The sequence below is a fragment of the Brachycentrus maculatus genome, unplaced genomic scaffold (genome assembly GCF_059751285.1).
Source record: "Brachycentrus maculatus isolate JH-2025_06_01 unplaced genomic scaffold, ASM5975128v1 h1tg000194l, whole genome shotgun sequence".
In the NCBI taxonomy this organism is placed as follows: Eukaryota; Metazoa; Arthropoda; class Insecta; order Trichoptera; family Brachycentridae; genus Brachycentrus; species Brachycentrus maculatus.
In genome coordinates this window covers 209,218-342,296 of record NW_028280945.1, presented here as the reverse complement: position 1 = coordinate 342,296, position 133,079 = coordinate 209,218, and the positions used below count along the sequence as shown (strand labels likewise).

The following is a 133,079-nucleotide window of genomic DNA, read 5'->3' as shown; positions in this document are numbered from 1 at the left end:
GAAAACTATGAAAAAATGCGTGTTTTCTTGAATATACATACCATAACATAAAAGTTAGTAGATGTACCGTTTTGATGACAAAAATACATGGTCAGTTTATCTTAGTACAGTCTGGCTAAAAAATAATATTTTTTCCATTTTAAAACGTTGGGTGCGACATACGCGCCAAGTACGTTCATGTAACATTTCTCTCGGTGCAGAATACGCGCTAAGTGCTTAATAGGTGATAACAATGAGTCAAATGGCTTAAAAGTATCATATCGTAGTTGAAAGTATACCCTTAGGGTGAAGACTGACCGGAGCATTTCGTCGTAACGGAACACGTTACGATGCGAGTATTCGTATAATCAGTACTGCGAGCCGAGCGCTCCATCCATAGTTTCGGATGCTCGCTGATGCTCGCCGCGAGCGAACGTTTTGTTACGACGAAATGCTCCAGTCAGTCTCCTCCTTTATAGTCTTGACATAATATTTTATGCCAGTGTGTAATGAATTTAAAAAATACAAACAAATATATATTTAATATGTAACTCAGCTTCAGTCTCCTTGACAACATGACCCGCGCGTGAATGCTACACATAAACAGAACAGTGTGCACTAGTATTTATGTAGTAAAGTAATATTTGTATTATTTTATTTTTTGATTATAGTTTTAGCGTTTTGAAAATTTATGTTTTGTCAATATTACCTTTGATTGTTTGCGAGATATTAAACGCAGTAAACGTGTTAAAAGCATTGTTAACTTTGTGGTATGGTAATATAACACTCTCCTTATCATTCACTGTTCACTTTGTGAAATGCCACTTTAAAAACACTACTACGTTACTACCGGTTTTGGATAATCATTCCATTATTAGGTCAAATGTAGATTAAAATGAAATTATAAAAAATAAATACTGAAAATCAAACTTTATCAACACATTTCTCTTTATAACCCAACATATTTATATTCAAAACTTTTTGTACTGTGGGTACCTGGCTGTTTTTGAACAGTGTGTATACCTTTATTAATCATCTCAGTATTCATGTTTTGAAGCAAATTTAGTGTCCAGTAAAATCGTTTAAAAAATAGATTAATTTTGATATTCTTCAGTCAGCTTTTTAATTTACCGTAGCTAATTTGAACCATTACTTCAATGTTAAAAGTTGACACAAAAAAAGTTTAACCCTATATTAACACCACAGGCTCCCAAACTTTTCTCCCCACTCATTCTCCAGGCAAAGAGACTGAAAGAAAAATATATCAGTAGGTTTTCTTTGTAATCAGTAGAAGGGACCATAACTACAATACATACACATCTTTATTTTCGGGACTGTTTATATTGTTTCATTCGACAAAAAAATAATTGACGAAGTTGTAGGAAATATCATATTGATCCGGCTTCGTGATGTAATGGTTAGCATGTTTAGCTACCGTGCTGTAGGTCCCGGGTTTGATTTGGGGGGGGAGGGTGAAAATAAATATGTTTGATTTTACAGTCTAATATTTAATATAACCCTAGACTCGTTTAACAGAAGACAAGTTAAAATAAGAATCATATTTATTAATTTTGACGAGTTATTTATTAATAATTATATTTTACATCGATTTTGAAAGTGTAAAAATAATATTATTTTTGAAATCTCATCAAAGATGAAGAAAAATATGGATGTTTGGGCATTTACTTGGCTGACGACCGTCATAGGCCCCGTAAATGCCCAGACTTTCATATTCTTCTTCATCTTTGATGAGATGTCAAAAAATAATATGAAAAATAACTCCAATGATTGGAGATAATCCAGATTTGTGAACAAGTATTTGGACACACTCAAAATGTTGTGTAAAAATAATATTTAAGACTTTTCTTTTTCAGTTAAAAGCAAAAAAAAGTTGAATTTAATTAAAATGGTAGTTAAAACCACAGTTTCAGAGTCCCAAAAATGTGGATTTTGAGTACTAACAAACCTTTGTATAGATAAAACAGAAAACTACTCATGCAATTTCAGATATGAGCAATTTATTTCACCACGAAAAATTCATTGAAATCAGTTACATTTTTTATTACTAATTAGCTTCTGATCAAAGATTTCCGTTAAGCAAGTGATACGACTAAGCTTTTGAAAGTTTAGATGGACGTAGATCTTTTGCTTATATACCATATTCGGTATTATTATCGCATATGAGTTTGGAATCGAGTGTGATGCCAAGATCTGCGCAAGAAGAATATTACTTCACCTTTTCTATTTTCCACAGGTCTATTATTAAATAATAATTAACTGGCTTAGAGCGACTGACTTACCCAATTTTCATAAAACAAAGAACCCACTTTTTAACACGCCATGGACCTTTCAACATTAGCTAAGTTTTTGTTTGACCTGTCTTAAGCAGATTAGCGAAAATGTTGTGCTCTTTACTTTTAAGTCAAAAACTGGGTAAAATAATTCTTTCCTCCTCAACACGTGCATTATACAATTTACACAAGTTAATATGAATACGGGTATGCGACCCTAAATGCCGTACCTATTGCTGATATTCTCCTTTTCCTCTTTTGTTGAACTGAATATTCGCCCTCCATCATCTTTCTCGTATAAGAGTTAAGTATATCCTTTATCCAAAGCTTTTTTACTTGTGTCAACTGCACAACATAATATATATTTTAATCCTTTCTTCGTCCATGAATTTAAAATCCTAGACTAAATCTTCTTGCGTTAATATAATTCAGATCAATTTAACACCGAACCAATTCGATGCGATGCCTTATGCACCACTTGAGTGTGGTTAGGGACCAAAACACGAAGATGAAGGCATCTGAGTTTATTCAAATCAAAATTTAAAATAAATTAAAATATTTCTTGGATGTATTTCGCAGATACTTTGCGGCACATTTTATAAGCTTTATAAAATAAAACAACTTTGTTTTAACCACTTTTTATTGGTACACTTTTTCCAACCAATTTCGACAAGTACCTTGTCATCCTCAGGATTAGTATTATTATTATTAGTATTTTAGAATAAGTACATAGACCCTGAGGATGACAAGTTTCTTGTCGAAACTGCTGGAAAAAGTGTACCAATTAAAAGTGGTTAAAAAACACAGTTGTTTTATTTTATAAAGTTTTAATAAAAATACACTTAAGAAAGGTATATTGAGATGGTTTGGACATATGGAATGAGTGATCAAACACAGTAAAACAAATTGTTAAGGAGTATGTAGTTAATAGTAGAAATAGGAACAAAAATGACTGAAGAAAACATGTCAGTATCAAGTATTTCAAATAACCGAAAGTCAGGTAAATAATCGGAATAATCGACGGATATGTATGAGGAGAAGCATGCGTGGTCAAGAGGTGCAGATCGATGGGAAAGACAGATTGGTGTGCGTTCTATTCTCTCTACCTGGTGGTTAGTTAATTATGTACAAGTGTGCATCGTTTTTTTTAATCTAATTTTATTATGATCAACAACATGGATACCACAAAATATACTTTTTTGTCAAAACCAGTCGTAAAAATAAAAATAAATATATGTGGTAAAAAACAAGTGTTTTTATTTACAATTTTCATCATGTCTTACCACAAAGTGAATGCCGAAACGTTAAATAAAATACTTTCTGTCAGCAAGCTTGTGTCTTTATCATATTTTTTCGCGTGTTGGTCAGTATCTTGCTATATGGTCTGGAACTGTCTAGAATTAGAACTTCGTTACTAGATTAAGAAAATAGGACCCACTAACTCCTTTACTCAGTGAGTTTATTTAGATCCTTTGCAATCCATCTTGAAGAAGACCGTTCTCTATTGATCTTCCCATCGAGTGTTCTTTGGGTATAACGACTTGAATGAGTCGACTACTACGAGTTTTAGGTTGAACCGCAAACCGCAAATGCTCCATTCTTCTTAAGACGTTATCAGCCTTTTAAAACCGCTTTCGGGAGACTAAAAAGACAAGTATATACAAGAACGTATTCTAATGACAAATCACACATACGCCAAAACTGTCAAATCTTAAGATAATGGAAGTTTCTTGGAAGTTGCTCTGTGGTATTTTACTACGTAAATCTATCTTTTAACATTTTTTGCAGATGTGGTATTGAGGTTAATACGCATATGGATATATTTAACAGGTTGATGATTTAAATGTGGCGGTGCACATGTCTAGTTGTGTTACGTCACGCAGGTTCACAGACACACACACAGCCTCACAAAGAAACAAGTAAAGACTATTAGATACTATAAGGTTATTATAGACTTCCTCATTCAGCTCTCGGCCAGTATTCGACCTCTACAGGGACGAATTAGTTGTTTCAGCAAAATTCTAAAATTAAAAATATTTTTGTCATTTTCTTCTCATATTTGGTATTTCTATTATTATTATTAAACCATATCCGCTCCCTAGGTGGAGTCCACAAACTGTCTCCAGGCTTTTCTGCCGGCTGCTAGCTTCCTTGCATCCTCCCAAGTCAGATCCGTGTTCCGAAGTTCTGACGAGAACTGCCGATGAATTGTTTTTGAAAAAAAAATAGATATTAAAAGTTTAGGAGTTTAAAAAAGATAAAAATATTTTTTTCAATATATGTATACTCTAAACAAAAAATCTTTTTTTTGGCGTAGGCCTTGTGGCCTGTTTTTAAGAGGTCGATTCCCAGCGAGCCCCTGCGAGGTCGATTCCCAGCTGTCGATTCATCTCTTTGATGATCTGCCCGGGAGTCATCTACCTTGGGGCAACAAAAAATCAAACTCCAATATTAGTTCTAAAAAACAAAAAAAGAAAGGAGTTTGAAAACAATAATTTTCAATATTTATTCTGAACAAAAAAATCAAATTCCAATAAATGTTCTAAAAAACAAAAATGCGGAGACACGTCGCTTACTGCATTGTATTTTTCCGAAGATATCATTAAACAATAAATCCAGTTTCCCAGCTATTAAAAAAATCATAACAAAAATTGAATTTCAAAAATGCAAATTGGATAAAAATGACGCCAAAGGTTCCTAAATTCCTTATGCGACTCTGTCTTGTACAGCACCAGTAATCACTTTTAACAAGACAGGTAGGCATGCCTTATTGCCGATCGGCTATTGCTTATGGCTCTGTCGGGATTACGGGGTTATAGGTAATGGCAGCTCATCGTGCAATGTGAAAACGCAACTACAAATGTGGAAGAAGATCCGCGCTTTCTAATAATTAATTTATCGATTACTTCTGCAGCGGATTCTTTGTAAACAAATCGATTAAATGAACAAAATGATGACGAAATAATTTTCTGGTTTTGTAATATCTTTCGAGTTTTGTTGACCCGACGCCAAAATTCTATCCTAATTGCAACACATCGCTCACTCCTTTCAAGAACGTCATAAATCAAAACTCGTCAATTTTCAGTTGTTCATGTTTTCGTAATGCCCAGAAAATGAACTATATCCCAGCAAAAGCGGTTTATTTTAAACGTAATATTTACCCGCTACAGGGCATAAAGTGTTGTGTTTGCAATTCGAAGAAAAGGTATTGTTTAAATATTTTTTTTAAATATGCTAAATATTTTTCAAATGGAGAAAAAACCTTCAGGTTTTACCTAAGACGTCCTGTTCCACAGTTAAAAGTTCAATAAGTGGCTTGATATTTATTTTTAATACATTATATTGTATTTTAAAACTTTAAAAACGATCTCCTGAAAAATCAAGTTTTTTGATATATGACGTTGTTGGAAGGAGTGAGCGACATGTGCGTATATGTGAGGGAAGGTACATATTTGTACGCGAGGGGCAAAAATTTGCAGGCATATTATATTGTACAGGGTTACCTCGATATAGTGGACTAATTTAGGGGAGGGAGTGTCCGTTAAAGCCGAAAGTCCGTTGCATAAAATTTGGTTTGATTTTTTTTCAAATATGAACAATGTATTTAAATATATGTAAGTAAACAATACAAAACATAAGGAAAATTCTATACATTGCCTTCGGACACTCGTCGTGAAGTGACGTTGCTGTTTGCTACTTTCGGTAATCCTGCTATGAAAAAGAAATATTCTTCACTTTGGAAATTTGCTGTTTTTTTATTAAACAATTTACTTTTTAAGTATGACTTGTAAATATTATACGTGTATAGCGTAATCACTTTAACCAGCCGATTACTTTTACCTTTTTTTAGATTATATGTTTGTATATAATTAACAAGCTAAATAACCATCATCCTTCTCCGCAGGGGTAGGCAGAGATAACAGAACGTCACACCACTCTGTCTTGATGTAATTCATATATTTGTCAAATATTTTTAGCCTCTTCCACATTCATGCATCCCTTCAATTCCTGATCCGACCGCTTTCAAGTATTTTAAAGACTGCCATGTTTTACCATGCCAAGTTTTCCGTTGTCTATCTCTGCTTCTATAACCAACTACATTCGCCTCATATTTAAGAAAGAATTATTTTCAATTGGTCTGGGTGTTTGGGATGTATTTTTCGCATTTACCTTCCCTATCCTTACTATCCTACCTGCAGACTAGCCTCTTAAAATAGATGTTTTGCGAGTTATTCATTTTTTTCAGCTTTTCTTTCTTCACTCATTGTATTTTTACATTTCGTTCACTCCTATCAACAACGTCATATATCAAAAAACTTGATTTTTCAGGATATCGTTTTTAAAGTTTAAAAATAAAATAAAATGTATTAAAAATAAATATCAAGCCACTTTTACTGGGCAACATATATTTTTAGGTAAAATCAGAGTGTTTTTTCTCCATTTAGAAAATATTAAGCATATTAAAAAAAAAAAATTAAACAATACCTTTTCTTTAAAATGCAAAAACAAGACTTTCTGCCTGTAGCGGGTAAATATTAAGTTAAAAATATGCCTCTTTTGCTGGGATATAGTAAATTTTCTGGCCATTCCAAAAACATACACAACAAAAAATTTACGATTTTTGATATATGACGTTGTTAAAAGGAGTGAGCGATTCATATTATTGTGTAAATTCATATCATGTACTTAATAATGACGTGTTTGCATACCTACTATGAGTATTAGTAATATTTCAATGAAACAGGTGTCAAAGAGCTCTGCGCTGAGAGTCGTTAAGTTGTCTATGAGGCATTAAGGTAATATTAATATTTGTATACGCAGACAACACAATTATACTTGAGTGTACATAGGAAGGATTCTGAGTTACTATTCTACCACTTGACAATGAGTTTAAAGTAACGTTTAACTAACAGTCGAATAACCGCAGTTTTAACACACCGATTCGAGTCGACCACAAACATCACATAGAGAAATTGTAAGTTTGTTCAAAACCTTAAATCTTCTTATTTATCCTTTCCACAGATTGCTTTAAATTTAAGCAGCATTGCATTCTAATATAGGTCGCAGAAGTCCCAAAAAAATCACCCTTAACGGTGTTTTTACCTTTTCTTTTTGGTGTAGGCCTTGTGGCCTGTTTTCAAGAGGGATTAGCCTCCTGTGATGTCGATTCCCTGCCAATCTATCTCTTTGGTGGTCTGCCCGGGAGGCCTCTACCTTGGAATTGGTTGTGCAGTGCAATGTGGAGGAGTCTAAATGGTTCCGTTCTCTTCACATACGCATACTATTGTCTTCTTCGTCGCCTGGCCTGTTTTCAAGAGGGATTAGCCTCCTGTGATGTCGATTCCCTGCCAATCTATCTCTTTGGTGGTCTGCCCGGGAGGCCTCTACCTTGGAATTGGTTGTGCAGTGCAATATGGAGGAATCTAGATGGTTCCGTTCTCCTCACATGCGCATACCATTATCTCCTTCGTTGCCCTCCCCACCTAACTACATCTTCGATCTCGCATATATCCCTGATCCTGGCATTTCTTATTCTATCTCGAAGACTCTTGCCGGATATGCTTCTTAGAGTCTTCATTTCTGATACTCTAAGTTCAAAGTATTATATATTTTACACACACATAAATAAAAATATAAATGTTCGTTACAACATTTTGAATGTGTCCAAATACATGTTCACAAATCTGGATTATCTCCAATTATAGAAGTTATTTTTCATATTAGATTTTGACATCTCAACATAGATGAAGAAGAATATGGAAGTCTGGGTGTTTACAGGGATTACGACCACCATAGGCTGGTTTAAGTGATCACTTTACACACATGTAACATTCACCAATTTTACACATGATTGACAACCACACTACTTAAGTTCTTTGAAATTCTATATATTTGGTTCAATTTCGAAGCATAGTGCTTGAATTACTAGAATTTCACAAAAGACATAGATGTTTCTTGTTTTAAGAAAAAAATCATTTGATCATTTCCAGACGGGAGGAATATCTAATTTAACATACTCAATAAATACCATCTATAATGGATTGTATTAGACTCGTTTTGTGTTTATAACAGCCGATATAATCAATATTTTCATTCATCATTTTCTTTTGTAAAAACGTTGTTTTCGTAAGTTGGCAACGAATGACGTCACAGAAACGAATCCACACTACTTCTATTATAGCTATATAATGCAGATACATAAAAGGATACGCCCCATAACACACCGATGACTTAAAATTTTATGACGCATAGCGGTGTTCGTTTTTCGTTTTATTCAAATATCTAAAGTTTAAACTTTCATATCTCCCTTATTTATGTACAGAATCGTACCGATAGTCTTATTATTTTTTATTTTAATTTCTTAGCTAATGACAACACATCATGAGAAAAATCCATTATGTAAAATCTTACGTGGATTTAGAGAAAAATAAGTTGCGACTTAACGATTACCGGGCCTAAATGAAGCGGTTATTTCATTCGGTATTTTATTGGATTCTATTAATTCCATTATGACTAATGCTCACTTTTCAAGGACAATGCACTTCATTTTGATTCACTCATCCAAATAGGTCGGCTAGGAAAGTGCACTCGTAATGTTACGTCACAGTGACGTCACAAAGTGTTTATTATTTCAACAAGGAGATCGTGATCGGATAGCCAATAGGGGCATTATGATTGTAAATTTTATTGTGACATCATCAAACAGTAAACTAGCGCATCACGAGGTACAACAGGAGAAATTTTATTTTCCTGTCATTACTAAATTATTACTCATTTTGGGTAATAAAGTTTTGCATTATGAATATTTATAAAGAAAAGTTTCGTTTTATAGCGATACTTTATAGATACTTATGCGTAAGAGATAATTGGTTTTGGAGACTGCAAAAGCATTTCACTCCGGATTTCAATATTTCATCTCTTCGGTAGTCTGCCCGGGAGTTATCTACCTTGGTATTGGCCGTGCAGTGCAATGCATGAATTTATATCCAGTATCAACAGAGTTGAGTTGTACTTATTATATTATGGTTAAATTATGTAAGACAATGACAAAGTTATCTCTGTAAATATCTAGACTTTCTTATTCGTATTACAATAATTTTATTTATTTCTGTAGAAATTATTGATGCAAATAATAGATTTTAAAAAAGCTCTCTAGGTAACCTAATTCTCTGCGTCAACAACTTGTTTTTGACTAACTTTATCAACCTATTTTACTAACTGGGTACCTACATTAAGTTTTATGTTGAAGTAAGTTGTTTTTAAGTGACTGTGTTGATCTATTTTACAAACTGGGTACATAATGTCTTGTGTTAAAGTCAGTTGTTTTTAAGTGACTGTGTTGATCTATTTTACAAACTAGGTACAGAATGTCTTGCGTTGAAGTCAGTTGTTTTTAAGTGACTGTATTAATCTATTTTATAAACTGGGTACATAATATCTTGTGTTGAAGTAAGTTGTTTTTAAGTGACTGTATTAATCTATTTTATAAACTGGGTACATAATATCTTGTGTTGAAGTAAGTTGTTTTTAAGTGACTGTATTAATCTATTTTATAAACTGGGTACATAATATCTTGTGTTGAAGTAAGTTGTTTTTAAGTGACTGTATTAATCTATTTTATAAACTGGGTACATAATATCTTGTGTTGAAGTAAGTTGTTTTTAAGTGACTGTATTAATCTGTTTTATAAACTGGGTACATAATATCTTGTGTTGAAGTAAGTTGTTTTTAAGTGACTGTTTTAGTATATTTTACAAACTGGGTAGCTACATAAAGTTTTGTGTTGAAGTAACTTGTTGTAACTGACTTTATTAACCTAATTACTTATTCGGTACATAAAGTTTTGTGATAAAGTAGGCCAGTAATTTTAAAATCATTAATGAACAAACCAACCTTATATCTTCACCACTGCTAAACATATTTAAATTGACTATTATAGTACATCATCTCTCTCTATGTAAACGCTTGCATGATGCGTTATTGATAAACTAATAATTATATCTACATATATAAATTCTTTCTTAAAATAAAAATAAAAATTGCCATGTCAATAAATTCTTCCTTTCCCAGAAAATAAATATAAGGGTACATACCTACACCCCCCATTAGCTACTGTTGTCTCGCACAAATTATTGCTGCACGTGTTAAAACCGTCACTTAGAATTGTATAGCTACATAAGGACCGTAGTCCATTTGATCTTCACATTCGTTTGATAATGCCCTAACAAGGCGAAACAATTGTCACAGTATAATTTTTTATGTGTTTTTGTTAATAAAATACAACTTAGTAGACTCAAAAAATCCGTGTTTGATTTAAAATTAATACATAAAATAAAGTAGGTTGTTTTTAACTCATATGTATTATGAACCCATTTTACCTACTGGGTACATAAAGTTTTGTGTTAAAGTTATTTTTGGCTGACTTTATTAACCTATTTTACTAACTGAGTACATAAAGCTTTGTGTTGAAAATTCATTCATAACAAAGTACTTTAGATTACACTTGACACACTATAATAGTTACGTCTTACAGCAAAGTACAAGAATGTACATACTCTCACTTACATTTGGTGTCAAAAAGATATCTCTCTTAAGTTTTCTCAAGTAAAAAAACAACGATAATACTTTGTAAGTACCACGTGAATCGTTCGATTTTTAATGACGAAATATGTAGGTACGCAATATCTGTAGGAATAAATTGCCATCATTCGAATGGATTACATTATCGTTTTTACCCGGCTACGCCCGTGTTTTTGATTATTATAAAATTGGATTTGAAAAAAGAAATCTTGTAATTTTGTAACAAATGAACTAACTACCCATTACGCCGCTTTCTGAAGGGGTAGGCAGAGAGAAAAGAACACCACACCACTCTATCTTTGTATTAATTCATATAATTGGCAGGTTTTTTCTCCATTTGAAAAATATTTAGTAGGTATATTTGAAAAAATAATTAAACAATACCTTTTCTTCAAAATGCAAAAACAACTCTTTCTGCCCTGTAGCGGATAAATATTAAGTTAAAAATATGCCGCTATTGCTGGGATATAGTATGTACATTTTCTGGGCATTCAGAAAACACGCACAACTGAACTTACGATTTTTGATATATGACGTTCTTGAAAGGAGTGAGCGACATGTCAAATACTCGCTTTCGTTTGAGCATCAACTTTCCATTACTGCATTTAAAAATGTACAAACGACGCTATCACTTGATCACAATTCGCAATATTTGCACAAAAAATATCTAAATCTAATACACACGACACTTTCAACACACAAATAGGTAAGCGGATATCCTGAAGCCAAAACGACTAGTTTTATAGCCTATTCGTACACATTTAACACCGCATTATTCCGACCATAAAGGCTTTTATGCAGACTTAATTAAATAAGTTGTTAAAAAAGCTTTCCTATATTAATAAGCATAAAATCCTGGTATTAACATAAGTTTTATATATTTTTTAAAACGAATTTGAGAAAATTGTTTTTTTATTATTTAATTTTATTTATTTAATAAAGTTTTTTTTTTAAAAACAATTTCTATACATTCTACTTAATACAATCTAATAATTTTAGTTGCGCTAAGCCTCTCCAAAAAAGAGATTAAGCTGTTGTGCGTGGAGAGGGACTTTTTTGTTATTTTTTGATAGTGACATGTAATATAGACATTTAAAAAAAATATTGATAAACTTATATTTTTATACAGTGCGAGGGAGTTACCTTGTTTACTTTTTTTATTGTAAAGTCTGTATAAGGAAGGAATGCAAAGCTGAGATCAGCATTATCGATAAAATTAAGAAAGGTGTGTTGAGATGGTTTGGACATGTAGAACGAATGAGTGAGGAAAGAACGGTAAAACAAATTTATGAGGCGAATGTTAGTGGGAAAAGAAGCAGAGGAAGACCGAGAAAAACATGGCACGATCAGGCATGCCAAATACTTGAAAGTGGTCAGGTTAGGAGTCGTAACAATCGGCGGGTATGTATGAGGAGATGCATGAACGTGGAAGAGGCGAAGAATGTTTGCAAGGACAGAGTGGTGTGGCGCTCTATTGTCTCTGCCTACCCCTGCGGGGAAGCGGCGCGATGGTTAGTTAGTTAGTTAGTAAAGTCTGTATATTTCTTACAGTGTTTGTGTTTTTCATATTTTTTAATTCTAAAGATAGGCTGTTGATATTTTCAAGTTAAATGTTAACTTACTTCAAACATTATATTACAATTATTTTTTATTTAACTCTTGAGTCCTGTTATGAAACCATTTTATTAAGGAATAACATTGAAATAAAACCCTTCTTATGTTTTGTCTTTAAATGTAAATTTTTATTTGTCCTTTCTTTAATTTTTTATCGTAAAAACTGCTAAAGGTCAAATGATAGTTTTTCTATCAGAGCACGAATTACCGAACGCGTTTTCCTTTAGTGGAAGTGATTTGTGTTTTATCATTATTGCAACCTAACCTAACCATCACACCGCTCCCTTCGCAGGAGTAGGCAGAGAGAATAGAACGCCACACCAATCTGTCTTTGCAAACAATCTTTGCCTTATCCGTATTAATACATCTCATTTTTACCCGCCGATTTTTCTGATTCCTGACCTGACTGACCACTTTCAAGAATATTTGATATACATATTTGAGATATGTATTTGATCGTGCAAAGTATTCTCGGTCTTCCTCTGTTTCTATTTCCAACTACATACATAAATATTTTATATTTCTTTTTCGTAATGGTATTTAAAAAATCTAACCGTACGCACACCCAGTAGTGCATAGGACACTGCATCGTAATGAAGCTTTTTTATCTTGATCGTTGCATACACAAAGGAGTTAATTAACCCTACACATCAGCTACATGTGAATGGTAATACATATTTAATAATTTTACATTTTTGTTTTTTCTTATATGCCTATTTACAGTCAATTTTATTGTTTGATACTTTATATTTTGCCCTGTGTTTTCTTATTTTTATCAGTCTTATTAACCTGAATTCCATGTCCCAAAACGAGTAATGGAAAGTACTCATTGGGAATATTATATATGTGACTTATGTATGTATGTAATATCATTACATAAATAAACTTATTTTATGAAAAAATAACTTTTATTTATGCTCACCTGGGAATCGAATATGGAACCTCCAGCGCCGTAGCCAAACGAGCTGACCAGTTCACTATTGAGGCTGACTGATTATAGTAACTTCTTCATGTGCTACAAGGCGTATATGATGTTGTGATACCTAGGACAATCGTTCTAGGTCCTGTGTACGTTATCAATCATCTCATTTTATTTTTTGACATCTCATCAAAAATGAAGAAGAATATGGAAGTCTAGGCATTTACGGGGCTGACGACCGTCATAGGCTGGTTTAAGTGATCACATTACACACGTGTAACGTGTAATGTATGGTAAACTGTGATTCGGACCTCACATACTAATAAAAGAGTTTCTGCTTAGTAGAAAGTTTCTTTTCATCTCACCAATAGATGTCTCTAGTGAAGTTCTAGTGATTCAAGAATAATGTTTCAAATTGGTTTATATAATATATATAGAACTTCAAGGAATTTGAATAGTGTGGTCGTCAATAATGGGTGGAATTGGTGAATGTTACTCGTGTGTAAAGTGATCCCTTAAACCAGCCTATGACGGTCGTCAGCCCCGTAAAAGCCCAGACTTCCATATTCTTATTCATCTTTGGTGAGATGTCAAAAAATAATAAAAATAATATATTATAATTAAGACATCATAGTGGCGCCAAAATTTGTTAGCAATTCAATTTATAGTCTATTAAATTAAGATGAACGCACTAACGAATGATATAAATCATTCGTTTTAATGTTGTCTAACGGCCCATGTCGACAGACTATACTGAAAACTTGTTTCTCACAATGAATGCATTATAAATTATGTTCAAAATGCAAATTTTCAAATTTATGGTCATTTAACTATAAACGATGATTAACATAAATTTAAATATTGGTTTAAGTATAAAGTATGCAACATTTTATTGATATACCGGGATCGAATCAACCCGAATTGCTCTTCAAGGGAACCCAGACGGATAAAGACCATACACAATAGGGTATTATCACTCAGGAGGAATATCTAATTTAACACACTCAACTTATAAGGAATTGTGTAAGACTCGTCTTGTGTTTATAATAGCCGATATAATCAACATTTTCATTTATCATTTTCTTTTGCAAAATTCGCCTTCGTTATAACATTGTTTTTGTGTTTTAGGAAAAATATTATGTTACCTCAAATTCAATTGCGATTTAATGTAATTGCCTAAAGCGATCGAATCCAAAAATCAAAATTAGTATCGACGCGTTATTGAATTCGTTTTTAATTCGATATCCCATGTCTAATTTAAATCATTATTAAAATATTATTTATTATTAAACCATATCCGCTCCCTTATCTCTTCATTCCTCACAAAGTCACTTTTACTTTGTAATTAAAATACTACTTTGTTTTAAAATCACTAAAAATATTTTACTATAACTTAATTATAATGTCTACCGGTTAGCTTCGAAACCGGTAGACATTATAATAAAGTTATAATAAAATGTTTATTTTGTCCTCCGTAGTGTAATGATCAGCACGCTCGGCTACCGTCCTCGGGTTCGATTCCCAGGGGGGGGTCAAATAAATGTAAGTATTTTTTTCACTTTATTATTTATTCATGTTGACCCTGGACTGGTACCTGACGCGGAGTGCTGATCACCTTTCCTTCACGTGTTAACGATCAAGATAACACTGCGTTTATATGATGCAGTGCCCTATGCACCATTGGGGTGCGTATTTAATTTAACATACATTTATAGAGATTTAAAAAAATGTAAATTAGAAAACCACAAAGTTATTGCTGTAAATATAAATTATAATTTAAGTATATCATTTTTATCCATTTCGATACCTGCATGTCCTTTTTTCTAATACAACACATCCAACTTTATATAAATATATATATATATATATATATATATATATATATATATATATATATATATATATATATATATATATATATATATATATATATATATTTATATTTATATATATGTATATATATATATATATATATATATATATATATATATATATATATATATATATATATATATATATATATATATATATATATATATATATATATATATATATATATATATTTATATAAAGTTGGATGTGTTTTATTAGAAAAAAGGACATGCAGGTATATATTTAGAAGTATATTTATTTATTTTATGGTGCGTTAAGCGAAGTGTGTTTCTAAATAGTGTCACTAGATTTGTGTACCTATTGTTTGGACATAAACTTTCCTTCAAAATGATGACGTTTTTATCCGAGACATCTGAAGAAGTAATTGCTCCAAATAATTATCATTTAGACCTGTCTCAAATGTTTGCACGAGATGTTGAGAAACCCGTCATACTTTTGACGTATTGCGGAATACTTTTTAGAAATAATTGAGCATACAATGGTGAACCAAAAAAAACATTGGCATTGTCTAAAAGTCAGTTTAGCTGATGACATAAACAAGAAATTAAATGGATCTCGTATAATTTTTCTCAATTCTTCTTGTTCTTGTTAGATGTTATGCTAGTTTTCGTAAGTTCTCATCATAGTTCATTTCTCTTACACTTTTAACGATATTGAATACTGTTGTATCTACAAAATTTATTGAAGACTCTTTTAGTGTATTGATTCATATTTGCGTTTGTTGGACTGACATCTAAATTTACTTAGCTCCTGGTGATGATATTCAAGTAGACTAGGTTTAATTCGCCACCGTAGTGTAATGGTCAGCACGCTCTGCTGCTGTACTGGAGGTCCCGGGTTCATTTCACTGGGAGGGGGGGAGGACAAATAAACATAAGTAATTTTTGCACTATGGCATTTATTCAATATTACCCTGGACTGGTATCTAAAGCCGAGGGCTGATCACCTTTCCTTCATGTGTTAACGATAACGTTGCGTTTTTATTATGCAGTGCTCTATGCACCATCGGGTGCGGATGAGGGTTTGAAGAATAATACATTTTAAATTTCGTTTTGGCGGGCTTATTGCCATGAAGCAACATCTTTCAACAAACTAAAAACAGACTGAACGACTTTCTAAGGTATTAAAAATATGGTCTCTGTCCATACAAAAGAATGAAAAATGAATTTTTTAAACCAACAAACTAACCATCACGCCGCTTCTCAGCAGGGGTAGGCAGAGATAACTGAACGCCACACCAACCTGTCTATGCAAAAAAATCGTCTCTTCCACATGTATGCATCTCCTTATACTTGTCTTCTTCTTCTTTCTTCATAAATATTATATATGAGGATGAAAACATCAAATAGGAGTAGAAGTAAGATGGTTACCAACTCAGTGGTCTCCAACATATGGTCCGCGGGCCGTATGTTGGTAGCTTCACTAGCAAACCACGTCATGACAAAAAATTAAGTTTTTTCGCCAATGGCGGCAACCAGTAGAATATTAAATCTTCTACCGATTTGAGCTTTTTTTGAGAGATTTCAGAAAGTGAACTGTGGATCGGTATAGCGAGTTTTGCAAGAGTATTGATTTTTCTTTTTTTTTCTTGTCCGCTTCCGTAGTGTAATGGTCAGCACGCTCGGCTACCGTTCCGGAGGTCCCGGGTTCGATTCCCAAGTGGGGTAAAATAAATATAAGTGATTTTTTCACTGTAATATTTATTCAATATTACCCTGGACTGGTACCTGAAGCGGAGGGCTGATCACCTTTCCTTCTTGTGTAAACGATCAAGATAACACTGCGTTTATATGACGCAGTGCTCTATGCACCATTGGGGTGCGGATAAGGGTTTTATTATTATATTATTATTTTTGATTTTTCTATTCCATTTTATTCCGAACTTAATAGTTTAAGAGTTTTGGCAAATTATGTTAAATGTAAACGTTAATATTTTTAATTTTCTACCGATTGGAACCATTTCCTAAAAAACGTATTTTTTTTTAACATAACGTGGTTTGCAAGTAGACTAATTTATCATTAGGGTGGGTACTAGGAATTCATTTTAAAATGACAGTTTTGCTTTCGCTGTTTCGCTGTTTGTCAGCCTCCGTAGTGTAATGGTCAGCATGCTCGGCTACCGTACCGGAGGTCCCGGGTTCGATTCCCAGGGGGGTTAAATAAATATAAGTGATTTTTTCACTGTAATATTTATTCAATATTACCCTGGACTGATACCTGAAGCGGAGGGCTGATCACCTTTCCTTCATGTGGTAATGATCAAGATAACACTGCGTTTATATGATGCAGTGCCCTATGCACCATTGGGTGCAGATGAGGGTTTGAAGAAGAAGTTTGACTTTAATTTGCTTTGACTGATTTTAGTGTACCATTCACTCTGTTCTAAGTATTCGCTCTTGTCTTGAAATCTATTCATAAAATAAACCGAAATTGCAAACTTTGTGTTCGTCGCATTTAATTCCTTTATGTTTTATTATTGATTTATTCTTTGGTGGATAATAGTGACAACATTAATGACTACCGGTATTATTTGCCAATACCAGTGGTTTTGCTGCAGCTAGAGGTGAAAGTTCGTTATCCAATACTTTTGGATATTCATTTGAAAATCCTCGAAATTACCAAAAAAATCATTATTTTTTTAATAAAAACTATTTGGCTCTTACATAAAGAGTTTAAGAAGTTTTTTTATAAAGAATTTTCTATTTAAAATCGATTGCCGATCTTATCCAACTTTCTATAATTGTGACGCACTCGCTCGAAATTGAAGTCACATCCTTGGAGGGTCACTACTGGACTCCGAGAAGGTGAAGCTCCTACCACCAAGGCAGGTCGTGAGTTACATGACTCACGTATGATATAAAGGGAGGTCACAATATACCTAATATGGTCGCAGTGACAAGGGATGCAAAATCCCTTGCCCTCTTACATAAAGTTAAAAAAAACTTCCTGGCGTTACGTCTCTGTTCATATTATTAACTATTTGTTAACCCTTATTCGCACCCAATGGTGCATATGACACTGCCTCGTAGCGATGCAGTGTTCCCTTGGTCGTTAATTGCATGAAGGCAAGGTGAGCCCTATGCTTCTTGCACCAGTCCAGACTGATATCAAATGAATATGACTGTAAAAATCCCACCATTTTTATAACCCTTCTGGGAATCGAACCAGGGATCTCCAGCACGGTAGTCGAACATGCTGACTATTACACTGCGGAGGTGGAAAATATCATCAATATTATATCAATCAATATCATATTATTCATCCGCACCCAATGGTGCATAGGGCACTGCGTCATATAAACGCAGCATTTTCTTGGTTGTTAATACATGAAGGAAAGGTGATTAGCCCTCCGCTTCAGGTACCAGTCCAGTGAATAAATATTAGAGTGAAAAAATCACTTGTATTTCTTTGTCCCGGGACTTCCAGTACGGTAGCCGAGCGTGCTAACCATTACACTACGTAGGCGGGCAAATTATTATAAAGCCAAGGATAAAATACAATAAAACGAGAAAGCTGGTTTTTTAACGGTGGCAAATGTATTTCCTATTTTCTCATATAAATATAAATATAAAATTAATAAAACTTAAAAATAAATGGTAAAATGCTTTATACAAATGTTAGACTCTGCGAGTTTGTCACGATAGGGGGAGTGAAGGAAGAGGAGGGAAAATTGGCTAGGGGGGATCGTGGGATCGAGGGGCCCATTTCCGCACCCTGAGGGACACCAAAAGTTCAAAGGGAATCGATCAGATACTTTCTTACAAGTCCACGAACGGCCATTAGATAATAAATGGAGTTTGTGGATATCTCATGGATAAGCTTTTGGTGACTCAGGGTGTTTCTGGCGTGATGATTTAGAAAGGTGCTCCGTATGATCCTGAGGGCCTGGCAGCTGGGTATCCGCCTCCTCCGAAGCTAGATCCAGAAGACTTCTGCTCGTACTGCGCGACCTGGAGAGCTTGACGGACTCCTTCGAGATCGATGCCCACAACTCTTGAGCTGTAGGATGGAACTCCGTAGGAAGATGAAGGGACTCCGTAAGAAGATGAGGGTGCTCCGCCAGGGTATCCGCCGCCACTGCCGCCTCCGTGACCGCCTCCGTGACCGCCTCCTCCAGACTGGGACTCTTCACGCAGAAGGATCTGCTTGATCTGCTCGAGGAGCTGCGGGTCCACTTGGCTGCCCTCGGAGGTCTGGTAGCCGGAGCTGACTGACTGGTAGGACCCTCCGCCGATGAGGCCGCCGCCGCCGCCACCGCTGCTGAAGCCGCCGCTAAAGCCGCCGCCACCGCCACTGCTGTAGCCGCCACCGCCGCCGCTGCTGTAGCCGCCACCGCCGCCGCCACCGCTCGGCCTGTTGTAGTTGTAGCCCGATGGGGGCTCAGCGAGGGCGCAGCCCGCCAGGGCCACTACGGCGCACTAAACAGACAAAACGAAACAAATAAAAAAACTGTCGAATCCGCGAAGTTTATACATTATCCAAGAGGTTTGTACGTATGAATTATAAGAAAGGAATGTAAGGCTGATCTAGAGATAGTTGAAAAGATTAAGAAGAGTTCTTAAAGGTAGTATAGACATGTGGGGCAAATGAGTAACGAGAGAATGACTAATAAATTTTATGTGGCGAATGTGAGCGGGAGAACGGAACGAAGACGATCGAAAAAGACTTGGATCAGATTAATCAGAACTTAAAATTCGGTGGTATCAAAAGTCTGCATAATAGGAAAGCATGTATGACAAATGTATGGATGTTGAAGGAAGCGAGGAGTGTATGTCAGGACGGAAGAGTGTAGCGTTCCATTTTCTCTGCCTACCTCTGCGGAAAACGGCGCGATGGTAGTAGTAGTAGAAGTACGCATGAAATACTGCGTGCACTGCGCGTATCCGAACATACGAGTACATATGTAACATATATTCAGATGCTGCACAATGTTATCAACGGCGCGATCTAATTATGTAACGCCCAGGATGCATTCTAGAGAGTGCAAGTAAAAGCAGCGTGTGCAGCGATGCAATTATGATGGTATAAATCTATTGCGTACGATGAAATAACAAGCGGTAACAATGCATAAATTACGGTGAATATATTTCTGAATATTTTTTACTTAAATATCAGTATATTTAAAATATTCAATTTCTCTCCAAAAATATTTCATGCCTAATTTGGGACTCGATTATAATCCTTGCCAACATTTTTCTTTTCATCTCTCGCGAATCTATTGATGTTTGAATAATAAACCGTAAACTTCAATAAAACTTTCCCAATTTAATAATATTGAATTTTTATTACCGTTGACATCTATTTTTACCTCATAAATATGGAAAGCAGGCGCTCCGACGAAAATATGTCAATAAATTATTCAGCGTCAACTTAATAAATTCAGTAGCTGAGATCTGACGTTATTGTTAGATAAACATGTGAATTATGTTAATTTATCGATTAGAGACAAGATTTATTTTGATTAATAGATATTTTTTGAGAATTTATGGCTTCATACAGTTCTTTATAAAAGTCGATAGTATATATGAACTGACCATTTATTTTTGTCCTCAAAACGGGACGTCTACCAATTTTTACGTAATGGTATGTACATATATTCAAGAAAACACGTATTATTTCATAGATTTTATGTATTAATAAAAAGAAAAGTAATATTGATAAAGAAAATAAGAGAAATAAATAATGAATTTGAAAAGATTGTGTTGTTTTATATTTTTCTGATGAACAAATTTTATATATTGGTATAAGTGGGTTTTCTTTTAAATAAGAATGGAATTCTTGGAAGGATTATTAAAAATGTATCTTAACTAACAACTACTCCGACTTGGAATTGTGTTTTTTCTGTCGTCCACGACCTATTCATCTGTGAAAAGACTCTTTCTACGAAAGCATTTGTTCCGGGCAAGTATAAAATGTATTCAATGATTAAAATCTAAAGTTATATGAAACGGCTATACTGTAGTTTGTAACTACCGTCGATTTATTGCACTTTTTTAAAATTGTTACCGTGTGTTGCTCTTTTCTTGAAAACGGCTATCTAAAAACGGGACGGTCCCGTTCAAAACCGAACGTATGGTCACTTTAGGTATACTATATGATGTTACGAGATATTTATTAATGACATCTTGAAGTTTTGGACTAAATTATGTACGATCTAAATAATAATAAAGCAAAGAAATGAAACCATTGAATAAATATATGAAAAATCATTACATGAATATAATTAAATTTCATTGTGCAAAAAAATGTAATTACAAAAATACACAAGTCGTTCATTACACGGGCTCAAAAATTTCGAAATATAACCGAATCCTACACTTTTTGCTTTGAAATTGCTGACTGCATCTTTTATATAATATTCGTAATGATGATTATGAGTCGGTGAAGAAATATGAATAAAGTGCGGTCCGAGAGAATATATAATAAGTGAAAGGACCGGACTGGAGATGAGGTGACCTCTCGGTTCATCTCACCTCGGGGTTCGGGGGGGGGGAGGACTAATGATTGAGGAAATCTGATGATACCTCGAGATAAACGATTCTCAGATGAGAAAGTAATGTATACATATACATACACAATGACTGCAATTGCGACATCTATTGTTTTTGTATACATGGGAACCTCTTACTTAAATTATTATTACGAGACTTTAATCCGATTTCGTGCTTCAGAGAAATTTCCCGCGGTATTTACATGAACGTTGCTTACGTTAAACTCACGAGTCTGTCTGCAAAGTTCAGGTGAACTTTACTTGCTTGAGATTCAGGTTTACGAGTAAGCGTAATAACTAATAACTAGTTTGCTAAATGATCGGTAAAAAGTTCAACCGGTCAGCCTGCCAGTCAAGACGAATGTTTGACATACATATTTTGATCTTGATATTCTGATTTATGGACTTTCGATTATTGCTCATTCGATTATTTTCAATAGACGAAAAACATGACTGACATTTCTGGCAAACTTGTCGGGCGTGGAAATCTGTCTTTTGGTTTATTGCGATAAGCTGGCGACGCAGTCAAACCGCGTCCGACGCATAAATAACCAATCCGGATTTCATCGATACGGAAGATTGTTTTAATGACTACCTACGTTACTTTAATTTATATAAAAAGAAAATTAACAGCTAATGACAAGTTTAGACCAAATAATATAGTAATTTTTTCGAACACCGATTTTTTTTTGCAAAAGCTTAGCGTCAGAGTTTTTAGTCCTTTTAAAAGTATGAAATAATGCGCTTTCTCGAATTGAACATATATTTTTTGACACTTTGAATATTTTCGAAACATTTTCAGAGGAAAATACAAGAAATCGTCTAATTTTAACATTTTCCAAATATACTTTGATGCGTGCAAATATGGCGTTATATTTAATGAATTTATTTATTAAACTCCTTATACAGATTATATATTACGTACACTGGTGAATTTGAACCTTGGGTCGGAAGATATTGCTATAAAGCAGTATCTTACTCCCAACAAAAATATACTAGTATCACTACAAAATGTGAGTATTTTGATAATACTGTAAATTTACAAAAGGTAACGAAGCCATAGACATTTCGATTAAGTAAGAAGAGGAAGAGAGGGTTAGAAGAAAATTCAAGAAAAGGATTATAATATTGAAGGTTAGGGTTTTAAGGATAGAAGGTAATATTTCAAACGTTTCATGTGTGTGCATTTTGACGTCTATAGGAAATAATTACATAGTCTTAAAAGAAAAGAAAAGGAATTAACAGAAAAGGAACTTTTAAAGAATGATATGATATGTCGAGAGATGGAAATGGTTCTCATTGATCGTGATCGGAAAAGTATATAAAGTTCTCAACAACGAATAAATTCTAACAATTTTTAAACACGTTTTTTACACCAAATAACAAGATAAAAACTTTGTTTACACTCAACGCATTTCAATACAAAGTTTTTTTCCTTTTTTGTTGAAGCTAGAGAGATCTTTGATACGTAATTAAATTCTTGTAACACGATTGTCAAAATATAGCTACTTAATAAATATACATAATATATATTTTTTTATTTATTCAACATTCTTATGTTGAAAGTATCTTTAATTTTTTATAAATATATTAGCAAAAAGTGATTTTTAATGAATTCAAAATGACAATTACCACTCGAATATAAGTAAGCTACGGATTAAATACAATATTAATAAACCGGTTTTCAAAAAAACAAACAAGAAATTAAACACTATTCGATAGTAAGCAAAGCAGTACTCAATCGGATGATACCTATGTATGTACACACTCAATTGAAACTGCAAGTTACTTTCTAATACCATATAATCCCTCAATGTTTATTGTTTTTTTTTATTATATTTGAATATCACTTGTGGATGGAATAATTATCACTAATTGTCAAATAAATTCAAACATAAAAACAAGAAGACTATTTTTCTAAAATCTTTAAAGAAATAAGGGAGATATGAAGGAAATTAGTTTTTTAACTAACGATTTTTCAATTCCAAAAAAAAACACATTACGTGATCGGAATTACGTCACAGTATTCAAATAAACTTGTCACACACGAATTCATATTTCCTATACATATTTTATTGTTCGGTGAAATTTATCCCTGTGATGATTTTAAAAGTACAAGCTACGTTATGAACAAAACGTATATTGTATTTTTTTACTATATTATATATTGTTATATGTTAACGATAATAACTCAGTACATATATTACGATTTTTGATCTTTTATAGATCGGTAGAGTAGTGGTATGCTCGATTGTATCAAACAAAATATGAATGCTTAAATCCTATGTTTTGAACATAACTCTGGACTATTACTACTATTCAAAATATTACGTTGATTAAATGCTATGCCCTGTGAACAATTGAGAGGAATTAGGATGAGAAGAATAATTAAAAAATTAGTTACATTTTTAGGAACGTCTGTTTTTAACGGTAGGTATTTTAAAATTATTGAAAATTCCCCCCGAAACATCGTAAACGCAAGTCCGGTAAATACTATTTTTTTAGGAAATTTGCTTAATAAAAAACAACTAGAAATCAAGGAAGATCGCGTGTTTGGAATCAGTAACTATGCGTTTATTACTGTTTTCTTTAATGTGTTTCTTACACTTTAAAAAAAGTTTTTTTGTTGAATTATATTTTTATTATTTTACAGTGTATTAGAAAACGTTACTTAAGTAATTTTTACAAATTGTTTTATAGAGAAAAAGAAACATAAAATTTATAATCATTGAGAACACACTTTCTTCTCATTTAATTTCATTCATTTGTTATTTTTATCAATGGAGCTTATCTCAAGCAAGTACAATTTGAAAGTGTTTAAAAAATGAAGTCAACACTCAACTTTCTTGCACTTTTTTCTTTCCATTCTCAGTATTAACACGTCGTAAGATCAATTAAAAAATATTTAATACAATTTACGCTGAAAAATAACGATGCAAGTGAAATTTTTGCACTCCGTCGACGTTAATTAAGTTTGAAAATCAGGTTTTAAATCCATGATTAATGGTTTATTGTCGATAGCTTGTACATTTAAGTGATTTGTCTTTCTTATTACGAATTTGAGAAGAAAAGTGGTAATCACCAATTAGTGGAAATTTTGTTTTGGAAATATCACGTATTTAATGGAAACTGCACATCATATAAATTTAGCGAAGGATTTAACGTGATATTAAAATATTTTATTCTCAAAGTAAATATGATAATATCATTAATATTAAACTCGTTTTTAAATATATTAAAAACTTCTGAATTACTTTTAAATATTAAAATATTAATTATCTATTAAAATATTTTAGCAGTATGAAAAAAAATGTCTTCATTCACTACTTTTAAGGTAAGTTTAGGTTTAGTAAGGTTATATTCAGGGATGCGTAAACAAAAAAAGATTTGATGTAAATATTATTTTGTATCTAATTTAAATTATAGTATAACTTAAGGGCCTTTGAGGTAATATTTCATTATTATTTATAAAAAAAACTTAACCATAGCTAGCTGCTATGAACCCACTTAGTATCATTTATAATATAATGATAAATATCTCAGTTAAACAGTAATTATGTTTTTTAAATTTTACATAAATCAAGTTCGATGAAAATTTTGAGACTACGAATATGGCATTCTTTCCTTTAACAAGCTATTTCACAGATTACATTATTTAAAGTATTTTTTTTAAATAAACAAAGAAAAATAACCCAGTTAAACATGGATTTAGTCTTTATATAGCCTATATGACTATAATCTAAATAAATCGAGTTCAATAATTAATTTCGAGACTTTGAATATGGATTTGACAGGATTATATTGTTTGAAGTAAAACCATAGAAATAAACATAGATAACTCCGTATAACATGGCTTTAGTCTAAATAAATCAAGTGCAATAATGAATTTCGAAACTATGAATATGGGATTCTTTCCCTAAATAGACTATTTAACAGAATTCTATAACTTGAAGTAAAACGATATAAATTAACATGAATACCTCCTTATAACATGAATTTATTTCACTATTTAATATAAAGTATGAATGCTTTATAATTATAATTAATAAACAAGAAATAAAAACAGTCGGTTTTTGACAAAAACTGCATTTTAAAGGAGAAAAAAACTATGTTCAACGCACGCACTGTGTAATTTGGAATCACTGTTCATCACGGATGGTCCATTTTCCCAATTTTCACACGTAAATATCTAATGCAATTCTAGTGGTTCGGCGACGTCACGATGGGGGGATTAGTGAAGTACAGAATAATGAAATTGTCGACTTACCGCTAGGAATGTATTCATGATGTTTGGGCTGTGTGTACTCCGAAACGTCGGGGTGAGAGTGCGACGTGAATGAGGAGAGAATGCCTTTTATATTGGAGCGTCTTCTTCGTCCCATCGTCCACCAATGGGGGGATCTCCCGCCAACTCTCGGCTGATGAGTCGACATTCAAAATCTGCCCTACCAAGACTATCCACTGCCACATTCGACCGTCGCCAATCGGACAAATAACCAACCAACCTGCTTATACCATTTTTGGGTTATTATGCCGTGGAATTATAGTCATTTTTCGGAAATTTTGTCACCATAACAGAGACCATAGTCAAGACACTATGCCACGGAAATAATGAGTTGTTAAAACCTTAAATGAGTTGTTGAAATTAATTATTCTTCAATTTATTAGAAACAAATAGATATCATTGTCATTATCATATAAGTGTACAACATTTTGAGTGTGTCCAAATACTCATTTACATCTCACCAATAGATGTCTCTAGTGATTCATGAACAAGGTTTCTAAATTGGTTCATATATATATAGAACTTCCAAGAATTTGAGTAGTGTGGTTGTCAATAATGGGTAGAATTGGTGAATGTTACACGTGATTTAAAAAAAAAATAGTATTTTGAACAATATCTATTGAATACGTACATTAAAAAAGTGTGTGTGCGTGTGTGTGCGTGATCTGCATAAAGTAAAACGCAATAAAATTATCATAAAATACTTGTTATTTGAAAATTTCTCGCTTACTTTAAATCATGGGATACACAATTATATATTTAGGCTTAAACTCCTTTACATAATCGAATATATAAAACAATATCTTCCAACCTATCAAAAGCGAGGTTTTCACTTTACACACTATTTCCGATCCGTATCCGCACCCAATGGTGTATAGGGCACTGCATTAAATTGATGCAATGTGAATTTAATAGTTCATTAAATGGAGGCAAGATGACCAGCTCTGCGCCATAGATACCAGTCCAGGGTGATATAAAATAAATATTCGAAAAAATGTTAATATTTATTTAGACCTTTTCTGGGAATCGACCCGGGACCTCCAGTTTGGTAGCCAAACACGCTAATCATTATACTATGGAGGCGGATTAACCCCATTTACCTGTTTAAATACTAAGGCAGAGAGAGCTTACATACATAACATGAGTTAGAAATAAATAAACACAAATTATGAGAAATTGCAGGATGAACATTAAATAATTACAATATTGTATATTGAATGTAAGGGTCAGCATGCTCGGCTACCGTTCTGGAGGTCCCGGGTTCGATTCCCAGGGGGGTTTAATAAATAAAAGTGATTTTTTCACAATAATATTTATTCAATATCACACTGGACTGGTACCTGAAGAGGAGGGCTGATCACCTTTCCTTCATGTGTAAACGATCGAGATAACACTGCATTTATATGAAGCAGTGCCCTATGCACCATTGGGGTGCGGTAAGAGTTTTATTATTATTATTATATTGAATGTACTGCATAGTGATCAAAGCATCTCAGCATCCCAACCCTAATGTATGGAAGTGAAGTATGGAGTAAGCAAAAAATTAAAGAAAACGAATGCAGTCGAATAGCGATCTCTCAGACGAACATGAGGTAAAACGATGTATGAGAGATGTTCGAATGGTGATATAAGGAAAGAATGTAAGGCATTATCGACAAAATCAAGTGTGTTGAGATAACTTAGATATGTGAATCAAATAAGTGAAGAAAGGACAGTAAAAAAAAATATGGGTCGATGTAGTTGGTATTAGAAGCAGAGGAAGACCGATGAAAACTTGGTATGATCAATTACATATTTCAAACACTTCATATGAGTATTTGAAATAATTCATCGGTATGTATGAGGAGACGCATGGATGTGGAAGAGGCGAAGATGGTTTGCAAAGACAGATGGTGTGGCAGTCTATTATCTCTGCCTATCCCTGCGGAATGCGGCGTTGTGGTTAGTTAGTTAGCATAGGGTGTAGGATACGGTGAGGAGTTAAGGAGGTTAATGGTAAATAATTACTAAATAAAAGGTTTATATTATATTCATTAAATGTTTTAGATTGGGCTACATAGATATATTCGAACATATTAATATGTATTTGATTTTTTAAAAACATTATGTAATATGTCACTCACTCCTTTCAAGAACATCATAAATCAAAAATCGTGAATTTTCAGTTATACATGTTTTCGAAATGCCCAAAAAATGTACTATATCCCAGCAAAAGAGACATATTTTCAACTTGACATTTACCCGCTACAGGGCAGAAAGTGTTGTTTTTGCATTTTGAAGAAAAGACATTGTTTAATTATTTTTTTAAAGAAACTAGTTACTTTTCAAATGGAGAAAAACCTTCCGGTTTAACCTTAAAAGATCTGTTGCACAGTAAAAAGTTCAATAAGTGGCTTGATATATATTTTTAATAAATTGTATTATATTTTTAATTCTTAAAAACGTTCTCCTGAAAAATCACGTTTTTTAATTTATGACGTTCTTGAAAGGAGTGAGCGATGTATCTAGTCAGTTCGGAATCTAATTTGTGATCTCATTCACAGTAGCCAAACAGGCTAACCGCTACACTATATCTCTCTGTACAAGTACCAACAACTTGAAGTATTAATCTTAAAACATATAATGATAAACTTTTACAGTGTTTTTTTAAATGTTTTTTGTATGAAGGCCTTCATTTGATCAAGTGCTCCGTCTTCTAGAGAAATGCCCTTTTGGTCGTAAGATTAAGGGTTCCCTTGACCTTTTAAATCCTTTAAAAATCATCATAAATTCATAAATGCATCGTACAATTTCATCGTATGGCGATGGTCATTTAAAACATACTCGCAAAACGAGTATATTAAAAATTAAAAACATCTTTTATGGAAGCTATTCATATGATCGAAAAATTTCTGTTTTTTTTCACCAAATTTCTTACTAAATAATAAATATATGCTCATCAAAATGATATTCATTTTAAAGCACAAATAATTATTATCACCAGAATTTCATTGAAAATCAACAAAAACTGAATATTCTTTTTTAACATCTCATCAAAGATTAAGAAGAATATGGAAGTCTGGGCATTTGCGGGGCTGACGACCGTCATAGGCTGGTTTAAGTGATCACTTTACACACATGTAACATTCACCAATTCTACCCATTATTGACAACCACACTACTCAAATTCTTAAAAGTTCTATATATATGAACCAATTTAGAAACCTTGTTCTTGAATCACTAGAACTTCACAAGAGACATCTATTGGTGAGATGTAAAGAAGCTTTTTACTAAGCAGAAATTCTTATATTAGTATGTGAGGTCCGAATCCTGGATTGTAATCACACACATGAGAAACGCCAGAAAATACCATTTTCATTTTTATTATTAAGCTTATAATAATATTGGAGATCATCCAGGTTTTGTGAACAAGTATTTGGACACACTCAAAATGTTGTAAAAACTAAATACGCTATCAGGGTTTGTAAACTACGCTGTACCTAACACTATTAGCATAGTAGCAGGGGTCCTAAAAATTGCGTTTTATTAATTGCATAATTTGCATTTAATTAATGCTTTGACAATTATTATAATAACGTCACACTTTATGACGTCTCATAATGTTTTTCGTGAAATTATTGTGAAGATATTTTGATCGTTTATAGATCTGTTATATTTTTACAGATTTCAATAAGAAAATCGTTGTCGAAAAATCTCTGCCGGGTTGTGGTCATACATACCAGCCGATTATTTCGACTCCTGATTCATATGGAGCATGTGTCAGCCACTGTCGAGTATTTAAAAGTCTTTATCATGCCAAGTCTTCGGTTTTCCTTAGTTCTTGTTTCCAACAACATTCGCCAAGTAATTTTGTTTTTAACAAATGAATTAACAAAGAATTGCTAACTCATTTGTTCCACATACCTAAACCATCTCCATACACTTTTCTTAATTTTATCGATAATGCTTATCTCAACCTTGCTTTATTGCTTATTTCACCATTCGAACATCTATTAAGCATCGTTTTGGCGCACTTTCGTCTAAGTGATTGCACTTCGACTGAATTCAATCTACATTAGCCCTTTTTTTGTCAACTCCATGCTTCACTTCCATAGATTAGAGTTGGAAACAGGACTCCGTTGTGTACTGCCAGTAAAACCTTTAGAAATTGTGCTAACGCAGATACGACAGTTAAGCAGGAGATTGGCGATATTATAAGTGAGTTTTTTTTTACCAACTTCGTTATAATATTGTCATTAGTACCCACATAAGTTGCACGAAAAGTGAATTTAACAAAATGCATCTATCCATCACGTTTTTACTCGGAGAACTAAAAATACTAATGATAATATTTATTTGATTGACTGGCATAAACCTGTATCTACAATTTTAACAGTCGTGTGATAAGTGTGAGAGAAATACGTTTAGGCAATTTTCTGGATATGCTTTAAAAATTATATTTATTTCATGTATTTACTGCATATATTTCTTATGATCGAAGATGTTGTTTGTTGGGGAAGGCAAAGAAGGATACTAAAATGTAGAGACATGATAATGATTTATTAGAAAACTCAAGCATGTTTTTTAATCGGTGAACTGTTTTTTTATTCTGAAAAATAATTGATTTATTCCATATTTATTTTATTTATTTACTGCATATATTTTTTTTTATTATCGAAGATGTCGTTTGTTGGGGAAGGCAACGAAGGATACGAGAATAGAGACATAATAGTGATTTAATGGAAAACTTAAGCATGTTTTTTAATCGGTAGACTGTTTTTTATTCTGAAAAATAACCTTACCTTTACTGTATTCTTTACACAATATGTAATCGTAATAAATACAATCACAACCTTCAAATTTCACAAAAAAATCGTGATATGTCACCAAAAATCTGATTTGTTTCTATTTTCCCAATAATTATTTTTTGCACTTATGCTGTTATGTCTGCCCTTCGTGTATAGATTTGACTCGGATAACTTATCTTATATACAAGTAGCTTTGCATACACTAAAGTTCTACCAGCATAAATGTGGACATAATAAATTCTTATTTGAAACTATCTGCATTCTAATGGTGCATAGGACAACATATTGATAGCTCATTAATTTTATGACGGCGTACAGAGATCCAGATCCTTAGATCCATAAAGGATTAGAAGGTATTTGACAGAATACAAAGGATATTGGTAAAGGTCTGATAAAGAATTTAAGTCAGATTTTGGTTTTCGATTGGCCTTGGTTTTGTGACACATTTTTCCTTGTACCCTTTATACCACCTGTAAATTAGTTCCGAAAATAAAGGATTCGCAGGATATTTATTAAAATACCTTTTTTAAATGAATATTACTTACGAGCGGTTAAATTACCGTGGTACCTCCATATTCGTCAGTCCCTGTATTCGCCAGATTCTTTGTAATTAAAATGTCCCATCCAAACAAAAGCATCATTTTATACAAAATAACCATTGTTTTTTTTGAGTTGGCATTTACGGAAGGATTTCAGAAATATTGTATTACTTTTTATTTTCATTAAATATCAATAGTAAAAAAGATAACCTTTTTTCATCTCACCATAGATGTCTCTAGGGAAATTCTAGTGATTCACATACTGTGTTTCGAATGTTATAGAAATAAAAAATAAATAAATATAGAAATTCCAAGAATTTGAGTAGTGGTTGTTAATCATGGGTAGAATTGGTGAATGTTACACGTGTGTAAAGTAATCACTTAAACAATCCTATGACGGTCGTAAGCCCCGTAAATGCCCAGACTTCCATATTCTGCTTCATCTATGTTGAGATTTCAAAAAAGAATATAATAGATGGACTGTATGAGCTTTCCTTAGAAGAGATATTGAAGTTTTATTTTTTATAAAGTGTATCATTTCATCTAAATAAAATTTTTGACATCTTTCAGTATTCGTTACTTACTTTGTCGCCACAAAAAAAGTTTTTTTATAAAAAATAAATAAATTATTAAATGGAGTAACGTTACAACTGAATCATCAACAAACATTTTATAGGTATACATTTTTTACATCTCAACAGAGGTGAAAAAGAATATGGAAGTCTGGATATTTATAGGGTTTTTGGCCTGTCACAGGCTGGTTAAATCAACAATTTATACACGTGCAATATTCACCATTCTACCCATGAGTGACTACTACACCCTCATATCATGGAGTAGTGTGGAAGTCAATTATATGACGGGTCATAAGCCTAGTCTTCTCCATCTATTGAGATGTCAAAATGTAATCGTGTTTGCATTAATAAACCCAAAAAGTGGTATAATTAAGTGTTTTATTTTTCTCAATATTATTAAAACTTAAAGTATTACTTTGTGGTAAGTCATTTTAACATTTATTTTTTTTTACAAAAATGTTAGTAATATTAGTATATAGCCACTCGTTGAGATTTTGTCTAGCGGTTTCGAGACGTACCCGTCTCTTCGTCAGGACAATCACTATAACAGCATGCATACAATACTTTATTGTAGTGATTGTCCTGACGAAGAGACGGGTACTTCTCGAAAGCGGTATACAAAAAAAATCAATATACTAATATTACTAACATTTTTTTTATAAATACATAATGGTTTTATTTTAATATTGATGTTATTTTGTTCTCGCAAATGAGCTATTACAAATTATTTTTCAAACAGAGACAGTAATAAATGATCGCATAAAAATAAAATTGTTCAATAAAACGTTATGTGTCACATACATGACGTAATAATCAAAACAAACAAATTGTTTATGAGAGAAATCTCATTGAATTTGAGTATCAATAAAGTACGATCATAATAGGGTTGCTCAATCAGGCAAATTACACAATAAATTCAAACATCAATGACCCGTTTTAGAAATCAAATAATGGTCATCTTTATTTACTTATCAAATTATGCAAAGGATCCTAAACGAAAAATTGCATTCCATTAGCGTAACCGGATGTTATTTTTTCACTTTTAGCCATGAATATCGGAAAACTAATGTAACCTCACGAGGCACTGCCTTGAGTGCGGAATTTCTGCATAGACTTGCTTCATTTACAACATAATAGTATAATCATGTGAAGAATACATACGGGTCTTCTCATATGTACCTACAGTGTTTTACTTCAAATTTGACGATTTACATATCGCTCATTCCTTTCACAACGTCATATATAAAAAATCGTCAATTTTCAGTGGTGCGTGTTTTCGGAATGCCCAGAAAATGTACTAAATCCCAGCAAAAGCGGCATATTTTTATCATAATGTTTACCCGCTACAGGGCAGAAAGTGTTTTTTTTTGCATTTTGAAGAAAAGGTGTTGTTTAATTTTTTTTAAATATACTTAATGTTTTTGAAATGAAGTAAAAACCTTCAGGTTTTACCTAAAAAGATCTGTTGCACAGTAAAAAGTTTGATAAGTGGCTTGATATTTATTTTTAATACATTTTTTTATATTTTTAAACCTTCAAAACGATCTCCTGAAAAATGAAGTTTTTTGATTTATGACGTTGCTGAAAGGGGTGAGAGATATATGTATTTGATTTTTAATTTAAAACATATCCGCTCCCTATGTGGAGCATATAGAGTACACAAACTGTCCCCAGGCTTTTCTGTCGGCTGTCAGCTCCTTTGCATCCTCCCAAGTCAGATCTGCGTCCGGAAATTCTGACGAGAACTGCCGACAAATCGTTAGCAGTGGTCGTCGTACTGCCTGAATCGTCTGAAAACATGATTTCACAATTTCTTCATGTAGCTTATAATTTTACCGATTATTTTATCTACAACATTTTTAGTGTGTCCAAATACTTATTCACAATCACAATGGATTATCACCACTTATTTAATTTCTACCTCAGTGTGATGGTTGTATATCCCTCAGTTTTATTTTTACACAACGTATTGTAGTAAGTTTTATTTATTCTTCAATCGAACGAAACATTAAAATATACCTGATATTTCAATAATTAAATGCAGTCGATTTTCTTTTTAATCTATATAAAGTATCATTTAATTAAACCATATCCGCTCCCTAGGTGGAGCATGTGGAGTCCACAAACTGTCTCCAGGCTTTTCTGCCAGCTCCCTTGCATCCTCCCAAGTCAAATCCGCGTCCCGAAGTTCTGACGAGAACTGCCGACGAATTGTCAGCAGTGGTCGTCCTGGGCGGCGCGAACCTGATGCCTTGTAAAAGAGGCAAGCTTGATTAAGGATCTCAGGAGGCATGCGGAGTACATGGCCAAGCCAACTGAATCGCCTTTTCTTGACGACAGTTGTGACCAAGATTTGCTGCGTCCTACGACTTATCTCTTCATTCCTCATAAAGTGTCATTACTGTTCTAAATCTTCATATTAAGAAACCCAAACCTCTTGCATTCGGGTAAAATGAATTGATGAATTTGTGAAAAAATCTAAAAATATAATTATGTATCGTATTTTATTTATTGTTTCGGCATTAACTTTGTGGTAAGACATGTTACAATAATTAAAGAAAACACTTCGTTTTTTACCACTTGAGTTTTATTATAGACTACATGTTTCAGAAGTTCAACTTCCATCATTCAGGTCTGTATAATAACTAAAATATAAAATATAAAATTTTTCTATAAATAAGGAGAGGGGAAAGTAAGGGGAAGGGGTTAGTCAAGGAACGGAGTTTGAAAACAAAGGTAAAACTCAAGTGGTAAAAAACGAAGTGTTTTCTTTAATTAATGTATCGTATTATTTACTTTTTTCGATTTGTTTAAAAGAAATTATATTTTAAATCGCTTTTTCCAGCCGAAATATAAAAATATTATTTTCAGATACTGTACCAGCTCGCTAATCCGAACGTTCCGTAATCCGAACCGCACTATAATCCGAACGATTTATCGGCTCTGATGACTGCTGAAGTAGGTGATGCCAGTTTAAAAATTCTACCGTCTGAAGCCATAAAAGCTTTCAATATAACCATCAACTGGGCTGAAGAATTCGTCTGGAACACTAAGGAATTAATGGTTTTGTGATAAATACGTGATTTAGACTTTGAACTATTGTCAGGTTCATTGATTGGTTCAAAAGAAAATACAAAAAGTATTCAATTTTTTCAAGCAAAAATAAATATATTAGATTTTTTTTATTATTCATTCTGTACTTAAATAAAAATGTAAAATAACGACCATTTTCATGAATCAAAATTACCTTTTTTTTTTTAAATACACAACGAAACCTGAAAGTAGAATTTAATTATGATGGAGGCTTATGCAACAGTGTTAGAATAAAAAAAAAGTATTTTAATGACAAAAGATAAAAAGATTGCTCAAAAAAAGCTTCTTTTCATCTCACCAATAGATGTCTCTAGTGATTCAAGAATAATGTTACAAAATTGGTTCATTTATATAGAACTTCCAAGAATTTGATAAGTGTGGTTGTCAATAATGGGTAGAATTGATGAATTGGTGTGTAAAGTTATCACTTAAACCAGCCTATGACGGTCGTCAGCCCCGTAAATGCCCAGACTTCCATTTTCTTCTTCATCTTTGATGAGATGTCAAAAAATAAGACAAAATATCCTTTGTGTCGATAAAACAGAAAAACTGCTGTATTTAATTCATGCAATTTCATATATTAGTTAGCAATCGTCATCAGTCAAACATTTACATAGTTTAGTAAACTGTGATTTGCAAATGACTAACCCTATCTACAACATGTAGTAAACACACGATAATTACGTATTCTACAGCAGCAAAAGAACCTATTTCCTTTTGATATGATGCGCCAATGCATTCACTTAATTCGACACACACATTACCTATAAAATGTGTGACCGGCATTAATTCAACTGTCGACAACTAACGTAACATCGCTACATTTTTTTAAAAACGTTAATCGTGAAAACGACAAAAAATATTAGTCTACGTTATTACACATACATCGCTCACTCCTTTCAACAACGTCACATATAAAAAAAACTTGATTTTTCACAAGATCGTTATAAATAGGATAAAATGTGTACAACATTTTGAGTGTGTCTAAATACTTGTTCACAAATCTGGATTACCTCCATTAATGAGTAGAATTGGTGAATGTTACACGTGTGTAAAGTGATCACTTAAACCAGCTTATGACGGTCGTTGCCCCGTAAATGCCCATACTTCCATATTCTTCTTCATCCATGTTGAGATGTTAACCAAATAATATCAAAGTGTGCTGCCTCCGCTCTACGGCTAAGCAAAATTTCGAAATATGCAAGCTCAGGAATGCGGATAAAACCGATATATTAATATGTTAATAAAATGGTATTGTATTTTAATAAATGTATTAATATTGCAGGTTGACAGGACGGCGCGGCGAGGGAGTAAGGAGGGGATTTAGTGACTCTCCAACGCCGTAAGAGCCATTTCACTATTATTTGTTGACCTCGTTTAAAAAGCAAGTGAAAAAAGAAGCTGTCAGTTCACTCTGGGCTCTTAACGCAAGGTCGTGTCATCACAGCCTACACACTTAAGGGGGGAGTTCTGATGATAAAAAAAGAGGAAGTTTAGTACTATGTCAATTATTTTTTGCATAAAAATATTATATGGCGACATTGTGAAGAAATAGGCATAAATTATTTACTGCAAATCTTTAACGACGCATATCGTAAACTCCTTTCAAGAACGTCATACATCAAAAATTGACGTCATACATCAAAAATTGTATTATAACTCGGTACTTGTTCATTCATTTACACAAAGTGAGTGTTGTAGCTTGTAGTTTGAAGGTGACCTGACCCCACGCGACCCTAAGATGGATGATAGAATAGGACCTGATATCGCTCACTCCTTTCAACAACGTCATATATGAAACATCGTCAATTTTCAGTTGTGTATGTTTTCGGAATGCCCAGAAAATGTACTATATCCCAGCAAAAGCGGCATATTTTTAACTTAATATTTATCCGCTACAGGGAAGAAAGTATTGTTTTTGCATTTTGAAGAAAAGGTATTGTTTACTTATTTAAAAAAAATACTAAGTATTTATCAAATGGAGAAAAAACCTTCAGGTTTTACCTAAAAAGATCTGTTGCACAGTATAAAGTTCAATAAGTATTGATATTTATTTTGAATACATTGTATTATATTTTTAAACTTTAAAAACGTTCTTCTGAAAAATCAAGTTTTTTGATTTATGACGTTCTTGAAAGGAGTGAGCGATATGTCCCAACGCATTTTGTTGACGATGGATAAAACACATTATACTTATAAAATAAAATGAGATCATATAAAATATTTAAAGAAATAACAGCATACTAATATACTCGCATATAATTATCTTAAATTTTAACAGGTCTTCTTCCTGGCTACATCCCAACTGATCGTCTCTGTAGACTGCTGGGGTCAGCTCTCCTCGTCCTCAGGTTGAAGGTCTCTCTGTCATGGAGAACGTCATCTAGGCCATGTCTTTGAACCATGTTTTTCCTTTGCAGCATCCATGAAGTTTTTGGTTTTCCTCTAGATAAAATTCCTGTAGGAAAAATATTAATTTTGAAAAATATTTTTTTCACCGCAATGGCAGCGTCATTTGTGGAACGTAATAGCAAAACACGCATAACTAAACATTGCTTATGACAGATAACGTGCTTCTTGACAGCTGCTGTCACTTAGCATTTTCAATTATTTCGACTGCAGTGTTGTTTCATAGACTTATTTTTGTATTTTCATTGCTCTTTTCTCATGGCGGACAGCATGTTTCTTGGCACTTGCTGTCACTTTACATTTTCAGTGTTTCCAATTGCATCGCTATTTCATAGATTTTCAATATTTTCATTGCTTCACAAGTATTCGTAAATTATGCATATTAGAAATGTGTGCTTACTAGTTCCTTTCTTTTCCATTTAACCAGACTGAGTAACAGCAATGCTAAACCGGGTACAGCTAGTTTAAATAAAAAAGTGTTACACATTATATGACTATTACCATTGTCCACCTGCGTAGTGTAATGGTCAGCACGCTCGGCTACCGTTCTGGAGGTCCCGGGTTCGATTTTCACTCTAATATTTATTCAATATTACCTTGGACTGGTACCTGAAGCGGAGGGCTGATCACCTTTCCTTCATGTGTTTACGATCAAGATAACACTGCGTTTATATAATGAAGTGCCCTATGCACATAAGGGTTAGAGAGAGAGACATTTCACAGGAAATGAACTCGAAATCTTATGCACGGTCGCCAAACTTGCTAAGTACTTCACTAGAGTTATATGTAATTAATTAAATAATACTTTTTGGCAGAGTTAATTATATTCACGATTATGTAATTATATTTCCGAAGATTGTAATTGCTTTGACCCCAATGGTACTGCCCGCTCGCTTCGTGATGCTGAGGTCTCGAGTTCAATCCCTAGATCTGCCAAATCACATTGTTAATAAGACATTAGCTAGAATGATTTTGGAGTTTGAAATATTACCATGGTTCTCTAAATGAAGTATTAAACACGTAAAAAAATAATTATTTTAACTAATAATTAATCTCGTTAGGTCCATGGTAGAGAGCTGGACTTGCCTTCCCAAGTTCTCGAACCCGAAACCTAATTTCGAATGTAATTCGAACCTATTCACCATGATTGAAATAATATCTTTTGCTTTCAAAATCTAGATAAACAAGTATCAGAATCAAATAAAGATCTTTGTTATTAGTTTTGGTTGTCAGTTTGTGGTAATAACCATCCATTTCAATTTAAATTGCACTTGGTAAGTACCACAATTTTTTTAAACGTGTTTTGATGCATTCCGTATTTATTTCGAAAACCTTGTGCATTTGAAAATGATGCAAAATGTATCGAATCCACCCAAATTCGAATCTAATTCGCTGATAAAATCTGGATAATAATAATAAAACCCTTACACGCACCCCAATGGTGCATAGGGCACTGTGTCATATAAACGCAGTGTTATCTTGATCGTTTACACATGAAGGAAAGGTGATCAGCCCTCCGCTTCAGGTACCAGTCTATGGTAATATTGAATAAATATTACAGTGAAAAAATCACTTATATTTATTTTACCCCCCTTGGGAATCGAACCCGGGACCTCCAGAACGGTAGCCAAGCGTGCTGACCATTACACTACGGAGGCAGACATAAGGATCTGGATAAGTAAATATTAATATCAAATAAAGAATTTTGTTATTTGATTTGGCAGTCATTTTGTGGGAATATCTATCCATTTTAAATTTCAATTTCACTTCCTAAGTTTTAATTTCATAAGGTAAGTACTACTATTTCTTTAAATGTGTTTTATTGCATTCCGCATCATTTTTAAGCACACACGGTTTTTGAATGTGATGCAGAATGCATCGAGACAAGTCGGCTGTCCAATTTCAAAACACAGTTAGGGACATTTTTTTGTAGTACGTGTTTTTGCATTTTTGGACTAAGCAGCTACAATAGTAGGTATACATGAGAGGTGTCACAATCTATTTTTAGAAATATTGGTATATTAGCAAGTAATTTTTTAAAAAACGGTAATTAAGTAAAGCTATGCGAATAGCATTCGTAATATAAGCGTTTATTTAAGTTTAAAACATTTGTTGAATACCTAAGTTGTGTGGTTTGTGTATTAATTTTAAATCAAACACATATTTTTTGAGTCTACTTAGCTGTATTTTATTAACAAAAACACATAAAAAATTAATATTGTGACAATTGTTTCGCCTTTTTAGGGCATTATCAAAGTGCATTCGTTTGTAGTAGACTAAAAAAATATTTGTTTGATTTAATATTAATGCATAAATTAAAATGGAGTTCTACAAATTAAACGCCAAATCAATAAATAACTTATGTAGTTGTCAATCATGGGTAGAATGGTGAATATTAAATATAGTGATCAGTTAAACCAGCCTTTGACAGGTTGTAAGTGTTATAAATACTTAGACTTCCACATTTTTGTTCATTTAAGTTAAATTATCCATATAAGTAAGTTTTTATTTCTTTTTTCTACAGATCTCACTTTTTTCTGCTATGGACTGCTGATGTAAGGGCATTTCATGACACCAGGCCCGCAACACCAAAGGCACGCTCTCCAAATTAACTGGACTGATTGCAGGCTGGTAAGATCTTTTCACCAATGGTAGATTAATTTACCTTATTGAAAGGCAATTTGTCTGGAATGCTCAGCTTTTTACGTTACTCTGGTGACTTATTATCGCTTTATTAATTCATAAACTCACAAAGGTTATATGTATTCTATCCATTGTATTCTAGCCCAATTCCGTGGTGTAACGGTTGGCGTGTTCAGCTACCTTGCTGGATGTCCCGGGTTCGATTATCAGGTGGGGTGAAAATAAATATTATTGATTTTATACTCTAATGTTTATTCAATATTAACCTGGACTGGTTCTTGAAGCACAGGAGTGATCATCTTGCCTTCGTGTCAGTAACGATCAAGAAAACACTGCATCAATACGATGCAGTGCCCTATGCACCATTAGTTGCGGATAAGAGTCAGAATAAAATCCTTTCGAAAAAGGGTGATCAGTGCAGTTATGAAGTAGTTGAGTAATGTAACAGATGACTTTACTTTTATAGGAGTTTCCCAGATCTTCCTTCTAATTTAAAAGCCTTTATTTTGTTTTATTGACTAAAAAACTTTAATAGGATTCTAAGATATTGGAATGTAAAACCAAACCATTAATACATTCGTTTCATACATCACTAAAATTCCATGTTGTACGCCAATCGATTTTTCGAATTTATGCAATAGAATTTAGTATTTGGACACACTCAAAATGTTGTAAATAAATTATCTGGTCAAATTATAAGCTTAATAATAAAAATGAAAATGGTATTTTCTGGCGTTTCTCATGTGTGTGATTATAATCCAGGATTCGGATCTCACATACTAATATAAGAGTTTCTGCTTAATAAAAAAAGCTTCTTTACATCTCACCAATAGATGTCTCTTGTGAAGTTCTAGTGATTCAAGAACAAGGTTTCTAAATTGGTTCATATATATAGAACTTCCAAGAATTTGAGTAGTGTGGTTGTCAATAATGGGAAGAATTGGTGAATGTTACACGTGTGTAAAGTGATCACTTAAACCAGCCTATGACGGTCGTCAGCCCCGTAAATGCCCAGACATCCATATTCTTCTTCATATTTGATGAGATGTCAAAAAATAATATGCAATAGAAAATTGCAAAAATTTAGAAATTCGTGTTATGCATATAATTATGTATTTATTTGAGTATTCGACAATAAAGATGAACATCTCACTGTTGTGAATAGAAATGCAAAATTATCAAGCCGCAGAAGCCTTAAACTTTCAAATCGTTTGCAACCATAACGGATATTGGATATTCCAGCAATTGGTTTGATAACATTTTATCTCTAGAATTCACAAAACCTGTTAAAAGTTTGACCTTGTGACGAGAAGTCCGCGTTAAAAAGAGATTTAGCTGATCGACATCCTGTATTCCTACTCTCATACCGACGCTAAGGACTTATGTGCCAAAATGACCCAAAGCGAAAGAAATTGTCAAAGACTATCAATAAAACAATTCTAAGTATAAAGTTACCTACTTAATATCTACCTCCAAAATATTGTTTATGGGTAATTTACTAACTAACTAACCATCACGCCGCTTCTCCGCAGGGGTAGGCAGAGAGAATCGAACGCCACACCTCTGTGTCTTTGCAAACATTCTTCGCCTTTTCTACATTCATACATCTCCTCATACATACCCGACGATTATTACGACTCCTGACCCGGCCGCTTTCGAGTATTTGACATACCTGATTGTGCCAGGTTTTCCTCAGTCTTCCCCTGCTTCTTTTTCCAACTACATTCGCCTAATAAATTTGTTTAACAGTTCTTTCCTCACTCATACGTTCCACATGTACAAACCATCTCAACACACCTTTCTTAATTTTATCGATAATACTTATCTCAGCCTTGCATTCTTTCGACTGCATTCAGTGTGCTTTCATCCTTCTTTTGCCAACTCCATGTTTTGCTTACATACATAAGGGTTGGAACCAGAACTCCGTTATGCACTGCCAGTTTAGCTTTCGCTGTGGGTTATTTACTATCTTTTAATATAGTTTTTTAATAAGAGGTATATTCTGTTACGATAGCTTCAACCTGAAACTTTTTCAAAGAGTCAAATAATGGTTTGGTGTTATATTTGGTCAGTACTTCTATACGAAGTTGAATCGTGGACCCTCAGAATCAGCACTATGAACCAAGTAGACGCATTCGAAATGTGGCTACAACGTAGAATGCTGCGCATTCCATGGACCGATATGGTCAGCAACGCAAATGTGCTCTAAAGAGTATTTACAAATCCTGTGAAGGTTTCACTTTTCAACGAAAAACCCTTTTAAAAAATAGTTTAGACCGATCCTTCTCTATATTCTACCCTAATCGTGTTAAATTCATACACTTTCTAATAATTACCGATAATTTGGACACCCTACACTAAAAAGCAACTTATATTTATTAAGTTTTATTAAATTTCCCTAGACATTGGAAAATCTCCATTATAATCTTCTCAATTTCTTTGTTTGTTCAATAAACGTGATTTAGAATTGATTTTTGCTATTGGGAAAATAATTCATATACCTACATAAAAAATACGATTTTTAACGATTTAAAATGGAAAATACCGTTTTACTTTGAAAATTTCAAACGCACGCGATATCTATACTAAAAATTAAGAAAATTAGATTATTAAAGTCATATTCTATACCCTATAATCTATAATATACGTATTCAATATAATTTTTACACTAATATTTCTTGATGGAACTGCATTTTACATCTTAAACCTGTCTGGGTGTGAGTTTCTCCGGACAAAACTGTATCTGAGGAGTGAATTTGTTTTTGTTTTTTTTTTTTTACTTTTAAATTTTTATATTATAGTCGATGCTATAAGCAACATGTTTTCTTGAATAAACAAAGATATTTACCCCAGTAAACATGATTTATATCAAAATTATAGAAATATCGATAAATCATGTTTTTAACATGTTTTGATATAAATCGTGTCATAAATCATATTTTGTATCGGCCGTACATGTACGTCCAAACTCCTTTGAGAAAAGTTTGGTATGGCCGTACATGTACGGCCATACTCCCGGACAGGTTAAAACAACAACCATTTAGCTTTTTCCACTTTTATTTGATTTAACAAGTGACCGCCGCCATTCTGATGATGTCGGAAACGACGAAACCCAGTCACTGGTAAAATGAAATAAAAGTACAATAAGCTATATATGTACTTGCTGTTTTATTATACAGAAAATAACTTTTAAGACAACGAATGTTTTTAAAATAGTACCTAAAATGCATAAACCTAATTTAACAGTTGACAATAGGAACCTACGCAATAAAGTCTTTTAAGAAACCATATGAGAAAGCTAACTGTTTTAACTTTCTCATTTCATCACACTGAAGAGCAAATTATAATTCGGCAAATTGATTGTTGTAACATCTCTCGCGGACCATTAGGCAAATTCTCCACAGAATCTGATTCTTTGTTCTCAATGTTACGTTTCTTTGTTACAGCTTAATGTAGATTGCATTTTGCGCTTTTTCACACGTAATCTCGAAACGGAATCAATAAATTATAATCTTAAATCTACTAATTGACGTTTTGACTTTTGATAACTTTAATTTGCCGCGTGTTTTGAAAGAAACGATTTGAGGATACTTAAACCGAAAAACCAACAATTTAGCTTTCTAAATATTATTTTATCATAAATTTATTCGGCAGTCACTTGATAGTAATATCTATCTATATTTTATTTAAATTTTACATGGTTAATATAATTTTTTATCTTTTTCGATACGTGTTTTGATGAATTTATCCTTAATATCAAACACCGTATACAAAATCAATAAATAAATAAAAATAATAAACAGCTCCTACCCCCTCTTCAACCTTCAACGTCCCAAGGACACTTAGACTTAGCTTCAAGTATAATGTTTGAAAATGATGCAGAATGCATCGAAACACGTATCACAATTCTTCTTCAAACCCTTATCCACACCCAATGGTGCATAGGGCACTGCATCATATAATCGCTGCGCTATCTTAATCGTTAACACATGAATGAAGAAAAGGTGATCAGTCCTCCGATTCAGGTAACCATTCCAGGGTAATATTGAATAAATAGTAGAGTGAAAAAATCACTTATATTTATTTGAGACCCCTCCCTGGGAATCGAACCCGGGACCTCTAGAACGGCAGCTGAGTATTCTAACCATTGCACAAACAAATCTATACATACGGTGACATTAATTTATGATCGATTATTCTCCTTATTCTGTGCGTGTCATGTCAGGTCCCCGTGACGTCAACTAACACTTGAGACTAATGTCCTTGTCTTGGGCAGCTTTAAACAACGCCTTGATGTTCCCGATCCCCATCCAATCTCGTATCACACCTCATCGACCTTCTATTTTGCATTTTAAGATTAAGTGCAATAGCTTGTACTTCTCTCCTCTGAGCACATTACCCGAATAGGACACCTTCCGGACCTTGATATCAGTCAGCAACTGTCTCCCAGGTCTTGCTCTTTGGAGCACATTTGCGTTGCTGACCTGATGAAAACGATACAGGTTTCAAGAATTAATGCAAAATGGATTATCAATAAAGAGCAGACTGATGGACTTTACACAAGTGTATAAATTGATGGTTTAAGCCAACCAAATGCCAGGTCGTAAGCCCTGAGATGCTCGGACTTTTATCTTCTTTCTTTAAAAAAATGGAAGACCAATACATGTTTCATATGAAATTGGACATCTTTAGGCATCCGCCTCCGTAGAATAATGGTCAGCACGCTCGGCTATCGTACTGGAGGTCCGGGTTCGATTCCCAGGGGGGGGAGTTAAATAAATCCAAGTGATTTTTTCACTACTCAATATTATTGCGGACGGCTGAACAAATTTCCTTCATGTTTTAATGATCAAGATAACACTGCGTTTATATGATGCAATGTCCTAAGCACCATCGGGTGCGGATAAGGGTTTGAAGGAGACATATTTTAATTTAAAATCTCTGATACGTACACATTTCACCGTTTACGCAATTCACATTTGTTTCGCGAATTTCCATCCAGCATCCAGCTATTTTTGTTGTCACTGAAACACAGACCTCTATTCATGAGACAATATTTGATTAATTTCAATTATTTTAATAAATACACAAATACACAATACTCTCAAATCCAAGGTTTATTTATCGACCGACTTGAGAATCAACAAATTTCCCAAACTGGGTTTGAATGTCATAAAAGCACATAATTTGACTTCATAATAATTTGGTGTACGTCAAAATCTTGCAATAAGCCAACTAGTGTTGAGCAATATGATAATGTGACGCAAGACGCTTCGTACAAATTAATGTTTTACACGTTTAGCCAAGTGAGCAGTATGTATGTACATGTTTAATATTTGATTACATTAATAAGTATTTGAACAAAATAAATGTGTTGACCACTGGTAATATGTAGTCCCAGTATTTAAGTAACAAATTAACAAGTGTAACAAACAGACTAAAAGAAGTATTCAGTGATCCTGTTAATTTTTTTAAACATGTTTAGGAAAACAATATATAAATATAACAAACTGGATACTTGTAACCTATGTCCATCTTACTCTTATCAAATTAAAAACATAATTTAAGAACAATCGTTTGAATCATTTAACACTGTCATTTTATCCATAAGATTACCTGACTTGGAGGACCCGTACGTTTAAAAAAAATGAACATAAATTCATTACAACATCTTGAGTGTGTCCAAATACTTGTTCACAAAATCTGGATTATCTCCAATTACAGGAGTTATTTTCATATTATTTTTTGACATCTCATCAAAGATGAAGAAGAATATGGAAGTCAGGGCATTTACAGGGCTGTATAATTGGTGAGATTAATAAAGAGCTTCTTTTCATCTCACCAATACATAGATGTCTCTAGTGAAGTTCTAGTGATTTAAGAACAAGGTTTCTAAATTGGTTCATATATACAGAACTTCAAAGAATTTGAGTAGTGTGGTTGTCAATAATGGGTAGAATTGGTGAATGTTACATGTGTGTAAAGTGATCACTTAAACCAGCCAATGACGGTCGTCAGCCCCGTAAATGCCCAGACTTCCATATTCTTCTTCATATTTGACGAGATGTCAAAAAATAATATAAATTCATTCGTTATGTTCCAAAAATTCTGTAACACAATCTATGATAAAATAAAAGTACTTTTTTAGAATGTTGTTTTTTTACTTACCTGTCAATACGAATATGTCAAAAAGTAAAATAATTACATACATATATATCATAAATAAAATCGCCTTTTTAAAGTTTTTTTCGTTTTGTTAAATGTGTAATCTTCCATTTACTTTTCTAACGTTTTTTCCATTTTTGACATATAAAAGTGTAAAAAAATGCGATACCGTTGAACGGGGCACTTTGATGTGTTTGTTACTTGAGCCCAGTACAAAAAATATTTAAATCTATATTTGGTCTACAATAATGAACGTATCGACATGATTCATTGTTTCCCTGACAGGTGACACTTATTGTCACGATACTTCGATCGATACCACGACCTAAATATTTTTTTGTACCTACTGGGCTCAAGTAATACATCTAAGTTCAAGTAGCCCCGTTATACGGTACTTGCAGTTCCATAACGATGTTTGATACGTTCGCAAGGTCATTTGATTTTCGGCTCTTAAAAATGTATTTTTAAACAATATTTAAGAATTTCACCGTAGCTCAGTTTTTTCAGAAACGGATTATTTATTACTATCGACTATTGACTACTTTCAAGGATTCTTCTGTATATAATAATAAAAAAATACCAGTTTTACGAAATTTCCATCCAAAAAATGAATAATCGGATCCTGACCGCCAATATCCCACTATCATCCATTTACAATCATAATATTAATAGTAAATTAACATCGCTTTACGTTTTTGCTTAGAAAATGAGCTTTTTAAAAATAACTTATGTGAATACCTATAAGAAATATTGCTGTTTTCTCTATGTGTATGGTAGTTTTCTATTGGTTGAATCAATATACGTCACTTAATTTATCGAATTTTAACGAAATATACCTTCAGGGGCTTCATATAAATAAGGTTAATATGTTTTACATGTCGCCTACTTCCAAAATTCGCCAGATCCATGTAGGTCGATTTTACAAAAAATACAAAATTCTCCGTGTAACATTTATGTTTCTAAAATTTATCTAACCTCAGATAAAATATTTTGAAATAGATAAATTTTCCATTTTTTTTAGAATTTTTTTCAGTATTAAAAAAAAACACGAGACACAAACCGATAATGACGTCATCGTAATGTTTGACCTATCCCCGCTCTGTAATTGGCCGATATGGGTCAGAAGGCAAGTTCCATGTTTATAGCGTAATTTGAAATACAACGCTATTTTTAAGTATTTTTTAGCAGGGTTTTCAAGTAAATGAATACTTTAAACAATGAAACCCACAATTGGCATTCCGATTGAGTATTTATTTTGAAATCTTATAAAATTGGATCTGGCGGATTTTGAAAGTAGGCGACACGTATATCGTAAAACGATATCTTAATTAAATAATAGACATAAAATAATGCAATTTTAGAAATTTCAGATAGTATACCTATGCCACTTTTAATTATTGCATTGTTTTATAAAATTCACATTGAAGAATTTAAGATCTATACAGTTTCGTCAGAATGAAGAGTATTATCATAAATTCTCATGAGTTTTGATGAATTATTCAAGCAGCTCAATCATTGTCGTTTTAAGTGTATAAATTACGATTATATAATCTAACACACGCTTTATGTATGGATTATGTGATCAGATAATTCAGTTATTTCACCAATTGACCCAAGATGCTATTGTGTTGTTACATACATAATATGTGGGTCGTTTGATAAGTATTGGTACCTACATAGCGATGTACGGACAATCATTATGGCTGGTACATAGTATACACACGAATGACTTCACGATTGTATATGACTGATCAATTGGCATTTTCGGATTTGTAACCTGGCAATCATGGATATACTAGAATTTTAAAATCAGTCGACATTACTGAAAGGTCTCTTCACCTGTTCAGAACTTACAGACTAATTTCCGCCACTTTAATGTGAGAAATATATATACAGGGTGGGGTGTGGTCACTTCTTTATTTTAAAAAATCACAACACAAGACAAAAGTGTTGTCAGTATGGATTTAATTCTTTTTTTCTGTACACAATGGCACATTTAAAGTTTTATTTTATTGGGTTTTAAAAACGTTTCGAAGGCTACCACCGTTCTTGCCAATGCGCTGAGATAGGCGAATTTTGACATTTCTGTCAAGTTTTTCCAGCATATCTGTGCCTATGTCGGCAATAGCAGCACGAATATTGTCTTTCAGCTAACCAATACTATATATGTACATATATATATATATATATATATATATATATATATATATATATATATATATATATATATATATATATATATATATATATATATATATATATATATATATATATATATATATATATATATATATATATATATATATATATATATATATAGTGACTCGTCATGACCGCTTCAAGTACTATATCTTGGTTCTAAGCACCCTTCGGATCTTCGTATTTGTATCAATTTCAATATATAAAGATTTTTGCGTTAGTTAATATTTCACCGAAAAACGTGAAACTGAACCACAATTAACCATTGGGTTATTTGCATTAAGCATAATATTAGAAAGTATCGTGATAACACCGATTGTGAAATTATTTCGTAGTTGTGTTATCAGACTTATCAAACGACCCTTAGGTATATTATTATGCTTAGCGCCTGCAGCTCCAATCTGCGTATACACGTGCCGTATTACTTGCTAATAGATAACTGTGCTTATAGGTCACATGTAGGTAGGTATGTATGATGTTTTGAATCTTCATCAATGTTTATGTTTAAAGCATAGTAAAAATTTCTCTTGTTTGAGGATATCGACAAATAAATCGTATTCGGCAGCGAATGAATTATGATAATGTCAGTCTAACAATATTGCCTAAGAAGAGAGTCAATTATTTATCTTACAAGCGGAAAACTCGTTTTACAGGGAAAAAACCGTTTGTTGTTGTTTTATTCCTGATTTTGCTGCTATAATAACATTAAACAACACAACGGGACAGTGAATAATGTGGAATTTTAAGAGACTTAAAAAAATGTAAATGATCATATTTTTTATTGATATTTTAACATACACGAAAATGGAAATATTTTTTAAAATTAATGTTTTGCTTAGTAAATACCACTATTTCTTAAAATCATTTGTGACACGTGTTTCGTTCCGCATCATTTTCAAAACCGTTTGCATCGTAACACGTGTCACAATAGATTTTAAGAAATAGTGGTATTAACTAAGTAAAACTTAAATTAAAAATGGATGGATTTTACCGCTTAGTGAGTGCTGAATCAATTAATAAAAGATTTTAAAAATTTGGGCATTTACAGGGATTTAAACAACTCCCAAGTAGATCAAAATCCAGAATTTGCGTACAAAAATTTGGACACATTCATAATATTGTGAAATTTTGTATGATCTATAGCAGCGTTTCTTACACAACCACAAAATTAAGTCGCTTAGTATATTTAATGGATCGCAAAAAATTCTCAAGGTAAAATAAAATCAATTTAAGAATATTCTTTATAATCTTTTCTACGTAAATTAAATAGATTGTATCAATATAAGATGTGCTGCAAAGTATTTGCTGTACATCAAATAAAAGCCAACATTAGCCACTACTACTACCATCACGCCTTTTCCCCGCAGGAAAATGAATTCAGAGAGAATGGAACGCCACACTCTTCTGCCCTGACATACACTCCTCGCTTCCTTCACATCCATACATCTAGTCATACATGCCCTCCGATTACGCAGACGTTTGACACCACCAGATTTTAGGTTCTGATTGATCTGATCGTGCCCTTTTCGGCTTGTTCTGTTCTCCCGCTCACATTTGCCACATATATTTTCTTAGAAAACCACTCTTGGTAAAATGAAGATTGAATGCTTCGCAATCTCTATAACTACTCCCATCATTCAGAAAACTATTAAACAACCGAACTGTTTATAAAAGAGATTGTCACATTTTAACACAGGAAGTGGGTACGAATACACGATATAGATCGTGTTATTCTACCATACATCCACGATTTCTTGTTTCATGACAAACTAATAACTAACAAAAACTCATAAAACAAAAATGATTAAAATTTCTCCCGGAACGTGAATTCCCAGTGAGTAATTTCAGTATTAATTTTGTTTATGATGAAATAAAAAATATATAAAAAAGCACTCCATACTTAAGGTTCCGTCTGACAACACTATCACAGAGTGCATCCAAATGATCAGCTTCGAAAAGCTCATCATTATGTTTAAAATCATGCAGAGACATAAGATGGATTCTAGTCGCAAAGAAAAAAATAACAATATACCCACAAAATACATATTACCCAACTAATAAATTAGGTCGCAACTTAAAAATATTAAGAAACGCTTATCTATACGTATCATAATTATAACGAAATATTAAAATTTTATGCACGTGTATTATGATATGCTTCAATGTTATAATAAATAACACTATTAAAAACAAAATACTTATTGTCGGTTTGTAATAATTATGCACGAATCTGAGGCTTTAATGTATCTCCTTATTTCATCAATATGTTTGGTATATTTATTATTTATTAGCTCTTAGGCTCTCATATATTCCAAGACATAAATTTTTACCTTGTATCAATGCGACAATCAAAATTAAATTACTCAGAGCTTCACTCCTAAAACCCACCCTTTGTATTTTAAATTGTAATTTATCTTTTAAATTACGATCGCTGTGTATCGCATGTGCTCAAAATCTATATAAAGCAGCCCGTCGCGTTATGTCTAACGAAATTTCCAATGAACACAAGTAGAATTCGGATTAACTACATGATTTCTGCACTTTCTTAATCCTTTCGTTCGTCCATAAAAACTTTAATTTGCCTTTTGGCATTCGTCGAATTGCTATGTGTTTATATTCTTTTGATTCCAGACCATCATAAAATTAAAAAAAATTATACCATAGTACTCACTTAATATATCTAACACAGTCGTTACCTACATTCATATTTTTTTTGTTATTTTTTGTTTTCTGATAGTCAAGTATTTGTAGTTTATAGAAACACTTTTATTCTAATTTTACTTCTTATAATATCTATTGTGTTCTTGCCAGTGCCCTTTACTATGACCTAAAATATATTGTATACAGGCCATGCCTTTGTGGGATCATTTAAAATTGACAAAATTAAGGGCATAGTGACAGTTCGGACACTCGCGACATAACAGAGATGTGTTTTATTGTTATTCGTATATTATAAAATCATCGTTACCTACTTTTGTAGAGTAGACCTAATAGTGCTCTGATTTTAATAAACTTATTTTCATAATATATTATTTCATTATGACAACTCCATTATATACAATAAGAACTTCCTTTTTACCCGTTTTTAGCACGATTTTAACATAATATGGTTAAAAAAAATCGAAACATATTCACCATATTTTTGCTTTATTTTAGTATATTTTTTTACTCATCTACAGTGTTAATTTGAACTGCAGTGTACAGTTTAAAGTAATATAATGTATTTGAATAAATTGACTGATTTATGAATATAATGAATTTGAATAAATTTACTGATTACAATACAAATAAACATATGAGAACAATGTTCAACCAATTTTTCTCCACCGACAAAAATTGTGTGAGTCTTAAAAAAGTCTTGTGGCCTGGCAAAAATTCTTACACTGGGCCTCTCTTTCTTTGGGGATGGTACTGCTTAAAAACCTTCATGTCCGTATTCTTAACATATGTCGTATAATGTATAGAAGATCAAAATCATAATATTAATAAAACAGCTTTACTGTTATACAAAATATTTTATTTATTATATTATAGTACATAATATACATATATCTCCCCTTTTTTATTAACATGCAAAATATAATAACATTCGTAATGTCGTTTTTTTCATTAGAATTTATACTAATTAAAAAAACTGATAATTTGTAATTTTAGCTGAACATTGGTCACACCAGGGTTTGTGAAACTGTTCGTAAAATTTATATTTATTTGATATTGCAATGAAATAAAAATAACACTTCTATCCTTTGTTTTTTTTGTGTTTGTACTTTTTACAATTTTGTATAAATACTTAAAAAATAGATTGCATATGACTTAACTGGTTTGAATTATGTTATTATTCAACATTTTATAATTTCCTTTCCCAAGTAAAAATTGGAAAAGGAATTTAAAAAATGTTGAATTGAGTGCTAAAATAATATTCAATTTAGCTGACAGTTGTAAATAGTCGTAGCGAGAGTATGAATAAGTTTTTTTTTATATTGGTACCCAACTTAAGTTTTGCATATACTTAAAATATGGAATTTTTGCTCTCCATTCAGTCTCTCAGCGTTGGTTATACCTTCCTCAATCTTTCAGGTGATCGATTACAGTGGATAGATACATTACTACATTTCTTATTTATTGATTTGGCGTTTAATTTGTAGAATTTAATTTATGTATTAAGTGATAAATCAATTTTTTTTGAGTTTACTAAGTTGTATTTTATTGTTAAAAAAACACATAAAAATCAATTTTGTGACGATTGTTTCGCCTAGTTATGACATTCGTTTGAAAAAGCCATAACTAGGCGAAACAATTGTAAAAAAATATTTTTTATGTGTTTTTTAAACAATAAAATACAACTCAGTAGACTCTAAAAATCAGAGGTTGATTTAAAATTTAAATATAAATTACTGCATTACAATCACTAGTTTACAAATTTTCATCTGATTATGGACAAGTTATTCAGAAACCTCTAGTCAGGAAGTAGTATTTTTATTACACAAAATTAGTGGTTTTATTACGCAAAGTGAACGATGAATAATAAGGAGAGTGTTACATAGTTGTTGTTTTATTACATTGTAAAAAAATATCAATTATAATTAATTTGTTCGGGAAACCCAGTTTGAGAATCGTCGGGTTAGACCATGGCACGTAGATAGGTGAACTCTTCGGCCTATGATAGCGCTTTCTGACCCGCTAGAAAGGGAATATATGGAGAATGTGGAGACGACTCATTACATGCACACCGGGGTTATGCAAGTGTGATGTTTACCAGAGGACACGAGACACGATCACACGTGTTGTGCAACACTTGCTGCTTGGCGAGCGGCTAGCAAGGTGTACGAGGAATAATTAAACGCGCTAAGAGGAAGTACTTCGCCAACGCATCGTTGACTGCAATGAGATATAATAATTCACGTATCACCATATTACGCCTGTCGTTGTAGGGATGCCATTGCAGATGTAATTTTATCACCTCGTGTATCCACCGCCGTACTAAATTCACCTGCATGACATTTTTATTTATTTATTTATTTCACCATGTACATGATAACAATTTACAGATTACGATAATGTGCCCTCATTGAGTTTTCCTGTACCAAGGAGATATTTTACATTTATATATATATATATATATATATATATATATATATATATATATATATATATATATATATATATATATATATATATATATTATCTTGATCGTTAACACATGAAGGAAAGGTGATCAGCCCTCCGCTTCAGGAACCAATCCAGGGTAATATTGAATAAATATTAGAGTGTAAAAAACACTTGTATTTATCTGACCCCCCTCTGAGAATCGAACCCGGGACCTCCAGTACGGTAGCCCAGCGTCCTGACCATTTCACTACGATCTGAAATAGACCGCATCATTCGACCATGTTGTATTTGATTGCATGTCATAATATTTTTTTACGTAACTGTGTTTTTTTAGTATCCTTTTTTAATTTATTTAAATAATGGTTTTTAACACCTGCGTTGTTACGTATATACATGTAACATGGAATTTTGTGTAGCCTCCCAGCAGTCTGATGATGTCGCTAAGAACGAAACCCCGTCACTGGTCAAATAAAACGTATGTGGAGAAAACTATATATGTAGTTGTCATTTTATTTGTACTGTATATATTGCAGTTCCCCACCAAAAACTGTGGGTACAAAACTTAAATTTAATATATTTTTATAAATATAAAAATAGAAAAAATAAAAAAGTAAAATATGCGCTCGGCATCGGAAAATTCTATTTTTGAAAATTATATTTTTGAATAGTGTAATTTAACGTAGAGAGCTTATGGCCTGTCTAGGGCTGGTTTAGTTCACTTTGCACATGTGTAGCATTCACTATTCTACCCATGATTGACAACCACACTACTCAAATTTCGTAAGTTGTATTTATGCTTCAATTAACACCCTTTTTCTATATATATTTCATTGAGGTCTCTGCTAATTAAGAATAAAACTTAATAACTAAACCAGTCGGTGGATAGATGGTGCCGAGAACTAGCATGCGAAAGAAGGTGTGCGAATTTCGCTCACAAGCGAGCCGCGATTGTAGTCAGTACACGACGCCTTGCCAGTATGGCATTCGAGCGTCATCACAATGACGTCGCGTCGCGACGGGACGGACGCCTGTCAACAAGTGTACACATAAGTATGGGTCTCCAATACACTCCATATATTTATAATATTAAACTTCGTAGCACCTTCTGGAATCTGTGTTCCTGTGAAATAACAATGGTTTCACATATCGCTCACTCCTTTCAACAACGTCATACATATATCAAAAAACTTGATTTTTCAGGAGATCGTTTTAAAAGTTTAAATAGGATAAAATATATTACAAATATATATCAAGCCACTTACTGAACTTTTTACTGTGCAGCAGATCTTTTTAGGTAAAACCTGAATGTTTTTTCTCCATTTGAAAAATATTTACTATATTTAAAAAAATATTTAACATTACCTTTTCTTAAAAATGCAAAAATAACACTTTCTGCCCTGTAGCAGGAAATATTAAGTAAAAAATATGCCTCTTTTGCTGGGATATAGTACATTTTCTGGGCATTCCGAAAACATGCAAAACTGAAAATCGACGACTTTTTATTTATGACGTTCTTGAAAGGAGTGAGCGATATGTACACACTATTATTGCATGACTCGTTACGATTATTTCAGGCCTTACTAGCAATAATAGAAGTCAATAAGCGTCCAGCTGCGCTGAGATGTCACTTAACGCCATTTTTTTTTTAAATACATATTTTTTTAATTTGTTTATTTAAAAAAATGTAAATAGAAAAAAAAAAATATAATTTTTTTAACTCTTACCTTTCAATAACTCTTATTTTCAGAACCATATACAGTATTAATTATTTCGAAAATTATTTTTTTAAAACAAAAACGGTGTTTCAAGAAAAACATTCAATTACGTCAAATGTTACCTGGCCTGGGTTTAAAGAAAATTAAGTTAATTTATCCAATACTGGGCCTTGATAACAAACAAATGCACTGATGACAGGTTTTCGGGTTTATTTTTCAAGAAAAACTTTTTTGATTCCAACTGTAAAAGGGACAAATTATAATGAGAAATTTGCCCCTCAATCAGGCGTGAAAATTGTTGTTTTTTTTTTTTTAAATATAAATATTTGGATATCTCCTGTAAATAAATTAGTGACATTTATACTTTTTGTACCAAGTCTTTTGAATATGTACCGTAGAACGGGGCTACTTGAACTTTGATGTGTTACTTGAGCCCAGTACAAAAAAGAGATTTAGATCTGTATTTGGTCTACAATAATGAACGTATCGATATAATTCATTGTTTCCCTGACAGGTGGCACTTATTGTCACGATACATTCATTATTGTAGACCAAATACATATTAAAATTTTTAAAAAATACTGGGTTCAAGTAAAACATCAAAGTTCAAGTAGCCCCGTTCTACGGTACCTAAATATTGATTTTTTTTTTGAAATCCATTATTTTAAAAAATAAGCACATAGTTCACAAGTTTAAAATGTGACCGTTGATTTTTTGTTAAACATAGATAAATACTGTACATGGCGAGCGTTTAATGGTGTCCATTTCGACACGTCAATAACCACTTTTACTCCTCTCGATTCCTGCTTATAATTATCGAGTTAAGAGTTGAGTAATCTCAAACAGTAAAGTATACATATTATAATACATTCTACGCACTTGATTAATTGGCCTCTTCGGACGTTATATTCGCATTCTCGATATCCAACGCAGAGTTCAGGGTTGGCAAATCGCTTGCCAAGAAAAACCGGACAAAAGAGTAGTATTCAATTTAATTTTAATTCAATTTATTCAACAAAAAATTAATATATAAATAACAAACACTTTCAACAACGTCATAAATCAAAAATTGTAAATTTTCAGTTGTGCATGTTTTCGGAATGCCCAGAAAATGTACTTTATCCCAGGTAAATAGGCATATTTTTAAATTAGTATTTACCCACTACAGGGCAGAAAGTATTGTTTTTGCATTTTGAAGAAAAGGTATTGTTTAATTATTTTTTTAAATATACTTCATATTTTTCAAATGGAGAAAAAACTTTCAGGTTTTAAGATCTGTTGCAAAGTAAAAAGTGGCTTGATAAAAATGCGTAATCAAATATACATACATTCCTTCTAATCTCAAAACTATTGTAGCCAAGCATACCCTGGAGAAACTCGGTCGGGTAGAGCCAAGGATAATAGCCGTACTCTCTCGTGTAGAGATATGGTATATTAAATTTAGTATATTTTGTATATTAAAATCACTAATTTGTCTTCATTCTCTCTTTCAATGTTTTTTTTTGTATAAATGTCAGACCGTTTATATACATTTGACCTGACGATGGAATGATTATTTGGAACCAGATAGTTACGAAAGAGGGTATTAAAAAAAAAGTGGTATTACACAAAGCGAACGATGAATGATAAAGAGAGTGTCAAAAGTAGTAGCCTGCGCTTACTGGGAGTATAAATCTTAACAAAACTAACTAACCATCACGCAGCTTCCCCGCAGGGATAGACAGAGAGGATATAACGCCATGCCACCCTGTATTTGCAAACATTCTTCACCCCTTCCACATTCGTGCATCTCCTCATACAAACCTGCCGATTAATTCGACTCCTGACCCGGCCGCTTCCAAGTGTTTCACATACCTGATTGTGCCAAGTTTTCCTGGGTCTTCCTCTCCTTCTTTTATTAATATTAATATTATTTATTATATCGGACTAAAGATGTTAATTTTAAAGGTGTCTCGAGTTATTATGAAAAATGTATTATTTTTCCCTTTTTTATGAAAGAAGATAGAAGTCTGAGCGTGGGCTTACGACCTGGCATTTGGTAGTCTTTAGCGTTTCATGTATGAACAAATGAGTAGTTGGTGACCCTGATGTAAGTTCTACAGAAGGGGTCAGAAACTTACGAAGAAACACGAGGCTAAGTCAAAAGTCGTCTATTTTATTAGTCTTATTACATTTGAAACCTGATTATTTCAATCCTTCAAAATGTTATTTTAGTAATACATTTTTTTGTATCACAAAGCCATTTCTACAATTTTTAAATATATATATATGTATTATATATATATATATATATATATATATATATATATATATATATATATATATATATATATATATATATATATATATTTATAAACTACATAATATTACCCTGGATTGGTACCTGAAGCAGAGGGCTGATCACCTTTCCTTCATGTGTTAACGATCAAGATAACACTGCATTTATATGCTGCAGTGCCCTACGCACCATCGGGTGCAGATAAGGGTTCGAAATATATATATATATATATATATATATATATATATATATATATATATATATATATATATATATATATATATATATATATATATATATATATATATATATATTGCTTTTGGAGTACCTACCATATTTAATATTAGTATGCATACCTAGTGAAGCTTTCTCATAATAATCAACAATATAATGTATAGTGATGCCATGTTATCTTGAACATAAGTAATGAGGGGCAAGGCTAACTGTCCTACATTTTAAGGGACAATCTTAATACATAATTAGTATTTATTCATTTATTTAACCCTTATCCGTACTCAATGGCACTGAATTGTACTGATGAAGTATGTTATTGATTGTTAATTAAATGACGGCAAGGTGATCAGTCCCGCAATCCAGGGTTCTATTTTAAATATTACAGAGATCAATCACCTATATTTATTTTAACCCCCCAGGAATCGAATCCGAGACCTCCATGATCGGCACAGTAGCCAAATGCACAAACCACTCAATTACAGTAAAGATCCAATGTTTTTCGAGTTTGTCTGATCAGAAATTGAGCCCAGTACTTCAGGCATGATAGCTAAACATATCAACCACTTTACAATTGAGGTGAAATACCAATTGGGTAAACTAAGAAATTTCTAAACGGGATTTACTGAGTTAGTAAAGGTTTGTAAAACATGATCATTTGGAAGATTCGCATCAGTGATTCAGAAGATCTGTACCACTTAAGATCCGTTCAATGAAATGCAGGATATTTCATCAACAGATTAACCCAAAATCGTCAAATCAATTAATCAGGGAATCTATAAATCAGTAAGCCAGTGAATCGGTTAGCATAAGTGAACTATATTGACTCAAATTTGGGATCTGGTCACGTATATGAACGGATCATTAAGATCTAGATGTTCACAAACCACCTGCGTCTAAATCACACTAAAAATTATTCAAGGAAATAGAAAATCAAACAATTTTTAACTCTTGAAGTATGTAAATAATTCACAATCAATTGCGCATAAATTTGGTAATTGCCTAAGATGAAACACAATACATTAAGGACAATCTTTATATTATTTGAAATTTTTACATACTATTTATGTCTACAAACTTTTCCTTGATTCATTAAGAGCTTTGTTTGGCTTTCGTGATGCAATATAATAATGAATGTATTTTTAGCTGTTGAACCTATTTCCGCCCACGATTTTGTCCGCCTCCGTAGTGTAGTGGTTAGCGCATTTAGCTATAACGCTGGCCCCGGGTTTGATTCCCAGGGAAGGGTCTGAATAAATATTACCGATTGTTCATTCTAGTATTTATTTAATAATATCCTGGACTGGTACCTGAAGCGCAGGATTGATCACTTTGCCTTTATGTAGGTCACAATCAAGATAATATTGCGTCAACACAATAAAGTGACTTATCCAATATTAGGTGTGGATAAGTGTTAAAAGAAGAAGAAAGACCTAATTCATATCTGATATATTAGATGTCTTACTAAAGATTAGGCATGTTTTTATATGTAGGAAATATAGAAGTCTGAACGTTTATAAAGATCACGACGTGGCATTGGGTGGCACATTATATATTATATGACATTCCCCATTCTGCCCATCGTTAAACTTCTAAATTGCCTTCATTTTTGGGAGTTATATTATGATCATTTTGACAACCACTAGTTTCTCAGTGGGAACTGCCATCTGTTGAGAACTTGTTGAAGTAACCATGCTCTTATGACAATACATGAAAACTCTTTAAATTTATTTTGCATTATTATAAAAAAGATAAAATTAGTGGCTACTACTAGTATTTTCACGTCAAAAGTTAACAGGAATGAGATGATGAGAGAACACTCTCGCAACTTACATAGAATCTCTGTAGCTTCATCCTGGTTTACACATCGCTCACTCCTTTCAAGAACATCATAAATCAAAAAACTTGATTTTTCAGGAGAACGTTTTTAAAGTTTAAAAATGTAATACAATGTATTAAAAATAAATATTAAGCCACTTATTGAATTTTTAATTGATCAACAGATCTTTTTAGGTAAAACCTGAAGGTTTTTTCTCCATTTAAAAAATATTTAGTATATTTAAAAAAATAATTAAACAATACCTTTTCTTCAAAATGCATAAACAACACTTTCTGCCCTGTAGCGGGTAAATATAAAGTTAAAAATGTGCCGTTTTTGCTGGGATATAGTACATTTTCCAGAAAATGCAAAAACGGCAAAAATGCCCAGGCATTCCGAAAACATGCACCACTGAAAATTGACGATTTTTGATTTATGACGTTCTTGAAAGGAGTGAGCGACATGACATTGTCGAATTCAAAAAAACTTGTTAAAAGCCCGGTGGAATTCGTAAATTTATACTAACCGTTTGCCCGTACCTTTGCTTCTACGGATTGCCTGTACTTAGCACAGGCACCTTTGTAGAAATAGCTCAAACTGTTACCGTTTTATTTTATAAGATATTGAATTTATTCGTGTATGGAGACTGCAGTGGACTCTGTCGCCCAATGTAGGTATTATTTAGTTTGTTTAGAACAAACACAGTGGAACCTCTCATGACAAGCAAAATTTGTTCCAGAATCTAACTCATTAAGCAAACATTTTTGTTTTGACTGGCGCGGAAGTCCCGGCTCATAAGTGAATGTCCTAAAAAAGGGACTATCCCTTTTTCAGTAACTCGTTATGCGAGTAAGGTCGTTAAGGGAGTAACTTTTTAACTTTTTCTGGTCGTTATGCGAATTAATCGCTATGAGAGGTTCCACTGTATATCTTATTATCATATATTTGAAATTTTTTTTGTTGATTGAAATCGAACTCCAGTATGAGGCATGTTTGTTAAAAAAAGGGGTTTATAAAATAAAGGTAGACAGTTCACTGAAAAATATCAATTTACTAAATAAATAAAGGAAGAATTTTAGTTTACATGTATTTCATCTTATTATATTATGGCAGAGAGACGTTGAAAATATATACATACATTTTTAAGACTAATATATACAGTGAAATATGACTTAATAATCAATTCATTACAAAATTATTAAACATTAATTTGTTTCATTTTATTGCATATCTGCTCCTATAGTGCTAGTTTGTTCAATAACCCATTTATTAAAATTGAAATTGAAATTAAAAGACTTGGGACAAAAACTACACATCGCTCACTCCTTTCAACAACGTCATATATCAAAAATCGACAATTTTCAGTTGTGCATGTTTTCAGAATGCCCTGAAAATGTACTATATCCCAGCATAAGCGGCATATTTTTATCTTAATATTTACCCGCTACAGGGCATAAATTTTTATTTTTGCATTTTGAAGAAAAGGTTATGTTTAATTATTTTTTTATGTTTACTAAATATTTTTCAAATGGCGAAAAAACACTCAGGTTTTACCTAAAAAGATTTGTTACACAATTAAAAGTTTAATAAGTGGCTTGATATTTATTTTTAATACATTGTATTATATTTTTAAACTTTCCAAAAAAATGATCCCTGAAAAATCAAGTTTTTTAAATGTTTCTTGTGAACCGTATTCACTATTTTTAGCACATATAGGACCCAAAATATTTATGAACCTGATAAATAATACAAATTAGGTATAATAATATAAAATATGAAAGTAAATAAATAACAAAAATATTGTCCATTTCCATACTCTACTGGTTAGCACGTTTAGTTACGATGCTGGAGTCCCAGGTTTGATTCCCAGACGGGGTTTAAATAAATGCAAGTCTTTTCCACTCTAATATTTTTTTAATATTACCTTTAATATTACTGATCACCTTGCCTTTATATAATAAAGGATCAGATCGACATTGCATCAATCTGATGCAGTGCCCTATGCAACATCGGGTACGGATAAAGGTAAGTAGCATATAAATAAATTTATTTGAGTGGTTTAAAAAAAAAAACATTTTGCTAAAAGGTCTATTGAACAATCTAGTAACAAGGCATTGTGTTGTACATAGTCAGATAAATATTTCATTGTGAGTACTTTTTGATTGGAAAAAAATCCGAAATGAGAAAATTACCAAAAAAGTGGTAGGAATAAATCAGATTTTACAAGCACATATATATATACTGGAATGGTCATATCAAATTAATTATGTATTAGTTCTAATTATCATCGATATATCAATTTGAAAAATTACAATGGAAAGTTGATGGTATTGTATTTACTATTGTACTAAGCACGGAGGAGGCAGCCGATATTGTTTTTAATAAATTGAGAATCTGTAGTTTTTTTTTACAGGAGACTGGGTTAAAACATTTAAGCTATATCTGCTATATTCATAGAAAAACATACAATACATTTCATTTAGACTGTAACTACCAATCATATAAATGAAATCTCAAAATGTAAAGGAATGTGACTGCAAGAGTTATATTTTTAAAGAATAATTCGTATCATTTAATAAGACTTCACATACCTCCTCTGTATTGTCGGGTAATATATCCAAAATTAAGCATGGTTTTTGGATTAAATTCAACTTTTATTTACATATATATGATAATATGTGACGCGTTTCGTCTTATTAAGACATTATCAAACACTGAGTCTTCAATCCAATAACCATATTTAATTTTACCCAACAATTACCCAACAATTCAATATGGAATTCTACTAACTGTCTGCAGTTACAATAAGTACCTCCTCTGTAGTTAGAACAGCAGGTGTCCGAAATAGCTAGAAGTCAAATTGTATTTCTTAAGGTGGGGACTGACCGGATCATTTCGTCATAACGTAACGTCGTAACGTCCCTTGCGGCAAGCGCTCCGACTATGGATGGAGCACTCGGCTCGCTGTACTGACTATACGAATGCTCGCATCGTAATGTGTTAAAAAATGTTATGATATATTTATTCCAGAGATCAAAACACAAATTAAGGAAAATAAACTCATACATACTATATGTTATATACAGACTATTCCTACCCCTATTCATCAGGACCCTGGATAGAATGATGACCCACAAGTGTGAGTAATCATTCTATATTACTTACATCATACAAATGTACACATATGTTATGAGTTATGAGACAAGAGTATACTGGTACGTCAATTGGGTAAATCTTTCAGTGTAATCTTAGCTGCATTATCAAATGCTAATTAAATTGCCTCATGTTTTTTATCTCATATAATTTTAAAATTGTCAAAAACTTATGTGAAAAGCCACTTAAAAAGAATCACAATTTGACAGCATTAAAAAAATAAAATAAATTGGTTGGAAATTTAGTAAAAAGGGTTTTCAAATTTCCCGAGTCTTAAAGGCACAATTTAACATTGTTTATAAAGGATCCCTATAGCGACCATGTCCAGAACGTATCCCCTGTGATCACATCCCCTGAATTTTACATGTATAGAAGATGCAGCATAATCCAAATATTATTTGATAATTGTACAGGATGAATTAGAGCGGATGTCATTCTACCCCTGTTGGCCATGTTTGGTCATTAGATTAACATAGTATATTTATATTATCCACTGACACTTCGTGATGGAATTGCATTTTTAATTTATTATTAGATTAAAACCAATATTTTTAGCTTTTCCACTTTTTTATTTGACCAGCGACCGGGTTTCGTCGTTACCGACATCATCGACCAGTCTGATGATGTCGGTAACGACGAAACCCGGTCGCTAGTCAAATAAAAAAGTGGAAAAGCTAAAAATATTGGTTTTAATCTAATAATAGTATATTTGTTTTAAACACATACATATTTAGTTGAATTCTAAAAATCATTAACCATTTGACCAAATTTTAAGACTCAACACATATTATTACTATAAAAATTATTCAATGTTATCATAGAAAAATCTGATGAGTTGGATTAGAATCACAATAGCCGTATCTTAGCAGATATAAGATCAAGAGTAGATAAAATTAACATAACTTCTGAATTTCTATTTGTAAAGACAAAGACATTTTGAATTTGTTGATACTGTGGATCTCGGAACAACACCAAATGTATTTAACTGTTACAGTTCTAAGAATCGAGTTTTTCTTTGAAATCTTACTAAAAAATTGAGAAGGGTTGAAATTTTTACTCCGTTTTTAAGCGTTTGACCTTGGAGCCTGTGTCACAGCGTATGTGATTATTGCATTTTATATAATTAATTGTATTGATAAATTTACAAATAAAAACATTTTCATGAACAACTAAAAAAACTTTTATATGGAAAAAATTATTAAGACAAAATGGTCAAAACGTGGATTTGACTATATTATCATTAATATGGATTCCAATACTGGTAATAATACTTTTACCATGGAGTAAAAGAAGTATTACCATATTTTTTCGGGTTTATTGACACAGATGTCAATAGTATGAAGTTACTCTGTCAAGAAGAATTGAGATTTAAATGAAACTGTGTCCTTCACAAACTTTGTGTCAAATCCGTTGCTGGTATTATCAAAAATGTCAGACTGTGTGCCTGGGTAAAAAAAATATAAGTTTGGAAAATATTTTCCGAATTTTTTTAAAATTGATATTTGTAATATGATATATAAACATGCTAAACTGACACATATTAAGTATTTTTTGGGGCAAAAGTAGTGTTACCAGTAAGAAAACAATTTAATGCACTTGAAGCAATACATTTTGTTTCACACCCCTAGTTTACATTTCACTCTTGTAAACTTAAATGGCTTTTTGTCATTTACCAAATATGTAGAAGTGAAATTAAATTTGCCTACACTTGAGTTATGTTTGTACGATTGTAATTCCAGCCCTTGTAAATACAAAATATATTGTTAACAATATAATAGATTTTCTATATTAGTTGTAAATCATTTAACCGGATCACCGTATTTCAATTCAGTTATGACATTTACTCCATATACAGTGCAATTATATATATAATTAACATTTAAGATTTGAAAAAGACGATATTTTTAATATAACATGTTATCAATCCTAAACAAATATTTTTTACTGTGCATCTCTTTCACTTTTGAACACAAGGGCTTAAATTACTTCGGCAATCAATTACGAGGGATCGAGACACAGATATACATATTTTGCTTGATTGAACTGGCCGCTAAGATCAACATAGATCAATTTTATCGTGAAAGAATATTTTTTCGGGATTATTGACACAGACGTCAATACTATGAAGTTACTCTGTCAAGAAGAATTGAGGTTTAAATGATACTGTGTCCTTCACAAACGTTGTGCCAAATCCGTTGCTGGTATTAACAAAAATGTCAGACTGTGTGCCTGGGTAAAAAATTAATTAGAGTTTGGAAAATATTTTCCGAAATTTTTTTAAAAATTGATATTTGCAATATGATATCGCTCACTCCTTTCAAGAACGTCATAAATCAAAAAACATGATTTTTCAGGAGAATGTTTTTAAAGTTTAAAAATATAATGCAATGTATTAAAAATAAATATCAAGCCACTTTTTAAACTTTTTACTGTGCAACAGATCTTTTGAGGTAAAATCTGATGGTTTTTTCTCCATTTGAAAAATATTTAGTTTATTTAAAAAAATAATTAAACAATACCTTTTCTTCAAAATGCAAAAACAAGACTTTCTGCCCTGTAGCGGGTAAATATTAAGTTAAAAATATGCCGCTTTTGCTGGGATATAGTACATTTTCTGGGCATTTCGAAAACATGCACAACTGAAAATTGTAATTTTTTTATTTATGACATTCTTAAAAGGAGTGAGCGATATATAAACATGCAAAACTGACACATAAAAGTATTTTTTTTACAAAGAAGTTTGTTTATATTTTTTAATTCTATGTGTAATTGAATAATTTTCATTTTGCTTTTATTGAAATAGGTTGGTCGGAAGCAAATCAATTTTACGAAACGACTAGAGCTAGTTGCTGGTAACGCAGAGAGGTTACAATATGTACAAAGCTTAAGAGTAAATTAAAAATCATCTTTTGGAAGGCACTTTGACAGGCTCGTTATCGGCAGACTGAGTTTGGGTTAGTGGCAACACGCTCGGATGATTGAAGAAATACATTGTCATGTGTTTTATACTCCCGAAGGTGTTGCCTTTGGTCCCCAGGCACATGTTATATTGAGCTAAATCTAAGTTTTTATCACAGCCGACAGAATGAAACATATGCACCAAATCCACATCCACAGTCCTAAATATAGAGAGATTTGATTGAACAAACTTATCGTATAAATGTACATCTTCTAAACCCCAACCTTTAATATCCGTGTTGAAACCGCCCACGGCAGTAAAATCACACTTGTAAACACTGGCTATACCGAACCCAAACTGTCTGAAGTAACCGTGATCGTCCGTTCGGTATTCCCGGTTGACAAAACTTCTCGACGAACTCTCGCTTTCTCTCGTAGCGTCCGTTCCACTATCGTCTTTCACTTTATTAACAGTCTTAACGGTGTTGTAGTCTTCGCCGCTCACCACTTGAGGATCATACTGACTAAACACTATAGGAAAGTATACTTGGTATTTCTTCATCGTGTTCAATCTAATTCTTTGGAGAGATTCGGTTGTGAAGAGTATATCTACGTCTACGAAGAAGAGAAGATCTTCGCTGTCGCAAACTTCGACTCCTTTTTCTAAAGCTACCGCCCTAGAAAACTGCGAATTCGGTATTTTGATAGCCTGAATTTTACTCGATGGATATTTGTTCTGAAATAATCCGATCAACGCTACTGTTTTATTAAAATCTTCCGGTGCGTTTGAATCCTGGTACAGGGGAATGAACAACGAAGTCTTCCTGTCTCTAGTTAAGCACACCTCCTCGTAGTTCTTCATAAATCTTACAAAGGTATCGAATCTACCGGACAACGGGACTATAAAATTGATTTGTTTAATAGATTCGTCATCTGTCATGCGATTCTTGAATACGAAAGGAAAATTTTGAGTGATTTTGTTGATTCCTGTTTCGAAGGCTTCTCTTATTGGCACATTGAGTTTTTTGAAATTCAGGAAAGGTATGACTTGTGTGCTGACGGCAAACTGCCCACTGGGATACATGTCGTCTGTGTCATAATCAATTTCTTTTTTATCTTCTACGGAAAGTTGTGTCAACGGAGGTTCTCCCAATGGGACTTCTCGAATATCGATGCCTGAAAAGATAAGCAAAGTAAAAATTAATTTAATTATAAATCTATTAATTGTTTCCATCTATTTTTTGATATTTCATCAAAGATGAAGAAGAATATGGAAGTCTGGGCATTTATTTATTTTTTCTGGGCAAAAATTAGGGCGCATCTTATAGTCTGATCTGGGGAAACTTTGTGAAAATAAATGGGGGATTCAAATCAAATTAATCAGGGATCTTCACGAAAAGCTAATATTAGTTAGTGTAGTAGCGTATGTGATTAGGTATGTTTTCATAAAGCATTTTTATAATTTTTAATTTATTCTTTGATTGTTGTAAATCAAGAAAATTTCAGGGTGCATCTTATCATCTTGAACATATGGTTTGTAGGAATTAAAAAATAACAGCATAGTATAGCAATTTAGTGATTTTCAAAACTTTTTTACAGATATACTGCAAACTGGGATACTGCAACCTGGAAAGACTTGTGTTGGAAACATGTGAACGAGTTATTCACATTATTTGCGGAAAACGAATATGGGCGTCTTTTTATGAACTGTTAGTAGAGAGCGGGAGGTGCTCATAAGCGTTCTATTTGCTTACTTTTCGTTGAGTGCGAGAGATGCCAAAAAACATTGTGTAAATCAGAATTGGGTTTGCAGTTACTTGTGATTAGTATTCTGAGGATCAGGTGGCAGACTGTCTGTGTGAGTAAAATTAGGAACAGGTTGATGAAAAAACCGCCTAACAATAGTGTGTTGAATGGAGTAACCCAATAAGATCTAATATCGGATACATGACTACAGAAACACTCCAGAGACCACAGGACTGTATAATGTGGGAAAATATACATCCAAGTATACGGAAACACTCTAGAACATAGGTGCCCAACATTTTCAGAAGCCGGGCCAAATTTTAGAAATGCGATTTCTTACCGGGCGGCAAAAAAAGTTTATTTTATTATTCAAAGCAAACAAGATTATAACTTATTTTTTTATATTTATTAGGTACTTTTCAAACTTATTTGCATGCTTAGCCTCGTAATGCCGTTTAACGCTATACTTTTCCAAGATAGAAACAGAATCATTGAATATCAGGCATATTGGCTTTGTTTTTAAATTCCACAAAAAAATAGTTTATAGTCCATCTGTCTTAAAAACTTCTCAGTTCTTCTGTAACTCTTCTCTTCTTTAGTCTAACATCTTTACTACTTGACGCCATTATGGGTCTTGAAATTGTCAAGATAGTGAAATAATCCCTTATATGGGATATGATACGAATTACGCACGGTTGAATGTTCTCTTGGCAAAGGAAAAATATGTGATTTGCTCCGCGGGCCGCAAGTAGACACTCGGCGGGTTGCGGGTTGGTCACTCTTGCTTTAGAAGCTGTCATCCTTAGCCACGAGGAACAGGATGAAGAAGAAAACTAGTTACCTGTAAAACTTTGTTGCAAGTAGGCGTGTCTTCTCACTGGTACAGTCATCTTACGTCCGCGGTACTTCTTGTAGACGAGAAGGATGTCCAGGATATAGTCCACTCCGTGTATGGGGTCAAGCCTCTGATAGCCATAAAGGATCTCACGGAACTCAATGACGCGACCGCGTTGCTTAGAAAACGCATTTATATTCTCCATTAACTGAAATATAAAAAATAACATAAAATGTACTGTGCTTGATTAAATCTTTGAAAATGCATTGAGTCCAAGAAACTGCCAGAAGGTAAATAAGAATTATATGAATGTTGGTATAGCAAAACCACCAATATTTAAAGTTTTCTCTCGGGCAATAATCTATCCTTCTATATATGAAATTTATTTGACCCCCAGGGAATTGAACCCGGGACCTCCAAAACGGTAGCCGAGCGTGCTGACCATTACACTACGGAGGCGGATTTTATCACTAATATTTATTCAATATACTGGTACCTGAAGCGGAGGCCTGATCACCTTTCCTTCATGAGTTAACGATCAAGATAATACTGCGTTTATATGATACAGTGCCCTATGCACCATTGGGGTGCCGATAAGGGGTTTGAAGTTGAAGAAGTGAATATAAAATTATATGCTAACCAGGAATATACAAAATTTGCTCTCTATTTAAATTCATACAAATGAGGACTTACACATTTCTGGTTGAGGTACAAATAATGGAATTCATGAATTATTCAAAAAAATATATAGAAATTAGCATTATTTTTTTTTTTTAAATTGTATATTCTTGAGAAATTTCATTGCACATATAAGTAACAAATGTTTTTTTTGAAAACTCAGTATATTGTTTATTCGTTAGAATACTCATTTTTAATTTGTTAAAATCAATAATTTAAACTAAAAATTATTAAATTCTCGAAAATCACCTATCAGAAATAAAGGTTCGAATCCTAGTTACATTTCTGATCATATTATACTTATCTGTGATAAGTATGTAGGAAACATGTGCAAAAGGAATTTCTGACGCGAGTGAATCACAGGTAATAAGTCAATATTATTATGAGTTACCTCTCTTATGATGTCATCTAATCCTTCCCTCATAGAAATCTCCATTCGTCTCTTCGGGTTGGCGTTGGATGGTGAAGATATTGCTTTCGAAATAAAATCCCACCAAATCACATTCTTCAACTCGGTCGGGCGATATCGGTTAAGGTTTGGCGTCACCCCTACAATTTAAAACATGAACAATAGTTTCATTAATTGATTTGGTATTCACTTTCTAGTAATATCTATCCACTTTTAATTTAAATTTAACTTGGTTATTATTTTTTTTTCTTAAAATCTATTTCGATGCATGTTTCAATACATTCCATATCATTTTCAAACACGGTATGTGAAGCTAAGTCTAAATTTTAGTATAATTTATATTTGAAGCACTAACTTTGTGATTTTCCATTTTATAATTAAAATGTAACTTTGTTTTAAAATCACTATCATAATTTATAGTGATTTTAAAACAAAGTAACAATTTATTTATCTAAATTTTAGATTTTTGTGATCTATTAAATGGAAAACGAACTCTGAAAATTTGTTACTAATTAAACATAATTCAGGAAACATGAAGACTCTTGTTTTAAATTTTCTACAAGTCAAACTTTCATATTCCCCGTTTAATTTATATATACCACTGTTTTCTAACATATTTTTAAAATTATTTTGTGATTTATGAAATTATTTAAATTATTTTTAGTGTAAAAGGCTGGTTTTATACTATCAGGGAATTTGTTATTTATTTTATGTGATGTTGTATTTATGTAAAAAAAGAAAAAATAAATATTATTAAACATTAGATTGCTTGCATTCATTACATAATTCTATGATCAAACACCTGTATTTCCCCAATGTCTGAATTCCTTCAGTTGGCTGAATTTTACTTGCACAATCCAACCACCCAGTTTGACCCTTTCAAGTAATCTACAACCATCAAGTATATTGCCTTAGATGTGCCTCAACGCCTGGGTACTGAGTAATTACATTTATTTATGTGGAATTTCCACAAGGTCAATTTGTTAAGACATTTGCTACAATAATAATTCCCCGCTTTCAAATTGCAGATACATTTATAACATATGTGGAGATATAGAACACCACAGAGACTTTGACTAACGGGTAACTTTTACCTTAAACAGTTACATCGATATTGAAGTCTATTCGTTATTTTAAATATAAATTCCTCAATGCATTTAAAAACCACATAAAGAAGTACGATAGTGCAAGAACTTTGTATGTGTATATTTAAATCTACAGCATTGCATACACTGCAAGTATCAAAATAAAATAGTAATGCAAGAGTAATAAGAAGTAATGTACATTTGAGTGATTGCTTATGTAAAATATTCAATAACCAAAACAAAGCTTGATAAAATAGATCTGATTGCTGTCCCATGTGGACAATAATAACTCAAGGTGAATAAAATCAATAAAGGAATCTATTATTTATTAGTAAGAAAGAAAAAAGCAATATTTGTTGAAGTGTACGAAAAAATGTTGGGTGTACTGTATATGGGCAGAAAAGCAGTGCCTACCCTGGATTAATCGCGTTCCATATAAAAATACGACCAGTGCCTACTAAACCTTGTCCTTACCCAACCGCAAGTTATAAAAATTAAAAATATTAATTAACATATAAAATATCTAAAATAACATAGAGAGATCATGGCATACAATCATTAAATTATGTGTAAATTGCTAGTATCTCTGCAAAATATTTCAATTCATACAAGAGCCAAAATGCTCGCAACTGCTGTTTTACGCAGTGTATCGTAAATCAATGTTTTAAAGAAAAATATTAATATTTTTCGCTTTATCTGTAGTAAAGATTGCAGAGGCGGGGTCAACCTATTTATGTATTAATTTTAAATCAAACACAAATTTTTTGAGTCTACTAAGTTGTATTTTACTAACAAAAACACATAAAAAAATTATATTGTGACAATTGTTTCGCCTTGTTAGGGCATTATAAAACGAATGTCCGCAATTGTCACAATATAATTTTTTATGTGTTTTTATTAATAAAATACAACTTAGTAGACTCAAAAAATCTGTGTTTGATTTAAAATTAATACATAAATTAAAATGGAGTTCTACAAATTAAACGCCAAATCAATAAATAAATCAACCTATTTACATACATATCCCGGGTTGGATTTGTGTCCCGAATTTAGTAGTAGTCTAGTCAGGCCTGTAGATAGGACGTATTCCATCACGGAGGAGGAATCGCAGTGTTGTTTGGTTAGTCTCCACCGTAGGCCCAGTTTATTGTACAGGTGACTGTTTTCCCACTCTAGCAGCTTGTTCTTACTAACCCTTATAGTGCTGAGCTTATTTTCACATATTTTGCATAAATTGCTAATTGCTTTTCATCATCACTACTTGACAAATTTGACATTTTGTAGGTAGAAATAAAAAACTTTTACTTAAAAAAAATACAAAAAATCAATGTTAAATTCAGAGCAAAATAATTTGAAATGATTATTTATAAATATTATTAATAATAATAATAATAAATTTGGATAACTTATATAGCGCCATTTTCGTAAAAAAATACCTCAAGGGCGCTTCACGGTGAATTCATTGGGGAAAATATTATGGTGGAAATGATTTAGCAAACAAATCTCACTCTCACTATTTCTAACCATTGGTGGAAGAGCATTCCACGCCGTCGGTCCTGCAATAGCAAAGGCACGCTCGCCAAATTTAGTGCGTTGGTTGCGAGCTGGTAAGATAACTTTGCCCATTGCAGATGTTGTAGCCGATCGAAGCGTGAGATGTCTATCAACCAATTCATCTGGAATACACAGCTCCTTAAGATACTCTGGAGCCATATTGTGTATTGATTTATACATGAGTAGGCAGAGTTTATACTCAACCCTTTCGGGAAAGCGTAACCAGTGGAGTTTGTGAAGTAGTGGGGTGATGTGACTGAATTTAGAAATTCCAAAAATTAGTCTCGCTGCTGCGTTTAACACTGATTGCAGTCGAGTCATTTTATTGTTTGGTAGACCCGTGTATATACCGTTACAATTAACTTATTAAAAACGTTATACATGCTAAGACACTTTCGTACAGGTCGATACCTAAATCAAATTGCGCAATAGTCGGTATTCCGACGCTCTGCCTTTTATACGCATTAATAGAGTCGATCTATCGACGGTTCGCACTCTATCGTGGTGGCACAGAGTTCTTATTAAAAACTCTGTGCCACCACTGGGTGCAGGTAAGGGTTAAAAAAAGAATAAGTTATCATGAAACGATGCAAGACTAATGCCAACTCTAAGAGTAGTCTTATTCCTTCCTTTTTTTAACTCCTTGCAAATTACCAACACGTGAAGGATTGATTTTGCAAGGCAGTGGGTGAAGGGGACAACATACCTAAAATATTAGTGTCACCGAGGTAATTAGCGTGGCCCTGGGAGTACGTGAAGAGAGGTACGTCCTGGGCGAGGAAGAAGGAAGGAAGTTCGGCGGGATCCATCTTCAGCTCCCGAGCAGCGCTGAACAAGTCTCTGTGAAGAGCGATGGCCGACACTTTCAGATCTTGGATTTTCAGATTCTGGAATAATTAAAACAATTCTTCAATAAATGTTAACGATTTAGAATAAACCTGATTATGGTGATAAATATAAGGAGTCCACCTCCATAGTGTTATGGTCAGCACGCTCGGCTACCATACTGGAGATCCCGGGTTCGATTCCTAGGGGAGGGGTTAAATAAATATAAGTGATTTTTTCACTCTAATATTTCTTCAATATTACCCTGGACTGGTACCAGAAGCGGAGGGCTGATCACCTTTTCTCCATGTGTTAACTATCGAAATAACACTGCGTTTATATGATGCAGTGCCCTATTCACCATCGGGTGCGGATGAGGGTTGAAGGTGATAAATATTTACCAAATTCTTCTCAACTTCATACAATAATAATAATATATACATTTGGTCGATTGATGCTTAAGGATGGGAAGGGTATTTTTACCATCTGCGGTGGCCTCATTTCAATGTCACAAAATAAGGAATTATTTAATGTTTTAATATGAATATTATTTACCAATCTCTTTGTTAAGGTCTAAACTGTACGTAAACAATTATTGAATCCCATGCTAAATGTGTTAAAATAAAACTTTATTACAATAATTCTATATTATTATATTATACACCAAAACTCCGCTTAACACCACCGCTATTTACGCTGTTTTGCTATAACGCTGTTTTAAAGGAACCTTTTACTCGGGGATTGCTTATATTTATTCAGTCGCGTGTACTGCGTGTCCACTCATAATCAGTTTATACCATTTCGGTTGTGTGTAAGGTAAGTTCATTTATGAACCACAATACTGTTTTGTCGTTTGAAAGCATAAGTTTTTGCCTTATAAATAAACGCATTATAAAATTGCGATAATTGAACACTGCGTACAAAAATGGCAGACGTTCGTGCAAGGAAGTGTGTCATTTTGCAGTACCATTGTCATTTATGTATGTGAAAAATGGACAAGCTTAGCGCTGATTCATTTAGCGTCCCATTTTGCTAACACGGATTACTGTATACGGTAATACCATATCTGGTTGTGTCAAAAGTCTATGTAATGAGAGTGCATGAATATAGATGAACCTAGGAATGTGTGTCAGGACAGATAAGTATAGCATTCTATCCTCTCTGCTTCTGCAGAGAAGCGATATGGCATGATAGAAGTAGTATAGTTTACTAGCTACGCTAAAGATAGAGAGGAAAGACTGGATTGAGATTCTGCAGAGTTTTAACAGTCAGTAAATTATAGTCATATCGCTCACTCCTTTCAAGAATGTCATTAATCAAAAATCGTCACTTTTCAGTTAAGCATATTTTCTGGAATGCCCAGAAAATGTACTATATCCCAGCAAAAGCGGCATATTTTGAACTTAATATTTACCCGCTACAGGGCAGAAAGTATTGTTTTCGCATTTTAAAGAAAAGGTATTGCTTAATTTTCTTTTAAATAAACTAGTTATTTTTCAAATGGAGAAAAAACCTTAAGGTTTAACCTAAAAAGATCTGTTGCACAGTAAAAAGTTCAATAAGTGGCTTGATATTATTTTAAACTTTAAAAACGTTCTCCTGAAAAATCAAGTTTTTTTATTTATGACGTTCTTGGAAGGAGTGAGCGATATGTGCTATATTCAGAATGATTTTCTTTTTCATAAAAAATATTGCGCATTGGTTTATCCAGTGTACATAATGTTGTCGAGTGATTTTCACAAATATTTAATGTTTATAACTCATTCATTTGCTATGAAATTGAAAAGTATTGCAAACAATTATGTTACATAAAAATATTATTGAAATGAGAGTGTTGCTGATAATAAAATAATATTTATAATTACTCATTATCATGGATTGGCTCCAAAAGGTCGTTGATGTCAAATGATTATTATTTTGAATGAAATCAAAATTAAGTATTGCCATTGTAATAATGGGTTGTAGTCATTGATTATATTAAGAGGACAACAATAAATAGATAACCATTTATATATTTTTTTCAATTAATTTTTTACTGCTGACAGTATACTGCTTGTAATCAGTCAATACAGTTGGAGACCATGACCACCGAAGAATACAGCCATTAGCCATCTGTTGTCACATCTAAATATGATATAACTAACTAACTAACCATCACGCCGCTTCCCCGCCGGGGTAGGCAGAGAGAATCGAACGCCACACCACTCTGTCTTTGCAAACATTCTTTGCCTCTTCTACATTCATGCATCTCCTCATACATACCCGACGATTATTACGACTCCTGACCCGGCCGCTTTTAAGTATTTGACATACCTGATTGTGCCAAGTTTTCCTCGGTCGTCCTCTGCTTCTTTTTCCAACTACATTCGCCTCATAAATTTGTTTAACCGTTCTTTCTTCACTCATACGCTCCACATGTCCAAACCATCTCAACACACCATTCTTAATTTTATCGACAATGCTTATCTCAGCCTTACATTCTTTCCTTATTTCATCATTCGAACATCTATCAAACATCGTTTTGCCACACATTCGTCTGAGGGATCGCATTTCGACTGCATTCAGTCTGCTTTCATCCTTCTTTTGCCAACTCCATGCTTCGCTTCCATACATAAGGGTTGGAACCAGAACTCCATTGTGTACTGCCAGTTTAGCTTCCGCTGATAGATTTTTATTTGCTAAAACTGATTTTAGTGCACCATTCACTCTGTTCCCAGCATTGATATATTATTTCATTAATTGATTTGCCAGTCAGTTGTAGTAATATGTGACATTTTACATTTGACTTGGTTTTAATATAATCAACACCATTATTGTGGTATTTGATACTACTAGATTTAATAAGTTATTTACTGATATTTCTTGGTGGAACTGCATTTTATATGATAAAACAACAACTATGTATACAGTTTCATTCCACTTTTATTCTTAAGTAAAATATAAAATGACAAATTATTATTAATCTGGATTATCTCCAATTATAGAAGTTGTTATCTATGTTGAGATAATAACTAATTATCATATTATTTTTTGACATCTCATCAAAAATTAAGAAGAATATGGAAGTCTGGGTATTTACGGGACTGACGACCGTCATAGACTGGTTTGAGTCATCACTTTACACACGTGTAACATTCACCAATTCTACCCATTATTTCAACCACACTTCTCACATTCTTTGAAGTTCTATATGTATGAACCAATTTCAAAACATTGTTCTTGAATCACTAGAACTTCACTAGAAACATCTATTGGTGAGATGAGAAGAAGGTTTTTATTGAGCAGAAACTCTTATATTAGTATGTGAGATCCAAATCCTGGATTATAATCACACACATGAGAAACGCCAGAAAATATCATTTTCATTTTTATTATTTTAGCTTATAATTTGACCAGTTAATTTATTTACATCATTTTGAGTGTGTCCAAATACTTGTTCACAAATCTAGATTATCTCTATAGGAGTTATTTTCATATTATTGTTTGCGTATAATTTGATTGTTAATATTTCATATTATTACAAAAAAAATAAAATGAAAATAACTCCTATAATTAGAGAAAATCCATATTTGTGAACAAGTATTTGAACACACTCAAAATATTGTAAACAAATTATCATTGTTCATAGTTATGATTTTTCTCATTGCCTTTCATTTGACAAATTACTTGATTCACGAATAATGAAAATAGTAACCTTAAGATAGGAGTGAATCCTGTACATATGTCGGTGGTCCTTTATGGGGTGCATGGTGATGGCTTGGTGAACTTCCCTCCTCTTCAGGACTCCCGTGAAGGCCTGGTTACCGCTAGAGTTGTGATACAAGATAGACTGCATCTGGAAAAAAATTACAATATTTTATTGACCGTCAAGTACATTTAATTTCGTGTTTTGAATATTGAAAGCATTAACTTTGTGGATCATATTGGTATATTATTTCGAGAAATAAAAATACTTTGTGTTTTGATCCACTCACATTTTTATTAACCAACTAGTTTCGGCAACAACCTGTTGCCCTCTTCAGGGTTTATAAATTAAACCCTGAAGAGTTATAAAAATGTGAGTGGATCAAAACACAAAGTCTTTTTATTTTTCGAAATGATACATTTAATTTCAACTACTCCTACTTCTACGACGAAAAACTGGTGCAAAGGGCACCACATCATCAGATCGACACGGTTTAGGGAGATCACTAATTATATGAAGGCATATATACGTAATCAGTAAATCAGCTCTAAAATATTTAAAATATTTCGAAATAAATATATAAGTATATATTAATGTTCACAGACATAGTCGAATACTTAACAAATCAAATAAAAATAGTTTCATTTTAAATAAACACCTGTAAGACGTATGAATTAAAAGAACATATCAAATTTACAAATACAAAATGAAGAAGAAAAACATGTTTGATAATTTTATGTGTAATTAATTTCTTATAATGGTTGGTTAAAATGTAAAATCAGTGTAAAATCCTTATTGTAAAAGTATGTAAAATCAGTTTTAAAATCCTTATTGTAAAAGTGTGTAAAATCAGTGTATTATCCTTATTGAAAAATCCTTATTAGTCTTTTCTAAAATTTAAACATTCTGGATTTACGATTGTTGACCCCGTACTTGCAGGTATTCGGCTGTCCAAACTTAAAACACAGTAAGGGACATTTTTTTTGTAGTACGGTTTTTTGCATGTTTGGACTAAGTATAATCTACTAATCTAAAAATGTCCCTTACTGTGTTTTAAGTTTGGACAGCCGTATTGCGAGAAGCAATATCACCAATCAGTTGACGGTCGATTTCTATTTATAATATTTATTGATAGTATCAAGCCAATTAATACCGATTATTGATAGTATCTTTGTTAAGCGCCTTTGACGTAGTATTTTACGAAAATGGCGATATTGAAATTGACCAATTTTTTATTATTATTACAATAATAATGGGAACACATTTTACAAAAATTATTTATAGTATCAATAATCTTTCAGTTAATTTATTTTGTATATTAAAAACATTGATAACTTTGTAGTATGGTTATATAACACTCTTGTCACAATAATTAAAGAAAACACTTCGTTTTTTACCACTTGAGTTTTATTATAGACTACATGTTTCAGAAGTTAAACTTCCATCATTCAGGTCTGTATAATAACAGTTATTATACAGACCTGAATGATGGAAGTTTAACTTCTGAAACATGTAGTCTATAATAAAACTCAAGTGGTAAAAAACGAAGTGTTTTCTTTAATTATTGTAACATGTCTTACCACAAAGTTAATGCCGAAACAATAAATAAAATAACACTCTTGTCATTGATCGTTTACTTTGTGTATACGACTTTTATAAACAGTTATCCCTAATTCACTTATAATTGTCATTTATTTGAGAATAAAAATATTGATTGGGATTACAACGTGTATTTTTGTGATATATTTTTTTATCTTTATTACAAACCTTGAGGTGAAGTGTGCAAGCCTTCAAGGTTCATACGATACAAAAATTGTGTGAAATAAAAATCGATGTCGAATGAGATTCGACATTGGTCTGGCAAGGGTTTTAACATTTGGCAGTTTTTCTTTCTTTCTACCTGTCAATAGATACATCGCTCACTCCTTAACGTCATAAATCAAAAATCGTCAATTTTGAGTTGTGCATGTTTTCGTAATGCCCAGAAAATGTACTATATCCCAGCAAAAGCGGCATATTTTTACTTAATATTTACCCGCTACAGGGCAGAAAGTGTTATTTTTGCATTTTGAAGAAAAGGTATTGTTTAATTATTTTTTTAAATATACTAAATATTTTTCAAATGGAGAAAAAATATTCAGGTTTTACCTTCAAAGATCTATTGCAAAGTAAAAAGTTAAATAAGTGGCTTGATATTTATTTTTAATCCATTGTATTTTATGTTTGAACTTTAAAAACGTTCTCCTGAAAAATCAAGTTTTTTGATTTATGACGTTCTTGAAAGGAGTGAGCGACATGCGTAAATCCGTAACCAAATTTTCTAGAAGTACCCCGTAGCAGGCAGTGAAAGGGATTAGTATTTAGTTCAATTAGTCAGCTAGATCCGACTCCGACCCGACGCTGGCCGGTACACAGACGTCCACAACCCAGACCAGCACAGCAGACAGACACGGAACAGTGCAAAGACATTTACAAAGAATGGTCAGTCATCGCATTTCCACTCAACCATTTTTTCCACTCAATCATTATTCAAGATTATTTAAGACAATAAAATAAAATTGCACATGGTTTCTGAATTTACTACCGAAAATTACGATTCAAATAGATTAGTGTGGGTTGTGTGTAGTATAGACGGCCCGTCTAATATTTTTTTATGGACATATCAATAATATAATAAAATAATAAAACCCTTATCCGCACCCGAATGGTGCATAGGGCACTGTGTCATATAAACGCAGTGTTATCTTGATCGTTTTTACACATGAAGGAAAGGTGATCAGCCCTCCGCTTCAGGTACCAGTCCATGGTAATATTGAATAAATATTACAGTGAAAAAATCACTTTTATTTATTTTACCCCCCTTGGGAATCGAACCCGGGACCTCCAGAACGGTAGCCGAGCGTGCTGACCATTACACTACGGAGGCGGACAATGGACATATCAATAGAAGGTCAAACTTTTAACAGGATCATTTTGAATTTCAAGCACAGATTTTCAAGAGTAGATTTTATAAGCACCGAAAACATATAAACAAAACCCACTCGACAATAAAAGCAGTCGGGACATTGAATTAAATTCAACCGAGATTATTTTTTGTCCGCGTGTCACTCGGCTAAAGAGGATGCATCTGTCACTTACTATTATAATATAATTCTGATTAAATATCACACTACAGTATGAACGACGGCACGTGTGGATTTGACGTGTCGCCACGTGGGTAAATGCGACATTAGGCGCCGTGGCGCAGTTGCGTAGGGTTGGAGAAAATTGCGTCGCGGGTTCAATACCCAATAAGAACAGTGTTGACTATTGTCAATTTGAAAAATCTTCTCTATGATGTTTTCAACAATATATTATGAAAGTAAATAAGTATTTGTCAGCGCGCTCGGCTACCGTTCTGGAGGTCACGGGTTCGATTCCCAGAGGGGGGTCTAATAAATATAGGTGATTTTTTCATTCTAATATTTATTCAATACTACCCTGGACTGGTACCTGAAGCGGAGGGCTGATCACCTTTCCTTCGTGTTTTAACGATCCAGATAACACTGCGTTTATATGATGCAGTGCCCTATGCACCATTGGGTGCGGATAAGGGTTTTATTATTATTATTTATTAAATAAGTGTAGGAAAATTTAAATAAACTTTGAAACTAATTAATTACTGAACTGATAACAGAGGCTCAGATACATTTATGTATGTAGATATAATAGTACCTTTGTAAAAATTAAATTTTAAAGGCAATAAACAAAACAAGTTTTAAAATCAAATAACTTTTAAAATGCTGAATGAGACATTGAAAATACGAAATAAATTTTAATAGCGGATGAAGAAAAGATCTAAAGCTAGGAATTCAATAAAAGATAAAAGGATGCGTCCCCCTAGATATGTATACACAAAAATAGATCCAAATGGAGAAGGCAGAAGAGAATCGAAGATCGAGAAATGTTAAAAATAGTGCAATGAAGATGTGGAAATGAACATAACTCCTGTAATTGGAGATAATCCAGATTTTGTGAACAAGCTTTGGACACACTCAAAATGTTGTAAAATATACAACATTTTGAGTGTGTCCAAATACTTGTTCACAAAATCTGGATTATCTCCAATTACAGGAGTTATTTTCATATTATTTTTTAACATCTCATCAAAGATGAAGAAGAATATGGAAGTCTGGGCATTTACGGGGCTTACGACCGTCATAGGCTGGTTTAAGTGATCACTTCACACACGTGTAACATTCACCAATTCTACCCATTATTGACAACCACACTACTCAAATTCTTGGAAGTTCTATATATATGAACCAAAAAAAAAAAAAAAAAAAAGTAAAAAGCTTCTTTACATCTCACCAATAGATGTCTCTAGTGAAGTTTTAGTGATTCATGAACAAGGTTTCTAAATTGGTTCATATATATAGAACTTCCAAGAATTTGAGTAGTGTGGTTGTCAATAATGGGTAGAATTGGTGAATGTTACACGTGTGTAAAGTGATCACTTAAACCAGCCTATGACGGTCGTAAGCCCCGTAAATGCCCAGACTTCCATATTCTTCTTCATCTTTGATGAGATGTCAAAAAATAATTTGTAAAATATATATATTAAAGATGTCTCAAATTCAATTTTTTATAGCAAACCCTTACCCGTTTACTCCCTTCCTCACACACAAACTCCCACTCTATTTTATTTATTTTTTTATCTCTTAATGTAATGTTTTAATAGTTATTATAACATAAATGTAGAATTGTTTAATTGGCTTTATTTTTATTAATGTAACTATTTTTGTTAATGTAATGTTATGTTTATTATTGTTAGTGTAACTATTTTTTATTATATCCTTTTTTAAATGTAAAGCTGTACAATTCACGAACATTTAAAATTAAAAAAATAAAATAAAATGTCGGAAATGTATGACCAGAGAATGATAAAAATAAATTTATGTGGAATGGAGCGCCAGTAGAAACGAGCGAGTATTACCAAGAAATAGTTAAAACGACCATATAAATTAAATTCACAACATTTTGAGTGTGTCCAAATACTTTCTTAGTCTTCGAACAAGGAAAACTCGGCATGATCAAGTATTTCAAATACTTAAAAGTGACAAGGTCAAGTGTCGTAATAATCAGCGGGTATGTATGAGGAGACGCATGAATGGGTAAGAGACGAAGATTGGTTGCAAAGACAGAGTGGTGTGGCATTCTATTCTCTGTGCCTACCACTTTGGAAAAGCGGCGTGATGGTTAGTTAAGCTTAGTTATTTTTTTGTTTTAATTTCACAATGCTTATGGATATACAATATTTTAGCGTCTGTCAAGAAGCATGCTATCCGACATGAGTAATGTCTAATTTTGTGCGCGTGTAATAAATAAACAGCGGGTATGTATGAGGAGGTGCATGAATGTGGAAGAGGCGAAGGTTGTTTGCAAAGACAGTTAGGTGTGGCGTTCTATTCTTTCTGCGGGGAAGCGGCTTGATGGTTAGTTAGTTTATATTTTAGGCATAATTTCAGCTCAAAACAAAATACGGTGTAAAAATCCTTTTTTTGACACCTTTCCTTGATGATGAATTAACATGTCATAATGTATGTGCTATAAGCGTGTTTACATTATTCAGAATGTATACGAGCGCTCATATTCGTATGGGTGAAGGACCATCGATCTGTCAGCACTGTGAATGTCAACAGAATTTTTTTATTATTAGCGTACGCAAATATCACGCGTTAATATTAAATTTTATGACGAGATGCGAGCGCGCATAAATTGCTGGTAATGACTCCTCGCGTGATGTACTCGTATGGTAGTTACTGGTCTCTGGTCATTTGTAGGAACGTCATATTGGATATAGCATGTATCATATCGCTCACTCCTTTCAACAACGTCATATTTAAAAATCGTCAATTTTCAGTTGTGCATGTTTTCGGAATGCCCAGAAAATGTATTATATCCCAGCAAGAGAGGCATATTTTTAACTATATATATTTACCCGCTACAGGGCAGAAAGTGTTGTTTTTGCATTTTGAAGAAAAGGTATTGTTTTTTTTTTTTTTAAATATACTAAATATTTTTCAAATGGAGAAAAAACTTTCAGGTTTTACCTAAAAAGATCAGTTGCATACTAAAAAGTTCAATAAGTGGCTTGATATTTATTTTTAATACATTTTATTACGTTCTTAAATATTAAAAACGATCTCCTGAAAAATCAAGTTTTTTGAAATATGTCGTTGCCGAAAGGAAGAGCGATATGTGTAGGTCCTCACTAAAACGTTACATTTCCATTATAAATTATTTTAAGTAATCAGGAATTCTAGTTTGTAAAATTGTTACGTTTTGATCCGATTTCATGATTTCATATTGGTTTAACACAGACTTTAATTAAGATTTCGATAGAATACAGTAAACAGAACAGCTTTACATTTAAATGATTTTTTGTGCAATTTTGAAAATGTAACTTACTGGTAAAGACATATGAGAACATAAAATAAAGCCAGAATATATAGAATATTATAATAGAATTAGCTCCAGAATATTATTACAAAAAATATCCGGCGACATCTTATGTTGAGACCCACTGACTTGCAAAGGATATAAAAAGAGTCTAAATGAGTCTATTGTGAAAACGAGTGTTTTTACCTAGTAATTTCACTCATGAATTACATGAAATAATAGTAACTTTAAACATAAAGAGTAAATCCACCTTTTAATAGGTATAAACATAAAATTGAAGCCTAAGTAGGGCCCTGATAAGTGGTATTGGAGAAGCCGTAGCTAGAATTCGAGTCACTTGGTAGTTAGGTAATTCGAAAATTGTATTGTTAAAGAACATTTTCTGGTAAATTGTAATTTAGTATTGTTATTGAGAAATCTAATAAAAAAATACAGGATTTTAACCTACTTTTTTAATAAAAACCCAAAGGTTATAGCACCTCTACGAAAGCTCGTGTGAAAAAGGTCAACACACAAAGTACGCTCCTTACCGGGTCGGCAATTCTCCCTTAGGGCATAATTAAAGGTATATTGATTCTGGGAAGCAGTAACAGTGGACGTTCTCCAGCTCTAACGAGACACACATTTGGTATTGATATTGATATTTCTAAAGAAACAAAAATAAAGGGACTTATCATTCGCAAAGAGTAAAAAGGTGAAACCAATTGAATAATGAAAATGCCTTTAACTCTTGCGGTAAATGCGGATATCAGATACTTACTTATGTATGAAATGAATCCTCATTTATCATAGCTCCAAAATAATTAATTCCATAAGGAATAATAATAATAATAAAACACTTATCCGCATAAAAATAATAATAAAACAATGGTGCATAGGGCACTGCGTCATATAAACGCAGTGTTATCTTGATCGTTTACACATGAAGGAAAGGTGATCGGCCCTCCGCTTCAGGTACCAGTCCAGGGTAATATTGAATAAATATTATCCTGGACTGATACCTGAAGATTTCCCTTTCACTATTCTTCTTCAAACCCTAATCCGCACCGCAATGGTACATAGGGCACTACATCATATAAACGCAGTGTTATCTTGATCGTTAACACATGAAGGAAAGGCGATCAGCCCTCCGCTTCAGATACAAATATTACAGTGAAAAAATCACTCATATTTATTTTACCCCCGGTGGGAATCGAACCCGGGTCCTCCAGAACGGTAGCCGTTAGGAATACATATTTATATTTTATTTTTTGTTTCGGCATTTTGTGGTAATGACATTGTACAAGAAAAACACTTGCTTTTTACCACTTGAGTTTATTTTACTATAACGACTAGTTTCTGAAGCAATGCTTCCATCTTCAGGTCCAAATATGAACTAATATATACCATATATATTCAGTTTATAATAAAATAAACTCAAGTATTAAAAACACAAGTGTTACTACATATTACAAGATTTAATATTTTGCTGAAATTATTCATTAAAAAAAACAGATCTTAGTAGTTTCTTCTTTTAATTTATAACTCATATGAATAGTATACACTTATTAAGGTTTTTATTTTTATTTTTATTTTTTTTTTCGTTTTCTGTTGAAATCAAATATTTGCACTTTCAATCTATTTTTATATGTATTGTATTCTTTCCAGTAGCTTTTACTTTAACCTAAAATAAAATGTATACCCACACACAGGCCATGCCTTTGTGGAATATTTTGTATAAATATAATGGAATATTTTTGTACTTGTAATTATAAAATGGAAAAAAATGTATTGTAAAATGCAACGAAAAAATAATAATAAAGAAAAAAAAATATTATAACATAATTTATTTCATAACTAAGATAACCACATTCCAAAATTAAAAATCTAATAATACTCCTCAAAAAAATATAGACTTTCCTACATAATGATGTTAAATTATGCAGTCAAGTTTCACCCTATTAGGAAACCATACAAAACTAAAAATAGAAAAGAAGCTACCCTACTTAGATATTGTATTTTAAGAGCAGTGACCATCATTTTTCAACTTGTACGCTTTCTCGGAAATATTTCTGTAGTTAGTTATTTTTCCCCTATTGATCAATTAATTACAAAAACTAACTAATTAACCACCACGTCGCTTCAGCAGAGAGAATAGTACGCCACACCAATCCGTCTTTGCAAACAATCTTCGCCTCTTCCACATTCATGAATCTCCTCATACATTCCCGCCGATTATTCCGACTCTCGACCTGACCACGCCTAAGTATTTGAAATACTTGATCATGACAAGTATTTCTCAGTCTTCTTTTGCTCCTATTTCTGACTACATTCGCATCATAAATTTATTTTACCCTTATTTCTTCCATATCAACTTACAGACTGCTGAGATGAGCAGCTCATCCCAGCCTTGCACTCTTTCTTTATATCACTTTTAGAACATCTACCATATACATTTTTTTGCGGCACATTCGTCTGAGAGATTTCGCATTTCGACTGCATTCAGTCTGCTTTCATCCTTTTGACAACTCTATGCTTTACTTTCATACATTAGGGTTGGAACCAGGACTCCATTGTGTACTAGTATTTTAGCTTTCGGTGAAAGGTATTTATCACCATTATTTAATTAAAAATCATAATTTTTGTTAAGGCCGAGTTTTAAATTACAATGCGTTCGCGTTAACTGCGCTGAGAACTAGACGTGTCTTCACGCTGAATTTTTTTTAGAAAATTTATTGAAAAATTATTTTTAATGTATTTTTTTTACTCCTTAAACTTTCAATTACTGTTTTCTTGTCAAAACTATATATTTATTTAACAGAAAAACTTTTTTTCAATACAAATAACGGTATTATTTTTTAACATCTCACTAACTGGGCATTTACGGGGCTGACGACCGTCATAGGCTGGTTTAAGTGATCACTTTACACACGTGTAACATTCACCAATTCTACCCATTATTGACAACCACACTACTCAAATTCTCGGAAGTTCAATATATATGAACCAATTTAGAAACCTTGTTCTTGAATCACTAGAACTTCACTAGAGACATCTATTGGTGAGATGTAAAGAAGCTTTTTACTAAGCAAAAACTTTTATATTAGTATGTGAGGTCCGAATCCTGGATTATAATCACATACATGAGAAACGCCAGAAAATACCATTTTCATTTTTATTAATTGGAGATAATCCAGATTTTGTGAACAAGTATTTGGACACACTCAAAATGTTGTTAGAATTGATGGATCTACAAGTTTGTTTTCTTCGTCGTTTGATCTTCTAACAGTAGTTTGTCATCTCGCGGAGACTTTTTTCTTGCTTTAAGACGTGAACTCAAATTAAAAAGATAAATGTGCGACAGAATATAGGTCAAACTGGATTACTATCGGCCTTCACCTTGCGTAGTAGGAAGAATAATGAAACAAAAATAAAGGAATGGGAGAGTAGCCAACGTGACGCCAAATGCCTGCCAAAATTTCAATGCATTCTTTAAAAAGTGAAAGTAGAACTCCTACATATTCTTCGTAGATATAAACCGACTACTACCGAAGTAACACCAATTTAATTATCGCCTATGCAACTTTCTGCAATACTCAAAATGTTCTGAAAATGTTCAAAAACAAGATGCAACTTCTGAATATCAGGGCTTGTCACTTAATTCCAAGATAAACCCACAACCCCACCGTTTCACAAAATCAGAACTCGTAATCAATGGGAAAATAAATTTACGACATTTCGGCCTTAAGATTTTTACGAAGAAAATTCGGTAATTTGAGTCATTCATTGTGGATATGAATCTCATTAATTACAAATAGAGTGATTTTATACATAGTTTTTATTGTATCTCAACAAAGAAGACACTGTCGTGCGATGCGAAATGTGGAAGTCTAGATATTTACAGGGCTTTCACCTTGTCATCGGGTGGTTTACACGATCACTTTATACACTTAAAAACTGTAAGAAAAATTGTCGTCATCTATTGACGTCGCTCCCGCCTTTCGAATCAGCAAACATATAAGTTTTTTTTAAATTACCTAACGACTCTGAAATCTAGCTGCGGCTTATGCAACACCGCTTATCATGACCCTACTCAGGCTTCAACTTTTTGAGTTTCATAGTCTATGCCTACTCGTGAGTGGATTTACTCTTTATGTTTAAAATTACTATAATTTCATGTAATTCATGAGTGAAAATTCTAGGCAAAAACACTCGCTTAAACATATTAGTTTGTGAAAGTCTCTTAAGAGCCTTAAGGGGCGATATTTCTTTCATAAGTTAAAATGTAAGACAGCCCCACAATTTCATTAATTGATTCGGCAGTCACTTTGTGGTAATATTTAACCATTTTAAATTTAAATTTAACTTCGTAAATGCCACTCTTTCTTAAAATCTATTGTGACTCGTGTTTCGATGCATCTTGAATCATTTTCAAACGATATGGTGTTTTAAAATGACGAAGAATGGATCGAAACACGCGACATCGTGATATTTACCAAATTTTAATTAAAAACAACTCCACAAGACACCATGACGCATTGTTATGTTTCTCAACATTCATGCATTATTCAAGCATGATTTAAAAATTAAATACATACTTAAAAGAAAACGATCAAGGTGAATATCGATGTTCGTGCGCAGATTGTTTAATGTTATTTTTATTTTGTATTTACACTTGCCAGGTTTTCTGTGAAAATTTCAGATACTTCGAGACTATTTTTAAATATGTGTAGGATACTAAAATTCTGATATTGTGCAGTTCATAGCAATCTTTGGAAACCAATCAATAGAGGAGAGTTGCCTTCAAATAATTTATTTCGATACGGAATGCAATTTCTCAGTTTATAACTAACCGGGTAATTATAAAAGATGTATCAAATAGACGATGGAAGGGAATGTGGAAGTCTTAAATGTCCCGTAAATGGTTAAAGAGGTCCATGTAACCATTCCTGATTCGTCTGTGTGAAACATCCACAGCCTAATAAATCTTGACAAAATCTCTCTAGAGATAGACTCAGTATTTATGTGAATTAAAAGTGCTATTATAAACTACAAATATTTTATTTTAACAAAAAAAAAATAAAAAGTATAAATTTTACGATTAATAGAAGAAACTACTTAAATCTGTTTTTTTTTTTTAATTAAATAATTTCAGCAAAATCTTAAATCTTTCATATAGTGTCTCTATCATAAATACAGTCTTTATGAAAAGAATTAAACAGTTTTGGAACTATGAAAAAAAAGTATGCGTGATTTGCAAAAAGATGCTGGGAACAGAGTGAATGGTGCACTAAAATCAGTTTTAGCAAATAAAAATCTATCAGCGGAAGCTAAACTGGCAGTACACAATGGAGTTCTGGTTCCAACCCTTATGTATGGAAGCGAAGCATGGAGTTGGCAAAAGAAGGATGAAAGCAGACTGAATGCAGTCGAAATGCGATCGCTCAGACGGATGTGTGGCAAAACGATGTTTGATAGATGTTCGAATGATGAAATAAGGAAAGAATGTAAGGCTGAGATAAGCATTATCGATAAAATTAAGAAAGGTGTGTTGAGATGGTTTGGACATGTGGAGCGTATGAGTGAAGAAAGAACGGTTAAACAAATTTATGGGCGAACGTAGTTGGAAAAAGAAGCAGAGGACGACCGAGGAAAACTTGGCACAATCAGGTATGTCAAATACTTGAAAGCGGCCGGGTCAGGAGTCGTAATAATCGTCGGGTATGTATGAGGAGATGCATGAATGTAGAAGAGGCAAAGAATGTTTGCAAAGACAGAGTGGTGTAGCGTTCGATTCTCTCTGCCTACCCCTGCGGGGAAGCGGCGTAATGGTTAGTTAGGATTTCTAGTAGTACACTATTCATTCTTTGGTTGGATCTTTTCATATTTTTAGGGAAATAAATATTGGCGCATGAAAACATATTTTAGACACTGTTGGCAATAGATTTTTCGTATTTTTTTTATTCAATCAAAGATTTCGATAAACATATTCAAAATATTGTTGATAAACACATAGATAAATAAGCAGCATTTGTTTGGTTCTAAGCATTAGGAAATATTTTGCTAAAATATTTAGCATGAATACTATCATTACCAGGATTAAAAATAATTAATCGGATCACTGATACTAGTAACTCTTAAGGTGGGCTATACCGCCCCCCCCCCCCCAAATATCCCAAGGGGACTCTATCGACCTAAGGGGAGTCTATCGAACTAACGGGACTCTATCGACCCTACGGTAGAAAAAATTAAGGGTAATTTCGTAAGTATCTCTCTATCATCGATATCAAAATAAGAGAAAATCTCCATTACACGGTAATATTGTGACCAGTAATAATCAAATTTTACATATAAAAATGAAAAATAACTCCTTAGTGGAGAAACCCAGATTTGTGAACAAGTATCTGGACACACTCAAAATAACAGGTTAAAGTAGATGCATACAAATTTTAAGTCTTTAAGCGTTTCCTAGTATGTAAAATAGTCCAGGTTAGGATCTTGCAAACAAATAAAAGTGCCTCTGCCTAATACAAGCTTTTTTATTCCAATCATAGATGGCTGTTGTGGACTCAATCATGGAACGTCATGAGATTGATTATACATGTATGACTTCCAAAAATTTAAGTAGTGTGGCCAATCGTGGGATGCAGACTTCCATATTCTTCTTCATCTATATTAAGATGACTTTTTTTAAATAAATAATAGCTTGTGGGGTGGATCAACGTTAGTAAAAAAATGTTTGGAACCGCTGAAATTTCGAAATCTGAATTCAAACACTCACGTACTAAGTCAATAATAGAAAAACATCGTATTTTTGCAAACAAGCGGCATTGACGTTTTTTGCCACATAATTTTTAATACAGCCGGGAAAATGTTTGAAATAGCAATTTGAATCGTCTTAGTGTATCTTTCAGTAAATTTGTTTATTTTTTGTCAAGTTAATGCATCTCCCTTGACTTCTTGGAGAGCATGTATATAATAATTTATGAGTTACGTGAACTCGTGTAAGTTTACGACTTCTGGCATTTTATGGTTCTGGTGAAAAAACGCCGTTACGTCCATTCCTGAAAACGTTATTCATCAGGAAAAATTGCGTTTTCAGAATTGAATAAAATTCTTAAGAAGTGGTTTTAGTTGTCTGGCTCTGTCGTATGGTGGTAACACGTTTTGACACCATGCATGGAGTCCCAAGTTCGTTGACATAATATATAATAATAATAATTTGGATAATTTGTATAGCGCCATTTTCGTAAAATACTACCTCAAGGGCGCTTATAAAGACATGAATAATAATAATAATAATAGGATGATGATAATGATATATTAAAAATAAATGGATTAAAACGTCGTCAATCGGTCTCGGGCCGTCAAGAATATTAACATTTTGAGTGTGTCCAAATACTTGTACACAAATCTCGATTATCTCCAATTATAGAAGTTATTTTTCATATATTATTTTACATCTCAACATAGATAAAGAAGAATTTGGAAGCTGGGCATTTACGGGGCTTAAGACAGTCATAGACTGGTTTAAGTGATCACTTTACACACGTGTAACATTCACCTATTCTACTCATGATTGACAACCACACTGCTCAAATTCATTGGAAGTTCTATATATGTATGTGATCCAATTTCGAAACAATGCACATGAATCACTAAAATTTTTACTAGAGACATTTATTGGTGAGAAGAAGAAGCTTTAAAAAAACATAAATATTATTTACTGTATCGGTGCAAGGAAAATTATGCCCGTGGGATTAGTGTCCCAATTAAGCGGAATGTCATGTAAAAATCGCCATTTTTTTGTTCAGAGAAGGCGTTTATAAAACTGAATAATAAAACTTACTAAATTGATAATACCATTTTAACGGCATTAAATCCAATATTTTTTGTTTAATGCAAAATAAGTAAGAGATTACGCTGTCGGTTATTTAAAATATATAAACAGAAGTATAAGGTTAAGCTAAAAATGGATAAATGAGGTCAAAGAAATAGCGGGAGGCGGAATAATGAGTTGGTGAAGGAAATATAACAAGTTCGGCAAATAATAAACATCTTTGTTGTTCTGGTATTACAGTATCTACTCAATGAATTAGGGCCACCCACTATTTTTTTGAATACTCTGAAATCTTTTGGATTATTATATTTATTTTACATAAATACTTTAAGTTTTCTATTGACATCTTATATCATGTATATTACCTTCAATAATATGTAAAATATACCTGGATTATTTAAGCCTTTACAAAATTTCAACCCCATTTTCTGAGAAAGGTCCCTAATTGTCACAGGTAGACAGATAGTTGAAAGTTCAAAAAATAGTCCTATCTCATTTATTAGTGAAGTTTCTTGAGTTCTGGTTGTTGTTTTGTTCAGAGAGGTTATATAGTTATCGTGTCTTGTGAAAAAAACTTAATTTTTAATTTTAGTTCATAAAGTATAAATTTTTTTTGTAAACACAAGTGGTTTTTTTGAAAAGGACAAAATGGGAAAAATTAAAGACATTTCTGAGGAAAAAAAGTCTAGTGTTATAGTGCTTCTGAAATTAGGAATACTATATAATAGAGAAATTTCAAAAAAAGAAAACGTTTCTCGTCAAACAGTGGACAGAATTTCAAAATCAATAAAAAATCAGTCACCCGCCACCAGCAATCGGCGAAAGAACTGTCGTAGGATTAGAAAAACAACACCGAGGACTGATCGAAAAATCGTTCAAAGTGACTTAGAAAACCGTAGTGCATCAGCAAAAACATTAAAAATAAAATTGGAAGAAGAGGGTATAAATATATCGGTATCAACCTGAGGCGACGTCTTTACGAAGTAAATCTGAAATGCAGGCGCCCTGTAAAAGTACCAAAATTGACACCACGAATGAAAGCGTATCGATTAAAATGGGCCAGGCTTCATCGAAATTACTCGGTAGATGATTGGAAAAAGGTATTTATTTAAATTGAATTTTCAACATATCATTTTAGTAAATAAACTTATATATGTGAATTAAACTTAAATTTTCATTATTTTTCAGGTCATCTTTAGTGATGAGTGCCGGTTAGAAGCCGTGACAGAGAGCCGTCGATTCGTCAGGAGAACACCAATGGAACGTTACAATGAGGCCTGTGTGGTAAAAGTTATCCAACACCCCCCTGCAACAATGATATGGTCATGTATTATTAACAATTTACCTGGGCCGTTGTTTTTCGTGGAAGGAACAATGAACCAAAATTCCTATAAGCAGGTCCTCGAACGAATTTTATTGCCCTTCTACCATACACTCGACCCAACAGAAGGTCCATACACCTTCATGCAGGATGGGGCACCTTGCCACCGGGCTAAATCAATAATAAATTTTTTGTCTAACAAAAATCTGCCTTTGCTCCCCTGGCCTGGAAATTCTCCGGACCTTAATCCTATAGAAAACGTATGGAGCATGTTAAAAAATAAGGTATACTCATTTCCAAATCCGACAGTAGACTGTCTAAAAAAAAATATTCAAAAAATTTGGTCAGAAGACGAAGAAATAAAAAACATGATAAAACAGTGCATTTTAAGTATGCCGAAAAGAATTGAGGCAGTTATTTCTGCCAAAGGTGGAAATACTAAATACTAACTATATTTATATGAAAATATATGCATAATTTAAGCGTAATAAAGTGTTCATGTGTAAATAAAATTCAATGTTGTTTTATTCAAGGTTTTCTCTGAGTTCTTCCTGTTTGAATTGAGAAATTGCGTGAAATTCTGCGTGGCCCTAATTCATTGAGTAGATACTGTAACCTTTAATTAGCCACGTACCCTTTTTAGACAAATCCAGTCGAGCGTGGTCGTTTCGACGCATGACTTAGAAAATGTAAAATTAAATTAATTTAACCTAATTGGCATAACAGGCGGTCCTCGACTTCATGTATAAATTAGAAAATAAAAATAAAAAGAAGCATTTTTTTATGATGTTTTAATAATTTCCTGAAATGCAGTTGATGTTTTTATATATATATATATATATATATATATATATATATATATATATATATATATATATATATATATATATATATATATATATATATATATATATATATATATATATATATATATATATATATATATATATATACATATATATTTATATGTATTATATAATATTACCCTGGACTGGTCCCTGAACCGCAGGAGTGATTACATTGCCTTCATGTAAGTAACGATCAAGATAACACTGCATCAATACGATGCAGTGCCCTATGCACCAATGGGTGCGGATAAGGGTTAGAAGAAGATGATCCTAACTGGATATCAAAAAAATTTATATACTTAGAGAGGCAATTTAATCATGTTTTCAATGCAAAACATTTAGTATTATTTTGTTTTAAATATTTTAATTCACATTGTTTAAACAGCTTTACATTGTAATTGATAACATTTTGCGCAACAAAATCAGTTATATAAAAAACACAAAATATGAATAAAAACTAAATTGACTTAGGATAGTTCTGCATTCGTGTGATGAATTATTTTTTAAATATTTATTTATTTTAACGATACCTAGGTGTTGATAAATTCATGAAATGTTCTCGATGAAATATTTTTGGCTATGTGCATTGTACAAATAAATTATTAAAACATTTTTTGGTAAAATATTAAATCGCGTATTCAACCATTTTTGAATATTTATTTTGAATGTCTAAAGTTTACATAAGTAACAATTTACTATGGGAAAAGATGACTGAACACGACAAAATAAATTAATTTGATCCAGAAATAAGTCACAATGTTCCCACGGTCTGAGAAAACACGTGGTATCCGTTTCAACTCAAGTAAAATGCTTTTCAATCTCCAGTTAGTATGACAAATCAACTTTGTCAAGCGGAGAAATTTACAGAAATAATAAAAAAAAAAATAGTTGTCTGGTCCGTAGGCAAAAACATGGAAAATAAGCTGTGACTCTGAATAAATAAACCCTCGATTTTAACTGAACTTCTTGGAACATGAACCATACGGACGTATATTTGTACACGTTTAAATATATTTACAAAAAATATTTACCTATTTACTATGAATACTGTCGCATCGGTAAAAACCGTCTACGGTTGATTTGATGTAAAAAAACTATGTAATGTGATATGTCTGCGGTCGTTGTTTAATTTATGATAAGCTCAAAAGTGACATGAATTTCATATTACAAATAATATTATTATATGGTGAATGACGCCATGACACATAAATATTAATTTCTGTGTAAAAAAAATAATTGTATCGTATTTTGAAATCATTTTCATTTCAATTTCTCAGGCTATTTAGAGTTCAGAAAATTTGTGTAAGTTCTTCAAACCCTTATCCGCACCCCAATGGTGCATAGGGCACTGCATCATATAAACGCAGTGTTATCTTGATCGTTAACACATGAAGGAAAGGTGATCAGCCCTCCACTTCGGGTACCAGTCCAGGGTAATATTGAATAAATATTAGAGTGAAAAAGTCACTTATATTTATTTGACCCCCCCCCCTAGGAATTGAACCCGGGACCTCCAGAACGGTGCTGACCATTATACTACGGAGGCGGACATGAAATTCTTATCAAAATATGCATGTTAATTTTTTATCCTAACGAGAAGAAACTTATCTCAAAAATGCTTGTCTGGTTCAGAAGTTACGAATAATAATCGGTTATTACTGCCATATAGAGAGGGGCTGTGATCATTCATCAATGTAATTAGTACTTAATAATAATCATGTTATAACCTCTTTGGAATTTATTACATGGATACCGTCATGTATAATAAAACCAACGCTGATATAAGTATATCTTTTTTAAACTTGCACCATATGGCAAGCGTTAGTTTAAAGGTTTGCGCGACCGTGAATACTTAACCAACGAGTCTGGGTTTTATAATTGCCATTTATATTTTATATAAAATAAATATTTTGTATTACTTTGATGTACAAAAATATTTAAGTTTTGAGTTAATTTTAACCTAGCAATTAACCGCCAACTAACTAGGCTAGAATACTGTTAGTAACAGGCAACGTTTTTTTAAAAGTCTACCACATATAAATAATATACCTATCATACGTCTTTTGAACGGACCCTTCTGAAACTTTCTGTCTCGTTTTCAAAGACAGTTAAAATTTTAATGAATAATTACTATTTACAACATTTTGATTGTGTCCAAATACTTGTTCACAAAATCTAGATTATTTCCTATTACAGGAGTTATTTTAATTTTTTTTTAAAAATGAAAATAACTCCTGTATTTGGAGATAATCCAGATTTTGTGAACAAGTATTTGGACACACTTAATATTGTAAATAAATTATCTGGTCAAATTATAAGCTTGAATAATAAAAATGAAAATGATATTTTCTGGCTTTTCTCATGTGTGTGATTATAATCCAGGATTCGGACCTCACATACTAATAAAAGAGTTTCTGCTCAATAAAAAGCTTCTTTTCATCTCACCAATAAATGTATCTAGTGAAGTTCTAGTGATTCAAGAATAATGTTTCAAAATATTTATAGAACTTCCAAGAATTTGAGTAGTGTGGTTGTCAATAATAGGTAGAATTAGTGAATGTTACACGTGTGTAAAGTGATCACTTTTACCAGTCTATGACGGTCGTCAGCCCCGTAAACGCCCAGACTTCTATATTCTTCTTCATCTTTGATGAGATGTCAATAAAATAATATAAAAATTACTATTGCTACTGCCAGTTTCGAAACTTTTACGTATTTTTTTCTTAAATCACATTATTTTCAAAAATTCATTTTCCATCCTTTAAAGCTTTTGGTTGAGAAGATGAAGAACCTTTTAAGCAAATTTTTATTATTAGCTCAACAAATTGAGTCTAAGATGTTATTGAGATTGTAATATGGAAGTCTGGGCATTCACAGGGGTTACGATCTATTTTGAATGAGCACATAATAAACCATTCACAATTCTACCCTCGATTAACCAACCATATCACTTAATTTATTTAAACTTGCACATATACTTATATATACAATACATATATGTATTTCATTTGAAGGGAGAATTTAAATTACGCATACAAATTTCAGTGCTGCCACATATTATTTTTTTTATTACAAACTGTGTGTATAATGATCACTGTAACCAGCCAATAACGGGTTAAGCATTGCAATGAAAATACATCATACTTATATGTAGGTACATATATTTTGTTACATTCCTGAAATTTAGTTTAAGGTACGCTAATTAGTACAATATTTAAATATTTATTAGCTATACAAGTCCATTGAAAAAAAATATTATACTAAAAAGTCTTGTCATCCTTTCCGCATAGTACAGCAGAAAGGTAGTATTGTTTGCATGCGGTAGTGATTGTCCTGAAGAAGAGACGGGTACATCTCGAAACCTAACATTTTTGTAAAAAAATTAATAAGTTAGCTATATTTAATTTAATTTATAGACACAACCGGAGCCTTATTGCCAATTTTCTGTATTTCCGTTGTTAAGATAATTATTAAATCACCCCATTTGGCAAAGCCTTTATTATTCTTCCACACATTCGTACCCAAAAACAAGGCTTAAGTACCGCCTTTCAGACCTTTGAGAGTCTGAGATTTATTGTCTGCTAATTTTTTTGGCCATTGAACTAGAAGAGAAAAGGCTTTCGTGGAATTCAAGCATAGCTATAGGGGGAATAAAGGGTTGTCTTGGTTAGCAACAACCAGTGGTGGACAAGTTTATTAAAACAATTTTATTATTAAATTTATTACCTACTTAATATATCGCTAACTCCTTTCAAGAACGTCATGAATCAAAAAACTTGATTTTTCAGGAGAACGTTTTTAAAGTTTATAAATATAATACAATTTATTCAAAATAAATGTCAAGCCACTTATTGAACTTTTTACTGTGCAACAGATCTTATTAGGTTAAACTTGAAGGTTTTTTCTCCATTTGAAAAATCACTAGTTTTTTTAAATTAAACAATACCCTTTCTTCAAAATGCAAAAACAACACTTTCTGCCCTGTAGCGGGTAAATAATAAGTTAAAAATATGCCTCTTTTGCTGGGATATAGAACATTTTCTGGGCATTTAAAAAAAACAACTTAAAATGGACGATTTTTGATTTCTGACGTTCTTGAAAGGAGTGAGCGATATGCGTGGATTTAAAAAACGGATTTTTTTATTTAGTATTATAAGAAGACCTATATAATAAGGACGTGATGTTTTTAATGCTGTACGTTTTTCGTGACATGGCCTTTCAATGTACGATTAAAACCCGATGACGAGATGCGACATTCCAATGCTTTTGTTCGAGACACTTTATTTGGGATAGCGTCAATTATAGCTTTTAAAAATATATTAAAACGACCACTAGTACATACTTCAATAATCAATGATTTTGGCATCATAGGAGCTCTTCATGAACCTACTTTTTAATATTATTTTTCCAACGTCTCTTAAGAGAATGCAAGCGATATTGTCAAGTTTTGGTACCAAACTAACTAACTAACCATCACGCCGCTTTTCCGCAGAGGTAGGCTGAGAGAATAGAACACCACACCACACTTCTTTGCCTTTCCCACATTCACGTATATCTTCATACATATTCGCTGATGACTCCGACTCCTGACTTGAATGCTTTCAAGTATTTGAAATACTTAATCATGCTAATTTTTCTCCGGTCTTTCTCTGGTCGTATTTCCAAATACACTCGCTTCAAATGTTTGTTTTATCGTACTTATCTCGGTTATTAGTTGCATATGTCGGTAGTGTAAAGGCAAAGGGGTATATTTGTCTCAGTCCAAATTTTACAGGAGAGCAAAAACAAACTTGTGAAATTAAATAACTCATTTGTTTTATGTATTTTTATATGTACATATCTTAATAAAACTAAATAATTATTGCAACTACAGCTATATTCATTTACCAGATTATGGAATATACTATTTTAGACATTTTGTGGAACAAACTTAGAAAATGAACAATTTGACTGATATACCCCTTTGCCTTTACACTACCGATGTCTGGACCATCTCGACACACCTTTCTTAATTTTATCGATAGGGGTTATCTCAGCCTTGCATTCTTTCCATTAAGAAAGGCTTGCATTCATTTATTATTTCACTAATATTTTATTACATATTATACATCGTTTTGCAGCACATTCGCACTCAGCCATTTAATATAAACCTATGGTAAGTATCTATCCTTCGTCGAAAACTAAACTAATTAAGAAAGACGCGAGCTACGTCGGTTACACGTGGAAAATATATTTATTCCGTAGTTTATTACGAATTTTGTGGTTACTGTTTACACTATCATTTAATTCTGTACTCAATATCCAGTATGACCTCACTACCTACTCGTATCATCCGACGAGGCCTCTGAACTCGGAATAGTCTCTGCGGTGGGATATTTCCTGTATATGTTGAGAGTATTAATTTCCTTCTTCTAGAAAATAAATTTTAAAATTTACAAGACATTTTATTAGGATTAAGTAAACCAAAAAAAAGGAATGTATACAGTAATAAAAGTAATGCATTTTCTTTTATCGTCTATCTTAACCCTGCTCTTGGCAATGTATGATATTTATATTTAATATTTACATATATGTATATATATATATATATATATATATATATATATATATATATATATATATATATATATATATATATATATATATAAATATATATATATATATATATATATATATATATATATATATATATATATATATATATATATATATATATATATATATATATAAATATATATATATATATATATATATATATATATATATATATATATATATATATATATATATATATATATATATATATATATATATATATATATATATATATATATATATATATATATATATATATATATATATATATATATATATATATATATATATATATATAAGAAAAGCAGATTAGCTGTAAACCTTATACTCCATATAAAAAACTTGACAGCTAGTTAGTTCCTATGAAGCCATATACAGTTTGATAATAATACTTAGTGATACTTAAAATAAATAAAAGATATATCTAAGCTTTTTCCTCGAGATGGGAAATCCCAGTGAGGACATAATATTATAAATTTAAATGTAATATGAGCTTAAAAAATAAAATATATTCACTTCACTTTGAGGTATGATAGTAGTGTTTGATTATCTAAATACATAATTTCAGCATTTATTTTGAATTTGCACTTGAGAATAAGTACAAGTTAGGTCTCGTCTTCGTAAGATTTAGAATTCAGATTTACTGTAGATTCTAGAATCTTAAACACAAGTTCCATCCCTTTTATCTCCCAGGACCATAATTTATATTTAAACGCTTTCAATATCCCTGTCACTGCCAATCTAAATAAATACAAGTTTGCAAAATCACCAAGTGCCAAATGGACAGAAAAGAAGCAGAGGAGTTCTGTATGGTTTAGTACCACTGGTAGACAGCCATGTGGCAGCCCTAATAAGGGATTCGTTGTTCCGCTGATACATGAAACTGGTCCAGGATACAAAAAAGCGTTTCGGGAAACAAAACGAAACGCATCTACAAGAAAGCGCGGACAATAAATTACGTAGTTCTTGGGATGGGTCTCGGGATGGATGTTTGACGGTAAAGGTCACAGCCACGAACGATGTAAACTACTAACTACCTACCTAACTGAGAAAAAAAGGTCTGCTAGGTCCTAACAGCTAGGTGGTTCCGAGGAGTCATTTTTTTAAGGGCACAAAATGGTTACTGCATCATTAAACGATAATTATCTATATATTAAATGTTGAAATAATTAACACTGATTTTTCAAGTCTACTAAGTTGTATTTTTTGTTAAAAAAACACATCAAAAATCAATTTTATTACAATTGTTTCGCCTAGTTATGGCATGGTCAGGAGTCGTAATAATCGTCGGGTATGTATGAGGAGATGCATGAATGTAGAAGAGGCGAAGAATGTTTGCAAAGACAGAGTGGTGTGGTGTTCGATTCTCTCTGCATACCCCTGCGGGGAAGCGGCGTGATGGTTAGTTAGTTAGTTAGTTTAGTTATGGCATTTTCAAACAAATGATATTCGTTTGAACATGACATAACTAGGCGAAACAATTGTTACAAAATATATTTTTAATGTGTTTTTTTTAAAAATAAAATACAACTTAGTAGACTCAAAAAATTAGTGTTTTATTTCAACATTTAATACATGACTTAAAATGAGTTTTACAAATTAAACGCCAAATCAATAATTAGATAATTATCTCATCCATGGGTGCATTATCTCGGAGAAAAGCAATAATGAAAGACTTTTTCCTTATATCGCTCACTCCTTTCAAGAACGTCATAAATCAAAAATCGACAATTTTCAGTTGTGCATGTTTTCGGAATGCCCAGAAAATGTACTTTATCCCAGCAAAAGAGGCATATTTTAAACTTAATATTTACCCGCTACAGGGCAGAAAATGTTGTTTTTGCATTTTGAATAAAATGTATTGTTTAGTTTTTTTTTTAAATAAACTAAATGTTTTTCAAATGGAGAAAAAACCTTCAGGTTTTATCTAAAAGATCTGTTGCAAAGTAAAAAGTTCAATAAGTGGCTTGTTATTTATTTTTAATACATTTTGTTATATTCTCAAACTTTAAAAACGTTTTCCTGAAAAATCAAGTTTTTTGATTTATGACGTTCTTGAAAGGAGTGAGCGATATGTGACATTTTCGCTGCCAATTTTATGGAAGTAAATAAAGATAAAATAGGAACACGTAATTTTGAGTAACGATCAACCGCATAAATGTAACATACAAAATTTAAGTACTGTGGTTGTCAATCATGGGTAGAATTGGTGAATGTTACACGTGTATAAAGTGATCACTTAAACCAGCCTACGGCACGTCGTAAGCCCTGTAAGTACTCAGACTTCCATATTCTTCATCTATTTTGAGATGTCAAAACTCAACTTTGTTTAAATATAGATGCATATCCGTCCGAAACATATCATTACTCTACTTTTCTATAAAATATATCACTTGATTAAATTCCGTTGTTAAGATTTTTCTTTGTTTTTTTGTTAAAAAATATATATGAATACTTTAAACATTAAAAAGTTTAAACATATATTTCAGATGTTAGCCAATCTAAAATTGCAGTGTATACCACAAAATTTATAAGGCATATAATATATATATATATATATATATATATATATATATATATAACGTGGTAATATTTTCCTTTTGAAAATTAAGTGTAAATAATATGTAAAGTGGGTGTATAATAATAAAATAAACAATGTGTTGCTTTGTAATTAAAGAAACGACAATAAAAGTTTATTCTTAATTAATCTTTACAACAATTTTTATATCTATATGATTCTGACAGTTAATAATATTATCGGAAGTCTTTTGTTTTCTACTGAGCGACGCATGCGACATCTGGTGGTAGAAATGTTTTATGTAGGTACTAATTGTAGGTACTTAATAAAATGTATAGGTAGGTACCTAGTTATTTTATTACATCTCCCCCCTTGGGGATGAAAATTCATAGTAAAATTTTCACTCGTCCTCCGGATCATCTTCTTGTAGTGAAGGGACTGGTATAAGTTTAGTGATATGATAAAGGTTTGATTTTATTTTTTTGTGACCTGTATCAATTCTGTTTATTGAGTTAGAAATTTTTTCAATAATTTTATAAGGTCCAATTTTTAGTTCATCCAATTTTTTTCTGTTTAGCTTGTTTCCATTTTCCACATACACCATGTCTCCTACGTTGAATTCGCAGCCTATTCTATTTTTGTCAAATAATGTTTTATTGTAATTATGTGATTTTATTTTATTTTCAAGCGCTATTTTCCTGTCTCTAATCCAGTCATTATTAGATTTTCCTTGTTTTAATTCGTTGGGTAAAATATTTACATCTGTACCATATAAAAGATAACTTGGGGAAAAGTCAGTGACTGAGTGATTAGTATTATTATATTTATTAACACATTCTTGAGCTATTGTGGTCCATGCTCTTCTTTTCCCTTTTTCATTTATTTTGCATCTGATTTTGTTCACCAATGTTTGATTCAGCCTTTCATTTAGGCCATTTGAGAATGGTGCATTTACTGCAGTGAAGATTATTGGGATCTGCTTGTCATTTAAGAATTCCTTGAATTCTTTCGAGTTTATTCCTCGGTTTCTGTTATTTTCATGACTAGTTTTATAAAATCATTTGCATTCTGAGTTTTCGAGGTTAAAATAAATGCGTATCTTGTAAAGTGATCCACTAAGAGATGTAGATATTTTTTTGTTGATCTTGAACCTCCTAAACCTCCAATTGTGTCTAAAGATATTATTTCAAAAGGCTTTGTGGCCGGGCCTAGATGAGACATAAATCCAAATTTCTTTTGTCCTCTTGATTTATTTTTAATACAAATTTCACAATTTCCACAAATTGTTTTTATGTTTTTCGTCAAATTTTTGGCTGTGTAATGTGGACTAATAGTCTTTTGCATTTGTCCAATTCCAATATGGCATAGGTTTTCATGTATGTCTTTTATGATTTCGATGCTAAACGGTTCTGAAAGAATTCTTTTTTCTTTTTTCTTGACCTTTTTAAAATAGACATTGTTTTTTTCAATCCATTTGTTTTTTTTCTGTTGAATTCTTTCATTTTTATTCTGATCTCTTAAAATATCTTCTAATTTAACCAAATTTACAACTTTTAATTGTTCATCTGCATTTTCACTCGATTCTAATACTGGATTCCTGCTTAGACAATCTGCTTCTAAATTCTTCTTTCCTGGATTATATTTTATTTCAAATTCATATTGCGATAAATAATATGTTAAATCACCTAACTCTTCATCGGTCCTAGATTTCAGATTCATATTTTCCAAAGGTTTGTGATCTGAATAAACCGTAAATGATTTACCTATTAACCAGTATTGCCAGTATCTTACTGCTTCCTTAATTGCTAAACATTCTAAATATATTGCTTTCTTTTTCTTCTGGGCTTCATTTAGTTTTTTTGAAAAGTATGCCACTGGTTTTTCTCTACCATCGGGCTGCTTTTGTTTCAAAATGGCCCCAACACCTTCTAAAGAAGCATCGGTATAAATGTTGATTGGTAAATCCTGATCAAAAATTTCTAGAACGGGCTGTGAGCAAAGCATGCTTTTTGTTATTTCAAATGCTTTTTGGCATTTATCACACCAAATAAATTTTTGATTTTTCCTTAGTAAGTTATGCAATGGATCTAGTATTATTGCACTCTTTGGTATGTATTCATGGTAAAAGTTTATTTTCCCCAGAAATTGTCTTACATTTTTTATCGTTTTTGGAACAGGAAAATTCTTTATTGAAATCAAATTATCCTTTACTGGTTTTATTGAATTATTTTGAATTATATGACCTAGATATTTTACCAAGTCTGACGCAAATGCGCATTTTGTAAATTTTAACCTGAAACCTTCCGTTTCGATCGCTTCCAGCAACTGTGTTAGATGTTTAATGTGCTCAGCAAAAGTCTTAGAAAATATAAGAATATCATCTATGTAATTAACGGTGAAATCTGTAAGTTTATACTTTCTTAATATGTTACCTAGTATCCTTTGAAAAATTGCTGGTGAGGTCTTCAATCCAAATGGTAGGCAAGTCCATTGGAAATGTCCTTCTTGTGTAACAAATCCCGTCTTTTTTCTGTCTTCGATTCGTAAAGGAATAGACCAAAACGCTGAGTTTATATCTAGTGTTGAAAAAAATTTGCAATTCCTGGTCTTTATCATTAGGTCTTCAATTAAAGGAAATGGTTGAGCTTGAGGCACTACTATTTTATTCAAGTCTCTGAAATCTATACACAGTCTGGATTTTTTGTTTTCCTCTTTTTTAAATGCCAATGTAACAGGTGCAGCAAATGGACTGTAGGATTCTTCTATTAGCTTATTATCCAGTAATTTTGCAATTTGTTTTTCTATCTCCTTTTTATCTTCTACAGTACATCTGTAAGGCCTCTTACTGCAATATCTGTCTACTAGTAAGTCTATCCTCGCTTCGTATCCACTAACAGTGCCGATATCATATTTGTCTTTTGCAAAAACGGATTTATATTTGCAAATCAGTTCATTTATTTTAGATTTTTGAAATTGATTTAAATGATTTATTTTTATTTCAAAATCTTCTTCTTTTACATGTTCATTATAATTTATTTTGAATTCCTTGCTGTTGTTATTTTCTGTATTTTTAAATTCACTATTTTTAATTTTATATTTTGTAGAAATTTTTTCTACTTTCTTTTTATTTTCATTTTTCAAGCATTGTCTTTGTGTTATTTTTAAGTCTTCATTTTGGATTAGTTTAAATTTTTTTATCAAATCTAATCCTATCAAAAAATCATATTTGAAATTTTCTTCATCAATAATATATACATCAACGTTTTTTTCCAATTCAAATATTTTTATTTTCAAAGTCGTCAAACCGTTTGTCTTTTTAACACCATTAATTGTTACTAAATCTGCTTCATTCATATTGTTTCCTTTTCCTTTTAGTTTTAATAACTTAGAATTTATTAGAGAAACATTTGAACCTGAATCGTAAATTCCAAATATTTCAATTTGATCATTTAGTAATAGTTTGACATTTATTAATGGTGTTACTATTCGTTTTTTTGATCGGTTTCATTTAACTTAGCTTCTATAACTGAATTGTTTACATGTCTGATAGTATTTTTATTATTAAACTTATCATCCTCCTTTGTTCTAAACCAGCACGTTACTTCAGGGTGATATCGAGTTCACTTATTTAATTTTTCACAAATCTTACATGGACTTTTATCTTTAATTTTACCACTAGTTCTTAGATTTCCATATCTTCTTTGATCCGAAAACCTTTTTTTATTTCCAATGTTTTCGTGTTTTTTTACTTCATTGAATAAATCGACTGAATCTTCTAATTTTTCTCTATCAATCTTATTAATTATAAATTCTGGTAAACCAGCCACAATAAGATCTACTAAGGTACCCATGTCGATCGTTCTTCTCATCTCCAACAAAAGTTTTTCCTTCCTTATGGCATAGTCTAACAAGGATCCGTCATTATATTTAAAAGATAATGCAAACATTACATGGTTCCATCCCTTGTTTGTAAATGTTTTACAAAAGTTGTTTTTCCATACTATCCATTCTGAGTTCATGGAAAACTTTATCATCATCGAACTGTACCAATCTTCACAACTTTTATCCATAAACAATCTTAATCTTTCAATTTTTTTCTCATCCGTTGTCACCTCAAAACGTGTACATTCTTTTTCAAAAATATCCATCCACTGGTTTGCATTAGGATTTTTGCTTGTAAATTTTTCAATGATGAAGTTCTCTGAAATATCTTTTAAATTTTGATGTTTGCTTACCTGAGCATTTTGTATTAATTTTTCTAGTAAGTTTTCTAATGTTTGAGGAGCAGTATCCATTTTTTTTTATTTTGTTTCTTTATTTTTGATTAACAAAATTGTCGTTTTATAACGTGGTAATATTTTCCTTTTGAAAATTAAGTGTAAATAATATGTAAAGTGGGTGTATAATAATAAAATAAACAATGTGTTGCTTTGTAATTAAAGAAACGACAATAAAAGTTTATTCTTAATTAATCTTTACAACAATTTTTATATCTATATGATTCTGACAGTTAATAATATTATCGGAAGTCTTTTGTTTTCTACTGAGCGACGCATGCGACATCTGGTGGTAGAAATGTTTTATGTAGGTACTAATTGTAGGTACTTAATAAAATGTATAGGTAGGTACCTAGTTATTTTATTACATATATATATATACATATATATATAAAATACAGTCACGTGTATTATGCATTAATAATATTATAAACTAGGTACATAACGAAATATCAGAAAGTTACGCAAAGTTATATTTGAAGTCTCAGAAGATATTGGAAATAATTAGGAAATATATTGTAAGCAACAACTCGTAAATAATTTATTTTCTACAAAATAATTAAGCATTTATGTACAACTTCTTTATCTATGTTAAGATAACAATAAAAAATAACTGCAAAGTGGAGTCAATCCCAGATTCTTGAACGAAGATTTGGATACACTCAAAATATGTAATCAAATTCCACCTAACGTCGTACAGAACGTTTAACATGAATGAAGATATCAATAAATCAGGTATTTTTTTCTAGTTTCTGAGGGAAGGGACGAATACAGGAAGCAGGTACGCGTAACAACAATAAAAAGGTTATAGGAACTGTATTGAAAATAAGAGCGATCCTTACTGCGTGTATTATGTGGTCGCTGCAGCGAGCTGGGCGCTCAGCTCATGGTTAGGTAGAATTCGACAATACCCAAGAATAAAACGGGGAATAAGAAAAAAAAACCTTTCGTTGGGCCTGTTAGGCCGGCAACAATAGCGTGTTGGTTTAGGAGCTGCTTTTTTATTCGAAGGATGAGCGAAAAAATCATTTCATTGAAATGTGAGAGTGAATAATTTAAAGGGCTTTTATATGATCATGAAGAGACGGATATACTTATGTAGTTATGTGTGCAAAATAATAGGATCAGAAAACCTATTACAGATTGAAGTAGATATTATTCGTCCGACTTCGTAGTGTATTTTTTGTGAGGTCAAGGGATCTCGCATCCCTTATGTCACTGCTACCATATTAGGTATATTGTGACCTCCCTCTGCTCACTCCCAAGACCTACGTGTGTCACGTAACTCACGACCTGTCTTGGTGGTAAGAGTTCACCTTCTCGGAGTCCAGTAGTGTAATGATCAGCACGCTCGGCTATCGTAGTAGAGGTCCCGGGTACGATTCCCATTAGCTGTAAGGCAGCTTGTGCACACACGGAATTTTACCATCCGGCAGTCCGGTTTTGAAAAATGAGAGCGACTACGACAGTTTAGCGTGATCGAATTTACGCGCAACGTGTTCACGCACCAATCCGAAGAAAGATGGACAAAAAAAACACAAGCCAATCCAAGCCAATCAACCGTTTTATATGCTGACGTGCCAGACGGTAATTCCGTGTAATTCCGTGTAGTGCACAAACGCCCTAACGGTGTTTGAAAATGATGCGGGATGCATCGAAACACGTGTCATAATAGATTTTAAGAAATAGTGGTATTTACTAATAATAACTTCAATTAAAAATGAATAGATTTTCCCACAAAATGACTGCCGAATCATTTCATGAAAATCTTTCTATTATTGGTAAATATTTTTATGGTATATGTATAAATATAAAAAAGGGGCGAACCATAGTATTCCAGAGATAAATAAAGGTTTTCTACATTTAAGTATGTAGGGAAAGATATGTGCTTGTCACGAGTTGAAAATAAAAAAAAATAGTGATCACTGGAAATGTTGACGAATGGCCAGCATGTGGTCAAAGTCCACTAAAATGGATAGACCAATGATCAAATCCGAGGCCTGACCGAAGCCTTGCTTTATACCATTGCCCGGGGATCAGAGAAGGCTCAGAAATGAGCAAAACGAGTAGAGAAAGAGATAATTTTAGTAGTGAGATTTAAAAAAAATGACCACTAAACTTTCTCATCACCAATTTAGTTATTAACCTTGGCGATTCAATTGAAACGTTTTTTTTTCAGTATCTAATCTTATCAGAGATACGTATCGCATATGTAAAGACTGCACGCACACGTAAGGCAATAATTTATCTGTAGTTCCGCGATTTTGGGTCGTTTTTTTAACCAGCCAAGTTGTTGCGATATTATCACTGCCTAAACCAAACATGGCGATGCAAAGTCGGATTTAGTTATGCACACAATTGCTCAGTGACAAGTACGGAATGTGGAATATGTGTGACACATGCAAGTTAGGACATTACATATTTGTATGTATAATAATAATTAGGAAATTATTGTTGCAAAAATTAACATTACACATTTCACACATCTCAATTTTTTTTTAAATGCGCTCCCTCAGACGGATGTGTGGAAAATCATTGTATGACAGAATTAAAAACGACGATATAAGAAAGGAATGTAAGGCTGAACGAGGAATAATTGAAAAGATTAGGAAGAGTTCTTTGCGGTGGTATGGACATGTGGAGCGAATGGATAGCGAGAGAATGACTAAGAAAATATATGTGGCGAATGTGAGAGGGAAAACAGAACGTGGACGACCGAAAAAGACTTGGCACGATCAGATCAATCAGAACCTTAAATCTGGCGGTGTCAAAAGTCTGCGTAATCGGAGGGCATGTATGACTAGATGTATGGATGTGAAGGAGGCGAGGAGTGTATGTCAGGACAGAAGAGTGTGGCATTCCATCCTCTCTGCCTACCCCTGCGGGGAATCGGCGTGATGGTAGTAGTAATAGTAGTAGTCAATTTTATTTAGATGAAGGAGAATATGGGAAGTCTGGGCATTTACAGGGCTAACAACCGTCATAGGCTTGGTTAAGTGATCATTTTACACACGTGTGACATTCACCAATTCTGCCCATGATGACAACCACACTACTCTTTTTTTGGAACTCTTAGATAAACTGGTCAAACTCTATCTTCATATATGTTAAGATGACGAAAATGTAAAAAATAACTCCTATACGGAGATAATCCAGATTTGTAAACAAGTATTTGGACACACTCAAAGTGTTGTAAACTAAAATTAAGTATATACATAAAAACAACATTTTGAGTGTGTCCATATACTTAGCATTTAGTAATACAAATCTGTAGAATCCATTTTTTTTTATCTTACTATAGATACCTTTCAAAGGAGATCCATGGCGGTTGCCTGGTCCACAATATGTTCAAGTTTTCTACGTCTTATGTGCCCATACCATCGCGATTGGTTTTCCTCTTTTTTACTAGGTATTGATCGTATGAATTTAAATTGTGCCTTTATTTTTTACACAGCTGAAGATTTCCGAAATTGTCATTATCATATACCATATATGAATATAGACAAAAACGATGTCAAAAATACTTACGGAGAGATTTTGGAACAGGTAGATGATTTCGTGTATTTGGGTAGTATGTTTTCTAAGGATGGAAAGATTGATAAAGACATAGAAAGGAGAGTGAATGCTGGGAACAAAGTGAATGGTGCACTGAAATCAGTTATAGCAAATAAAAACCTATCAGCGGAAGCTAAACTGGCAGTGCACAACGGAGTCCTGGTTCCAACTCTAATGTATGGAAGTGAAACATGGAGTTGGCAAAAGAAGGATGAAAGTAGACTGAATGCAGTCGAAATGCGATCTCTAAGAAGAATGTGCGGCAAAACGATGTATGATAGATGTACGAATAGTGAAATAAGGAAGGAATGCAAAGCTGAGATAAGCATTATCGATAACATTAAGAAAGGTGTGTTGAGATGGTTTGGACATGTAGAACGAATGAGTGAGGAAAGAACGGTAAAACAAATTTATGAGGCGAATGTTAGCGGGAAAAGAAGCAGAGGATGACCGAGAAAAACATGGTACGATCAGGTATGCCAAATACTTGAAAGTGGTCAGGTTAGGAGTCGTAACAATCGGCGGGTAGGTATGTATGAGGAGATGCATGAACGTGGAAGAGGCGAAGAATGTTTGCAAAGACAGAGTGGTGTGGCGTTCTATTTTCTCTGCCTACCCCTGCAGGGAAGCGGCGTGATGGTTAGTTAGTTATGATGTCAAAATATTTACGTAATTTGTATACCACGCAAATTTATAATATTTTGAGTCAATTGATACAAGACATTTTCTATACTGAAAACATTGAAGAAAAAAAACTAAACATTTACAACACAATACCAGAATAAATTAAAAACAGTTGAATGTTTTATATTTACATTATAACATTTATTAGAATGGTGCCATAAGGTGCCATTGGGGTTACTCAGTAAGAAATGTTATAAACGCGTAATGTATGCAGAATATTTGAACGTTTATACTTTTGTGCTACCGTAAAGATGACAGGTGCCATCGTATACATTGTCTGAATGCAAAATTAAGAATCTTATCAGGGCTGGTATTATAATGGAACGATAAGACATAGGAGTAATTTAAATGTATCTACATAGTGTAGATACATTTAAATGACTCCTTTTCAAAAAATACAAAATTCATTGTTTTTAGGTAATTTTGACTTGATGACAAAAAAGGCGTTAAAAATAAGCTGGAGAATTGTTAATTTAAGTTTTACTTGGTAAATACCATGATCTCTTAAAATCTATTGTGACACGTGTTTCGACGCATTCCGCATCATTTTCAAACACCGAAACACTCTAAGAAATAGTAGTATTCACCAAGTAAATCTAAAATTAAAAATGGAAAGAAAATACCACAAAGTGATTGCCGAATGGTTCTATTTGGTAGCTGTTTTTAAACTGTTTTTCAAAGTACAATACATTGCAATGTATTGTACTTTTTAATTGTTGTTTCATACTTTAACCTGTCTGGGTGTGAGTTTCTCCGGACAAAACTGTATCTGAGGAGTGAATTTGTTTTTGTGTTTTTTTTTTACTTTTAAATTTTTGTATTTTAGTCGATGCTATAAGCAACATGTTTTCTTGAATAAACAAAGATATTTACCCCAGTAAACATGATTTATATCAAAATTATCGAAATACCGATAAATCATGTTTTTAACATGTTTTGATATAAATCGTGTCATAAATCATATTTTGTATCGGCCGTACATGTACGTCCAAACTCCTTTGAGAAAAGTTTGGTATGGCCGTACATGTACGGCCATACTCCCGGACAGGTTAAAGTGATACTTTGGATTCACGTTTGAATTCGATTTGTATATTTGTGTAACCTCGTTATATAAATAAAATACAAATAAGTATACATTTATATATTTACAATAACGGGATACGTGGCGTTGTTGGCGTAGGCTTCAGTGGGAAACTAGTTTCGCAGGATCGATTCCTGGGAGTATAAGTACAAAACATAAATTAATAGTAATGATGTGCCTACATTCTCGCCGCTACGGGGATAGAACGCAAACACAGAATTCAACCAATGGCCGACCATATTTTTTTAAAGAATGTATACTGGATTTTTGGTTTTTGTTTTTTAGAATATATAAGAAAAAATCATATAGGTATCAGAAGTGAGTGCTGTCTATTTTCTTTATTTTCCATTTAACCAGTCTGAGCCACAGAAACGCGTGGCCGGATACAGCTTGTATAAATATAAAAGAAATAACGCAAGATACTGGCTAACTATTGAATATCTCGTCAGGTAGTGAACGGATCAGTTTACAGGTTTCATTATTGTAAGCGAATGGGCTCACTCAGAAGCCATTGGTGTCATTTCTGATATCCGGTGTCAACCAGTCAAATCGTTAGGTGAATTCGTGGAGAACTGTGTACCAGAGATATTAGCGCAAATCAATAAATAAGGATATTAAACTGTCAATAAGCGTGTAGTTGAATACGAGAATACAGAGAACTGCGTAGCAGAGATTTTTTTTTATGCATTTAATATATTTACATTTTTATTTATAACATAATACATTTGAATCATTTATACATATGGAAAACTTTTATATTTCGATTCGCTGTGCCTCTCCATAAAAGAGTCTGTGCTCTTGTGCTTGGAAAGGGACTTACACTCGTGGTTTAATGTTATATAATAAAAGATATAATAGTTTTTTATATATATATTTTTTTTAAGATTTAAATGTATAGAGCTTTAATTTTTTTCTTAAGGATTTTTATATCATCTATTTTTTTTATTTTTTTAGGGAGTTTATTGAAATGTTTGATTGCCAAATATTTGAAGTTTTGCTGAAATTGCTTGGAGTTGCATTTTGGAGTAGAAAAATCGTTTGAGAATCTCGATGATAATTTTTTTGTTAAATTTAAATAGTTGTCACCCTTTAGTATTTGAAAAACTGCGGTTTTTTTTATAAATGGATTCTATATTTGGGACTTGAAATTTTTTAAATAATAATTTTGTTGGAAATATGTTTTTTTTTCAAGATAACTTTAATAATAATAAATAATAAAATTGGATAACTTATATAGCGCCATTTTCGTAAAAAAATACCTCAAGGGCGCTTCACGGTGAATGAATTGGGGAAAATATTATGGTTAAAATGATTTAGCAAACAAATGTGTTTTTAGTCTTTTTCTAAAGATCATCTCACTCTCACTATTTCTAACCATTGGTGGAAGAGCATTCCACGCCGTCGGTCCTGCAACAGCAAAGGCACGCTCGCCAAATTTAGTGCGTTGGTTGCGAGCTGGTAAGATAACTTTGCCCATTGCATATGTTGTAGCCGATCGAAGCGTGAGACGTCTATCAACCAATTCATCTGGAATACACAGCTCCTTAAGATACTCTGGAGCCATATTGTGTATTGATTTATACATGAGTAGGCAGAGTTTATACTCAACCCTTTCGGGAAAGCGTAACCAGTGGAGTTTGTGAAGTAGTGGGGTGATGTGACTGAATTTAGAAATTCCAAAAATTAGTCTCGCTGCTGCGTTTAACACTGATTGCAGTCGAGTCATTTTATTGTTTGGTAGACCCGTGTATATACCGTTACAATAATCTACTCTCGATATTACAAACGCATTTATTAATTGACGGGCAGCATCAACTGGCAGATTCTTGCGAATGCTTTTAATTTGCCTTAGCTGATAAAAACTTGTACTTGTTGTTTTGCTAATTTGAGTCTCAATTTGAGTCTTAATTATGGTTTTCTGTACTATTTTCACTGAGTTCAGTATGTTGTTGTATGAGCCTCCCCATGCAATAATGCCATACTGTAGTAGTGAGTGTACGATAGCATAGTAAACTCTTTTTAGGTTGTCGATGGTTAGTATGTTTCGGATTCTAATGCACAAGAGATATTAGCACAAATCAATTAATGAAGGATATCGAACACTCAGAAAGCAATTGAATTTATAGTGTACCAGAGATATCGTTCACTCCTTTCAACAACGTCATATATCAAAAATCGTCAATTTTCAGATGTGCATGTTTTCGGAATGCCTAGAAAATGTACTATATCCCAGCAAAAGCGGCATATTTTTAACTTAATATCTACCCACTACAGGGCAGAAAGTGTTGTTTTTGCATTTTGAAGAAAAGGTATTGTTTAATTTTTTTTTTTAATATACTTCATATTTTTCAAATGGAGAAAAAACCTTCAGGTTTTACCTAAAAAGATCTGTTGCGCAGTAAAAAGTTCAATAAGTGGCTTGTTATTTATTTTTTAATACATTTCATTATATTTTAAAACTTTAAAAACGTTCTCCTGAGAAATCAAGTTTTTTGATTTATGACGTTCTTGAAAGGAGTGAGCGATATGGGATACAGACTGACGGTAATTTAACAAAAAATATTACACAATGACCAAGCATAAACCGAAAAGCATTGCAGTAAAACGTCCTGAAATCCTTGAGGATTTAGTATGCTAATTGAAATGGGTACCTATATTTTTTCTTACACACAAAGTAACTTATCCTCGACAGCTGCTCTGAACACAATGATCCTTACTGCGCAAGATACAGGGCAGGATATAGTGAAAAATATAAGAAAAAAAAACCTTTAAATATCGTCATTGATTTTAAGTTAAATGAAAGTGATACTTTGGCTATTTTGTTAAATAAAGTCCTCTACTTTTTGTGTAGTATATTTACTGATGTATGTTTACGTATGTTTACTAAATTAAAAAATATATATATATTTAATGTTTAAATTTAAGGTATCCCCTTTTTAAACCTATAAAGTTATTCATAAATTTGGCGTTGAATTTACAGAACTCCATTTTAATTTATATATTAAGTATTAAAATCAAACATTTTAAAAAATGTGACAATTATTTCGCCTTGTTATGACATTTTCAAATTAATGTTTGAAAATGCCATAAAAGGCGAAACGATTATAGACTTATGTACAATACGAGATTTAGAATTCTGTACAATACGAGATTTAGCAGTATGTAGAATAAGAGATTTAGAATTATGTAGAATACGAGATTTAGAAGTACTTATGTAGATTACGAGATTCAGAATTATGTAGAATACGAGATTTAGAAGTACTTCTGTAGATTACGAGATTCAGAATTATGTAGAATACGAGATTTACCAAACAGCGCCGTAACTACCGAAGTCGAGTGCAAGAGTTTTGCGATGCCCTACCCTTTGAAACAAAATACTCCTCAGAAAACCACACTTTCTCAGATATATGAAACCAGAAACCTCAGTAAATTTCACAGTCGTCGTCGAATTTTTACTCCTTTCAGATTTCCAAGAAATTTCAGGTTCTGTAATTTTTTTTTGGCTCCGCGAGACAAGAATTCACTCTGCATTGTTCTCTAATTTCAAGGTTCAGGACTTTAAAATTCTTCACGGAAGTTCATGATTTTTCAGAAGATGAAAATATCAATAAATATCTTCAATTAAAAGTAAGTATTCAATTAAGTCTGGACAGATTTCGAGCAAAACAAGTGATCATTATTCAAACATCTAGTCGTCTTTAGTAGTCGCTTTTATTTAAAAAAAACCGGACTGCCGGACGGTAAAATTCCGTGTAGTGCACAAGCGCTCTTTGGGTAAATAATCCAGTGTCTGATAGAATTAAAAAATGATAAAATGGTGTTTGAATGTGGGTATTTTGCTTTGATGAGCATTGGCCGACTGTACCGCGCTAATTGATATAATTATCGATACATTGGCACGGCTTAGCAATTTCACTAAGAAATATGAGCGTGACTTATTAAAATTATTAATAATAAACGCAAAATTGGGTCGAAGGAATGTGTCATGCAAAGCCGATTAAAACGCATTGGATAAGATGGCGATTAAATGAAGTTGATGTAGTTTGTACCATCGATTAAAGTCCACGGCATTGTGTAAAATTAGCGAGATTCATATTGTACGAGTATCTTGCCATTTACTGCCTACAATATCTTGATAATTATTTACATAACCTTTTTATTCAATGGGTTTTCATCTTTAGTGTAAGTTTAATTTAAAACACTCTCCTTATCATCTATTGTTCACTTTGTTTAATACCACTTTTATAAACACTTATTCGTGACTACCGGTTTCGGAAAATTATTCCATTATCAGGTCATTAAAATAAAATTATTCCGATTTCATATTTGAATGAAAATAAAATTTTGAAAGAGAGAAATAAGACAAATGAATTACCACAAAGTTATCAATTCTTTAATATACAAAAATTTGTTTATTTATTCAATTCATCTTAAGAGTAAGTTTATTTTATTCAATTCAACTATAGTTTTTTCCGTGTTTACAGTTTTGGTGGCAAGTTTTTTATTCATAGTCAGTCAATATTTCGAATGATAATTCGATTATAAGACAGTCGATCAATTGCAATGATCAGTAATGTATTCGAATAACCATCTCGATTATTGGTATTATCTCAATGCTAATGACACCAAGGTAGCGCTGAACCAAAAAAGTATAGGAAATGCATTATTCTTAGGATTAAGGATGTAATTTTGTATCTTTGAAATATGCAATTAGCCTAATCTGCTCTGGTAAGCGTCATTAGTGGGTCATTATGAAAATATTTTGTTAAGTAGCAATAATATAATATGTTATAAAATAATCAAATATGTACTGTTAAACGACTACTGCTACTCTTCGTCTTGTATAACATATTGTATATCCAATATCTGGTGATGTCAAAAGTCTGCATAATCGGCATGTATCGGAAAGAAGATTGTGGCATTCCATCCTCTCTGCCTACCCCTGCGGGGAAACGTTTTAGAGTAGGTCATTGTTTCAATAAAACTTAATCAAAATGAAATTTTAAAATATTCGGTTTTAAAAATAAATAAATAAAGGATGCACCCCTGTCACCTTCGCTAGCAGAGTCAAGAGTCCTTGCTCCTGTGTGCATGTGCCTGTATCCAATATCTCCTATTCAGCGAGGATTCGAATGTGTAAAAAGGAAGTGGCCGTTTGTGCCGCGTCCTTGTCACATCCCCGGCCTTGGTCCACCACACTTCCGAAGTGCCACACGCTAGAGACGGTGGACAATGGACAGGAATAATGGCCGACTTCCTTCTAGATAATGGTGGCTACTCTTGTCTTTTACGAGTAGCGTCCGCCATTACAATTTAAATCTAATCTCCTTCACTCAATGGCAATACTGGATGCGTTACGACGCCGTCTTACCTTTTTGCGCTAGTGTTATTTACGACATTTCGATTAGTCCCAGTGCACTTATTTTTATTTTTAAACTTCATGTACAGAAAAGAAAATAAGTACATTGGCGGGCTTATTGCTAAAACGCAATATACTCCAATCAATCAAAAAAAGACTAGTTATATTGGTCAAAACGTTTGATACCATATATCGCTCACTCCTTTCAAGAACGTCATAAATCAAAAATCGTCAATTTTCAGTTGTGCATGTTTTCGAAATGCTCAGAAAATTTACTTTATCCCAGCAAAAGAGCATATTTTTAATTTAATATTTACCAGCTACAGGGCAGAAAATGTTTTTTTGCATTTTGAAGAAAAGGTATTGTTTAATTATTTTGTTGAATATATTGAATATTTTTCAAATGGAGAAAAAACATTCAGGTTTTACCTAAAAAGATCTGTTGCACAGGAAAAAGTTCAATAAGTGGCTTGATGTTTATTTTTAATACATTGTGTTATATTTTTAAACATTAAAAACGTTCTCCTGAAAAATCAAGTTTTTTTATTTATGACGTTCTTGAAAGGAGTGAGCGATATCATATAGCTGTTCAGAGGGTAGATAGTACTTGAACATTTAAAAACATAAATTACAGAATGATGATAATAAGAAACGCAAGGAAAAGGGAGTTTAGGGAAGGATGTAGAGGGAAAAACTAAGGGAGGTTTGATGAACAGTTAGGATTCTAATGATAGATAGTAATGTCTCAGACGTTTCTTAAAAGTTATTAGAGAAGGTGCATTTTTTACAAGGAGAGGTAATTCATTCCATAGTCTGGCCGCTTGAACAGAGAAGGAATTGCTGAAGAATGATGTGTTATGGCGAGGAATGGAAAGTGTTCTTTCTTCTTGATATCTAAAAATTAAGCGAAGTTTACAAATTATGATAGCTATATGCCTTTTTGGAGGCTAATCTTATGACAACGAGACGAAGCCAGGTACAGTGGCGAGCTTCTGGGTCAGACTTTTGTAATTTTGATACAAAGAAGACGAAAATACCCTGATACACGTGTTATAATATATGTTTTTCATAGATCACGCACGTTTTTTAAGGGATGAAAAGATCGATAAAGATATTGAAAGGAGAGAGAATGCTATGAACAAAGTGAATATAGTAATTGGAAATAGAACCAATGGAAGAGGAAAAAATTAGTTATGATCAAGTAGTTGAAATACTTGATAGTGTTAGGTCAGGAGTCGGAATAATCGGCGGGTATGTATGAGACAATGCATGAATGTGGAAGAGAGAGTTTGCAAAGAGAGTGGTTCTATTTTCTCTGCCTACCCGAGAAACAGCGTGATGGTTAGTTAGTTTTTTTAAGCGTTATATTTGAGGGTAAATTTGTATTAGCAAAAGGTTAAATGTGATGAAAAAATATACATGAAGAAAAGAGTGTTATTTTTATGACTTTTCACCTTTTTATTTGTCTGGACATGCAAAATCAAGAAAAACCGCTAGTTTCCAATGCGCTAGCTTCGGTTTCTTTGCATAGACGAGCCCAATTGATAACCGTTACTTTTTCATATAACCGATTGGATGGTATTCATTATCTTTTTTCGATTTAAAACTGTTATATTCTATCTTCTCATATTTCTGGATCTAAAAATACGCAATACACAACCAAATTTGTGCTTCGATTAACACGTTCTGTGCGTCGAACACGGCTCCCGTGTCCTTACTAATATCGCAGCAACGCATTGACGGGAGTCGTGTTGAAAAAAGATAAGGATTCGTAACCGGTTTTACGAATGTGCGTTTTGTAAACAAGAAGGAATACTCTTATTTATGATGTGTAAATAGAGAGAAGAATTTGATTTTGGACACAATTATGGGTTATCAAATATTTATGACGTTATTTTACGTATTTTTACGCATTGAACGTGGTAAAAATGATTATTGAAAACAATAATTAAGCGGGGAAACAACCAAAAAAGACTTGGCACGATCAGATCAATCAGAAAGTAAAATCTGGCAGTGTCAAAAGTCTACGTAATCGGAGGGCATGTACGACTAGATGTGTGGATGTGAAGGAGGCGAGGAGTGTATGTCAGGACAGAAGAGTGTGGCGTTCCATCCTTTCTGCCTACCCCTGAGGGGAAACGGCGTGATAGTACTAGTAGTAGTAGTATAATTATGTTAACCCATAAAGTGATCGAACCCAGTACCTGGACTACGGAGGCCGGCGTAGGTACTTTGGCTAGTACAATTTGTAATATGTATTACAAATTTTATGTATGTAATTTTATTATGCGGTTTTGTCATAACATATGTTGCAATTAAGAAAATATAAATATATAATAGTTTCATTCAGATAATAATAGCTAGTAAAATTTCATGAAACTCATTTTGAGGTTAGGTAGTACTTATTAAACTACAGGGATGGTAAAAACCTTCAGTACTTTTTTGTGGAAATACCGACCGTTTTTACATCTGCAATGCATCATATTGATTACAATCCGAGATGCAAAAATCTGTAGGACAGGACTTATTACTTGATCAAGTTATTCCAGCGTCATTTGGGTGCAGATAGAGGCCAGTCGATAATTATGCGAATATATAATAACTTTTAAGGCCGAGATCTCGAACGTTCAAATTAGAACGCGCTCGGTCGCGCTAGGGGCTAGACGTATCTGCACTAAAACAATATAATATATACTTTTTTTTTAGAATAAGTATATATTGAAAAAAATATTAATGCATATTTTTAACACCTTAGCTTTCAATAATTCTTTTCTTTTCAAAACTGTACATTCATTTCTAAGAAAAACTAATTTTATCAATACAAAAACGATATTCTAAGAAAAAAATCACTTAAGTCAAATGCTAACTGGGTTTAAAGAAAATTAAGTTCCGATTTATCGTATATTGGACCTTAATTAATGAGGTAGGATGAAGAATTTATGTGGAAAAGGGGCAAGTTTTATTATTTCAAACATATGATATTAAGATATGTTCAAAACATACGAAATAATACCGATATTAGGGGACAGGATCCACTACAGTCCATACATATTTAGCTCATAACATAATAAGGTATAAAATCAGTTGCAGCTATTTCTCCGCCGAGGTGCCCATACCAGGTACGGACAAATCCACAAAGGAACATTTTTGCCCTATATGGTGCGGGCTAAGGGTTAAAAACAAGTCCAATTAACTAACAGGACCGACATTAAAAAGTGATTGAGATATTCAGATCACCCAGTAGATGTCTAGACAAGATTTTAATTTTATCCCCCTTTTTCACAGATGCTGGATTTTGTTCCAGTAAAAAGTTGTTTATCAAGATTTTTATTGAATTCTCAACATAGATAACGAAGTCACTGAGAAGAGTATTAGAAAGTGACCACTTTAACCAGCCAACAACAGGTGATTCGCCCAGTAAATACCCAGACATCCATATTATCACCTTAATAACTTATTCGTATATATGATAGATATCATAAAAATGCTTTAATCGACCTATTATTGTTTGATACTAGCTGTATTTGGCCACCTCCGCATTAAATCCACCTTCGTAGTGTAATTATTAGCGCGTTTAGCTAACGTGCTGGAGGTCCCGGGTTCTTATCGGGAATATTAGTAAATTTACACTCTGATATTTATTAAAATTACCCTGGACTAGTCCCTGAAGCACAGGAGTGATCACCTTGCCTTCATGTAAGTAACGAACAAGATAACGGTGCGTCAATACGATGCACCATTGGTTGCGGATAAGGGTTAGAAGAAGAATAAATGTAAAGAAGAAGAAGAGTAGATGTAAAAGTCCCGTGGTTAGTGTCGCGGACTCTTAAGTCAGAGTTTCTCGGTTCGAACCCACTCTACCACAATTTGATACCTATTTCTAATTATGGGCCGCTTAGGCTCACAGAAATAGTATGAAATAGAAATATTTGTGTAAATAATAAAAACACAAATATTTATCTTTAAAAAAAAAAAAAATATATATATATATATATATATATATATATATATATATATATATATATATATTTTATATATATATATATATATTATATATATATATATATATATATATATATATATATATATATATATATATATATATATATATATATATATATATATATATATATATATATATATATATATATATATATATATATATAATATGGCCATAAATAAAGATGGCCAAATTTTAAGTTACTTGCAAAATCCGTCAGATCCATATTTTTTTTACCATAAAACATCGTTTTCTTAAAAAATAGTGACGAATTTTCTAAAAAAAACTGGATAATTCTCAATTTCATAATATTTCATTTAATGGTGGACAAACTTTTTAAACATAAATGTTACTCAGAGAATTTTGCATTTTTTGTAAAATCGACTTATATGGATTTGGCTGATTTTGAAACTAAGCGTCACATATTTTTGGCACCGCATTCCTGGGGCTCAGTCTGAGAAAATAAAAATTAAGAAAAAACAGGGCGCACATATCTAATCTGTTGAATTTTACAATCCTTATGAAAATATTAAAACATCTATGAAACAACAATGCATTACGTAAAATTATGTATTTATGAAGAAAATAGCATTAGATGAATTTGCTTGTATTACTTCTTAATTATATATTGTGGGTTTATAACGGTTCTTAAGATTTTTAATGAGTATACATTTAGAATGTTTTGGTGTCAAGAACATCAACTTAATAAGTACTAAAGTAAATTAGCAAGATGACACGCGATTTTTTTTAAATAATAGACGTTTTGGTGAAGCTAAGATGCCGTTATTTATGGGTAGTCTTAGAAACGCAGTCATGTTTTAATTTTATTTATTTATTCTTTTAAGGCCCTACTCGTTACGAGTGATTTTATGCAGGTATGTTATTAAACATGAAATAATTTAAAGGTTTCTAGGTATACATTACATCGACCCATTACGTCGAAAGGATGGTGGATGAAAAAGGTTGTTTTTTTATAAACCTTGATCCCTCAAATATTAGGAGCAGGTGTGCGTTTTTATTATACACACGTTATCACTCCTTAGTCAAAAGAAGACTTTCGACATACATATCTGCGAGTATATAAATAAAAATGAAAATGTTCGTTTGTTGAAATTTTTATATCTCCTAAAGTTATCCAGAGATTACTTTGAAATTTTGTCAATGCCTTTATATGATACACATACACCCGAGAAAGGTGTTTTTAACTGTGCAGGCAAAGAATTTTTTTACCGCAATGGCAGCGCCATCTGTTGAATTTAAAAGAAAGAGAGGGAAAAAAAGAGAAAAAAAACACAATACTAAATATTGATTATGGCGGACAGGGTGCTTATTGGCATGATACTCCTCTTCACTTCGCATTTTCAATGTTTTCGAACGCATTGTTGTATCATGGATCTTATATATTTTCACTGCATCACAAGCATTGTGAAATTGAACATAGAAGAAATGTGTTCTTTTTTTTTTTAATTTATTTTTCATTAAACCAGACTGAGCCACAGAAACCCGTGGCTGGGTATATCTAATCAGAAATAAAGGTTATTTCTAAATACTGAAAGATGGACTCTGTTTTAATAACAAAAAAACGTTAAAACGTAGTGTTAAACAGTGAACCCCCCTAAAACGTTGAGACAGGTATTGCTTTATCGGAGGGAACATAAAAGGGGGTCAATGTTTTCAAATTGTATTTTAATTTTATATGACTCATTTCAGTCATTTTCGCTGGTTTAGATACAAAAATACAATTTGAAACATTAACCCCTTGTCCGCCTCCGTAGTGTAATGGTCAGCGCGCTCGGCTACCGTTCTGGAGGTCCCGGGTTCGATTCCCAAGGGGGGTAAATAAATATAAGTGATTTTTTCACTATCATATTTATTCAATATTACCCTGGACTGGTACCTGAAGCGGAGGGCTGATCACCTTTCCTTCATGTGTAAACGATCAAGATAACACTGCGTTTATATGACGCAGTGCCCTATGCACCATTGGGGTGCAGATAAGGGTTTTATTATTATTATTATAACCCCTTATAACACTCGATAACGCGGTAGGTACATATCTCAACGTTCTAGGGGGTAACCAGTATTTGAAATTCGTTTCACTATATTTGAGATTACGCTAACGTTATAGGATCCGAAAATAGATACCGATATCGATAGATATGGTATTATACGTCAGGAATAACTGGAATGATAACCTTTTTAGTGTAAACAGAACTGACTTTCATAGTACTGTCAGTTACGTAAAAATATTATAAGAGATAAAAAATTAAATATTCACGTTAATGTATATTTAACAATAGCCATATTAAAATAATTATCAGGATGAAATTGATCAAACGCAACATTTAATTATATACCTAGTACCTATGTACAGTGGCGTGCGCAGATAATTAGAGTAGGCAGTAGAGGTAGGTAGTAAGGTAAACTAGGTACTACTTACTAGGGTACGCAGTAGAGGAAGGTAGTAGGGTAAGCTGGTACTACTTAGTAAGGTAGGGTAGGTACTGGTTGCGTTTTTATATGTCACGCGGGTAAATTAGGACAGGCACTGCTTTTCTGCCTATATGGAAAGCACGCCCCTGCATATGTATAATCAATTAGATGTTTTTAAAGGTGTCTCAATTTGATATGAAATATGAATTATTCTTCCCTTTTTTATGAAAAAAATTAAGTCTGAGTATCCCAGGGCTTACGACCTGGCATTTGGCTGGCCTAAACGATCCAGTGACCGATATAATAAATGATAATAATATTGTCAATTAGATTATATTGAACCGATTTGATTTATTTTAAAGTTTTGAATGCGCAGAAGATAAAATCTTGACAGTTATTGGCAATGGGCAGATACTGTATCGTTTACCCTGCTTACTCTTTTCCAAAGCCTTATCATTTTTTTATCCTACAGATTAATGACATTATTTTCTCAACGTGAAAACACAATAGAAAATTAATATAACCTCACTATGAAAACGTGGATGGCGTAATATTATTTGATAATACATAGATATTTTTTTATAATAAAATACCAGATAAATCAATTAAAGAAAGTGAGTTATTACACCAATGACTAATAACGATCATTCCGATGTAATTAGATAAGAATTGAATTTTTTAAGAAACAATATTATATAAATATTATATTACAGATCTACTTATGGTACATAGAAAGATATAAAATCGACACAGAACACTTTAAACCCGTTTAAAGTAAATGAAGAAATACTTCTAAATGCTTTTTTAAAACAAAATAGGGAATCATAGATACAGCAAACTAAAAAATCCAGATAACATATCGCAGTCGTACAGGAGAGAGTGACCAACTAACAAACGTAAAATGTTCAGGAGGGTCATTTAAGTCAGTTTTGCTTCGCAAGAAAATAAACATCAATGCAGTCAGTCATTTTCAAGTCAATATATTATACTTCCAAGTTTAAATTCCTTTGGGATTTTTTCAGGACAATTTTAAGCTAGTAAGATATCAAATAGTCAATGATCACGTTTTTGTAAAAAATGCACTTGGTCACTTTCTCCTGTATGACTATGATATTTGATCCATACATGAATGGCACTCCTAAATTAACTAAATAAATTCATTTGTTCGTATTTACATACATACGAAGTATTTTATTTGAAATAGAATTTAAAGAAGCATTTTGTTGTTTTTTAGAAGAAGAAAAAAGCATTCTGCTTTGATTATTTCCAAAATTATTAATTTTTATTCCGTACAAATGAATACATTTATCAAAATATTTAAATTTTCTACCAACATTTCTTGGTAAACTAAATGAACTGAACTATGTACATAGCTTTTCCTATTTTATTTTACGAGCGATCGGATTTCGTCGACCAGTCTGACGATGTCTGTAACGACGAACCCAGTCGCTTGTATAATAAATTAAGGCTCAGTATTCGATACTTCGCAACTTAATTTTCTCTAAACTCAGGTAACATTTTACGTAATTGATTTTTTACTAAAACGCCGTTTTTGTATTGAAAAAATAAGTTTTTCTTCTAAATAATTATATAGTTTTGAAAAGAAAGAAGTTAAACAAATATAAAAATATTTTTTTCTTTATATATGTATTCTAAAAAACGAAAAAATATCCAATATATGTACACTCTTTAAAAAATCGGGCGAGGAAAGACGTGTTACCTCTTCGGCGGTTGGCTGGCGAATGAGGTCTGTCTTTGCGAATATCCCCTTAAGTGGAAAAGTTACATAATTGGTGTTTTACTTCTTTTATCAACAAATCATTGTGCATTCCCTTTTTCGCTTGAATTTCTGTGAATGGTTTTAAGGAAAAAAAATCATTCTTGGTAATGCTTATCATTAAGAAGAATTTATTACCGACGAAATAGCTTACATGATCAGCCACTTGACCCATTTTTTCTTATCATTTATCATTTGAACCCTTACATTTTTCACCCCAGTCGAATTCAGTTTGTAAAAACGTCAAATTGAAGTCACATTTTTGCATCCGCGCAAGTACTTCAATGGATTTTTCTCATGATGTGTTATTATTGGCTAATAAATAAATATGAAAAATCGCAAGACTATCTATCGGTACGATTCTTATTGAAATCCGTAGATAAATAAGGGAGATATGAAGGTTTTAACTTTAGATATTTGAATAAAACGAAAAACGGACACCGCTATATGTCATCAAATTTTACGCCATCGAGTGTGTTATGGGGCGTATCCCTTTATGTATCTGCTTTATAGAGTAAACATAGAGTAAAAAGACTGTAATAGTAGTAGTGTGGATTCGTTTCTGTGACGTCATTCGTTGCCAACTTACGAAAACAACGTTTTTACGAAGGCGAATTTTGCAACAAAAAAATTATGAATGAAAATATTGATTATATCGGATGTTATAAAAACAAACCGAGTCTAATACAATCCTTTATAGGTTGAGTATGTCAAATTAGATATTCGTCTGAAAATGATCCAATAACGGTATATGTGTGTCCGATGAATAAAACCTGATGATGTTTTCAAGCAGTTATAAGTTTATACCTAACTGTTTGGTTTTCGTGAGCAAACTGCATCCGTTTTTATCGTAAGCAATCTTCAAAACATTGTCAAAAGTAGGTATCATAAAAAAAAATTAACCGTTAAACCGTTCACGGTTACTTCACGAAATAAATGCGCTGCTCACTACCAGTCAGATTTTGTATAAATTATAAATAAAAACACTTGTTTTTTTTTAACACTTAAGTAATACATTGTTAATAGTTTTGGAAACTACAGATGCTTCCATCTACGGGTTTGAATATAAACTAGATAATAAAATTAGGATAAATAATTATCTGCACTGTTAAGAGGTGGATGGTATAATGACCGAGGGAATGATGAAAGCATCTGTAGCTTCCGAAACTAACCGTAGCAGTATAATACTAAAGTGGTAAAAAATAACTAATGTTTTATTTTTAATTTAATAATGTCGTATCATCACAAAGTGAATCCCGAAACAATAAATAACATATTTTGTGTGTTGAAATGCTTTTATTGTTGTCGCAGATACTTTTTGGATATTATAGACACTTACTAGATAATGTACGTAAGAATTTTAGTTTTAGTTTCTCATTCATTTTTCATTGAGAATTGTTACAGACGAGAAAATAGTTTTATTATTAAATATATGTTCTTACCTCGTAACTCCAAGTGCAAGGAACGCCCGCATACTTCTTCACACATCGTCCTAGTTCAACGTCCTCGTGGGTCGTGTACAGGTTTTTGAGACAGTCCTTGATGTGCGGGGCGATCTTCCTCAGGGTTTCGCTGCTCATTATGACGCCGGGTCCCCCCATGCAAAAGTTCTCGTCGTACTCCAGGGAAAGGGAGCCGAACTCTTCCGTGTTCCCTCGACCCGCCTGCCCGATGAACTGGGCCCTTCTGCTGTCCACGGATCTCAGCAGCACCTCCAACTTGTCCGGCCGGATGTAGACGTCGTCGTCCGCGCGCAGAAACCACTCGAACTTGTCTATGTAGTTGTCGTGCATGTAGAGCAGCATCATGAACGACTTTTTCTGCGGCGGGTAACTATCGTCTACTCCTTTCAGGGAAACCAACGGCAGATTCCTGCTTCGGGAGACCTCGGAACTGAAGAAGGCCAGGTGCCCGGGTAGCTCTCTGCCCCATGTTTTGTAGACCGCGTTAGCTCTGGTCTTCAAGTATTTCTCCGCCGTCATGACTCCGACAAATAGTAGGCCCCGTTTAGAGCTGTGCACAGTCCCGTCTTCTTCGAGGCCTATTATTTTAAACGGATCCGCTTCCGCGGGATCGTTGGCTCTATCGATAGCGCTGATTTTTCTTCCGTACTTGGAGCAGTTGATGCCGCTGTCGAGTTCTCTCGCGCCGATGGGCACGTTCCTCAAGTAGAGCCGGAACAGGCAGCCGATCAGGACGCCCAGGAGAATCCCGGACACGAGATGGAAGCTCCGTTTTCTCCTGGCCATTTTGTAGTTGTCGTTGACCCTGGTGGGGCAGTACGTGTTGTCATGAATGGCTATGAACTGTATACTGTCTCCTCCCCTGTTGCGGCTGTCGAAGTATTTGATCCGCTTGTTGCGGATGACCATGCTGCGGTGCTGCCGTGCTGTCAGATGCGCTCCCAGGACGAAGCGGCGGATTCCGGTTCTATGAGCCTCCTCCCGGCAGCGCCTGTTGATCTCCACGTGCTCCGGCGAGACTGGAACTGCATTTTGCAGACGTCGGCTTCGCTTTATAAAAATTACCTCCGAATTCCCCGCATCGTCGAATGTGACTAAAATCTATATTTCGATATTGCCAACGGAATTGCCGCCACAATAAAATAAGTTCGGATTAATAAACTGGATATTGTATATACATACTCAAAAGTAGTATTAAAAGAAAAATCGTGCCACTTTTAAATACATTTCAATGCTGAGAATATATACATGAAACACTAGATTCCTCATAATTTAAACTAAATATTTATTTTATTACATTCTTCGTGGTATGCACATGCATTGTAAAACACGTATGCGGTCTCAAATCGCGGGATTTATATAATTCCGCTAATTTCGAGTTACCATCAATTAAAAAAAACAATGGAAATCGAAGAACTGAATGCTATAACAGGGATCACATACAACTTGGCATAATGTTTCAATGTCGAGTAATTATGCCGGATTAAAAATTGGCACACATTCTTACAACACGGGAATAATTATAACTTTCAACTAGAGGTAAGTAACATATTAATTTTCCGTAAATAACAATAATTTACACGAATGTTATGTCACTAATTTCTTGTAACTTTACAAAACTGTTTAATTACATCGCCTTGACATTGTAAAAACGTGGAAATATACTAAATAGAAACACCCTACCCCGGCAACGGCAAAAACCATACTAAATATTAAAACGCGACAGAGTTCTATATTCATCTCAAGTAGTATGAAATCTTAAATGTTCGCCTATTCAGGCGCGACCGACGACATACTGCTCACATTTTGTCTCTTTCTTATCTCGTTTCCGTTCAACCGGCATAGAAAGGGATAGCGTAATTATCGCCCGTTTGAAAGTAACCCGCGATAGCATGAAAACGGGCAACACCGTTATACCGATTCACCCAATCGCGTTAGAATAAAGTTTTTGAATTAGCGCGGGAGTGTAGGTAATTGAAAAAGTGTCAATATTATTTTTAATAATGTCCGAATCAAGTTACGGATTTCTTATTGACGTGTGTGACATTTAGTTAAAAGAAAAAGGAAGGAATATGAATAACATGGATCACTGGGAACACAACTGGGAAGAACTAGAAGCCTACAATGATAGCAAGTACGTTGATGTATATTATTAAAATCTAAATTTATAATCCATTAAAATATTTCAATAATAATGTGAACGGAATTTTCTTATCCTATTCGAATCGATTTTCGTTTGAAAAAATATTTTATTTCGATCAAATATATTCGAAAAAAGTACTTTCTGAAACTAATTTTGTAATAAAAGCTACAATAAATACTTTTTTATTTAATAAGATTCAATTTTAACATTTTAAGTGGGTAATTCAAACGAATCCTTCACATTTTTTTCGTTTATTGTCAAGTTGAATAACGATTGAATTTTTTTATCGCTCCTAGGCATAAAAAAAAGTATGAATGAAATAAATTACTTAAATAATTATCTTGATTTTCTACAAAAGTATTATTTATATACATCATCTATTTCGCGGAAATAGTACCTACATGACTTTTGAGTATTACTAGTTGAATAGATATAATAGGTACCTCACCGGATATAAGAAAAACCAAAACTCGTTTCGGTTATGAAGATTACAAATTAATAGTTTAATTTAATGTTCTTTATGTTGGTTCTAGAAAAAATATTACTTCTAAGTTATACACAGTAATCCCAAGTAAAATTGGAATAATTATAGCTATCTAGCTATATATGTATGTAGTTTTTTTTTTAATATTTGGAACAATTTTTCTTTCCACCTGCCCTAGAATCGAACATGGATCTATATTGACGAGAATAAAATTTTAAAAAAATTTCATTATTTAAAAAAATATGTTTTGTAGAAGCCGAAAAAACAGTTATTTTATTTTTATCACTATTAAAAGTTGTGCATGTTTTCGGAATGCCCAGAAAATGTACTATATCCCAGCAAAAGCAGAATATTTTTAACTAAATATTTACCCGCTACAGGGCAGAAAGTGTTGTTTTTGCATCTTTAAGAAAAGGTATTGTATAATAATTTATTTAAATATACTAAATATTTTTCAAATGGAGAAAAAATATTCAGGTTTTACCTAAAAAGATCTGTTGCACAGTAAAAAGTTCAATAAGTGGCTTGATATTTAATTTTAATACATTTTGTTATATTTTTAAACTCTAAAAACGATCTGAAAAATCATGTTTTTTATATATGACGTTGTTGAAAGGAGTGAGCGATATATGTATTGATTAAACGTCAAAAAGCTACTGAAAAATTCCGTTTTATTTGTATATTCAGATTTAGTAAAAAATGTAGTGCTATTGATTTCATTTTGAAGTATTTGTAATGTAAAACGCCTACTTCAATAGAAGATGATGATGTCAGTTGTCACATTCAACATCAATTTGTGAATCGTCGGTTAATGAGACACTCAGCTCCGATATGTTTTTCTTATTTAATTTAATGGAAAATTGCAATGAAATGCGAAAATCGATAAAAGTAATTTATTTGTATAAATACTTATTTCAGTAAAAATGCTTTAGAAAACTAAGAAGATGCTTTAGAAGCTATGTTTTATAAAACTTACATACTGAAGAACAAGCGAGATTTTTTTCATACGTAATAATCATGACTATTCAATGAGGAAAAAATATATTTAAGTGCATGGAACGTTTCTCGTTAATATTTCTTTCCGAGAATCCATATTGAATACCAAGAATGAAAAAAAAAACGCATAACAATATTGTTGATTTAATCTGTTATTAATTATAAACTGTTAATTGGCCATTCTTTTAATTCCGATAATTTACGTTTTATTTGGCATTTCCAACTAAAAAAAAATTAAAAAAAAATAAGAAAGGTGTGTTCTAAAAAATATTTAAACAAAAATAAGAAAGATCGTTTGGACACGTGGAACGTATGAGTGAGGAAAGCACGTTAAATTATGAGGTGAATGTAGTTGGAAAAAGAAGCAGAGGAAGACCGAGGAAAACTTGGCACAATCAGGTTTGTCAAATACTTGAAAGCGGCCGGGTCAGGAGTCAAAATAATCGGCGGGTATGTATGAGAAGATGCATGAATATGGAAGAGGCGAATAATGTTTGCAAAGACAGGGTGCTATGGCGTTCTATTCTCTCTGCCTACCCCTGCGGAGAAGCGCCGTGATGGCTGGTAAGTTAGTAAAAAAAAAATAGTTTTTTTTATCTATACTTACCACTGATAGATGTATTTATGTATTAATTTTAAATCAAACACAGATTTTTTGAGTCTACTAAGTTGTATTTTATTAACAAAAACTCATAAAAAATTTATGTTGTGACAATTGTTTCGCCTTGTTAGGGCATCATCAAACATTCGTTTTTGTTAATAAAGTACAACTTAGTGGACTCAAAAAATCTGTGTTTGATTTAAAATTAATACATAAATTAAAATAAAGTTCTACAAATTAAACGCCAAATCAATAAATAAATAGATGTATTTCTTTATTAATTTTTGATTAAAATATATTGTATTCAAGAAATTATATAAAATATAAAATAAGGCGGTAAAATGCGTGTGAACTCTTGAAATTAGTGGTTACTTATAACATGGTTTTTTACTGAATTTAATGATTTTTTTTAAAATGTGAAATACAAATGACTGACACGGTTTTAAAAGGAGAATTGCATTGATCCTGGTTCATGTGTATTATTTATTGATGCCATATTGTAACCTTGCTTCGCGTCTTTCTCTTCCATTAGCGGCAATATGACGTCATTGAAGAAGTTTGGATTTATTTGCACGTAGACGTACATATTATGTCAGGACCGTATAGAGGAATACCGGGTTTAATATGGTCTACATCAAAAAGTTTTTTTTTAATTCTTTGTATTTCATAAAAAATCATATACGTCAATAATTCATCGTGTTGTTTTACAAAATTCGTTTATCAAAAAACGACGTTGTACTAAATTTACTATACATTGGATCATTGCATATATCACGTTAAACGCCATGGACCCCCATAGACGTTAACGAATAGAGCCGCCAATAAGTTAGCAATGTTACCAATATTAAAATAACTCCATCGTTTCTGTGACGTCATTCATTGCCAACTTACGAAAATAACGTATTTTCGACGTCGAATTTTCCAAAAGAAAATGATGAATGAAAATATTAATTATATCGGCTGTTATTAACACAAAACGAGTCTAATACAATCCTTTATAGGTTGAGTATGTTAAATTAGATATTCCTCCCGTCTGACAAAGATCCATTGATTTTTTTTTTAAACATCGTTTTTGCATTGAAAAAAGGAGTTTTTCTTTGAAATATTTTTTTACTATTGAATGGAAAAGAGTTATTGAAAGGCAAGGAGTTAAAAAAATATTTTTCCGTATATTTAAAAAAAAAAATAATAATAAAATTCCACTATAAATTCCTTAAAATAATCGAGCGTAAACAGACGTGACCCCTCCGGTGGTCTCCAGTGTAATGAATTCTGGGTTAGCGAATATCCCCTTAATGACGTCATGAATCTTTCGTTGTGCATAAAATGACTCTACGGTGATTTTTGTAAAAAAACTAATATTAGGTTACATTTTTTGGGAATGGTTGATGTTTTCTGACTGATTTTGTGAAATTAACCACTTTTACCAAGAAAAAATAAAAACAGTTTTACAAAACTAAATACCATTCTGTCCATAATGTTTGATCACGTTTGTGTACTGTTTTTTTTAATAGCGTTTTTTCATTCAAATACAAGAAACTAATAGAAATTGATTTGTATGTGTTAAAAAATTAAACACTCTTTGGATCCTCAACTTTTTTGATCAAGCGCCTCCTTAGAGCTAGCTATAACTTATTTAGCTCTTTACTTTGAGTATGTGGATAAGCAAATGATCATATGTATGAATCGGATGTTTGTGAATGATCGATTATCTTATCGATTGACCATTGGACCAGATTATGATAGCGAATAAATTTATGACTAAAAGATGGTAGCCGCCCGAACTTTTTTGCCACACTAACTACATTTTTTTTCCTTCATAAATAGTGTCAACATGATTTCTCACTAGCTGCTCAGGGCCCTTCTGACTCCTTAGGTCTCATTTGCCCATTGAAAATAAATAATTTATTATTTAATTTGGGGTTTAATTTGTTTAACACCATTTTAATTTATGTATCAAATGTCAAATCAAACTCAGATTATTTTAGTTTACTAAGTTGTATTTTATCGTTAAAAAATACATAAAACGCAATATTGATTTTAATGTGTTTTTTTAACAATGAAATACAACTTAGTTGACTCAAAAATCTGTGTTGATTTAACGTTTAATACATAAAACAAATACTTTCCCTAATTCTCCACAATGTCCGCTTCGGCACCCATGGCCCTTTATCGTCTACCGCAATATCTATTTTATATCTAGGAAGCATGTTCTTAAGGGATAGAAAAGTGAATAATATTGAGAAAAAGATGAATGCAGGGAAAATAATAAATGTACTTTGAATATAGTGATTGTAAATAAAAAATGTGCATGGAAGCTAAACTGGCAGTACCGACATTGATGTATGGAAGAGAAACGTGGAATTGGAAAAATAAGGATTGACATAGAGTGAACGCTGTTGAAATGCGTTCATTAAAAAAAATGTGTGGATAATTTTTTATGGGAGAATTATAAATGAAGATATTAGAAAGGAATATTAGGCTGAATTCGGGATCATTTAAAAGATTAAGATAAGTTCTAAGGTGTTTTGGACATATGGAGAGAATGACTAAGAAAGTATATTTGGCAAATGTGAACGGGAGAACAGAACGAGGACGGTCCAAAAAAAGGTACGGCCAGATCAATCAGAACCTAAAATTTGATTGTGTCAAACGGCTTCGTAATCGGAGGGCATGACTAAATGCATGGATGTAAAGAAAGCTAGGAATATATGTTAGGACTAACAAGTGTGGCGTTCCATCCTCTTTATCTATCCCTGCTGCAGGGAAATGGCGTGATGGTCATCGTAGTGTATAAGGGGCTGCCACTGCCCCTCTTCATCTCTTTAAAACTTCTAGTGCCTCCTAGGCTAAGGGGTAGTATCACATACTTTTGAGAACCACTGCCTTATACAAATATTTTACTTGAAGCCTTAGGTATAAGCCGTCATTTTAAATACACACATAATTTTCACATGGGCACGCAGTACTTATTTTTACTAGTCATTTTATGAGAAAAAACATTACGAAATATTCCCTTCACGCAGCATCAGCATTTATGATGACCAAACCATCTCAACATACTTTTCTTAATTTAATCAATAATGTGTATACCAGCTTTGCATTTCTTCATTTCACCACTCGAATATCTACCACGCATCGTTTTACCGCACATTCGTCTGAGAGATCACATTTAGTCTACTTTCATCCTTCTTTTGCCAACT

At 32.6% G+C, this 133,079-nt stretch overlaps 2 protein-coding genes across 2 annotated transcripts; both read right to left on the bottom strand.

The window, feature by feature from the left end:
• Window positions 1–18,790: 18,790 nt before the first annotated feature.
• LOC148307702 (uncharacterized) lies at window positions 18,791–26,073 on the bottom strand. Its single transcript, XM_088262953.1, has 2 exons — window positions 26,034–26,073; window positions 18,791–19,694 (listed from the first exon to the last, which is right to left on the bottom strand). Exons 1-2 carry the CDS (start codon window positions 26,049–26,051, stop codon window positions 19,131–19,133), a joined length of 582 nt encoding a protein of 193 aa, XP_088119079.1. The 5' UTR covers window positions 26,052–26,073; the 3' UTR covers window positions 18,791–19,130.
• Window positions 26,074–65,488: 39,415 nt separating this feature from the next.
• On the bottom strand, window positions 65,489–127,359 carry Chsy (Chondroitin sulfate synthase). Its single transcript, XM_088262947.1, has 6 exons — window positions 125,632–127,359; window positions 76,491–76,631; window positions 72,678–72,858; window positions 69,315–69,472; window positions 68,252–68,453; window positions 65,489–66,840 (listed from the first exon to the last, which is right to left on the bottom strand). Exons 1-6 carry the CDS (start codon window positions 126,559–126,561, stop codon window positions 65,669–65,671), a joined length of 2,784 nt encoding a protein of 927 aa, XP_088119073.1. The 5' UTR covers window positions 126,562–127,359; the 3' UTR covers window positions 65,489–65,668.
• Window positions 127,360–133,079: the final 5,720 nt, after the last annotated feature.

What these genes read in the sequence shown, in the direction of transcription:
- Chsy (XM_088262947.1), bottom strand. Translation starts at nt 126,561, where the DNA reads ATGGTCATCCGCAACAAGCGGATCAAATACTTCGACAGCCGCAACAGG. An exon ending in GGATTCACTCCTATCTTAAG is followed by an intron (nt 72,859 to 76,490) that starts GTTACTATTTTC and finishes TAATTATTCCAG; the next exon opens with AATCTGAAAATCCAAGATCT. An exon ending in TAGATGACATCATAAGAGAG is followed by an intron (nt 68,454 to 69,314) that starts GTAACTCATAAT and finishes TTTATATTTCAG; the next exon opens with TTAATGGAGAATATAAATGC.